Source organism: Salmo salar, chromosome 14 (genome assembly GCF_965601325.2).
Source record: "Salmo salar chromosome 14, fSalSal1, whole genome shotgun sequence".
Taxonomy (NCBI): Eukaryota; Metazoa; Chordata; class Actinopteri; order Salmoniformes; family Salmonidae; genus Salmo; species Salmo salar.
The window spans coordinates 16,422,752-16,566,930 of record NC_138304.1 but is presented as its reverse complement, the minus strand read 5'-3'; the positions used below and the strand labels follow the sequence as shown (position 1 = coordinate 16,566,930).

Genomic DNA, 144,179 nt, shown 5'->3' with positions numbered 1-144,179 from the left:
AATTTATCTTTATAATATAACTTTTAGTTAGGGCCCCTGGATTTCTCCTGACCATGTGACTTGATCATGAAAAACTCAGGGTGCTCGGGAGTATTTGTAAGGATAAGGATCAAGAGTTTTTCCTGGTCAACTCACGTCTCAGGGCAATATTTATCAGGTCGTTTCAAATAATTGGTCATCGAGGGACGTTACTAAGGTAGTGAGGAAAGGAGGTTGTTCAAAACAATTGGGAGGCAACCTTCCCTTTTATTGTAATATTCAAGCTCTAACACTAGATGGTGGAAGTTACCAGCTCTGAATTGTGGACACCTGAGGTGAAACACATCCCATCCCAAAAAATGTTAAGACTAAGGCCTTGGTTAATCAGTTTTGAATCTGATATCTAAAGTCATTGAAGAAAGAGTTCAAATTTGGTTGTTTGTTGGGTTGTTGCCCTTTTCGCTTGCATAAATCTGTTGTAATAACTGTAATAACATTAGAATGTCTGGTGTTTACATTGAAGGATGAGGAAAACAAACATTTACTTGGAGTGTCTTCCTGAATAAAGCTGAAATTACACTTACAACAATACCATCATACAACTGTCACCACAACCACCACAAAATAACAAATTGAAACAAAAAATAAAATGGTAAGAAAAGTATTACAATTTACTGACCATATGAAGGAGTTAACAAAGCTGGCGCTGAGGGTTTAAATCCCATGCGTGGTGGCACAATTCAGCTAACTGCCCCAGTATTCACTAAATTGGCATAAGAAATGGAAGATGTCAGGAATCTCTCACCCAAAGATCTTGTGTGGAATAACAAACAAGCGAAAACCAGCTAAAGTGACTGGATTGGAAAGCATTCTGCATAAAAGGAAACACAGAGGAAAGTTGAGGATGTTTTTGTGTTGTACAGCAATGAAGTTAGAGGTGGGTATTTGTATGTGTCTGTTCTCTATCTGTCTGTCTGCCTGAATCTCTCTGTTCAAGACCCTTAGGCTACTATAGCAAAATATACATAAAAGGCTTAGGTGATCTATCTATTACCAGTGGCCTATATATGCTATTCTGCCTCAATTCCCCTCGGCAATGATTACATGTATTTTGCGTTCAATGACGGATGTTTACATGAAAATGAACAATGAGTGCAGAACTAGAGGGTCTACAATCGGGTGTGCGCGTACTCCCATGCGTGCCACCCGTGTGAAAAATAGGTTTTTAGCACACTTGTTCTGACGTCACTTGCATCGATCTTTTTGCATTTTCCTTCTCGTTGCACGTCGTTGTTGTCACCTGCGAAATACTCAATACTCTCAAGGAATACAATGCAATATTTGGATCATGTTTTTCCCACTAGATATCTAAATACGCACAACATTTTTATTTTACCATTCGGTTTTGCGGTTTGCTTCGATAGTGATTTGGTGCGCGAGTGACTGACTGGCTGCAGTGGAGCCGTTCATTCAACACAAGCGCGACACTTGGCGATGAAGCTGAAACCACCAGCTACAGAAGCGTAATCTCTTACATTGCCAAAATTACGGGCGGAATTAAATACAACTCTCTGTCTCCGGCCTCTCAAAGGAGAGACAGGAGGTTCATCATGTCTGCTAAAGAGAGATTAAAAGGAAAGGTGACCAAAGACAGCGTTACCTTGCTGCCTTGTTTCTATTTCGTTGAGGTAGGTGAGTTTTACCATTCCGCGACAGCTCCAATGCGCATTGAACCGCTGGCTCTGGAGTAGCCTAGAGAAACAATGTGTTTTGAATGAATATGCGGTGACTGACAGCGGAAATGTAACGAAATACAGCTGTATCATCATATTTTATGCACAACACCACATTGCCTACAGGTAGCCGCGCAGAATGTGTGGCAGTCACGGCACTGTGTATTGGTATGGCAGTCACGTCGTTGAAGGCTAGGATGAATGATGAGGCTGCCCTAAAACTACTTATTCAAGGTTAATGAGCTGGCGGTGGGAGCTATCTTCATGTCTTTCTGTCATGTGTCATATAACATATTCATACAGTAGCCAATCAACTGAAGTGTTGAACATGATAAATAATACATAATTTCACTCTCATCTGAATAGTCACATCACTCTTGTTTCATATCTGCTTCATTGCTCATATAACTCAACACCCACATCATTTAGAGAATGTTCATAAAAACTAGTTGGACTATGCAAAAATGACTCGAAGAATTAAACATGTTTAGCCTTGTTTGTTTTCTCCCACGCAGGGATCATGAATGATGAATGATGAAACTGGAAATCATGAATATTAAGATGTTAATATGCCATGCTAGTTTACGCAGGCCTACTGTTTTAAACAGCCTATGTCAAATATTCATGTAGCCAAGGATTGATTCATTCATTTGCATTCCGTGTGATTAGAGGCCTAATCCATAGAAAGGTAGTAATGGCATCTGCTGAATTTGGGAGTTCTCCATGACAGCATCACAGTGGGTTTAATGACGCTCCACCAAATATGTAGGCCATGTTTTCCATTCATTATAGATCAACTGATGATTAACTATAGATGATTACCTGAAAAGAACATCAGGTTGGTCTTTGAAATAATGGATTTCAGAATCAGAATCCACATAGACATCATACAGAATATACAATATCAGAACACTAACCATAAAACATAGAACTCTAGAGTGTATTATAGGCTGATTACAGTGGGAATATACGATTTACAGATGGGAAATATCTGTATAAGCAGAGGGAGGGATGTTGCCGTGGCGAATACAGTATACAGTGTTGGGCCATTGCAATAGAGTGCAGATTGGTATTCGAGGTCATTGATGACAGGGTGCAGTAATCAGCCCAATGCAAAGTCACTTAATCCCTATGAGCCTGATGGCCGGTTGATGAGGGCCACAGCATGGGGGAAGAAACTGTTCAGGTGGCGGGCGGTTTTGGTCATGAGTCTTTGAGAGATGGGGTGTCCGGTGTGGGCAGCGTCGGCGATGATCTTATCTGCACGCTTACTTGTCCTGGAGGCGTGCAGGTCCTTGATGGGAGGCAGGTGACAACCGGTGACAACCGGTGACCTCCGCAGACCGGACGATGCACTGCAGTTTGCCCTTGCAGCGGGTAGACGCAGACCCAAACCAGACGGTGATAGAAGAGGTGAGGATGGACTCCTTTGGTCACATTTTCCCCCTATAGTAGGATATATGGCCTGGTTCGTGGATGTACACATTGGAGAGGGCTAGATCCCCATATTAAGTTGAACCAGCTTTCTCACGGGGCTTCTAAAGTACAGGCAGGAGAGTTGTAATGCAAACATGTCGTTGAGATGCAGAGGTTCTCTTCACTTTGTCCGTCAAGAAGATGGAAGTCAACACTGACTTCTTTGGTTTTAGTCACTATTGGAAATATATGTCCTACATGGATATAAGTTGAGAATGAACAACATAAATGTCCTGCTAACTTGTGAGTTGAATGTGGCTCTGACTGTTTAACTGGCCACAACTCCATATTAAGAAGGTCTTCGTAATGTTTGGTCTACTCAGTGAATGTCTGGATTGGAGAATATGTGAGCCGTGCAGGCTTAAAGGCCCAGTGCCTTTAAGCACTGATGTTGGAATTAGAGCTGTTTAAAAAGACCGCCTGAAATGTCAGCCTGTTTTGGTTGGGTGGAGTTTTGGCCTGCCTGGTGACATCACCTGGTGGTAAATAATATTTATATTATGTTAATAATAGACCTATAAGAAAGGAAGTTCCAAACCTCTCTGCCAATAACAGCTAGTTTTCAGTTTTTCCCTCCCCACTCAGACCACTCCCAGATAGTCCTAGCAACATTTTTGATTGATAAATTGCTCTTTACTAAGAAGCTATTTTTGTTTCTTATTGACCATTTTGATTGAAAGCAATCGCAGTAAGGTACTTAATTGTTACCCAGAAAAGATTTGATATTGAGATAAAAACGTCTGTATTGGACCTTTAACGGTCCAACTCATAACAGAGCTGGCTTTAGTTCAATAGTAGCCTCTGCCGAGTCCAGAACAACTGGATGGTCCGGTTTTCAGGGGAAATGGAAAGAGAGCCTGTGACGAGACTTCCGCTTTTGGAAGATAACAAAGCGACACTCCATCTTAACTCCTCCACATTTACTGGATTCATTGAACAGTGCACAAGAGAACCTCCCCCAACAGTTATTTTTTCTTCTGGTCAAGACCAGTATTTAGGGCAGGGGTATTAAAATCTTACCCCACGAGGTCCAGGGCCAGCTGGTTTTCTGTTCTTCCTGATCATTAATTGCACACGCCTGGTGTCCCAGGTCTAAATCAGTCCCCGATTAGAGGGGGACAATGAAAAAATGCAGTGGAACTGGCTTCGAGGTCCAGAGTTGAGTTTGAGGGATGTAGGGGATCTAGTTTCATGCGTGTCTTTTATGCCTGCTACGTTAGGTTAGTTCAATAGTTAATTCCATTCTATACTATTCCATACCATTCTTGGAAGCAGTGACTGTAGTGGATGGCAATGCTGGTTTTGGCCAAATTTGGGTTGCCTTCTCCATCCCCATAAATGCCCAACATGTCTGATATCAGTAAAAAGTCAGTGGAAAGGTGAGGAAAAAATAAAATAAGAGTAATGAAAATGGAGAACCACATGGTGGTACACAGTATCTCATTTTAGCACCATGGAGAGTTCTCTGCTCCAGCCTCTATTTCTTCCTCTGTTCATTTCTCTTTAGCTGATGTTGACTGTGTTTACTATGCTTGAGTAAGCATAAAGAACCTCAACAGGATATGAAGAAAGGCTAACTCTTGTCTATGTGTGACATCAACAAGAAGGATTGCCCTGGGTAAGAGAGAGAGAGAGAGAGAGAGAGTATGAGTGATCATTGTAATATAAAAGTGTCATACCATGAGACTTAAATCACTGCCCTGGTGGCCCAGCCTGCTCTACCATGGGATTGAATAGAAGAGAATATCCAATCAAAAACAAAAAGTTATATCGCTACCACAGGAAAAAAAAATCATTATGAAAAGTGGAAACATGAAAAGTGGAATCCACAAACTCAATTGATGTATAATATGTTGGTAAAAGGTATGGTGACTATTTATTCAGAGCTACGGTAAGGAAAGAAAAATGTGGCTGATAAACCATTGGTCGCTCAACCGGGGAAACTGCATTATTCTAACATAAATATTCAATGTGACACTGCATTTTTAAAATTTGCCCTTGGGTGGAGAACAACCCACTGCCCCTCCTTCAGCCGATTTACATTGATGTTCCTTTACAATAGCTTAAGGACAGGCAAGATAATCGTGCAGATCATCATTTAGTCAAGTTCTTTATGGAGCTCAATTAGTCAGTTAACTGGTGGCATCATAACGAACAGAGAGCCTACACAGAACCTGGATCGCCGTAATCGGAACAGATGCAGGAACAGACTTGCATGGTAAGCTCTTATTAAACGAGCATGAGGTTGCAAAGTGCTATCAGGATGGTGGGCAACCAGGCAGCACAGCTCCTAAGGTGTTTGTTTGCGATTAGCTTTATACCCATAGTTTTTAGGCAAATGTAAGATGCTTCGGAAATTAATGCATGTGGATGGATTGGATTGTGATGAACAATACGGTAGAAATTGTGGCACTGTGGCTTATAGGCCTACTCTATATCTCTCCATCATCGTTCATGTTATGGAAGGGACTCAGTTGCTTCAATGGTCCTGTGACGACGCGGCTTGCCTTGCGTCCATCTACTCTACCTATTTATTACTAACGTTAAGCTACATATTATTCTGCAGCGTTACCCCAATATTTAGTACATTGCAAAGTAATTGAACTAATATAAGTTGCCATTGTTGTGTTTGAGGAAATGTGCAGCTTCATTCACCTTGCTTCTGTGTTTGTTTGGTTATACTGTCATGTCAATAACGTCTCACACACAAGCAGATGGTTTAAGAAACGTTTCACAGTTCTTAGTTTACATGGTCCGCATTTAGCTATCATTAATAGTAATAAATTACTCACTTTAGATATGTATATACATTTTCTATTGTATTTTTTTTACCCCTTTTTCTCCCCAGTTTGTAGTTACAATCTTGTCCCATCGCTGCAACTCCCGTATGGACTCGGGAGAGACAAAGATCGAGATCCATGCGTCCTCCGAAACACAACCCCGCCAAGCCACACTGACACACTGCTCGCTTATTGACACACTGCTCGCTTAACCCAGAACCCAGCCGCACCAATGTGTCGGAGGAAACACCGTACAGCTGGTGACCGAAGTCAGCGTGCATGCGCCCGGTCGCAACACAGCCCGGGATCGAACCCGGATCTCTAGAGACCCCTCTAGGACTGAAATTCAGTGCCTTAAATCGCTGTGCCACTCGGAAGGCCACATATATATATTTTTTTACATGCAGCAATTTTGTGAAATCATACAACAATTACTGTATATAGAGTGATAGAAAAATAACAGGAGCTAAAGCAAGTATTCACTGAATACCACATTAGAATGTTGACAGGAAGAAATGTTCTAAGGAATGTTCCCTATTGTAGATCACTTTGGTAGTGGTTGTCTGAACAGGAGAGTGGGAGGCTGGGTATCATGAATCATATTGTGAACCCATCCAAGAGACTGCTGCATTCCCAGTCACCTCAACTCATCCTCAGACATCAAGTGGGATTTGGGGACTTAGACCCCTTTCAATCATCATGGCCTGTTTACCAATGGAATTATCAATTGAAACTCGAAACGTGAACTTGCAGCAACACTTTAGAGATGTTAATTGTGACATTGTTTCCCCCATGTCCGATGTGTGCTTCCGGTCCTAGGGGGAGGAAACGTGCCGCATTGGGTGCCCATTCACATTGCGTAGTGTGGAGGTGCCACATTTTGGAGCAGGGGTTTCATTTCTCTCTGTTGAGTATGTAAATGTACGGCCTCTGTATTGTTTCGGGCTTAGGGATTGTATGGACGTATGGTTCTATGCTATTATTAGGAGTGTAAATACTGTGATGTATGTCAGAAAGATAATGTCACCTCTGTAGAAGTGAGTTGGTATGGCCCGTTCCAGGTAGGAGAGTTACCAACTAGGATACATTTTTTGACAGTTCGTTTCAGACCTTCAAGGGCTGGAGGAAAAGGGTAGACTGCGAAAAATGTATCTGCGTGTCCCTCTGCGATAGTAATAATGCTTGTTATGTGTGCAGCTTTAAGGTAAAGCAGCTGTAGAACACTGTGAAGTGTTTACTATAAAGTTATTCTGGCTTTTCTTATTTTCTAGAATCCGCTTTGTGAAATATCAAGTTGACTGCCTACCACTATAATCTTGCTGTAAATAAAACAGCTGACTCCTAACTTAACTTTTTCACAGGACCACGTCATCTGAAACAGGTACTTTGCTTTCTAAATCCACTGTCGATGAGTATCGGATTATTTTGGCGTCATTGTCATGTCCGGTTATTATTATGAGCATAAATCGTAGGAAGAAATTGTGGTTTTGGTTGGATTAGTAATAGTAGCCAGGGCTCTACGGTGAACGTTTTTATAAGGAGCATGAGTGCGCCTAAGTTGAAAAATGTAGGGGCATGCAAAGAAATGTAGGAGCGCAATAACAAATATTTAAGATATAAAAGCTAGAATCCTTCATTTTTGAAGAAGTGTAAATTACTTGAATTAGAGTTCATTCAATGCTTGAAGCTGGAGAAACTCACATGAGCGATAGGGGAGTGGAGTTTTTCCTTACTATGTAACCTTTGCATGACTATGTGACCTTAAATCTGGGCCCTGGTGGTAGCTTAGTCTGTAACTAGGGCACAGTCTTCTAGTTGGTCAAGAAAACCCCAACCTCATAGCTCTGTGTCCATTTCTTGTTACTTACAACCTCATGCTAATCACATTAGCCTACATTAGCTCAACCGTCCCACTGGGGGGACACCGATCCTGTATTAATAAGAGTCCCTCCTACTACAGTAACACGTCCACCCCCACCAACAGAGAATGGTTGCTCTCACTGGTGTTACATCTGTAAATGCCATCACAGCCCCTGAAGATAGATGCCTTTGGTCAGCTGCAAAAAGATAAACATTTCCCTTCAAATGTATTTTCCCTTGAAATGTTACGCTTCCATATTTTTTTAATCAATAGTCCTTACGCATCCTCAGCAGACTGCGTGCTATGCCATTCTGTTGCTGTTGTAATAATTTGTCATCTCCATTGCAAGAGGTATATGGGAACTGCCTGTGTGATTTCTGTAGAAACCCAGTTCTCACAGAGCACTTGGGTTTTTCTGAAGTGGAGTGAACTACGAAGGGAGAATTAATGGGAAATCTACCCTATGTAATCGCTGTGCTTTCCATAAACCACTCGTTTTGTGTTCTCCGTGTTCAGTTCATGTTGTTGTTTTGGTTCTGTATGCACAATGCGGTGTGGTACACGGTGTTGCGTGCTTGGGTAACAGATGGTTATCAACAAGTGCTAGGCGGTAAATCTCTTAAGACTGTGGAATTCTGTTGGGATCCAATCACTCTTAGCACAACAGTGTTTAATATCAAACCCCTTATCATCATTGTATTCTCTATGTTTCTTAGTTTGCTAAATTAAGATGCTAAACGGGAACAGTGGCCCCTTTGTGGCCCTGTCTGGAAGAGCATTGCTGTTTAAAAGGCTAATATCTCAGTGCTCAAGAAGGATGTCATTTTGAAGAATATTGGGTTGTATTTTGGATGGCTTGTCCGACAGGGCTCTTATAGTAGTTTGCTTTCTGTCTGCTGCTTGCCATATGTTATCATGACAGCTTCTTAACCTTTTCCTCCCTCTCTGTCTCTCATTTCTCTCTCTCCTTTCTTTCTCAAACATCTGTCTATCGCCCTCCTCTGCTTAATCTCTCTCTTTCTCTTTCTGTCTTCCTCTATCCTCCTCTCAACCTCATCTCTCTCTCTCTCTGTCTTCCCTACCATTCCCCCCTCTCTCCCTCCCTCCCCACTCTCTCCCCCCAGCTCCCGATCATGACCTCCTCTGTGGTCAGCCTGTATTTCCTGGAGCTGACCGACGTGTTCAAACCGGTGCGGTTGGGTTACAGCTGCAATGACCGCAGTCTGAGCATGCCCTACATCAAGCCCGCTGAGGAAGTCATCCCTTTCCTCATGCTCTTCAGCCTGGCCTTCGCTGGACCTACAGCTACGGTCAGTATAACCACAAACCTCGTACCCTAGCTGCCTATTGGTTGCCTGAAGGATGTAGCATCATAGCCTGGTTCCAGATATGTTTTTGGTGTCTTACCAACTCCTAGTCACGCCAAACAATGACCATAGGAGTTGGAAAGACAGTCCTATCAGATCTGGGACCGAGCTAGGAGCATCAGTGTGCTCTTCAATTTACTTTCATTGCGGTGTTAGCTGAACTCACAGTCAGTGTTCTACCAAATGTATTCTTAGGGGATAACTTCTTAGGGTTTAGGGCCTGTGCTGGAAAACTCACTCCGTCCTGGTTTACTCACTGTGTGTGTGCTTAGGGTTCCATATTCAGATTGTCAGCTAAATTCACTCTTCATGTTTCATTTCTAAGGGCTTACTCACGGCCAGCATGCCCTTAATCTCAGTGTGTTCCCTCCTAAGGGTTCATCCACATTTCAGTAGTCACATATGGTTTATTCATGCTGAATGAGAGTTCAGGGAGAATCCGAAGGGCTTACTTACACTGTCTGGGGTTCACTTCAAAAAGGTATGCCTTTTCATATCTTTGCATGCTCATTTACCTAGATTTACTATGGCAGAAGGGTTTTCTCCCAATGGTATGTCACAATGTGTTTACTCATGCAGATGAATTCACTCCTAGGCTGTAGGATCACTTCTAAGGGTTCACTCACCCAGAAGTGTACACTCCCTAGGTTTTTTTCCCCCTTTACAGTGGATTTACCTTTAGGGTCTAGTGAAGAATAGGTTTTCATTGTTTTAATATTAATATCTCACTCTTCCAAAAGTGTTCTGGCTTTGGGCTTGTAGGGGTTCAAGTGCAATCATTTTGCTAAAGGTCTTGGTTTTGTAATAGTCTCTTCCATAAAGATAACATCTATGGTGTTCTTTCTATAGTCTCTTCTCTATATTAGACACTGCTAATATGAGAAAACAACAGACCAGAAGGTGTCTGCGATACAGTTTCCCATGGACCTTTTATGGAAAGTGTTGGCCTACACGTTCCATAACATCTTCAGATTCTTCTGGTTAATAATTGTCCTAATTGGACATTCATTTGGCGCGTTATATTCATAAAATACTTAGCATCACTCTGCTGCCGCTCTCTCTATGCTCCTCAGCAAAAATTCCTCTGACAGCGTCTCGCTCGGCGACACATTCTCTTTCTCTCTTTCGGGCCGTTATCACCTAGGCAACCTGTGGTGTTGTGCTTCTTGCAGTGTCATGCTTTGTCTCTCAGACCCATACAGTTTGGCTGGTGCTGGCAGCTTCTATTGGACTGTTGCCCACCTAGGGCCACTATCTGAACATCAAGACAGACAGATAGACAAACAGACAGACCTGAGACAGAAATCTCTCGGGTCATGTGGTGAAGTTTTTTTTTGAAGCTCTATAGTAGCCTACTGCATGCTTTATTTAACAGGTGGCGCTTAGGGTGCTTAGAATGACAGTTTGTTATTATAAAGCATAGCCATTATAAGGCCAAATATTGTTATAGCTGAAATTCACCTGCTAAAACCATTAATGGTTTTTATAAAACAGCTTTCCACTGAAGGGTTTTCTTGTGTTTTTTAATGCTTGCATGACTTGGTGTCAAGGTGGAAACACACAGAGGAATGTACACTTAGTTTGTCAATTTATCTTCTACTTTAGCTATATGACTACATTTATCGGACTATGTTACTGGCTTTGCAGTCCAAATGAATATGGTTCAGATACTAAGCTGTGACTTGTACTGTTATTCTTTTTAAGAAATAGGTCACTATACAGTATTATACACAAAAACTACATGACGGCCATATAATACAAAAGCATACAAAAATCTGTTCAGTGTAATGGCTTATGAGTCCACCTCTAGCAATATGGGCTATGATGGTTTATGCAACTCCCTATCTCCCTCCTTGAGTCATTAACGTCATATTATCCCCCTTGTTTGAGATATATCATATATATAGATTCTATAACATCAATATTCTGTAGCAGGAGATTATTGATGGACTATAAATCCTGCTTATTTAATTTGTTCCCACTCGCTGATCCTCTCATCATTAAAGTAAATGCAGGCAATTATGTATTTAATGTCATGTTCCATCTTACTGTGCTGAACGCACACTTTACATTATACAGTATAGGCTATACTGTAGTAAGTGCTCCTAGAATGGACAATTGTAAACCGTTATAGAACGTTTAACCAATTTGACAATGGATATTCATTTATTCAGAGGGCATGCCAGTGTAGCATGAATGTATCTCACTCTTCTAAAAGTGTTCTGCCCTTGGGCTTTTAGGGGTTCAAGTGTCATCATTTATTGGTTATGTTTGAAATGTGTATTTTGTCCAATGTCTTCTTTGTTGAAATTCCATTTTTATGGGTGATTCTTCTGCCAAAACAAATTTCACCCCTTTAGGATTCTGTTTTCTACTACTACTTTTACAATTTGGAGATGGAACACACTTTTCCAGTGTTTCGGACATACACATTCACAAATGTGTTGTGTGTATGTGTTCACTATTATTATTATTTGTTTTGAATAATTTTTGTAGGGGCTTTAATATTGCAAATAGATTGTGGCTTCAATCATTGTACAGTAATTGTCTGCATCCTTTCCAATCCCTCATATATATTTTTTTTACAAATATAAATATTCTTTTAAATATGTACAGTGCATTCAGAAAGTATTCAGATCTCTTTTTTTCAACATTTTATTTTTGGGAAACAATTATTGTGATTCATCCTATACTGTTCCTAACATCATTACCTCTTAGCAACAGATGTGGGACACATACACACACTCTCCCTACCCTTCCCCCACAAACAACCACAAGCTCAGATGTTCAACAGTTGTTCCGAGCCCGACTCAAGACTTGACGTGTGAATGCATATGCAGTTGTAGCTGTTTGAGAAAGCATGCAAAATTGAGCAAGAATGGGGAGATTTCAAGTCCTAGCTGAAGGAGCTCAGATACACCCCTTTCCCCTGAAACACACACACACACGCTGGTCCCCCGTTGTGACCATTTTCCCAAGCATCTGAGCATCACACATTCTGTATGTGTTCATACATAATTGAAGTTATCCCCTGGAGTTTCCTCCATGTCGATGTTTTCCTCTTTCTCATACAGTCTGTCATTGTATGGTGTTTCCCACCTGTTCTCATGGAGTATATATATTTCCCCCCGCTGCTTAGATGGTTCAACCCAGATGTTCAGTGTTTCCCAACAGGGTAATTTGTTTCTCACCCCGCAGGTGAGATAGTACGTGCCAGCTGTCGTGGGGAGTTTCCCACGCTGGTCCTGTGGTTTGTCCCAGCTGTGGTCCTGTGTAGTAACCAATCTCTACCTTAGCATGGCCCTGGGAGCCCTGGGAGGTGTTAGACTGGAGTAGCTGCCTCTCAGGCAGCCAGTTAGTGTAGCTGCCTCAGAGGCAGGTAATTATTTTAGCTGCCTCACAGGCATGTAGTTATTTTAGCTGCCTCAGGTGGTGGAGCAGCCCTGCATTCACTTTAGCCATCTCCCCTTCACTAACAGATGCTGCTATCCACAGGAAACTCATAACTGAGATTACGAATACATTATCTGTCAGTGTTGGCGTCATTACCTAATCAATTCTAGTCAATTCAGGAGCAATCCTATGAATAAATTATTTGGTCCAATTATTCAACATGCAGAATCTGAACTAGAATGGACCCCAACCCTGGTCTATGTTAATTAAACCCTCCCTCTGTCTGTCCTTTCTGTCAAATCTCTTCTTAGATAATGATAGGAGAAGGTATCCTATATTGCTGTCTATCTAGGAGAAAGACTGGGGTCAAAACAGAGGCCAATATCAATGCGGCCGGCTGCAATTTCAACTCGTATATACGGCGTGCAGTTCGGTTTGTTGGTAAGTTTTGGTATTTTCTCAATCGTGACGTCTTGAAAACATAATGGTGTATCTAACTTCACAACACTGACCCAGCTGTGTAGTGAACACCCACATTTTCTGCATAGTGTTTTGTCTTGTCTTTTGATGATTAGCTGAGTAATATCTCCCTTGCTCTCCCACTTTCTTCCCCCCCTATTGCTCTACCAGGGGTCCACGTATTTGGACTGTGCCTCACGGCTCTCATCACTGACATCATCCAGCTGTCGACGGGCTACCACGCCCCATACTTCCTGACAGTGTGTAAACCCAATTACACCACGCTCAACTTGACCTGTGACGACAGCTCCTTCATAACAGAGGACTTCTGTTCTGGAGGAGCAGACCCAGCCATCATCAACGCTGGCAGGTCAGAGTGCTGATCTAGGATCATGTTTGCCATTTAGATCATAATTAAAGATTAGGACTGGTGGAGGGGAACATTATCCTAGATCTGAAGGGGAAACCTAGGAGAAAGTTCACCCTGGAGTTTGTAAACACAGGCACTGAAATTGTTTCTCTGCAAGTAGCATGCAACGTCATCTATAGTGGGCTGCCACAGATGGTCATTAGCATATCTCTCCAATGTAGTATATACAGAAGTTTCACACATTATTACAGCGAACACCTTTTCCCGCCAGTAAACCAACAACATGCCTTCTGTACATCTATCTGTTGTTCATATACTGTACATTGGAAAGTTATGTTACGAAATGCTAATTTGCAATGTTAAGCGCTGCTAAACAACACCCACACTAGCCTCTACCTCAGGAGTGACTCACCCCCAGTCTCAGATACATTAGTTTGTTAAAGGCACTGAAAGGAAATAATCACCCATTTGAAATGTTATATCGGCCTGCTTGAACGGCAACACATGTAGCTCAGATACACATGAAAACAGGAAATGATCCTGGGAATTGATAGAACATCGCTCAGAGAAGCACAAAAACAATATAACTTAAAACATGGGTGAATCTTCTTTATTTGAATGTCTCCACTCTCCACCAAGTTGCTGGCTTAACTTAATAAATACTGTGTACAATGTAGCAGTCCTAGCTACGGTCTGCCGGTACAGAAATAAGAAGAGGGGAAGGAGAACCGGAGATGCTGTTCCTACAGCCCACTCAGTTCATCCCGGTGCACTTACGAAACAGGGAATGTGTGGCAGATCTGCCTGAACCCACACACAGACCAGGCAACTGAGCGTTTCACAGCTATCATTTTCAGCTCTTACCAAGGCTGTCAGTCTCTGTTTACTCAATATGCAGAATCTGTACAGTGTGTCTTCTGTTCTGTCCAGCCTCTCAGGAAGGGAAGTAGGCCTGTGCACATCTGCGTGGAGATAGGCCCTGTGGAATCCATGTTAGAAGGTCCCTCAGTTGTCAGATTAAACATAGTTGATTTTCTTATGATTAGCATATGTTTTAAGTAATTTAAGGGTGCTGTTTTTGTATTGTATAAATGATGTAGGCTATGGAATACCTTAATAGGCAAGTGGGTCTGGAGGAGGACCATAGATGAATGGGAGTCATTCCATAGCCTACATCATTTATGTGTGAAACTGGCTATAGCACAGTAGGTATCTGCTGCTGCTGAAGTCTGATGGGCCGTCATTTTTAATAAAGTAAATTAACAGCTGTTTGTTAACTTTGTTCCTCGGTGGCAAGCTAGCTCAGGCTAGGGATGTGACAATAACTCGGAATGCTTATGCTCAAACTGCTCAAAATATGGTCAGTGATTTGTGGGGCAAATAAAACCAACTCATTGCTGTGGCAAATCGATCACGGGTTGCGTCCTTCACGGTGGATTTCCCTTCAGTCTGTCTCACCGTATCTCAAGCGGAAGATAAGAATTACTGTTTCCCTCTCCTGTCGTTCTAGGAAGTCCTTTCCCTCGCAGCATGCCACTCTGGCCGCCTTCGCTGCTGTCTACGTCTCTGTAAGTAATCCAGCTACACGCACACACACACACACATAGACGCACACACATACGCATCCTTCTCCTCAGCCTACTGCCACACAGCAGTCGAGTCTAACTGGTCCTCATCCACTGGATGATGACCATGTGTCTTACTCTACAAATGTTTTTCATATTATTGTATTTCGGTTTGAACAGTCTCTGTTAATTAATGTCCACAAAAACATACATTTTCCTTGGAATGGTTGAATTGGAACGCAGTCGTAATGCAAATCAGGTTTCGACAAGGGGCTACCTCTGTTTACAGTTAAAAGCTATTTAGTGTGTATTGATTCCAGGCCTCTCTACAAACAAGAACAATTTGTCGAATCCCTAATGCAACTGGATATATGGTAAATAGATAACTGTATAGACGATAGCTGAATTATTAGCTGTATGGTATCCATAGTAGGAACTCGTCAGTTGTCAGACAAAACTGTGTCCGAAATATGTCTTGCCTACTACATACTAAAATGGCATACTGTGCAGTAATCATACTACATACTATTTAGATCATACTGTTTGGTAAAATCGAATGCAGTATGCAACAAATAACAGCATACTACATAATACATCTATACTGTGAAGGCGTCATTTAATGTGCAATCGCGCTTGTTACCGACCATTCATTCATTTTTGTAGAGCATGTCCCATATTCTGATTTTCAGTTGTTGTCAAAAGCACGTGGATCTGAAAAGACGATTCTCTTTTTTTTTTCTTTTTTTTACCCCCTTTTTTCTCCACAATTTCGTCGTATCCAATTGTTAGTGTCTACTGTCTTGTCTCATCGGTGCAACTCCCGTACGGACTTGGGAGAGGCGAAGGTCGAGAGCCATGCGTCCTCCGAAACACAACCCAACCAATCCACACTGCTTCTTGACACAATGCCCATCCAACCCGGAAGCCAGCCGCACCAATGTGTCGGAGGAAACACTGTACACCTGGCGACCTGGTCAGCGTGCACTGCGCCAGGCCCGCCACAGGAGTCGCTAGTGCACCATGAGACAAGGATATCCCTGCCGGCCAAACCCTGCCTAACCCGGACAACGCTGGGCCAATTGTGCGCCGCCCCATGGGCCTCCCGATCGCAGCCGGCTGCGACAGAGCCTGGACTCGAGCCCAGAATCTCTGGTGGCACAGCTAGCACTGCGATGCAGTGCCTTAGACCACTGCGCCACCCGGGAGGCCAAAAGATGATTCTCTTCCTCTATAGTGTGCAGAAAATTCTACTAGATAATTAGCCGAAATGAGTATGACATCCTGGAATTTAAAGAATGCATATACTTTAAATGTTTTTATTTTTCGCATACCCAAAATGCCTACTATTTAGAATGTAAGTATGGTGAGTTGTCCGACAAAACTTCCACAGTTGTCAGTTGGCGACTTCCTAATATGGATGCCTGAGTAACGGCACACTGAGTCTCCTCTCTCCTCCAGATGTACTTCAATGCTACGTTGACGGACTCCTCCAAGCTGCTGAAGCCCCTGCTGGTCTTCACCTTCATTATGGGTGGCATCATCTGTGGCCTGACCCGCATCATCCAGTTCAAGAACCACGCCATCGACGTCTACTGTGGCTTCCTCATCGGAGGAGGGATCGCCGTCTACCTGGTGAGATGCTCTAGTAGATCTCTAGTAGATCTCTAATTGATCACTGATCTTCTAGGACTTGGTCCAGGGACACTAACTGGTGACACTCGACGACTGTAGATCTAGGCTGCATATGAAATAGAACCCTATCCCCTATAAAGTGCACTACTTTTTCTGGTCAAAAGAAGTGCACTATATAGGGAATAATGTGCCATTTCGGACACACCAGGCTCTTTAGTCCTGGTCCTGGATACCGACAAGAGGTGCAAGTTTTTGTTCCAGTCCATGTTGTAAACACACCTGATTCACCTTGTAAATTAAATAACAGGTCAAATTGATTTAGTTGAATTAGGTGTGTTAGTATCATGATGGAACAAAAGCCTGCATACCCGGTGGGTCACCTGGACCAGGATTGAAGAACACTGATCTGAAGATTAATCTCATTGAAGCCATTCTTTCTAATGCTAGAGCACACCTATGATATAGGTAGCCTCTCATCTCCTTCTAGCCTTTTAGAAAAATAAGGTGATATCTAGAACCTAAAACAGTTCTTCGACTGTTCGCATAGGAGAAACCTTTGAATAACTATTTTAGGTCCCAGGTAGAAGCCTTTTGTTTCCAGGTAGGACCCTTTTGTGTTCCATGTAGAGCTCTTTCCACTGAGGGTTCTACATGGAACCCAAAAGAGTTCTAACTGGAAATAGAAAGAGTTCTACCTAAAGGTTCTCCTATGGGGACAGCCAAAGAACCCTTTTGGTACCATTTCTTCTAAGAGTGGAGCCTCTAAGAAAAGGTGCAACTGTCTGTCTGTATATTGATGGATGTAATGAATAGTGGCGTGTTTTGCTAGCTTGTTTGTTGAGTCTGTGGAGCTTTTGTAAATGGGGTTACAGAAATCCAATTACTGGCATGCTGAACAGAGCAGGATGCACTAGTTTTGAGCAATATGATTCATGCTATTGTATGAGGGTGTCAATGTTTCAACATTATTTAAATACTGTTGGCTATAGTTAGGCTATATGGTAATGAATATGTCACCAAAATGAAATATGCATTGAATTAGCTTAATGTGCAGCATCAGAAATACATAACATTATTATGATTGGTAAAGATACTGTACAATACTGTGCATTTGCTCGAATCCTTTTCAGCAATATGCGGTAAAATATTGGATTTTCATGGTACTGGATCATGGACAGGTATAAATAACAGACATGCACATCCCACAAACATTCATGTCACACCACCTACACCCACCCACACACTATCCTCACATTGAGGAATATTAAATCAGAAGTGCTTGAGGCTATGATGTGGCTATGATCGTGCCACTGACAATTTACCACGACAGTAATACAGTTTGCTGCTGCATTATCTCTGACTCAGTGACTAAGACATGCCACATGACCAGTGGCATACCAAATCCACTGGCACAATTGTGCCGACCTCATGTTGAACGAATGGCTCTTTGCTCTTGCTTGGGCTTTTTATGTCTTTTTGTCTTAGATATGTTCACTGAATGATGCTTGATTATGTACTAATGTCTGTCTAGAGACGCCTAAGACAATTTTTGACAGTTATAGGTAGATACAGATATATTAGGTATAGATAGGTAGGTAGAGGTAGTTCAGGATGGTAGTTCAACCTATAAAGAATGCTGTCATGGTCTGTCCTCCCTTCAGGGTCTGTATGCAGTGGGTAACTTCCAGCCTACTCGGGACACGTCCAGACAGCAGCCTCAGCCTCCCCCGCTCCGTGAGCCCCCCAGGAGCAACACCGTGCCCAACGTCAGCCAGAGCGCAGGGCACCACCTGCAGCCCAACAGCCTCAACAGCATGAACAGCCTGAACAGCATCAGCACCACCGACAGCCTCACCGCCGCCCGTCCCGCGACCCTCCTGACCCGGGTCCACTCCTGCCGCGACTCCAGCTCCCTGAACAACCTGAAGAGGGCCAGTGCTGACGTGGAGTGCATCACCTCGTCAAGCAACCTGTGTAAACAGGACAGCCTGGTGACCTTTAACAGTAGCACGTTACCCAGGTCGCACGGTGGCTCGCTCCCCGAGGAGCACCGGGTCCCGCGCCGCCACGCCAGCATCCATGCCTCCATGGACTCCACGCGCTCCAAGCAGCTGCTGTCGCAGTGGAAGAGCAAGAACGAGAACCGCAAGCTCTCACTGCAGGTGATGGACAGTGGGGTGGTGGTGGGACGCCATCATTCAACATCCTCCTCCTCGCCCCAGAGGACCATGGAGCTGAGGTGCAGCTCTGAGCCATCCGCGATGGGCCTGGAGGCGGAGCTCCGAGCTCAGGGCCACATCCCTGCCCAGTACATGAAGCTGGCAGCTAACATCGTGCCGCTGTCCAACCACCTCCCCCACAATGGGGGCAGCAGCGGCCTGGCCGCGGGGGCCCGCGTCTCCATCCAGTCTCGGCCAGGCTCCTCCCAGCTGGTCCACATCCCCGAGGAGACCCAGGAGCACAACAGCAGCACCTCCACCAGGGAGGATGAGGATGACGAGGACAGGGAGGATAGCTATGTCGGCGGTGGGATCCCTGGCGGGGGAGGCTCGGTGCGCTCCAAGTGGCTGAAGGTGGCCAAAGAGGGCGCCCTCTGCAGGACTAACAGCCTAACTAACCAGCCGCGCATCATGCAGGTCATCACCGTGTCCAAGCAGCAGGGTCTGCTCCAGCACGGCAGCCCCAAGAGCTCTGAGGACGGTAGCGTGGTCAGCTGCACAGGCTCCATCCATTACAAGGCCCTGACGGACCAGGAGCCCGGCCAGGGCATTGTGAGGGTAGAGGCCCACCCGGAAAACAAGCCTGTGATCAAGCCTCCGGACGGCAGTGGCTCCTGGAGGTGGAAGCCGCAGGAGCAACGGGGCAGCATCCGCCAGTCCTTTGAGTTCAACGACCTCAACCGCGACTCGGAGAGCTGCGACTCGCTCAAGGACGGCTACGGCTCCATCGACGGGAGGATGAGTCAGACGGGCACGGACACTGGCAGCGAGCGTGGCGGTGGGGGAGGGGGTCATCCCCATGTGCACCACCCACACTACCATCACCACCACCACCACCCCCACCAGGGCATCACCACCATCCGTGTGACCCCTGTGGAGGGACTAAGTGGAGGGGGCAGCGAGGCCGCCTCCGAGACCCTTTCCATTGCCTCCAGTCGGGAGTCCACCCTGCGGAGGAAGGGCAAAATCATCCTGCTCCCGGATAGAGGTCCAAGTCCGGACAACTCCAGGAACTATTTCAAAGGGACCTCCCCCACACCGCCCCCCACCCTGGGTCTGGCGTATAGGGAGTGAACAGATACACAGTCAGCACTTATTCTTACCATTCCCCCTTACTGCCCATGTGGTGGTCCTATCTGTCCCCCCCATGAGTGGCCTTCTACACTGGATCTAGTCTGGGCCCCACAATGAGACCAATGAGAACATTCAGCTCATAAACGGCTGTATATTATCAAACCCGTCATGGATTCAGTGGTGTTAGCTGGGCTGGATAAATTGTCCAATGCCATTCTAAAGGTCATAGTTCATTAGAGCTAGCTTAGTGTTTCAGGTCCAGGAAGGCCACTGTACAGTACATAGGGTTTTTTCCATTACTCAATAATCTGATAATACTTCATTTTTTGCAGTTGTTTTACTGTTAGACCTGGTTTGATAGGACCAGACTACCTTTATTGGTGTGTGTTCTTTGAGAAAATGAAACTATAGCACGCACAATAATCCTTTAAGAATGCAGGAGATGCTGGATAATCGCAACAAGGTAATTTTGCGCACACTTTTCAACCCTCATTTCATTACATTAACTTTGATCCATTTGAGAAGCACAACTTCTAACTCTTTTTATATAGTGGCTGTAGTGGTTTGAACTTAGAATTTGATACTATTTGTTATCACCCTGCAAGAGCCTTTGATGGCAAAAAACGGTGCAAGTTGTTTATTAAGGGTGCGTTCGTAAATTCTCTCCGAAGTGCCAGAGAGTGCTCTGAGTGCACTCTGGGCGTTCGTAAATTCAGAGCGTTGTCAGATTTTCCGTTTGTAAATTTAGAGTGTTTCGCTCTCGGAGCTTTCAGAGCGCACACTGGACGCTCTGGCCGAGGAGTGGGGTTGATCCGAGCGTTCTGACCTCACAACGGCAGTCAAGCACCCAAGCTAACTGGCTAAAGTTAGCTAGCTTGCTAGCTACTTCCAGACATGAGAGAACACCTCACTCTGACTATTTTACTCACCCTAGTAGAGCTGGTTAGGCTGTTTTCATGTTATCCAGAGCGTTGGTGACTGTAACTGTGCTGCTGGCAACAATTTAATTACACGTTTTTTTGCCAATGTTTACTGATACTGGCCATATTCAACGGGTGTTGAGTGTTCGTAAATTCATCAGTTATTCTGCGCTCTGGCACACAGACGAGAGTGCTCTGAAATCGGAGTAGATAGCCAGAGTGAACTTACGAACGCACCCAAAGTTGATAGACATGATGTTTTGTAGGCTTTTTCCATTGACGACCTGTTCTCTTTCTCAGCATATAAATATCCCTGTGTAATGTGACTGTTATAGTGTGTTGCACTGCATAGCAACTGCATAGTAAATGCATAGCAACTCTAGAGGTGCTTTTCATAATACAACTTTCATACATATAGTACCCTGACAATTGTGAAAATAAATGTTTATATTTTTTGCAATGTACTGTACATATTTATAGTACTCTGATTGTGCTGCCAACAATATTCACATGTCCTCATTTGCTTTTTGCTAATTATTGATAGTCTATTTTACCAGAGATGTGTTTATTCAAAGTTGTTGTTTTTGGAACTTTAGCAGGATATGCATTGATTTGGCAGGTGATTTATAAAAGAGCAATGTTTTGAGAAATCACCAGACATTATCACTGGGGTTCCAATATTCCAGTAACTCTCCCAAAATTCCCAGGTTTTTCAGAAGTCGTGAGTGAATTTCCTCCAGACGCTGGGATTCTTACAACCGGGATTTCTGGAAAACAGTATGTCATGTTTTTTTGTTTTAGCTCACAGGTATATACAGTAGCAAATACTGTATATTAATAGACAACAAAGGGCAGTGGATACAGTATGTAAGATAATTGATTAGTAGGGGCAGTGGGTTAACTATGTAAGATAATTGCTTACTAGGAGCCTTATAAAAACGAATAAAAACATTTCTTAAAGATGGGAAATTCAAGAAGGACTTTGAGTCTTTGTGTCCTTTGTTGCCTTTAAAAGAAGTATACTAATAAGTATTTGCTGTTAGCCACATTTTGATAAAGTAACCTTTTTGCTATCAGTCCACTAAAATGTTAGTTTTTTTCAACTAAAATATATAACTGCTGTACAAGTTGTGAATGCTACTTACTTTGCACTCAACTCATTTTCAAGTAAATGTATCTATTGATGAGTGCCATAAAATGGAAACCACTTTCGGGAGAGGCTTCACTTCCCATCCATTACTATGCGCACACTAATTGGTCTAATTATCCGGTTGATTTTCCAGATTGGACAATGTGACAGCCAAGCCTGTGCTGTGGACTTTGGATGTACTGTTAGATTAAATTAAATCATACATTAGTCTCCCTTGGGCTATAATGTACCATGTACGAGTCACGACTGAAGCCCTGTTTATACCTTGTTCTAACATGCGACCTTTCTTGATCTTGTTCACATTCTGACTGTGCATCGTGATTGGATTGTGATCAGATCTTTCAGCCCACATCCGGAGGTAGTCAGGTACACAGAGGTAGTCAGGCACACAAGTGTAGACAGATGTGAACAGTGCAACCATTTAAATCATCGTTATCTCGCCTTTTAAAATCATTGACAGATGGCACCATTGACTTATGTCATCAATATGTGTCTTAAAATAAATAAATATTATTTTGAAAGAATAGCAGTCAAATAATTTACATACAAGGAGGAACCAGGAAATCTGGTACCAATGCAGACACAGTGGACGTATTAGGCTTTTCACATCAGATATTTTTCAGAGCTGATCTGATTTGTCAAAAGGCCAATTTGTGAAACAAACATCAGAATTGGGCTACCTGTGTAAATGCAGCCTTTAAGACATTTTAATACCACATTAGACGCATTTCTGAAAATGTGGGCGCTATCAGAGTGTCACTATCACTAGCTATCACTAGCTAACAGGGAAAAAAATAGGCTAGGTAATTTGATTCTTCTTACATGTACAGTACTACTAAATGTAAAAAGGACTGGTGTAAACATACTCAAGAGAAAGTTTCCTATCGCCATATGTTTTGCTATTCCATATCTTTAACTATTCCTTTCTTAAAATTGAGATTGACTTAATAATTTATATTCATTTTATTTAAGGATTTAAACCTAACCTATGACCTTAAAAGTCACCTTATGTATAACTGCCTCCCAGTTGCAAGAAGACGACATCCCAAAAAACACCCCCAAAAAAACTATGCAACACAAATAGCTCCTAGCCTCCCATGCATGCTGTCTGTCCCTGAAACTAAAACTGAAACTAAGGGCTCTATTAAATCCATAGCGCTGAAGATCCGCTATATAGCGTGATTGACAATTTAAGGCAACGTTCTCGGCGGGCGCGGAGACTGCATTCACTGTAAACGTTGCATATGTCGGCTCAATCGGAAATTACCTTTACATTTTAATGCGGATCTTCGGCGATACTTTGGTGATACGGATTGAATCCAGCACTAAATAATATCAAAACAAAATATAAGTATTTTTATACAACTAAAACTAAATCAAAACTAACAAATCAGGTCGGAAAGCGAACTGAAACTAAACTGAATTTCAAATAAAAATGTCAAAATGAACAGAAATAAAAATGAACATAAAAACACAAAACTATTACAGCCTTGATCTAAAGTACATAAGTGAAAAAAATAACATTACTTTCACTACCACTGGTTAGTGGCACTGTAACTATCACATATGATACATATGTGTGTGATATGCTGCCACTGAACAAGATAACTGTTCAATAACAAATAATCAATGATTTATATCAATTTTGTTGTTTACAAAGGTAGAACCATTCAACAATCTATAAATGTAAGTAGGGCGTGTATAGTACGTATATTATAGTACGCTGATACCTTTACAAAACTGTGCCAAGAGCTTACTGTACATATACAGCAGGGGTCTCAAAGCCATTTCGCCGGGGACCACGTTCTCTTGTCTTGTCTTCAATCAGGTTAAATCAAGGTTAGACCACATTAAATATGTTTGTGGCCCATGGGCCGCCAGTTTGAGACCCCTGACATGAGTGTTATGTGCATAGAACACTATCTACTCATGAAGTAACATGAGACTTGAGATATCTACGACAGTATAATTTTTACAGTGGTCATGATATGTCAGTTGCATTTGGATTGCCAAGATAAGGAATGTATTCAGTTTGTTTGTGTCTGTACACAATAATATGACCGTAAGACTGGATGTATTATATGAAGATATTGTTAAAAATTTCCATCAATAATCACGTTTTCTTTGTGTTTTTCTTTTCAGTGAAACTGAATTAATATTATATAAATATTATACATATTTTTTATGTCTTGAAGGGTATATTGGAGGCGACAGCTTAAGGGGAAAAAGTTTTATACTTGCCTGTATACTTCCATGATGGCTTTAAACTGTGGTCATATCTGCATGGTCATTTTGATATGTACTGTATCTAAAGGCTTATTTTTTGTATATGACACCTTTTGAAAGTTATGGCTGGTACCTTGATTTATACCTACTCAATCAATCAACCAATTGATTAACTCGTAATTATTTCTATCACTGTAAATACAATATTTGTAACTTTGCCATGCAGACAACGTTGTTACAGTGTAGAGTCGGTAGGAAAGCATATCTACAGAAATAAATCATGTTTGGCAGAAGAAGATGTTTGATGTTTAATAGACTGAGGATGTATTTGTATAGAGTTAAGAGCATAGAAATTGAATTTATAGAACTATCATCTAGTCATTCTATTTCTATGGTCGGACTGTCAGTTGGCTTTATTATACATCTGTAACGTTGGCCTGTGCACATTCAGAACAGATGTGGTGATTGGTGGATAGCTTTGTGGCTAACGAAACAGAAGTCTCAGTCAGAAGTCGCTCCTATTTAGAGGGTGAATTCCAATCATTGTGTATAATGATACCACCAGACATACTCTGTATTTCACATTCTAAATACACTCTGTATTTCACCATTCTATGGAGTTGACTATGTCTAAATATTGAAATAAATGTTTGATTATCAAACTGGAGGGTTTGTTGATGGTGATATATTTTTCTGTCTCATCTGTGTCACAGAGATGCATAGTGATGTCATCTTTGTATTGCATGTATACATTGTGATGTAATGGTATATGTCATTTCCCTGTGTCACAGAATCATATGTTGATGTAATTCTTTGGTAGGGTTAGAGGTAGATCGTGATGTCCTTTATCTGTGTCACATACTGTATGCTCATAGTGATGTCATTTCCCTGTGTCACAGAGGCACGCAGTGATGCTATTTCACTGTGGCACAGAGGCACACTGTGATGTCATGTCTCTGTGTCACAATGGCATATTGTGATGTCAATTCAAATCAAATGTATTTCTATAGCCCTTCTTACATCAGCTGATATATTAAAGTGCTGTACAGAAACCCAGCCTAAAACCCCAAACAGCAAGCGATGCAGGTATAGAAGCATGGTGGCTAGGAAACCAGGCTATGAGGGGTGGCCAGTCCTCTTCTGGCTGTGACGGATGGAGATTATAACAGAACATGGCCAAGATGTTCAAATGTTCATAAATGACCAGCATAGTCAAATAATAGTAATCACAGTGAACAGGTCAGGGTTCCATAGCCGCAGGCAGAACAGTTGAAACTGGAGCAGCAGCAGGGCCAGGTGGACTGGGGACAACAAGGAGTCATCATGCCAGGTAGTCCTGAGGCATGGTCCTAGGGCTCAGGACCTCCGAGAGAGAGAAAGAAAGAAAGAGAGAAAGAGAGATTTAGAGAGAGCATACTTAAATTCACACTGGACACCGGATAAGACAGGAGAAATACTCCAGATATAACAGACTGACCCTAGCCCCCCGACACATAAACTACTGCAGAATAAATACTGGAGGCTGAGACAGGAGGGGTCAGGGGACACCGTGGCCCCATCCGATGATACCCCCGGACAGGGCCAAACAGGCAGGATATAACCCCACCCACTTTGCCAAAGCACAGCCCCCACACCACTGGAGGGATATCTTCAACCACCAACTTACCATCCTGAGACAAGGCCGAGTATAGCCCACAAAGATCTCTGCCAAGGCAGAGGGGGGGGGGGGGGGGGGTCGCCAACCCAGACAGGAAGACCATGTCAGTGACTCAACGGACTCAAGTGACGCACCCCTCCTAGGGACGGCATGGAAGAGCACCAGTAAGCCAGTGACTCAGCCCCTGTAATAGGGTTAGAGGCAGAGAATCCCAGTGGAGAGAGGGGAACCGGCCAGGCAGAGACAGTAAGGGCGGTTCGTTGCTACAGTGCCTTTCCGTTCACCTTCACACTCATGGGCCAGACTACACTCAATCATAGGACCTACTAAAGAGATGAGTCTTCAATAAAGACTTAATGGTTGAGACCGAGTCTGCGTCTCTCATATGGGTAGGCAGACCATTCCATAAAAATGGAGCTCTATAGGAGAAAGCCTGCCTCCAGCTATTTGCTTAGAAATTCTAGGGACAATTAGGAGGCCTGCGTCTTGTGACCATAGAGTACGTGTAGGTATGTACGGCAGGACCAAATCGGAAAGATGGGTAGGAGCAAGCCCATGTAATGCTTTGTAGGTTAGCAGTAAAACCTTGAAATCAGCCCTTGCCTTAACAGGAAGCCAGTGTAGGGAGGCTAGCACTGGAGTAATATGATCAAATGTTTTAGTTCTAGTCAGGATTCTTGCAGCCGTATTTAGCACTAACTGAAGTTTATTTAGTGCTTTGCAGTAGTCTAACCTAGAAGTAACAAAAGCATGGATTAATTTTTCTGCATCGTTTTTGGACAGAAAATATCATTATCACAGACTTACAGTTGAAGTCGGAAGTTTACATACACCTTAGCCAAATACATTTAAACTCAGTTTTTCACAATTCCTGACATTTATTCCTAATAAAAATTCCCTGTCTTAGGTCAGTTAGGATCACCACTTCATTTTAAGAATGTGAAATGTCAGAATAATAGTAGAGAGAATGATTTATTTCAGCTTTCATTTATTTCATCTCATTCCCAGTGGGTCAGAAGTTAACATACACTCAATTAGTATTTGGTAGCATTGCCTTTAAATTGTTTAACTTGGTTCAAACGTTTCGGGTAGCCTTCCACAAGCTTCCCACAATAAGTTGGGTGAATTTTGGCCCATTCCTCCTGACAGAGCTGGTGTAACTGAGTCAGGTTTGTAGGCCTCCTTGCTCGCACACGCCTTTTCAGTTCTGCCCACAAATTGTCTATAGGATTGAGGTCAGGGCTTTGTGATGGCCACTCCAATACCTTGACTTTGTTGTCCTTTAGCCATTTTGCCACAACTTTGGAAGTATGCTTGGGGTCATTGTCCATTTGGAAGACCCATTTGCAACCACGCTTTACCTTCCTGACTGATGTCTTGAGATGTTGCTTCAATATATCCACATAATTTTCCTGCCTCATGATTTCATCTATTTTGTGAAGTGAACCAGTCCCCCCTGCAGCAAAGCACCCCCACAACATGATGCTGCCACCCCCATGCTTCACGGTTGGGATGGTGTTCTTCAGCTTGCAAGCTTCCCCCTTTTTCCTCCAAACATAACGATGGTCATTATGGCCAAACAGTTCTATTATTGTTTCATCAGACCAGAGGACATTTCTCCAAAAAGTACGATCTTTGTCTCCATGTGCAGTTGCAAACCGTAGTCTGTCTTTTTTATGGTGGTTTTGGAGCAGTGGCTTCTTCCTTGCTGAGTGGCCTTTCAGCTTATGTCAATATAGGACTCATTTTACTGTGGATATAGATACTTTTGTACCTGTTTCCTCCAGCATCTTCACAAGGTCCTTTGCTGTTGTTCTGGGATTGATTTGCACTTTTCGCACCAAAGTATCTCTAGGAGACAGAGCACGTCTCCTTCCTGAGCGGTATGACGGCTGCGTTGTCCCACGGTGTTTATACTTGCGTACTATTGTTTGTACAGATGAACGTGGTACCTTCAGGCGTTTGGAAATTGCTCCCAAGGATGAACCATACTTGTGGAGGTCCACAATTTTTTTCTGAGGTCTTGGCTGATTTCTTTAGATTTTCCCATGATGTCAAGCAAAGAGGCACTAAGTTTGAAGGTAGGCCTAGAAATACATCCACAGGTACACCTCCAATTGACTCAAATGATGTCAATTAGCCTATCAGAAGCTTCTAAAGCCATGACATCATTTTCTGGAATTTTCCAAGCTGTTTAAAGGCACAGTCAACTTAGTGTATGTAAACTTCTGACCCACTGGAATTGTGATTTCTAAGTGATTTCTAAGTGATATAATCTGTCTGTAAACAATTGTTGGAAAAATGATATTCATACTTGTGTCACGCGCAAAGTAGATGTCCTAACCGACTTGCCAAAACTATAGTTTGTTATCAAGAAATTTGGGGAGTGGTTGAAAAACGAGTTTTAATGACTCCAACCTAAGTGTATGTAAACTTCCGACTTCAACTGTACCTGTTGATGTTAGCTGTTTGTGTCGCAGAGGCACATGCAATGTAATTTCTTTGCGCTAGAATTACAAGGCAATGTCATTTTTTCCTTGTCACAGAATTCCAAGAAGATTTCATGTCACTGTGTCACAGAAGCACATACTGTACATATATAATACCGATCCAGAAGAAAATGGTGATCCTCTCAAGCTCAAGCCTCTGCATATCCATGACCCCAATGTACCTATACTGATTGTTCGCTGCCATAACATCCTATAGTCTTTATAATGAGTAGAATTGCTGTATGGATGATACACATGGGTGTGCAGGCATGTGATGTTGGAAAGTGACCTAGTTATCATGGGGGAGAGGGAGGTCTTAAGTAGGGCAGAAAGTTGACCTAAATTGAAAGGGAGAGCTCCTGCTCCTCGCCAGCTTAAACAGCATCCCCGAAGACCAAAGGGAATGTGCTGAGGGATAACAGAGAGAGACCGGTGATGGAGAGACTATGAGAGAAGAAGAGACAGAGCGAAAAAGAGGGCCTAGCGTTTGAGATGCTTCGGTGGGAACCAAGGAGTAACACATGAGTTGGAGCCTGGCCACTGCCGCTTTAGAAGAGATGCAGAAATCAATGTACCTCTTAAGATGTCTCAGGGACATTATCAAATCAAATCAAAATGTATTTGTCACATGCTTTTTAAACAGCATGTGTAGACTAACAGTGAAACGCTTACTCATGGGTCCTTTTCCAACAATGCAGAGATTAAGATCATTTAAAATATATATATAATAATGACATGAGGGATAAATATACAGTGAATAATGAGTAAAAATAACATGGCTATATACAGGAAGTACCAGTACCGATCCCATTTCTAGCAGATAAATGCACCAGACGTTCTCAACTGATGGAACAGACTAGAGTTCTGAAGATGGAATGAGAAAGGGACTTATGAAGGAAAGATAATAGGCCCTGTCATGGAGCTCCATGATGTAGCACTGGGACAGGTAGTGGGCTCTGTCCTAGAGCTTAGGGACAAGGAGGGGGTTCTGTGTTGGAGCGATAGCAGGCCCTGTGATGAAACTCTGTGACAGAGCAATAGTAGGCCCTCTTATGGAGCTAAGGGACAGAGTGATAGCTGCCCTTTTTAAAACCCTGAAACCATTATGCCATTTGAGATTAGAACATTTGAAAAGATTTTCCAGTGTGAGAGTGGATGGCCTTCAGTTTGATAAACATACACTTCAACTTGTCTGTATTGTACCATGTTTTTTCCTTCGATATAGTAAATGACACAGCAACAAGACAATTGTAAACAGTTCATGTATTTTCAATTGATGTCAATAGTCTTGATTGATCCTGTATCACTTCAAATATGTTATGAGGACTCAATGATTCATTGCAGTACTGATGAAATACACAAAGGGTACTGGTGTAGTCTAAATCATATATTCATATTTCAGATGGATAATTTCAACTAGATAATTCTGTCAGGGCCAGTACATGATTCCTCAGCTCCAGTATGTGACGCAGTCGGGTGGAATAACTGAATCCTGACGACATCTTGGAGGAACAAGAAAGACCATGAATGCAATAAATGAAAGTGTGTGCACTAACCACTGTAAGTCGCTCTGGATAAGAGCGTCATGCTAAATGACTCAAATGTAAATGTAAAATGTAATAATGTACTCCATATAAACCCAATCTTGGTCCCGGGCAGCACGTACACAGTACATGGACATGAACATTGGCGAGGACTCTACCACTGCATTGTGTTTTCTTCTTTCTCAACTAGGGTCCTATTTAGCCGTCACCAGCAGCCTCTGAGAGAAGTACCGCACGTTTGCTGTCTCAGCCACATTACCACGGCAACCCCGGGGAGGAGAGAGTGGGAGCTCTAGACCCTTTTCTCCAGATAGAAGAGAGGCAGCGTTACCAGTCAATGCTTTGTGTCAAAAGATGGGCATGAGTGTGTAGCATTGTGAAACCCGACACACACACACAAACACATATCCATCCAAAAGCAAACCAAATAATCCAAGAGCTCTAATGTGCTCTCTGGCCCAGAGGTGCAAAAACAAAATGAAAACCAAGTCCAATACCCCTTCTGAGGGGGATATGTTTTTTATTTCTGCATTTCTGGTGAGCCGCTGCGAAGTATAATGGTGGAGCCTAGGGAGGTATATAAACAGCAGGATATTGAGGCCTAGATAAGTCATAAAAATGTATAGTGATGACTAGATCAAAGGCAGGGGCATCGATACGACAAACCACTCAAATGAAGTTGTTTCATTCACTGCTTTTAATGTGTCTGGAGCATTCCTTTGAATGCTGAATGGTTGATACGACACTGCAGGGCTTCACTCACTCTATTTCTCTCTCTCTCTTTCTATGTATATATAGTACCAGTCAAAAGTTTGGACAGACCTACTCATTCCAGGGTTTTTCTTTATTTTTTTACTATTTTCTACATTGTAGAATAATAGTGAAGACATTAAAACTATAAAATAACACATATGGAATCATGTATTAAACAAAAAATTGTTAAACACATTTTTTGATTTTAGATTCTTCAAAGTAGCCAGCCTTTGCCTTGATGACAGCTTTGTACACTCTTGGCATTCTCTCAACCAGATTCACCTGGAATGCTTTTCCAACAGTCTTGAAGGAGTTCCCACATATGCTGAGCACTTGTCGGCTGCTTTTTCTTCACTCTGCGGTCCAACTCATCCCAAACCATCTAAATTGGGATGAGGTCGGGCGATTGTGGAGGCCAGGTCATCTGATGCAGCACTCCATCACTCTCCTTCTTGGTCAAATAGGCCTTACACAGCCTGGAGGTGTGTTGGGTCATTGTCCTGTTGAAAAACAAATGATAGTTAGTCCCACTAAGGGCAAACCAGATGGAATGGCGTATCGCTGCATAATGTTGTGGTAGCCATGCTGGTTAAGTGTGCCTTGAATTCTATATAAATGACAAGACTGTTTCATCAGCAAAGCACCCCCACACCATCACACCTCCTCCTCCATGCTTCACGATGGGAACCACACATGCGGAGATCATCTGTTCACCTACTCTGCGTCTCACAAAGACACGGCGGTTAGAACAAAAAAACTTAAATTTGGACTCATCAGACCAAAGGATAGATTTCCACTGGTCTAATGTCCATTGCTCGTGTTTCTTGGCCCAAGCAAGTCTCTTCTTATTATTGGTGTCCTTTAGTAGTGGTTTCTTTGCAGCATTTCGGCCATGAAGGCCTGATTCACGCAGTCTCCTCTGAACAGTTGATATTGAGATGTGTCTGTTACTTGAACTCTGTGAGGCATTTATTTGGGCTGCAATTTCCAAGGCTGGTAACTCTAATGAACTTATCCTCTGCAGCAGAGGTAACTTTGGGTCTTCCTTTCCTGTGGGGGTCCTCATGAGAGACAGTTTTATCATAGCGCATGATGGTTTTTGCTACTGCACTTGAAGAAACTTTCAAAGTTCTTGACATTTTCCGGATTGACTGACATTCATGTCTTAAAGTAATGATGGACTGTCATTTCTCTTTGCTGATTTGAGCTGTTCTTGCCATAATATGGACTTGGTCTTTTACCAAATAGGGCTATCTTCTGTATACCACCCCTACCTTGTCACAACACAACTGATTGGCTCAAACACATTAAGAAGGAAAGAAATTCCACACATTTTAAGAAGGCACCCCTGTTAATTTAAATGCATTCCAGGCGACTACCTCATGAAGCTGGTTGAGAGAATGCCAAGAGCTTGCAAAGCTGTCACCAAGGTAGAGAACAATCTCAAAAATAATATATATTTTGATTTGTTTAACACTTTTTTGGTTACTACATGATTCCATATGTGTTATTTCATCATTTGATGTTTTCACTATTGTTTCCAAACTTTTGACTGCTACTGTATTTATTTATTTCAATGTCTCTCTCTTCTCAGGGCTACGATCTCTGTCTCTCTCTCTCTTTCTCTCTGTCAGTCTCTCTCTTACTCCATCGCTTCATTTCTTTCAATCCATCTCTCTTCACTGTCCAATCAAAGCACGTTCTACTCCAGAATTAGATTTATGAGTCCTGGAAGTCCAAAATGGTCAACATTTTATTCAACATATCGGGATGAAGCACATTATCTTTGTGAATAAGGTATTAGAGCTGTATTTAAATAACGCATGTCCTTGTTAGAATTTTACTGTTGATGTTAAATTATGCTGCAACTTTGATGCACTACTGCATCATCCAGGCTTTTCATAGCTCGGGGTTACACAGATCCTTCCTTCTTCCTTTGTTTCTTATTCCTTTGAAATACTTGGGAGAGTTTTATGGCTCCTTGGTTCCTTATTTGGTCGTCATCACACTTCTCTTCCTCTCTGTTATTCCTGTCTCAGGGTGAGGTCACCAGTCAGACATGACTGAGAATACGATCCTTCCACTGCCACCTCTCAACCCACAATACAAATCTACGGAAGGCAGTCATTGCACCAGACACCTTGAGCCAGTCCAGCCTCAGAGTCCAGTCCTCTGTTGTTTAGTGCCTCAGACTGAGTCGGTAATGAAGTGGCACACTCTACCGCACATCAATCAAGCTCATCTCTGTCTGGTTGGGGGGAGAGAGAGAGAGAGAGAGAGAGAGAGAGAGAGAGAGAGCGAGAGAGAGAGAGAATAGCTGCAACTGAAGACTGAAGCAGGCGCTGTAGATTATTTCTGCATTGTCAGCTTTGTCCTCAGTAATATGATTTATTACTAAAGAGGTCAAACAGTTACTCTACAGCTATAATACTGTAAGATGTACTGATATACGCCTACCTCTGTGGTACGAATCAGTGATGATATCACTTTTGTGAAAGATGGGAGTATTATGGGTGATTTAATGTTTGATGGCATTATGTCAACTTCATACATATCATGTTGTGTTACTGTTTACTGAATATTCAGTATCTGTGAAATAAAACAGTAATTGTTACAAGCAATTGTTGTGATAAACAGCATTTGTATTTCCCTGAAGCACCTCCCCCCATAGACTTCAGTTCTACCCAAAAATGAATGGAAAACTATTCATATCCCTCTTATAGAGTTATCACGTCTTATTCTGTCTGGGATATTCATGGGGGTTTATTCGCTCTAAAACGAAGAAGAGGGTTGGTCTAGAGAATGTAGGTCAGGCCATGAGAGAGAGATCCTGTGAATGGGAAGAGAAGGAGAAGAAGAGAATAAAAGTACCGCTTAAGGAAAAATCTGCACGTCCGTTAACTGATCTTCATTTACAAAAGCTACCGCTAATGTAGCTATTACAATAATTGTTCCTAGTCCCTTTGTGGGCTGAAGTGACTGAGTCGTTATCTGTTCAGTTTCCACTGGTTATCCACTCTGAGAACAGAGAATGTCAGCCATTTTGATTTTCAGTACAGTACAATGATACACGCTGCCCAGAAGCTCTACTGTGGATTTGTAGTTTGCAGTAAGACCATTCTTTATTCCCCTTTTGTAATAATAATAAAAAAATCCCCTCCATTACCATGTAACTACTATGTAACAACACTGTGATGACACAGGTATAACAGCAACATAAAGTGTTAGCCTACCTAGCATAATATTGGAATATTGAATATATAACAGTGAAGGTGTCAAGTGCAACTTGATCACACATTGTCAAACACATCATTGTCTGTGAAATCACCTGGCAATCCCACGCCATGGAGGGAAGTCACCAGTGACAGCTTGACGAGAGATTGACACCACAGTGACGACGTGACGCTGTCGGGTTCATGTACGGTTCAGCGGTCTTTCAATTTTATACTGCAGACAGGAACTTAACACAAGTGCCTCCACGGCTATAGAATGCCTTCTGCCTACAGTAATGCAATGTGACTACAGTAGCCCTCTCAACAGCACCTCACAAACAGACACCTCAGGTGAATTTCACCCCACAGGGCATGCTCAAGCTACATTACATACAGTGCCTTCAGAGAGTTTTCATACCCCTTGACTTATTCAACATTTTCCAGTTGGTTGATAATCATTTGATTTAAGTCCATACTGTAACTACTGTAACTAGGCCACTCAGGAACATTCAATGTTGTCTTCGTAAGCAACTCCAGTGTAGATTTGGCCTTGTGTTTTAGGTTGTTGTCCTGCTGAAATGTGAATTTGTCTCCCAGTGTCTGTTGGAATGCAGACTGAACCAGGTTTCCCTCCAGTATTTTGCCTGTGCTTAGCGCTATTCCATTTCTTTTTACCCCCAAAAAACTCCCTAGCCCTTGCCAACAAGCATGCCCATAACATGATGCAGCCACCACCATATGCATGAACATATGTAGAGTGATACTCAGTGATGTGTTGTGTTGGATTTCCCCCAAACATAACACTTTGTGTTCAGGACATAAAGTAAATTTCTTTGCCACATTTTTTGCAGTTTTACTTTAGTGCTTTATTGCAAACAGGATGCATGTTTTGGAATATTTCTATTCTGTACAGGCTTCCTTCTTTTCACTCTTTCATTTAGATTAGTATTGTGGGATAAGTACAATGTTGTTGATCCATCCTCAGTTTTCCCCTATCACAGCCAATCAGCTCTGCAACTTTTAAAGTCACCATTGGCCTCATGGTGAAATCCCTGAGCGATTTCCTTCCTCTGCGGCAACTGAGTTAAGAAGGACGCCTGTATCTACCAAAAGGTGCCCTTCTTCGCGAGGCTTTGGAAAACTTCCCTGGTCTTTGTGGATGAATCTGTGTTTGAAATTCACTGCTCAACTGAGGGACCTTACAGATAATTGTATGTGTGGGGTACAGAGATGAGGTACTCATTCAAACATCATGAATGAGTCCATTCAACTTATTATGTAACCTATTAAGCACATTTTTACTCCAGAACTTATGTAGGGTTGCCATAACAAAAGTTGAATAAAAGTTGAATAATAATTCTGAAACTTTTTGTGACACTTCCTAAAAACATAATTCCACTTTGACATTATGGGGTATAGTGTGTAGGCCAGTAAATTCAGGCTGTAAAACACGTCACAATGTGAAAAAAAGTCAAGTGGTTTGAATACTTTCTGAAGGCGTTATATAAGGCTGTCAGACTGTGCTGGCAGAGATTCAAACACTACCCTGTGGAGAGCTTGTTCTTGGGATCTGTGGTGAGAAGCTGCGTCGGGACAGTTTGAAGGGAAAGTGAAGTTCTGATCCAATGCAGGGGTGCTAGACTATAGTGTAAGATGGGAAAGAGAATGTGAGTGAACAAGATATACTGTACTACACAACATGCTGGGTTTGGGGGGAGTAGAGTAAGTAGTAACAACTCCCCAAAGTGTCTGTATAAATAGACGTAGGTGTTACTACGAACCCTGACCTCATTCTGGTCCATGCTTAATGTATTGCCGGGTTGGAAGTAGGGAGAGAGTAAAACTAAACAAATGGCTTATGGTCTGACTCAACAGCCAGGTCAGCATTTGTGGTCAACGATCAGTCATCAGGTGTTCTCCACAGGATAAGCTCCATAGCAGGAGTTCCACTGAGGGGGAGGTATATTAGTGTAAGCCCCAGGGAGAGCCGAGGCCAGAGGGGATGGAGATGACAGGGGATTGATTGAACGGGGCAGGGCCTGCTGCTCTACAGAGGGTCCAGGATCTGAGCTCTCACTCACTGCTTCATTCATTAAGATCCAGGAGCACAGGAGTAGAACACTGAATAGCTTCACTGGAGTAAGGGTTAGGTGTGCGTGTGCGTGTGCGAGAGAGACAGTTTGTGTCAGATGAGACATTTTATGGGTAATACAAATGTGTTGTTAAAAGACAACTGCAGTATGTAATATATCCCCAATAGTACAGAGGAAAATTGGCTATGCAGCAAACAGCATATTGCTCTGTACTGCAGGGAATATACTATTTGTAGCTAAATGAATGTTTTCAATCATCTAACTCATCTTTCCACAATCAGTACAACACTATCAAGGTCAATAATCGACCCCTTTGATCTGATTTAACGTTTATATGTGATTAATTAAGATCATACACGGATTCCATTGTGCATTTTCAGGAAGTTGTTTTCACGAATCACAATCTCGGTAACTGTGGAATTTCACTGAGAGGAGAAACTGGTCTCAGGAGGGCCAGTGTGTTTCTGTACTCTCCGACGGCTCAGCCAGGCATTAATACAACATCAGTCACACACACACAGAGTCCCTTTTATTTAATCTCAGGAACACACTAATTAATTTTACAGCCTTTTGGAGGCTGTCAGTGTAAAAGATGTCATACTGAAACATTGATGTAACTAAACAGGCATTTATGATGCTCGTGTCACGGTTGTCGTAGGAAGGAGCGGACCAAAGTGCAGCGTGTGTGTCGTTCCACATTTTATTTTAACTGTGAAACTATGCAATACATATAAATAAACTCAAAAACAATCTCCCACAAACCCAGGTGGGACAAACCAACTTAAATATGACCTCCAATTAGAGACAACGATGACCAGCTGCCTCTAATTGGAGATCATCTCAAACAAAGCCCAACATAGAAATACAAACTAGAACATAACATAGAAAAAACGAATCTAGAAAACCCCCCTGTCACACCCTGACCTACTCTACCATAGAAAATAACAGCTTACCATGGTCAGGACGTGACAGCTCATTTGAATGCACATCAGTCTGCTGCATACCTGCTGGACTGGTGGGTCCTCTCAGGTTCAAAGACCAGAGACAACAAGAATAACATACTTAAAAGGCAGGGTCGCATTCATTAGAACACACCGTGCAACTTTTTTTAAATACAACTTTTTTTTTTTACTATAGGAAGCGCCAAATAAGTGCCTATAAAAGAAAAAGGTGTGACGTGAGAGGGTTTAAGTTTATCTTAAATCAGACATAACTCCCCTTGTGCCAAGGGGAATGGGAGCTTGTCGTGAACAACGGGGAGGGGCAATTGAATGAAAGCGTCACTTTTCCCATCACAAAATACCAGAAAATGGCAAAAAAGAGCAGAACCAGCTCAACTGCTTTATACTATCATTTGACTATTAGATGTTCAATGGTTCTTTACAAAAAATGATCTAAGAAGGAATAATTAAAACGAGATTTCAGTTCACATAACGGCGTTGACCTTAAAATGAGGGACACATGTTAATTAATCACATTAAATAAATAATAATCTTCAGAAATGACTTCGTCAAAGCAAAAAAAGTAACTAGGCTTTATAATAATGGTAAAAACTTAGATCCTAGAAGTTGGAAAAACAGGATTTGTGTCACTTTAGCAAGTCTTGATTCACATAAAAAAAATCTGACTTATTGAATGTTCCACGTGGTATATATCAAAGGGCACTTCCTTTAATATAACAGGCTTTTACAATTCAATATTGGTGCACAATTCTACTTCAAATATCAAAGGGATGCACTATATTCGTGGAACAACCCATATGATCTCTGTCAGCGCTTGGAGGCAGTCGTAATATGTAGCTACTAGATCGGGGTCGTATTCATTAGGCACAAAACATAAGGAAATAGACTGAAACAGGGAGAGACTACCTGGACGATAAGAAACGCCTCTTGAGATCGGAAAACGTTTTTTCTGAAGTTTTTTTTTGTAAATTCCAAAAGGCACTGCTGGAATGACCCATATACAGTAGCATCATCTCTCTTGTGTGTTCTCCTCTGACGTAGAGCGAGCCTTCTATTCAACAGCCAAATTATCCTCCATATCAGGATTGAAGGTAAGACCCAGATGCAGACTGTGTCGGAGTAACAATGTTTATTACAGCAACAGGGCAGGCAGGCTCAGGTCAGGCAGGGGTCGATAACCAGAGTGGTGGGGGAAAGGTACAGGGCGGCAGGCAGGCTCAGGGTCGGGTCAGGCAGAGATTGGTAATCCAGAGGTGGGACAAAGGTACAGGACGGCAGGCAGGCTCAAGGTTAGGGGCAAGCAAAGGGGTCAGACAGGCAGGCTCGGAGACAGGACAGGGTCAAAACCAGGAGGGCGATAAAAAGAGAGACTGGGGAAAAGCAGGACCTGAGACAAAACACTGGTTGACTTGACAAACAAGACGAACTGGCAACAGACAAACAGAGAACACAGGTATAAATACACAGGGGATAATGGGGAAGATGGGCGACACCTGGAGGGGGTGGAGACAATCACAAAGACAGGTGAAACAGATCAGGGTGTGACACTCCAGAAAAATCTATTCAATGAGAAAATCTCTCCTCTCTAATTTCCCACCCAGCCAACCACCATGTTATACAGCAAAACTAGTGGTCTATTCAGGAGGGTGCAGCATTACAGAGTGTCCAAATACAAATAGATTGTGTCTATCTTCTATGATTTTGCACCGATTTTCTTCCTTTTAGACTCAAAAGGAGCGTGTTGTTCTGTTACATGCTTCTTTTCCACTTTATATTCCACTGTGTTTTGTATTTTTGTTTATTTTCCCAGTTTTTGTGTTTTCGGAATCTTCGTAACCCGGAGACACAACGATGTCACAATACATATGATCTAGGCATTTGTAGGCCAATTTGGAAACTGTAGAATGACTACATTTCCTATAATGCGTATTGACTGAACATTCCAAATTACCATTGCAATTATACATCACAATATTATTTATATGGTGAAGGGCCTTCTGTAATATAGCAGAGGCCAGTAACTTTTGCAACCTAATGAATTACTGTGCCCGGTCACATATAGACTTTTATGGTCACATAAGATGGACACCATGTGGATTCAAAATCAATAGCCTAACAATTCTTTATATGGCCCCAGTTGCATTTGCAAACAAACAAAAAATCTGTGACGATTCAATATTCACCCATAGCGTGACTTTTTGGGTGGGCAATTGACAGTGAAGCTTGATGTAGTCATTGCATGCAAGGAATATGGGGCAAAATCAAAAATAAACTTTTGAATACCTTAATAGTGACTCTGGCCAAATACTTATGATTTCTTCAAGTGGGGGGACTACATACATAAAGTGCTTTTATTTTTCAACGGTAAATCAGATATGTATTAAAATACCATCAGATTAGGGGCCTCCCGAGTACTGCGTTGCAGTGCTATACTGCCCTTCCAAGCAAAAAGGCAGTAACTGCTCATTTGGTCAAATGTAATTTTTGCTACATTAAATATATGCTTAATCAGGTGGACAAGTATCCATCCTCTATTGTATTGTGTTTTGGAGAAAATGGGGGTCATGTTAGCAGTAACTGCATAAAGTTACAGTGAAACCAAGGTAAATAAAAGTACTTTTTCTCAGTTCCACGCTATGAGCAGTTACTGCCTTTGGTAGGGCAGTATAGGTGTCACTACAGATCCGGGTTTGATCCCGGGTAGTGTCGAAGCCGGCCACGACTGGGAGACCCATGTGTCGTCCGGGTTAGGGGAGGGTTTGGCCGGCCAGGATGTCCTTGTCCCATCGCGCTCGGGCAGGCCAGGCACATGCATGCTGACACGGTTGCCAGTTGGACTTTGTTTCTTCAGACACATTGCTGTGGCTGGCTTCCGGGTTAAGCGAGCAGTGTGTTAAGAAGCAGTGCGGCTTGGCAGGGCCGCATTGCTCTCAACCTTCACCTCTCTCGAGTCCGTACAGGAGTTGCAGCGTTGGACAAGACTGTAACTACCAATTGGGGAGTAAAGGTGTAGAAAAAATATAATTCAATCATTTAAAAAAACATCTAATTAAAAGTGACATTCTGTACTGTGACCTCATGTTTATTTATTTGTATTTATTTTATCTAACCTTTATTATATCAGGGAGTCATACTGAGACCAAGGTCTCCTTTACAGATTACATACAGTACCAGTCAAAGGTTTGGACACAACTACTCATTCAAGGGTTTTTCTTTACTTTGACTATTTTCTACATTGTAGATCTGGCTCTCATGAGGACCGCTACTGGAAAGGAAAGCCCAGAGTTACCTCTGCTGCAGAGGATAAGTTCATTAGGGTTACCAAATAAAAATGAGTTCAAGCAACAGACACATTTCAACATCAACTGTTCAGAGGAGACTGCGTGAATCAGGCCTTAATTTTCAAATTGCTGCAAAGAAACCACTACTAAAGGACACCAATAAAAATAAGAGACTTGCTTGGGTCAAGAAACACGAGCAATGGACATTAGACCAGTGGAAATCTGTAATTTGGTCTGATGAGTCCAAATTTTAGATTTTTGGTTTCAATCCCTGTGTCTTTGTGAGACACAGAGTAGGTGAACGGATGATCTCCACATGTGTGGTTCCCACCGTGAAGCATGGAGGAAATGTGTGATGGCGTGGTGGTGCTTTGCTGGTGACACTGTCAGTGATTTATTTAGAATTCAAGGCACACTTAACCAGCATGGCTACCACAACGTTCTGCAGCGATACGCCTTCCCATCTGGTTTGCCCTTAGTTGGACTATCATTTGTTTTTCAACAGGACATTGAGCCAACACATTTCCAGGCTGTGTAAGGGCTATTTGACCAAGAAGGAGAGTGACGGAGCGCTGCATCAGATGACCTGGCCTCCACAATCACCCAACCTCAAACCAATTGATATGGTTTGGGATGAGTTGGACCGCAGAGTGAAGGAATAGGAGACAACAAGTGCTCAGCATATGTGGGAACTCCTTCAAGATTGTTGGAAAAGAATTCCAGGTGAAGCTGGTTGAGAGAATGCACTGAGTGTGCAAAGCTGTCATCAAGGCAAAGGGTGGCTACTTTGAAGAATCTAAAACATAAAATATATTTTGATTTATTTAACACTTTTTTTATATCAACCTGTACATGATATCAAAGAGGGCCAACCAACTTCCTGGTAGAGAGTGCAGTGCTGAGTACGAAAATTGTTGCCCGTAATAAAGCGCAGTGCGCTATAATAAACTGCATCTATTGGCTTTAATGAAGTGGCTGCTGTGTTCATATTGATGACGTCGCCATAGTCTAGGACCGATGGGAACATCGACTGAATAATCTGCTTTCTAGTTTTTAGCGAGAGGCAGGGACTATTTCTATAGATGAAGCCCATTTTTATTCTCAGCTTCTTACCTAACTCATCAATATGCTTTTCAAAATACAGCTTTTCATCTATCCAGATGCCCAGATATTTGCAAGCAGTGACACGATCAATATGGACACCATCCAAAGTACATATGCTTAAATCATCAGTTATTTTTATGCACTCTAGAGAACAACATACTCTATGCTTAGTTTTACCTGCATCCAATACTAATTTCTGGTCAATAAAGTTTTTTTCTGTAGTACAATGAAGGCAGACTGTAGTTCAGATAGAGCCTTATCAATCGTGGGGGCAGTAGCATATACAACAGTATCATCGGCATACAAGTACAGGTGCATTTATTTTACAGACAAGTCAATATTTCTCACGTAAACAGTAGAAAGTACAGGACATTTAATAATATCCAGGAAACCTAATTTAACACCATCAGTAGATACACATTGCGTTCTATGTGTCAAGTAATTTTTAAACCAGTTACATGCAGCCTGGTCTAGGCCAATAGAGGAAAGCCTCTGAATTAGCAGCGAGTGATCAACAGTATCAAAAACCTTTGACAGGTCAGTGAAGACAGCAGCACAATGTTACCTTTTATCTATACAGTTAACCACATCATTTATAACTAGGGATGCAGCAGAGATAGCGCTATGACCTGGTCTAAAACCCGACTGATGTACATGAATACATCTCAAAGATAAGAAAGATCTTAGCTGAGAATTATTCAAGGATTCTAATATTTTAGCTTGGCAAGAAAGTTTAGAAATAGGTCGAAAGTTATTTAGGTCACAAGGGTCACCACCTTTATGATTATTATTATTATTATTACATGGGCCGCATTCCTAACCTTGGGGATAGTACCAGATATAATCATCAGGTTAAAAATATGGTTTAATGATTCAGCAATCAGGGTGGCAGAGAGCTGCAGCAAAAATGTATCAAGCATATCATTTACATTACAAATGTAAAATGGGCAATGACATTTACATTTACATTTAAGTCATTTAGCAGACGCTCTTATCCAGAGCGACTTACAAAATGGTGCATTCACCTTATAATATCCAGTGGAACAACCACTTTACAATAGTGCATCTAAATCTTTTAGGGGGGGGGGGGGGGGGGGGGGGGTTAGAAGGATTACTTTATCCTATCCTAGGTATTCCTTAAAGAGGTGGGGTTTCAGGTGTCTCCGGAAGGTGGTGATTGACTCCGCTGTCCTGGCGTCGTGAGGGAGCTTGTTCCACCATTGGGGTGCCAGAGCAGCGAACAGTTTTGACTGGGCTGAGCGGGAACTGTGCTTCCTCAGAGGTAGGGGGGCCAGCAGGCCAGTGGTGGATGAACGCAGTGCCCTTGTTTGGGTGTAGGGCCTGATCAGAGCCTGAAGGTATGGAGGTGCCGTTCCCTTCACAGCTCCGTAGGCAATCACCATGGTCTTGTAGCGGATGCGAGCTTCAACTGGAAGCCAGTGGAGAGAGCGGAGGAGCGGGGTGACGTGAGAGAACTTGGGAAGGTTGAACACCAGACGGGCTGCGGCGTTCTGGATGAGTTGTAGGGGTTTAATGGCACAGGCAGGGAGCCCAGCCAACAGCGACTTGCAGTAATCCAGACGGGAGAGGACAAGTGCCTGGATTAGGACCTGCGCCGCTTCCTGTGTGAGGCAGGGTCGTACTCTGCGAATGTTGTAGAGCATGAACCTACAGGATCGGGTCACCGCCTTGATGTTAGTGGAGAACGACAGGGTGTTGTCCAGGATCACGCCAAGGTTCTTAGCACTCTGGGAGGAGGACACAAGGGAGTTGTCAACCGTGATGGCGAGATCATGGAACGGGCAGTCCTTCCCCGGGAGGAAGAGCAGCTCCGTCTTGCCGAGGTTCAGCTTGAGCTGGTGATCCGTCATCCACACTGATATGTCTGACAGACATGCAGAGATGCGATTCGCCGCCTGGTTATCAGAAGGGGGAAAGGAGAAGATTAATTGTGTGTCGCCTGCATAGCAATGATAGGAGAGACCATGTGAGGATATGACAGAGCCAAGTGACTTGGTGTATAGCGAGAATAGGAGAGGGCCTAGAACAGAGCCCTGGGGGACACCAGTGGTGAGAGCGCATGGTGCGGAGACAGATTCTCGCCACGCCTTCTGGTAGGAGCGACCTGTCAGGTAGGAAGCAATCCAAGCGTGGGCCGCGCCGGAGATGCCCAACTCGGAGAGGGTGGAGAGGAGGATCTGATGGTTCACAGTATCAAAGGCAGCAGATAGGTCTAGAAGGATGAGAGCAGAGGAGAGAGAGTTAGCTTTAGCAGTGCGGAGAGCCTCCGTGACACAGAGAAGAGCAGTCTCAGTTGAATGCCCAGTCTTGAAACCTGACTGATTAGGATCAAGTAGGTCATTCTGAGAGAGATAGCAGGAGAGCTGGCCAAGGACGGCACGTTCAAGAGTTTTGGAGAGAAAAGAAAGAAGGGATACTGGTCTGTAGTTGTTGACATCGGAGGGATCGAGTGTAGGTTTTTTCAGAAGGGGTGCAACTCTCGCTCTCTTGAAGACGGAAGGGACGTAGCCAGCGGTCAAGGATGAGTTGATGAGCGAGGTGAGGAAGGGGAGAAGGTCTCCGGAAATGGTCTGGAGAAGAGAGGAGGGGATAGGGTCAAGTGGGCAGGTTGTTGGGCGGCCGGCCGTCACAAGACGCGAGATTTCATCTGGAGAGAGAGGGGAGAAAGAGGTCAAAGCACAGGGTAGGGCAGTGTGAGCAGGACCAGCGCTGTCGTTTGACTTAGCAAACGAGGATCGGATATCGTCAACCTTCTTTTCAAAATGGTTGACGAAGTCATCCGCAGAGAGGGAGGAGGGGGGGGGGGGAGGGGGAGGAGGATTCAGGAGGGAGGAGAAGGTAGCAAAGAGCTTCCTAGGGTTAGAGGCAGATGCTTGGAATTTAGAGTGGTAGAAAGTGGCTTTAGCAGCAGAGACAGAAGAGGAGAATGTAGAGAGGAGTGAGTGAAAGGATGCCAGGTCCGCAGGGAGGCGAGTTTTCCTCCATTTCCGCTCGGCTGCCCGGAGCCTTGTTCTGTGAGCTCGTAGTGAGTCGTCGAGCCACGGAGCAGGAGGGGAGGACCGAGCCGGCCTGGAGGATAGGGGACAGAGAAAATCAAAGGATGCAGAAAGGGAGGAGAGGAGGGTTGAGGAGGCAGAATCAGGAGATAGGTTGGAGAAGGTTTGAGCAGAGGGAAGAGATGATAGGATGGAAGAGGAGAGAGTAGCGGGAGAGAGAGAGCGAAGGTTGGGACGGCGCAATACCATCCGAGTAGGGGCAGAGTGAGAAGTGTTGGATGAGAGCAAGAGGGAAAAGGATACAAGGTAGTGGTCGGAGATTTGGAGGGGAGTTGCAATGAGATTAGTGGAAGAACAGCATCTAGTAAAGATGAGGTCAAGCGTATTGCCTGCCTTGTGAGTAGGGGGGGAAGGTGAGAGGGTGAGGTCAAAAGAGGAGAGGAGTGGAAAGAAGGAGGCAGAGAGGAATGAGTCAAAGGTAGACGTGGGGAGGTTAAAGTCACCCAGAACTGTGAGAGGTGAGCCATCCTCAGGAAAGGAACTTATCAAGGCGTCAAGCTCATTGATGAACTCTCCAAGGGAACCTGGAGGGCGATAAATGATAAGGATGTTAAGCTTGAAAGGGCTGGTAACTGTGACAGCATGGAATTCAAATGAGGAGATAGACAGATGGGTCAGGGGAGAAAGAGAGAATGTCCACTTGGGAGAGATGAGGATTCCAGTGCCACCACCCCGCTGGCTCGATGCTCTAGGGGTATGCGAGAACACGTGGGCAGACGAAGAGAGAGCAGTAGGAGTAGCAGTGTTATCTGTGGTAATCCATGTTTCCGTCAGCGCCAGGAAGTCTAGGGACTGGAGGGTAGCATAGGCTGAGATGAACTCAGCCTTGTTGGCTGCAGACCGGCAGTTCCAGAGGCTGCCGGAGACCTGGAACTCCACGTGGGTCGTGCGCGCTGGGACCACCAGGTTAGAGTGGCAGCGGCCATGCGGTGTGAAGCGTTTGTATGGCCTGTGCAGAGAGGAGAGAACAGGGATAGACAGACACATAGTTGACAAGCTACAGAAGTGTTGTTTCTTGTATTATTGTCTCCTGTGTCTTTAAATAACTGTTTCACTTTGATATCCTTTTTCTTCTGTCCTGATTTTCTCTTTCTTTTCTTCTGTTAACTAGATATTCTTTGTTGTTCTTCGTTAGCTAGCTAGCTTCTTCCAAAAATCAGCATATCAGCCCGAACTGATTTTTTTTTTACATCAATCTTCAGCAAGGCATCTAGCACATCACAGATAGTAAATTGCTGAAATGAAAACAAAGATTCACTAGAAGCTGACGGGTTAACCGTCGAGTCAGCTACAGTAGGCTGGCAGAGGGAAGAGCAGTCGATTGACTGACCAGCATCAATTAAACCACTGTTTCTCTCAAATAAAAAGCCTGCCAAGATTATTATTTGATCTCAAATCCAAAATGCTGGAGTATAGCGTTCAAATACATTAGAGGAGGACTGTAGGTATACTGTACAGCCAGGCAGGCTGCAAAAATGACAAGTTAATTAGTGGGTGATTTCAGAACCAAAGTGGGGGGACAGAAAACATAGGTTACATTGACCCCCTAATCTGATAGTGGTAGTGGGGTGGTAGATGCCTCGTCTCCTTTATGGCTCAGCTCAGGTGCCTAAATAGTACATACACCGTAGACAAACTGTCACGGTCGTCGTAGGGAGTGGACCAAAATGCAGCGGGTATATTTATCATCTTCTTCTTTATTGAAGGAAAAACACTTAAACAAAACAAATGACGAAAACAGTCCCGTAAGGTGCACAGACTATTCAAGGAACAACCACCCACCAACACAAGTGAAAATGAACACACTTAAATATGGCCTCCAATTAGCGACATCGACAACCAGCTTCCTCTAATTGGAGGTCATTGAAAAAACACAACATAGAATTAGAAAAGCTAGATAAACACATAGAAATAGAAAATACAGAACATAAACCAACAACCCCGAAACACACTAAACAAACACCCCCTGCCACGCTCTGACCAACCTACAATAACAAATAACCCCTTTTACTGGTCAGGACGTGACACAAACATCTTTCCTTTACAGAAGAAAGGCAGGTTGACCCATGACGGTCAGGGCTATTGTTCAGGGCAGAGCCCTGAAAGAATACATTGAAGACCTGAAAGAATACATGGTCTTACTTGGCCTCCCGAGTGGCGCAGCGGTCTAAGGCACTGCATTGCAGTGCTATAGAGGTCACTACAGATCCGTGTTTGATCCCGGGCTGTATCAGAACGAAGGAAGCTACTTTTTCTAACACATTCACTTAACTTCATGATAATTAATGACCCCTAAGTGACAAGAATCTTCCCACCGCAGTTTGATTCATGTGATTATAAATGTTGGCTGATAGACAACTTTATCAACTATAGACCAGTCAGTTGGTGTTTTCCCCTTGACCTCTGTGATAGCCCTGTGGAATTTCCACCATGTTGGTCAAAGAAGTCACACCTATGAAATCATTTGAGATCACATGTGCCGATGGGGCTAGAGATTGTTTCTTGGCTGGGCTGATATAGCATCAGTGTTCCAGAGAACCCTAATCAAAGTGCAATGTGCTGAATTTCATGACTTTGCTCAATCATTAACTACCACACACTACAGTCCTTTGCTTGTGCGGTATTACACAGATTATAGAAATGGTGGAGTTTCCACTCTTATTAAAACTCCAGCGTACAAACTCTGTAACTGTCAATGATGTATGCAGTGCTTGAAGTGAAATAGGTGCAGTGCCAGCACTTATTTTGGGTGCCAATACTCTCTATATTTATGTGCCGCAAATTGCAATATTTTCATGCCAATTCATGCCAATAATAGGTGCTGGAACTCAAGCAGTGAGGAAAGCAGTGAGTGTTCAGGAACGGCATAATGTAATCTATTTGTTTCATTCTTACCACCAGAGAGTTTCTACGATGGACCTTGGTGATGGACCAAATTATTTCTCTGAGTCTAACAAAAAGGAAAAACACACACGTTTCCTTTTGGCCCCCATTCCCAATAAGAAACAAGAAGGAGCCAGCATTTACCTTTATGAGGGAAGGTAAAAAAATGATGAGCATTACAAGATTCCACCTAACCTGAGAAGCCCACAGCACGTGACAGAACTCACAACAGTGATTGTGGGGAAGCTGGAATCAGCAAGTGGAAAAGACGTCGTTGTCACTCACCCAAAGACCAAACGATTGGCTGAAGTTGTAAAAGAAAAGAGTGAACTGAAGCACTCTGGGTCTCCATCGGTTTATGAGATGCCCATGGAAACAATAGAGCTGGTGAAGAAAGTAGCCAGTCTCAGGTTTGGAGAGCAGATCTCGAAACCCAAGCAGACGATCCTTCTAGCGGGCGACAAAGAAGAGGTAATGCCCCTCATCAGCACCATGATCAACTGCTTCCTGGGAGGATGACTTCCATTTCAAGCTGCCCCTAAATGACAAGGCTGTTGTTGTATAGGAAATCAGTTACCACGATGGACTTCAGATCCCCTTCTTTTTCACCATTATCTATGTGGATAAATTTGAGACGTGGAGGGAGCCTGCCAAGAGTTAACGCTATGTGCGCGGTGTGTGAAGAATCTATGTCAACGGATCTAATCTTTAAAGGGAGTAAGAGAGGATCTGAGGATCTTCCGGTATATTTCAAATCCAATTTATCAGCATTGTTTAGAGACAATGCAGCAGCTACTGTCGGAAGTAGTCATGATGATAATCACCAGTTTCAGAAGTTCTGGGATGCAGATTTAAGTTTGACTTAAAATAAGTTTGATGACTGATTTTGGAAGGGAATATTGAGATATGTAAATAAAGTGGTCAGTTAGTGATCCTTTAGGCCCCTGCCAACACTTTGTTTACGAATTCTATTTAAGTGTGCTTGCTAAAAGCAAGAGCAACTTTAGAAATCCGACATATTTCTTATTCTCTTTCCACTGCCACCTGTAGCGCCAAACATGTAAAAGCTACCAAACAATTTTCAAATGTGCAGGCTGACTGTCCTCAGGTTGCTTATAAAAACATTTTTGATGCTACAGTGGCAGTGGAAAGAGAATAATAAGAAGTATGTCGGATTTCTAAAGTTGCTCTTGCTTTCACACTCCCACCATATTTGCATGACTCCCAATCCCATTTCAATGGCCATAGCTAAACATAGTAAAATCTTGGACCAAAACTAGTCTTCAACTGTTTGTCACACCCTGATCTGTTTCACCTGTCTTTGTGCTTGTCTTCACCCCCCTCCAGGTGTCGCCCATCTTCCCCATTATCCCCTGTGTATTTATACCTGTGTTCTCTGTTTGTCTGTTGCCAGTTCATTTTGTTTGTGAAACCTACCAGTGTCCCTGCTCCTGCCTGTTTCTTGCACCTGTTTTCTAGTCCTTTCCGGTTTTGACCGTTCTGCCTGCCCTGACCCTGCCTGCCAGCCATTCTGTACCTTGCCCCACCTAACTGGATTATTGACCCCTGCCTGTCCTGACCCTGAGACTGCCTGCCGTTCTGGACCCTTTGCACCCTCTCTAGATGATTGACCCCTGCCTGCCTTTAACCTGTCGTTTGCCTGCCCCTGTATTAGAAATAAACTTTTGTTTCTTCAACACTGTCTGCATCTGGGTCATACCTGAAACTTGATAGTTTAAGCTAGAAAAGCCATTTATACTTCAAAACATGCAGATCAATCCGGAATAGTGTGCTTGTATACAGCTTATTGATACCATTATACTGTTTAACTATAACACTTTTAAATATGCATAAACACTTCATAGGTTATAATGGGAGATTTGGGGATTTGCCACAGCTCTTGAAAGCTACAAACACCAAACCAACGTTGATATGTACAGACTGACTCAACTTAAATTGAGTGTCAAAAGATTGTTGATACTATTTGTACTTTTTTAAAACTATTATAATTTTACATTTGCATAAACGCTCAATAAACGTCAATGTTAAAATTGGATCCGCCCTTGAAACGTACTACATACACCAAGCCAATGTTGAAATGTGCAGACTGATTCAACATACAGTAGATTGCTTGAACACATGCTTTTGCTACCAATCATACTTAATAAACTACAGATGTTGGATCTTAATTTGATCATTCTTTTCTTGCTGAGAATTTTCCTGCAAAGCAGGAAATTAAAACTTATAGTATATTTGTGTTTTAAAAAGGCTTCTAAAGTTTCTAATTTCCACTGAAATTTCAGACTTGATTTGCCCTAATAAAAATGTATCAACCCCTACAATAATGTCTATTAATGGCCTCCCGAGTGGCACAGCGGTCTAACACACTGCATCACAGTGCTAGAGGCATTACTACAGACCTGGGTTCATTGCTGGGCTGTGCCACAACTGGCAGTGGCCAGGAGTCCCATAAGACGGTGCACAATTGTCTGGGTTGGAGGAGGGTTTGGCCGGGGGGCTTTCCTTGGCTCGTTGTGCTCTAGTGACTCCTTGTGGTAGGCCGGGTGCCTGCAGGCTGACCCTGGTCATCAGTTGAACAGTTTTTCCTTTGACACATTGGTGTGGCTGGCTTCTGGATTTTGCTGGTGAGTGTCAAGGAGCGTGGTTAGGAGGGTCATGTTTCGGAGGACGCATTACTCCACCTTCGCCTCTCCTGAGCCCATTGGGGAGTTGCAGCCATGAGACAAGATTGAAAAAGGGGGTTACATTTTTTGGGATTAATTATAATTCACATTTCTTGTTGCTGCAGGATTATTTTCCTGCTTTAGCAAATTTGCACCAATTAAGATCTGACATCTGTATAAACTTGTTGTATCCCTATTAATTTCAATGGATAAACTCAGGCTTCAACATTCAAAACTGAAATCACTCCACAGAATGTTCAAACTAAAACATTTTGAGAGCTTAAAACACATTACATGGTTTATAATGCTATAGTACTCCCTCTAGCCTACTATACCAGCCCATTATAACACACTATAATAACTCCTCACTTACAAACCACTGCAAAATAACTCTCTTTAACTAACCCATAGCCTATGACAACCATAGCTACGGGAAGTAGGGGTGCTGAGGGTGCTGCAGCACCCCCTGAAAAAACAGAATAAAAAATATATAAATATAAATATAGATATTTTGGGGAAAAACTGTTTTTTCACAGAAGTAGTGCGTGCGCTGGGCCTTTACTAGTTCTGTATTAGCGGACTGATATAGCCGTCTGTAGCGTGGGCAAAAAAAATGTCAGCACCGCTGCCACCAAACTACTTCCCACGGCTATGATGACAGCCCTATTATTACCATTACTACAACTAGCAGCTCTACTGCAGTCACTGCCACTACCACGACTACTATTTCACAACCATAAATACTAAAGACTAGCAAGCACGGACATTTTCTTTAGGAAATGTCCTTTTCTAGTATATATCATTTTTGTCATATATTTTATTCATAACACTGTTCTATAATGGTTGCATCCAATATTCTACTGACCTATCACTATGATCTGTAAGTCACTCTGACCAAAGGTAACCATATGTGTTGTTTAAATGTTCTTGTGCATTATATTGACATCTGTTTTCATTTAAATCATGTACACTTTTTTAAACCCACCTGTTCCCTTTCTCACTGGGCACACCTGAGCTTCTCACGTATCTTGTGTTTAATTACGAGTGTGAAAATGGACAATTGCAATTGCTTAAATGTAATAATGAATTCAAAAACGAATAAAACAATACAATAACATTTTAATAGCTGTCTTTATTTACCATTTCCACCTGTTCCAGAGGTATAAATGCATTAGTAACTGTTGTATCTATTTACTTATATTCTACAGGATTCAAACTAATACCTTTAATAAGATATGGGGAGATTGTAAATACAACATATAATGACAGAGATAATGAATGTTACATTTGTCAACTGTTTGTAATGATAAAATTATACAGGCGACATTATGGACATGTCCAGACTTGTAACTAATATATCAGCATAGGCGACATATAACATTATATGTCAGCATAGGCGACATATAACAACAATGGTTTAATGTCACTATTTGGACATATTCTAACATGTTGGTGTCCAACGAGTCAGAAAGCTGACAATCAGTCTGTGGTGTTACATTTGGATGTTTGTAATAACACTGCATCTGTAGAGAAGAGGCTGACTGCTGTTTTGTTTTTTTACAGAGGCCTCTCCTGATTTTCTCTTTCTGTGGTTCTCTCCACAGTAAGCTGCTTGACACAGTGGAGGGCACTGCAGAACATGCAATCCTTGATTGCCCATGTAGAAATTCACCATGGCAACCATGCCACGTAGACAGTGTGAGCTCAGCAAGCCGGAGCAGTCAACTCAAAGAGCTCACACACACTTACAAACACACGCACTGACATACAGTACTTTGAACACACACACGTGTGTGCATGGATGCACAGGCACAAGCTAGCACATGCACACACACAAACACCCACATCTGGACCAACCAGAAACTCAGATATCAAGGCTGTAATGCATGCATGTATGTGTGGGGGTGTGTGTTTGTATGTGTGTGTGCACTGTGTGTGCGTTTGCGTGGATAGGCATGTACGTGCGTGCTTGCCTTCCTGCATATGTCTGTGTGCGAGTGTGCAGAGAAAAAAGACAGTTGAGAGTGAGAGTGCATGACTATTCAATACAGTACATATATATGCATGAGTAAGTAGTTCTTAGTTGATTAGATGTCAGATTAAGGTTCTCAACTGCAGAGAACACAGTATAAGCCCGATCTCTGTATTGAGTCTGTGGTTGCCTAGTGGTTAATATTCAACCCCCAGGCAATCCCAAATGAACCCCACTCCCCCCTGTAGCCAGAGGCTGTAATCCACAGGAGGTTGGTGGCACCTTAATTGGGGAGGACGGGCTTGCAGTAATGGCTGGAGCGGAATGAGTGGAATGGTATCAAATACATCAAATACATCTATTTGTTTGAGCCATCCTCCCCTCCCCACTGCTGTAATCCCAGGGGTTAATCCCATTTGATGTCAGCTCGTCAGAACCCAGAACAGTCAACAACAAGGGTGAGACATTCTCATCAGAAGGTGTCAGAATTTACAGGCTGATCCACAGACAGAGAGGGAGGATGTAGCTGCAACTACCAGGCTGCCAACAATCTGTCTCCCCTGATAGATTCTGTTGTCCCATTTCAAATCGGTATCACAAAATTTGAGTGTTATGCTGTACACCTTTACAAAAAAAGGTTATTTGTTTGTTCCCATAGGAGAACTCTGTTTGGTTCCAGGTAGAACCTTTGGTGGTGAAAAAGGTTCTACTTAGAACCTTTTAGTGGTGAAAGGGTTCCACTTCAGATTTTGCAGAGGGTTCTCCTATGGACACAATTGAAGAACCCTATATGGTTTAGGTAGCACCTTCTTTTCTAGTCCAGGCTGTTGATTTCTTTTCTTTTTTATTACATGCCACTGATTGGCCACCGAGTCCATTTGCCTAGCGTCCCAGGTCTGAATTAGCTCCTTATTAGAAACAGAGAAGTAAACAGGATTGTTTCAGCCTTCTGCAGAACGGGAGTTGACTATCCCTGTTCTATTCATTCACCCATGCTGAGTGGATTGGTGACAACATTTTTGAGAGATCTTCTGCCTCTGTTTCACCTCTTCCTCTCTGGTGTCACTTAAAAGAAAGACTGGTTGTGATCTGCCATCCATACTCATTGGATCAGTGTTCATGTCCAGTGTTAGATGAGATGTATCATACTGCCACCTGCTGGTCAATATGATAATACAGCACCTAAAGCATCACCAGCATCCGATCAGCTGTGTTTATAATCATAAACGTATAACACAAGCAATTTGATAGAATTGGACAAATGAATTGAAATGGAGACCACCGTATTCATAGACATTTTTAAATATACATTTCTGATATTTTACTTCCTAAGGATTCCTAGTAGTCTGTCTTTACCCTGCTGTTAACCACTTGACATTCTGCATCATTAGATTAGATTAGATTCAACTTTATTGTCATTGAACAAGTACAAGTACAGTACAACAAAATGCAATTAGCATCTGACCAGAAGTGCAAATAAAAGAGTACAAAAAATGTACAAGTAAAACAATTAAGTACAATGCATGTTATTAAGTGGGATGTATAAATATGCAATGAAGGCAAATGGCAAGTACAAATGGCAAGTCTAAATGTGCATTGAAGGCAAATTGAAAGTGCAAGGAGGCATGCAACTGAAATGCAGGGATAGCAGCAATGAGGTTACCGAGGTAGACATGTACATGTACAACTGAATAATGTCCTTAATCAGACTTTGCAAGCAATGTCATAGTCCAGTAGTACCGTAAAGAGTGTGCAACAAGGTCCCTGAGAGGCAGTACTAAGCGGTGTATATGGCTAGTGCCGTGTCACAGAGTTCAGCAGGGTTACAGTAGCCGGAAAGAAACTGTTCTTGAGCCTGCTAGTGCGGGAACGTAGAGATCTGTACAACCTGCCTGATGGTAGGAGGGCAAACAGTTTATGGCATGGATGTGAAGGGTCCCTGATGATGCCGCACGCCCTACACCGACACCGCTTGCGCTGGAGGTCTACGATGGCAGGGAGCTGTGCACCAGTGATGTGCCGGGCGGTTTTCACCACCCATTGCAGGGCCTTCCGGTCGGCCACGGAGCATCCGACAAACCACACTGTGGCGCAGTTAGTCAGAATGCTCTCGACCGTGCAACGGTTAAAGTTCACCAGGATCTTGGGAGACAGGCAGGCCTTATTCAGCCTCCTCAAAAAGTATAGGCGCTGCTGCACCTTTTTGACAAGGGTTGAGGTGTTGAGGGTCCAGTAGAGGTCATCGGAGATGTAGACACCCAGGAATTTGAAGCTGGGCACACGCTCCACCTCAGTGCCATCAATGAGAACTGGGGCGTGGCTGCATCTTTTAGTCTTCCTGTAATCCACAATGAGCTCCTTGGTTTTCTTTGCATTGAGGCCCAGGTTGTTGTCAGCGCACCATGCAGCCAGGTGCTTGACCTCCTCCCTGTAGGCTGACTCGTCATTGTCACTGATCGGGCCTACCACCGTGGTGTTGTCGGCTAACTTGACGATGGTGTTGGAACCGTGTACAGGAACGCAGTCGTAGGTGAAGAGGGAATACAGGAGGGGGCTCAGCACGCAGCCCTGTGGCACACTGGTGTTCAGGTTCAGGGTTGAGGAAGTGAAGTTGTCTAACTTGACAGACTGGGGTCTGTTGGTTAGGAAGTCCTAAGTCCAGTTACAGAGAGAGGGGCTGATCCCTAGGTCATGGAGTTTGGTGACCAGCCTAGGGGGAATGACCGTATTGAATGCTGAGCTAAAGTCTATGAACAGCATTCTCACATATGTGTTGGTTTTGTCCAGGTGGGTCAGGGCAGAGTGTAAAGCTGTGGAGATGGCGTCCGCTGTAGACCTGTTCGGTCGGTAGGCAAACTGGTGGGGATCCAGTGTTGGAGGGAAGCAGGACTTAAGGTAGGCCAAAACCAGTCTTTCGAAGCACTTCATGATCGTGGGGGTGAGTGCAACAGGTTGGAAGTCATTCAGGCTCGATGCGGTCGACTGCTTCGGCACTGGCACAATGGTTGCGGTCTTGAAGCACGTGGGGACAACCGACTGAGCCAGTTACAGGTTGAAAATGTCAGTGAAGACCTCGGCCAGCTGCCCAGCACATGCTCTGAGCACACAACCGGGGACGCCATCAGGACCAGCACGTGGCGTGAGTGGCAAACAATCTCCAGTCTGTGTTGAAACTGGTGCTGTAGTAATGAGTCTGACCCCTCTGGCCACACTTTGACTGTCCTCACTGATGTTTTCACCCGTTTAATGAGGGGTAAATACTTGGGGAGTAGGAACAGTGAAAGGTGATCAGACTGTCCCAGATGGGGGAGGGGAATGGCTTTGTAAGCCTCCGGAATGTTTGTATACACGTGGTCTAGTGTACTGTATTGTCTCCTCTAGTGGGGCAGGAGACATTCTGGTGGAATTTGGGAAAAACAGTTTTCAGATTTGAGTGCTTAAAATCCCCTGCAACAATAAAAGCACCATCAGGATGTGCAGTTTGCTGTTTGCTAATAGCAACCTGCAGTTCTTTCATTGCTAGCTTAGCATTAGCATCCGAAGGTATATAGGCTGCAGTAACAACAATGGAAGTAGAAAGGCCTGCACCTAATCATTCCAGAATGGTTGAGCAGTGACTCCCGGTTATGTTACTGTCTGTACACCATGCTTTGTTTACATAAATGCACAGACCACCTCCTCTGGTCTTACCAGAGTCCTCTGCCGTACGATCAGCCCTGTTGACGTCGCGACCCTCTAGCCCAATAGCGTTGTTGGGTATGCTGTTGTTTAGCCACGTTTCCGTGAAAATCATGACGCTGCAATCCATAATCCTTTTTTGTGAGATGATTCTTAGTCGTAGTTTGTCCATTTTGCTCACCAGAGACCGGACGTTAGCGAGGAAAAGGCTAGGTAATGAAAGCCGATGTGGGGTTAGCTTTGCCTAGCCCGGAGGCCACCCCGCTTCCCTCGCCTTTGTTTACGATCTCGACGCCGCCTCCGGGCATTTCCTCTCACCGATGTTTCGGTCTCCAGGGCGTCTTCACGATCTCCAGTGGAAGTTGTAAGATGTCAAAAACTGTCTTTGTGCATTGTGTTCCAATATCCAGTTCTTGTCGGCTATATAGAGTGTACATCAGGCTGTACTGAGCGAATAAACTAAGAACAATTAGGTAAATTACTGCTAATTCGCTACATCTGGGTAGACGAAGAGCCTCGCGTTGCCATCTATATAGGCATCATGGACATATTCTCATGAATAATTCTTCAGTCTACACCTTCACATAAAAGTCAACGCAGCAGAGTGTTCTCATCTGTCTATCCCGTAGACATATCATTGGTGTATCCATGCTCTGAGTGTTGAGGTACACTGAGCTTATGTCAAAATATAACTTGAAAAATATCTCAATGTTTTGACCATGTTGAAAGCCAGGTAGGTGAGAAGTTTGTTTTTGCTGACAGCAGCCAAAACGTGTAATAGGTACAAGGTGCTAGGTCATAGGCTATACATGTCACGTCCTGACCAGTAAAAGGGGTTGTTTGTTATTGTAGTTTGGTCAGGGCGTGGCAGGGGGTGTTTGTTTAGTGTGTTTCGGGGTTTTTGGTTTATGTTCTATGTTTTATATTTCTATGTGGTTTTCTAGTTTTCTATGTCTATGTTAGTTTTGTCAATGACCTCCAATCAGAGGCAGCTGTTTGTTGTTATCTCTGATTGGAGGCCATATTTAAGTGTGTTTGTTTTCATTTATGTTTGTGGGTGGTTGTTTCCTTGTATTGTCTGAGCAACTTAGGGGACTGTTTTTCGTCGTTTGTTTTGTATAAGTATTTCTTCTAATAAAAAGAAGATGAGCAATATAACCGCTGCATATTGGTCCAATGATTTCTCCTCTTCAGACGATGAAGTTTGTGACAGAACCACCCACCAAAGAAGGAACAAGCAGTGGAGGAAGGAGCAGCAGGAAAGCTATTTAGAGTTGGGGACATGGGAAGAAATATTGGATGGAAAGGGACCCTGGAGGCAGGCAGGGGAGTACCGGCACCCGAAGGAGGAGCTGGAGGCAGCAAAGGATGAGCGTCGGAGGTATGAGGAACTATATCCTCCATTTCAGGAAGTGAGGAGGCAGCCCCCCACACGGGGAGTTGGAGTAAGTCAGGCAATAGGCCTGAACCAACTCCTCGTGCTTATTATGGGGAGCGCTTGGCATTGAGAGCAACGTGCTATGCGGAAGTGCGCACGGTCTCGCCCATCCGCACGCACAGTCCGGTACGGTTGATACCAGCCCCCCGCAAGTGCCGTGCTAGAGTGGGCATCCAGCCAGGGAGAAGTGCGCCGGCACAGCATATTTGGCCACCAGTGCGTCTCCAGGCCCAGGCTACCCTGCACCTGCTCTACGCACGGCAGCCATCATACCTCAGCACAGCCCAGTTCGCCCTGTGCCAGCACTCCGCCCGTGCAGGGCTACAGTGACAATCCAACCAGGACGGGTTGTGCAGGCTGTGTGCTCCAGACCTCCAGTGTGTATTCAAGACCCAGTGTATCCTGTTCCTGCTCCTCGCACTAGCCCTGAGGTGCGTGTAAATAGTCTGGCGCCTCCAAAGCCAGCCCCACGCAGCAGGCCTTCAGTGCGCCTGCCCAGTCCAGTACATCCTGTTCCTGCTCCTCGCACTAGCCCTGTGGTGCGTGTCACTAGTCTGGCGCCTCCAAAGCCAGCCCAACGCATCAGGCCTTCAGGGCACAGTCCCCGTCCAGAGCTTCCGGCGACAGTTCCCCGTCCAGAGCTTCCGACGACAGTTCCCCGTCCAGAGCTTCCGGCAACAGTTCCCCGTCCAGAGCTTCCGGCGACAGTTCACCGTCCAGAGCTTCCGGCGACAGTGCCTCGTCCAGAGCGTCTGGCGACAGTGCCCCGTCCAGTGCTTCCGGCGACGTCCTACAGTCCAGAACCGACAGAGACGGCCCACAGTCCGGAGCCGTCACAGACGGCCCACAGTCCGGAGCCTGCAGAGACGGCCCACAGTCCGGAGCCTGCAGAGACGGCCCACAGTCCGGAGCCTGCAGAGACGGCCCACAGTCCGGAGCCTCCAGCGACGCTCCTCAGCCCTGAGCCTCCAGCGACGCTCCTCAGCCCTGAGCCTCCAGCGACGCTCCTCAGCCCTGAGTCTCCAGCGACGCACCTCAGCCCGAGGTCTCCAGCGACGCACCTCAGCCCGAGGTCTCCAGCGACGCACCTCAGCCCGAGGTCTCCAGCGACGCACCTTAGCCCAGAGCCTTCAGCAGTGGTCTGCAGCCATGAGCCTTCAAGGGGGGTGGGCAGGTTAGAATGAGGACTAAAACCGGAGCCTGAGCCACCTCCGTAGTTGGAGGATTGGGTAGGGGGGGGTGTAGCACGGGAGCCATCGGTGATGGTGGCCACCCTCCCTTCCCTCCCTTTAGTTTGGGGTTATTTCTGTGGGGGTTTGTGTTTCGGTGCATCCGGGTTCTGCACCTTTGGGGGGGGGGGTACTGTCACATCCTGACCAGTAAAAGGGGTTGTTTGTTATTGTAGTTTGGTCAGGGCGTGGCAGGGGGTGTTTGTTTAGTGTGTTTTGGGGTTTTTGGTTCATGTTCTATGTTTTATATTTCTATGTGGTTTTCTATTTTTCTATGTCTATGTTAGTTTTGTCAATGACCTCCAGTCAGAGGCAGCTGTTTGTTGTTAACTCTGATTGGAGAACATATTTAAGTTTGTTTTCACTTATGTTTGTGGGTGGTTGTTTCCTTGTATAGTCTGAGCACCTTACGGGACTGTTTTTCGTCGTTTGTTTTGTATAAGTATTTTTTCCCTTCTAATAAAAAGAAGATGAGCAATATAACCGCTGCATATTGGTCCGATGATTTCTCCTCTTCAGACGACGAAGTTTGTGACAATACAGAGTTGTAATGAAACAACTCTCAGAAGTCACAAGGACCTGTGTCTGCAATGTGGTTTCAGGGCAATTTGTATCATTCTGTATTTAAATCTGACTTGTAAAACCCTTTCTACAGTGGGTTTTACATGGAACCCAAAATAGTTCTACTTGGAACCAAAAAGGGTTCTACCTGGAACCAAAAAGGCTTCTCCTATGGGGACAGCCGAAGAACCCCTTTGGAAGCTTTTTTTCTAAGAGTGTACAGATTGTAGAATCTGGCTATTAACTCAACATTTTACTCTTGCATTTTCATATGATTTGTGTGATTTCATAATGTTCCCATTTTGATTTACTTCTGCTCCTAGCCATGTAATCGCATCATACTTTTGATTGCGGGATGACCTAATTTTGCATGTAAACAGGGAGTTTACAAATCATATTTTTCTGGTTCGACGTAATATTCCCAAGTGTTTTGTCAGACAACTCTTTTTCTTTGAGTCCAAAATGTTGCTGCATTTTCATCAACAGTACAGTGGGTGGGTGTCACAGTTCTTATGCAACTGTCCTTGACTGCAAAGTTAGTAACAGTCTAGAAAAATACCAGCTTCTGGATGCTTGGTGTTTTTATAGGAATGACCACACCATGTGGTTGTTTCCCACTGACCTGACACATACCTCTCTCATATGGTCAGTATGACACAAGGATTTATGGTCAGAGTTCTAAGATATCATTGAGACATAAAAGCTAGAAGAGCCACGCGTCTAGAAATTGTGGGCCTCAATGTTCAGCCAATTTTGACTGCTTTGAACAGGTCAAGCTATGAATAAAATAATTTTTCTAAATATTTCAAAAACTTTCTCAGCAGATATTCAACACAAATGAAAACATATTAGCATCAGTGGATCCATAATTACACAATGGCTACAGTTCAAAAACCTCATTAGCTTTTCTTCTATGGCGGGACCTCTGTAGATTGATGAAGAGGAGAAGTGATCGAACCACAAAGGCTTCCCTGGCCAGCCATTGTCTGACCAAATCTATCCGTCTGGACAGGAGACGGGTCATAGGAGACAAGCAAGGTAACAGATAGAGAGGCAATAAGAGGAAAAAGATGGATAGTCAGACACACGGAGATAATTAGAGAGGAGGATGAGAGAGGGAGAGAAATAGAAGAGAACTGGAAAAGCAGAAGAGACCATGAGAGTAGCAGAAACAGAGGAAACAATGTAGGAAAGGTTGATTGAGATAAAGAGATTGACTGGAAGAGGATGAGAGGAGAGCAGGAGGGACAAGGAGAAAGAGGGCGAGGGTCTTGCAAGAGGTCGGACTCCCTGAGGGCACTCTTGAATAGTGTCTGAGAACTATGGTTTATGTTGTGTATCTTTATGAAGCATAGACCTGTATGACTACATACAATTTGCCCTTTCTTGTATAACTATCATCAAGATATTTGATCGTTTTGAGGAATAGGAACACTGTTACATGAATTCAAGAGAACTAAGGGATGTTCATTAGAGTCTGCACTGAGAATGTCCCATGCCCCCAAGGTGGACATTTTTTTATGGGAGCGCAAATAAATGCAACACCGTGTGGGAATGTCTCCCACCTAGGTGTGTTCTGTGAGCTGTCCTATGCTGAGGTGATTTGTGGATGTGTTATTGTTTGACCAGCAGGGATATGCTGTACCTATGAGCTCACTGTTGAACATTCCACTGACATGAGAGAAAGATGAGCACATAGACATGGATATTGCATTGACTCTGTACAATATCATTGAACATCTATGGGTTGGATCAAGAGTGGCTAGGAAGAAGTTCCACACGCCCATACAAGTGAATGCATTCAATGTTTAAAAAAATACAAAAATCAATGATTGAAGATTTATTGATTTCTTCAGCAGTTAATCTGACCAAATAGACCACCAACCCAAAGCAAGGTATCACATAATTCAAACAATTTGGCAACATAGCCCAAAAATGCATTCCTGGAAATTCGCAAACAAAAATAAATACACTGAGCACCGAGGAGAAAACAGGCAGAGAGAAGCCACGAGTGAAAAATGTTATAACATCATACACAGAAAAGACATGGGTTAGATATTGCTGCACTGTCAGAACTAGAAGCACAAGCATTTAGCTACACTCGCAATAACATCTGCTAAACACGTGAACTGTATGTGACCAATAAAACGTGATTTGACTTTATTTTCTTTATTTGGAGAGTTGTGTGTTGTTGCCATAGTTACACTCCTTCACCTGTCCGCTCATGCATGCATAATGGTTCTGCTTAGAGCAAGTGTCAGTTATGTGTGGCCTCTTTAATGACTTGGCAGTAAACATGCATGTGCTATGTTGGACAATGTCTGTCCCAGGGTGGAAGGGGTTAATTTAAAAAAAATCCAAAACATCCCCTTGAATGACATACACTGCTCAAAAAAATAAAGGGAACACTTAAACAACACAATGTAACTCCAAGTCAATCACACTTCTGTGAAATCAAACTGTCCACTTAGGAAGCAACACTGATTGACAATACATTTCACATGCTGTTGTGCAAATGGAATAGACAACAGGTGGAAACTTTAGGCAATTAGCAAGACACCCCCAATAAAGGAGTGGTTCTGCAGGTGGGGACCACAGACCACTTCTCAGTTCTTATGCTTCCTGGCTGATGTTTTGGTCACTTTTGAATGCTGGCAGTGCTTTCACTCTAGTGGTGGCATGAGACGGAGTCTACAACCCACACAAGTGGCTCAGGTAGTGCAGCTCATCCAGGATGGCACATCAATGTGAGCTGTGGCAAGAAGGTTTGCTGTGTCTGTCAGCGTAGTGTCCAGAGCATGGAGGCGCTACCAGGAGACAGGCCAGTATATCAGGAGACGTGGAGGAGGCCGTAGGAGGGCAACAACCCAGCAGCAGGACCGCTACCTCCGCCTTTGTGCAAGGAGGAGCAGGAGGAGCACTGCCAGAGCCCTGCAAAATGACCTCCAGCAGGCCACAGATGTGCATGTGTCTGCTCAAACGGTCAGAAACAGACTCCATGAGGGTGGTATGAGGGCCCGACGTCCACAGGTGGGGGTTGTGCTTACAGCCCAACACCGTGCAGGACGTTTGGCATTTGCCAGAGAACACCAAGATTGGCAAATTCGCCACTGGCGCCCTGTGCTCTTCACAGATGAAAGCAGGTTCACACTGAGCACGTGACAGACGTGACAGAGTCTGGAGACGCCGTGGAGAACATTCTGCTGCCTGCAACATCCTCCAGCATGACCGGTTTGGCGGTGGGTCAGTCATGGTGTGGGGTGGCATTTCTTTGGGGGGCTGCACAGCCCTCCATGTGCTCGCCAGAGGTAGCCTGACTGCCATTAGGTACCGAGATGAGATCCTCAGACCCCTTGTGAGACCATATGCTGGTGCGATTGGCCCTGGGTTCCTCCTAATGCAAGACAATGCTAGACCTCATGTGGCTGGAGTGTGTCAGCAGTTCCTGCAAGAGGAAGGCATTGATGCTATGGACTGGCCCGCCCGTTCCCCAGACCTGAATCCAATTGAGCACATCTGGGACATCATGTCTCGCTCCATCCACCAACGCCACGTTGCACCACAGACTGTCCAGGAGTTGGCGGATGCTTTAGTCCAGGTCTGGGAGGAGATCCCTCAGGAGACCATCCGCCACCTCATCAGGAGCATGCCCAGGCATTGTAGGGAGGTCATACAGGCACGTGGAGGCCACACACACTACTGAGTCTCATTTTGACTTGTTTTAAGGACATTACATCAAAGTTGGATCAGCCTGTAGTGTGGTTTTCCACTTTAATTTTGAGTGTGACTCCAAATCCAGACCTCCATGGGTTGATCAATTGGATTTCCATTGATTCTTTTTGTGTGATTTTGTTGTCAGCACATTCAACTATGTAAAGAAAAAAGTATTTAATAAGATTATTTCTTTCATTCAGATCTAGGATGTGTTGTTTAAGCGTTCCCTTTATTTTTTTGAGCAGTATATTAAATTGATTCAGAAACGGAACAATTCTGAAATAAAACAGTGTGGGATTGGACAGCAGTATGACATTTACACACAGAATGGATGTGCGTAAAAACTATTGTTCGATAGAAATATCATGACTGTCTGTCACGTTATGTCTTGGTTTCCATTCAATTGGAAACAGATTTTCATGCCAATATTCTAGAATCCCCATTAAGAGAAAATGTGCATTTTCACACTAGCAGTGGTGTTTCAACCAAACCACAGAGATAGATAGAGGACTCATCTTTATATCTGTGCCATTATAGCGCCTGTGGCAGCGCCATTGAGGATGCAACCCATAGGAATCCCGACCCAGTTTACTACTTTAAAATGTCAGAAGCATGGTGGAAGCCCTCAATGACGCTGCCCACACTAAAACGGGCTTTTGGACACTAGAGGTGTCTGTCATTCGCTATACACCAAAAGGACTCGTTGCTGATAAAAATCGGTGTGTGATGACATAGTGCTCACAATAATGTACTTTTTCGCTTAACTTTTCATGTACCGAATAAAAATCTAAAGTTCAATGTGTTTCCATCGCATTTTCAAGCCATAGTTTTGTCACAAAAACTGTTGCATTAAATAGCAATCGTGCCTACTCTCTTGGCAGTGCTAGTACACTGTGAGTAGGCTGTGCGGGTAGGATAAGAGCGAGGATATTTGTATTTATCAAATGATAGTCAAGCATTGATCATCATGTCACCAGAATAAGAGCCCCGATATTTATTGGAAAGAAGCATCAAGATCACCGTGCACTTTCACCACGCTGTGAAGATCATCATTATTGATTTAATCTGTAACCTAATAAACTGCATACTTTCCTGAGTCGTAGTGGGAGGAATTCACATCATATCATCGCGCGACTCCCAAGTTTACTTCCATATGATGGTTATTATATTAATATTATATCAATATTTGCGCATAAAGGCGTTACCACACCATTTCTCGCATAATTCATTTTCTAGGTGTCTATTCACTTCTGTCAAGGTCAAGGGGAGCAAAGCAAAGACAGCTGCGCAAAATTTGATTAAAAAAAAAAAACTACAAAGAATGCAAAGAGCTTTGTTTCACTGTGAGATGAAGAGAGATAGCATATGGCTTTCTCGACGTTTCAATTAAGCCCACCAGTCATTGAGAAGTGTTACTTATGACACTTGCACTGTTGCTATTGGTGTAAAGACAAGCTGCCAATCATGCGTAACCCTGGCTCCGGTCAATCCCCACACACTGTACCTGACTGTCGCGTTGTGCGGGACAGAGCGCTGTCCACTTGAGAAGTATAGTGAATTTGAGCCACCAAGGCATTTATAATCCATATCCTGCCTTTGTTCACTTATATAACCGGTGAGTGTTTTTGCTATTTTCTCAAACTGTTACTTTTTGTTTGGCAATGTTGTAGAATTTGGCCACGAGCGCACATTGACACCTGACATTATGAAGAATAGTTTAATTTATCCCGTTGCAATACGTTATATTAACTACACAATACGGTATACCTTTGTATAGGTTTTAACCTATGTACGGTATACTTTTGAATGGTTTCAACATAATTTCACTGTTATATTCAATTGCTCTTTTTTTATGCGTGACGATATAAAACAATTGGACAGGGGCACTGCGCGGTCTCCATTAATCTCTTAAAGCTTCTCTTAAACCGTTTCAGTTTTCACCATCTGTTGGGTGCATTCAGAACCTGTCATAGCATGCGAAGCCATGGGGATTTAATGTCATTTTATAGGTACTTTTACTTGGGACACTTTTTCATGCATGCGACAAATGCACACTCACAAGCTATTCTAATTGAGGACTTTGGAAAAAAGACCATAATAGGCCTAGAATATACAGTACTTCTGTTTCACTGTTTGTGCATGATTTGTGCATTCAGGCTATATTATTGACAAAGCTTTGCTTGAGCCCTTATCAGTCCTCTTTGCTACTGGAAAGAAATATACGGCCATCAAATAATAGCATAAAGAAAATGAAGGAAGGGTACACATTTAATTGTTCGCTACATTTTGAATACTGCTTGACTATCATCCATGTGCCATTTTGAAAGCCATGTGTCCATGCAGTTATTGTTGTGGAAGCAGATGCCACAGCAGATTTGCTGCCTGGATAAGTCACCAATGATCAGCTTAGGGCAGGCAATTTAGAAGGAACTGACCATCACAGTTTAGAGCTTGCACTCTTCACTATGTGGAGAGATTGAAACACATTCGATTGTTCTGCGCAGGTGCTTAGGATCCAAGTATAAAGAAAAGGAAAGAAAAGCAATTAAGAGTCTGCATATTGCAGTATAGTGTACTTAGCTACCAAGTGTGATCGGGGCCGACTCTAGCCTTCTGGGGGCCTTACACGAGATTTGGTTGGGGTGCTGACATGGCTAATTGAATGACTGTCAGTGACTGACAACAAGAGAAAAAATGGGTTGGGGGCCCCTATCGCCCTGGGGCCCTAAGTGACCACTTATGACGCTTATGCCTGGAGTCAGCCCTGAGTGTGATGTATCAGGCCAGGTAAAAAAAAAATGCATTGTTGCTTAGGTCTTTCATTAGGTCTCACATTTTCTTAGACTTCTCAGAAGTGATGACCTAAGGGTCAAAAGGGTGTCCAGCCTAATTAGTCACACGTGGGAGGATATATCGCACACTTCACAATGCTGACCAGGGTTGGGGTCAGTGAGTACCATTTCAATTTAGTCTATTCAGGAGATTCATTGAAATTCCACTTCAAGAATTGATAAGCACCATTCATTTTTAATAAGGATTTTGTGCTTTTTTTAATTAAAATTTTATTTTGACTTTTAGTTTTCACCCGGGAAGGATTTTCCAGTTCTTAAATGTAATTGTTTATGCTGAAAGCTGATGCACAGAGTTGTGTGATGATGATGTGTGTTGTAATCGGCATTGGTATAACTGTCCCTATGCCACATGACAATATTGAATCACAAAGGCTTTTTGTCAATAACCTGTAGTATTGTAGCTACTACAACCATATCAGCAGCCCAAATGTTTCTACATTTGTAAATGAAGACCAAGAACTGTACTTCATTTCCAAATATCACCTGTTTGCTTAGCTCTGTTTCGAAGAGACAGGCAGACACATTATTTGCAGAAGAATGCAGCACTCCCTATTTTGACCTGCTATTTTTAGACAGAGCTTCAGCGTACAAGCATGCAATGCAAGAGGCGTGGTTTAGCCAACTCATTCCTCTATGTACAGTATGTAGATTCCTCATGGGAAGCATTGAGTGTTGTGTGGTGAAAGATGGCAATTGGAGCTCCTCTGGCATATTGTGTTGGTGAGGGCATAATGATGGGAGCATCTTTATCATGTTCTACCACAGTGCTTCCCACCCTTTGGCTTGTTGTCAAGGTATTTTCTGAGTAGCACCGTACCTCACCCAGCCTCAGTAATGTTGGGTGGAGACCGGAGACATTGGATGTGATATACATACAGATATAGCTCCTCATCGCAATCATTCTCTGATCTGACAGAATGCCATTCCATATGGACTTCATACAGTTGAGGCTCCTCAGAGGAAGAAGGGTAGGACCATACCCCTCAGTGAATTTCATAAAAATAAAAATAGTGAAACATTAAAAACGTTATGCTCTTTAGATAAAACTATACAAAATATATTGGGGCGGCAGGTAGCCTAGTGGTTAGAGCGTTGGACTTGTAAGTGAAAGGTTGCAAGATCGAATCCCCGAGCTGACAAGGTAAAAATCTGTTGTTCTGCTCCTGAACAAGGCAGTGTTCCTAGGCTATCATTGAAAATAAGAATTTGTTCTTAACTGACTTGCCTAGTTAAATAAAGGTTTTTAAAAAATGAAGGTTTACAGTGGCCTCAGCAGCACTCTGTAGGGTAGCACCATGGTGTAGTCGGAGGACAGCTAGCTTCCGTCCCTCTCTGGGTACATTGACTTACAAAACCTAGGAGGCTCATGGTTCTCACCCCCTTCCATAGACTTTCACAGTAATTATGACAACTTCCGGAGGACGTCCTCCAACCTATCAGAGCTCTTGCAGCATGAACTGAAATGTTGTTCACCCAATCAAAGGATCAGAGAAGGAATCTAGTACTAAAAGCATAAGCTACAGCTAGCACTGCAGTGTATAAAATGTGGTGAGTAGTTGACTCAAAGAGAGCGAAAGACAATAGTTGAGTTTTTAACAAATTAATTTCTTCAAAATTAAGGAGAAGCAAGAGAAAGAGAGAGATAGCTATATTTGGTTGTATTTTTTTTTACTTTCACTTAGCTAGCGAATGCAGCTATCTTGTTTAGCCTACACAAACACCCGGCTCAAACAGAGAGGGATGCTATGTTAGCTAGCTGGCTATGGCTATCCAACACGGGAACTCTTCCAAGTCAAGGTAAGCTTTTGGTTTTATTAATTTATTGCCATCGGGGCCCACCGGTGTAACTGCTAAACTGCTTTCTGACTGTGCACTGTACTGTATGATTGTAGTGGGTTTACTAATGTGTTAGTTCTAGCAGCTATGTTGACTATGACGTGACAAGGATGTAGGCTGTGTGTAGCAGTTAGCGATCATGATATGAAGGTTTGGCTTGGAAAGGTTTTTTGCCTGGTCACAGACAGCTGATGAGTTGTGTGCTGAAGTCCACGAGCGAAGGGAAACGGTGACAGGAACGAAGGGAAAAGGTGAGAGGAGGAGAGCACATAGATAGTAGCTAGAAGGAATTATATATACATTGAGCAAAGTGATCATGGTGTTTTTATATGGCCACTATGAAAGTGAACTGTGTTTGCTTGTGATCAGGGGTGTATTCATTCTGCCGATTGTGTTGAGAAACGTTTCTTAAATGAAAGCAAACGGAATGAAGCAGGGATAAGTTTGTCCAATAGAAACTCACTTCTGCAACTGCTGGACTAATTACACCCTAGATCAGCTAGATGCAGGCAAGTGTGTGCAAGGCGGAATTGAATGTGTCGATGTCATTCACCTTAATTACAAAAAATTATCTCAACCTGTGCAGCTATGTTGTAAACTTTCATTCATAGGCTAGGTTGTAAAACCTCATGATGGGTAAAGGGAAAATTCAAGTATCATGTAGTAGCCTAAACCTATCGATGCTACATTGAGCTGGGTGAATGGAATATGAATGACAGTCATCCAATATGCTGTAATAGAAATAAGTCCATGCTCATTAAAAATAGAATTCTCCCTCATCTTAAACGGCACCGACCGCCACTGACTTCATGCTGTTTTAGATTCTAGTAACTGCAAGACTTTGGTCTGACTCTCTAATTCTAGTTTACTAGAATTAGATTGTAGCGGGTTTACCAAATACTGTTCTATCCTCATCTGGCCCTAGACTGAGAAGTATGATGTGGTGCATCTGGGTCTGCACAGATTAAAACATATTGACAATGCCTGGACACAATGCCTGGACACAATGCCTGGACACAATGCCTGGACACAATGCCAGGACACAATGCCAGGACACAATGCCTGGACACAATGCCTGGACACAATGCCTGGACACAATGCCTGGACATAATGCCTGGACATAATGCCTGGACATAATGCCTGGACACAATGCCTGGACACAATGCCTGGACACAATGCCTGGACACAATGCCTGGACACAATGTCTGGACATAATGCCTGGACAAAATGCCTGGACACACCTACTACGGGGGTTCAAAGGCACCTTAATCTTTTGTCTTGCCCATTCACCCTCTATTTCTCAATTGTCTCAAGGCTTCAAAATCCTTCTTTAATCTGTTTCCTCCACTTTATCTACACTGATTGAAGTGGATTTAACAAGTGACATCAGAAAGGATCATAGCTTTCACCTGGATTCACCTGGTCAGTCTATGTCATGGAAAGAGCAGGTGTTCATAATGTTGTGTACACTCAGTGTATATTGTAGTTAGGGTTGCAAATTCCCAGGTTTTTCAGAATTCCCGGTTAGAGGACTAGCAGAATCAGAAAGGAATAAGCAGTTATGTACAGACATTTTTTGACAGTATCTGGAAGACATCTGTTTTATGTTTGTACCTCTATGTGAAGAGCAGATGTGGAGGCTGCTGCTGTGTCATCCCATTAAGGGGGCTATCTGTCTGAGGATATAGCCTGGCTGGAATATCTGTGGGGCATGGTGAGAGACAGGGGGAAAAAGTGTCAGGAGATCAGGGAGGTGCTGGCATGCCTTTTCAGGCCCATAGGTCATCCCTGTCACTATCACCACACATAAGCACAACAGAAGCACTCCTGACAGAATGTGAGAGAGTCCATAAAGTCCATGCGTTTTTGCACCTTATGATGTTTGTAAGTGTGCGTATCATCATACCAGTTGACTCGGCTTACATTGATATCTATACCACTCCCAATTGATATGGCGATTTTGGAGACTCTTGCCTTGTAGGCCAGAACATTTCTGGAGTAAGATCTGAGGGGTTTGAATGCCGTGCTCTCTCAGACCAGAAATACAGTTGAGTGTGTTAGTGGCTAGACCAAACTCTTGTTTCAGGTCTGGTCAGGTAGGCTACCAGACCTGGGTTCAAATACTATTTAGGGTATTTAAATAACTTTGGAAGTATTTATATATTTTATATTTATGTACAACCTCCTGTGTCTGTGACATTGTGGAACTTAAACCCTTTTGTTCCTGGTCAAATTTGTCAAGTCACTCTTTCAATCACCACTGGCGCTTGTCCTGAATCCCTTTAACTTTCCCTCTCAATCCATAGTGAAGCTCTGTACAGTGTATATAGGGTTGTACGTGCCAAATCATCTCTTTTTAGATGCTGTTTTTAATCTAGTTTCTCTATTACCTTTCCTCCCCTCACTTTTCAATTTATTTGGTGCAGGGTCAGTATGGAAGAGGCAGAACTGGTAAAGGACCGACTCCAAGCAATAATGGTAAACTGACCTGGAATCAGTCTGGTCCTCTTACAGCAAATCAACTTCTGAACAATACCTGTTTCAAGTACTGTAGTAAGATTCATAACTATATTGTATCTGCAGGATAAGAGAAAAGTCCAAGAAGACATTGTTCATAAAAAGCTGGAAATAGACAAGGAGAAGTTAAAGCTTCAGCACTTAAAGGTACAGTAAGATAATGTGATGACGTGATCAAATTATAGTTTATCTTACTGTCATATAGTCAGACCACATCATTTCAACATCATTGGATGAATTCGTAAGTCAATATCTAATGAAAGTGAGAATTCCAAGCATCAAAGCTTTCTGGCAGTTTGATATTTTATAGTCACTGCAGTTGAGCAGTCCTAAAATACATATCAGCGTGTAAAAAACAATGTGTCAGGACACTTAAGCCACAATGTTTCCTCTTCTGCTTTGAACAGAAAAAGTCTCTGAGGGAGCAGTGGCTCATGGATGGAACGAGCAACCAAAGCCCACAGCAGAGAGAGACTTTGAGGGGAGATCGACAACAAACTAAACTCCTCCAGACCAGCATCCACAGGTACTGTAAGCCAAGACAACTCATACTCCATTTGTGCATGTATAAACTGATCTATGTTTACATTGCTGGTTTAACATGGCTGCCTGATCGAACATAGGCCGTATTATGTTGAGAAATGTTTTTAGCAACAGTTGGTTCAGTGTTATGTGAATGTGCTGGTTAGTGTTATAAATCTTACTCTTTAAAACATTTTACATTTACATTTTAGTCATTTAGCAGACGCTCTTATCCGGAGCGACTTACAGTAGTGAATGCATACATTTCATACATTTTCTTTCCTGTGCTGGCCCCCCGTGGGAATCGAACCCACAACCCTGGCGTTGCAAACACCATGCTCTACCAACTGAGCTACAGGGAAGGCTATGTGTACCGCTTACAGTCAAGTGTTGCTTTTAAATTGGGATGCCTGTTCTATTTATTTGATTTCTATGCTCAAGGGACAGTCACTGCATCAACACACTGAAGACAACATGTATTGGACTGTCTGTGGTGAAGGGCAGTCCATCCACTGTCCAGTTAGACCTAAATCCCTTAGATGTCTACCAATTTGACCAAGTGGCAGTCAATGCATTCCCTGAAAACCCTAAGGTGCTGGTAATAAGACAGCAGCAGAGTGATCTTTAGGTACCTAACGAAGACCACCTAGGATTGAAACATTTGTCATTATTAAAAGGTGGCATAAGGAGTGATGTAGTGTTTTGGCCTTCTTTGTTTCTTTAGTAAGAGAGAAGGACATCTACAAATAGCCTCATTCTGCACTCCCCCCTCCACTCAATGGACACTTGTTAATATTTCACAGAGTAGGTGCCATTCTGTTAGGGTGGTACAACTTTGGGATAGTGTCATTTGGACTGTAGGTGTCAAAGTGTCAAGGTTGTGCCAGTTGGCTGGGATGGCACAGCTTTGATGGGGTAGGCAGAGGAGGGATGCCGGGGCCGTTGACCCCAAGTATGTCTGATGCCAGCCATGATCAGTTTGCTAAGTTACACCTTTGATGAGATTCCAGTCAGAACAGAAAGTCTTCAGAAGATGAGAAAACAGTCAGCTCACTGATTCGTTCCTCACCCCTACTCCGCTCGTCTATGAGGTGATATGACCTTTGACCCTTTTCGTCTGGGCTTGCAGGATTGAGAAAGAGATTGAGGCTCTGGAGAGGGAAGAGACAATGATTTCGAAAAATGAGGGCTTCATACTGAAGAGGCTGAAAGCTATCGAGAAAACACCTGAGGAGATAATAAAGGTACTTGGACAGTATGGTACTTATTGACATTGAGCTATTTCTGTCTTAGATGTTTTGCTTTGGCCACAATGAGAGTACTTTAGATGTATATCTAACACTGTTGTATCTGAAAGTTTTATTTGAGGTTGGTGACTTTTAGTCTCTTGTTTTACGTTATCTTATAGGAAGCAAAGGAGAATTTCCAAGAAGGTAAGTCCTTTTGCTAGCTTGCTGATTACGTTTTCGTGACCTTAATTATTGGCACCGTTGACAAAGATGAGGAAAAAAGACTGTACAAAATAGATAATACAAATTGTAACCTTGGGACTCTATCTGTACATAGCATAGTTTTGAGATATTGAGCATCAATGTTTTCACATCCCAGATCTCAGAACTGTTTTGTAGTGAATTCTTCTTTCATAACCCATATCCCCACCTTAAAGGTACCTAAAGTGCAGAGTATCAAAATCCTGAGACATTTGTGAATTTGTTTTTTAGGTGGGTGCAATCGCAGATAGAACCTTATGGCTCTGAAATGTCAATCTGGGTTCAGCAAATATACCTTTATTTCAACAAGGAACACAGACTGAGACCAAGGTCTCTTTTGCAGCTGGGCCATGCGTATACATGTTTACACATACAGTTTAGGTACAATGATTAAGAAATTACACAAGACAAACAAAAGGATCACACATAACACAAAAGAATACAACAGGAGATTGTTACATTTACACATACTGTAGGTTATTCCCTTAATAGCACAAAAACTTGTATTACCCAAAGCAGTTACAAGCAATACAAAAATAAAAATCCTCCAAAAAATGTTTAAAATGGGCAAGGGGGACAAGAGTCTCAAGTTTAAGTTTGGTCTGCAGGCTATTCTTATGCAGGAGCGTAACACAAAATGGCAGCCATACCCAACTCCGTGAAGATCGCAGGGGCCTCAAGTGTAATCCATGCTTAAGACCTGTTTTTATGAATTATAATTATAATGTTGATAAGTGATGATAAATAAGAAGGTTGTTTATTCAGAAGTGCTTTATAGACAAACACGAGAGCATGTTGGTCTCGTCTCAAGGACAGCGAAGTCCAACCCACATTTTGATATAAAACACAATGGTGAGTTCTGTAGCTAGCACCCGTAATAAACCTAAGTGCGCAATGATAAGTAGCATCCTGCGATTTATGTGTGGATGCCGTAGCATGCATATAAATAATATCCCATAATCTATAACAGAAATAAAAGTAGTTTGCACAATTTGCTTTCTATTTGTGGAGGACGAACATGTCCTGTTTCTAGACAGGAAGCCTAGCTTGATTTTTTTGCCGTTTACAAAGTTCATCAACATGCGTTTTAAAAGACAGTTTATCATCCAGCCATGTCCCTACGTTTTTATATGCAGACACCTGATTCATTTGAGAGACATCTAAGCTCGTAAGTGCAAGTGTATTTTCATCCAACTTTTTGGACCTATTAAAAATCATAAAATGTGTTTCAACTGTAAAAACAACCCTTCTAATATCTTAACCTGTTATGGCTAGGGGGCAGTATTTTCACGGCTGGATAAAAAACGTACCCGATTTAATCTGGTTACTACTCCTGCCCAGTAACTAGAATATGCATATACTTATTGGCTTTGGATAGAAAACACCCTAAAGTTTCTAAAACTGTTTGAATGGTGTCTGTGAGTATAACAGAACTCATATGGCAGGCAAAAACCTGAGAAGATTTCATGCAGGAAGTGGCCTGTCTGACAAGGTGTCGTTCTTCTTGTCTCTGTTTATTGAAGAGTGAGGATCTTAGCTGTCCCGTGACACTTCCTACGGCTGCCATAGGCTCTCAGAAGGCGGCAAAATGCTGAATCGTGGCTTTGCAGGCTCTGGCTGAAAAAAAGTAGCGCGTTTGGGTAGTGGCTGGTTACAGTACTGTGAGACTCAGGCTCGTGCCCGCGTCGACCGAAAGCTTTGTTTTCTTTCCTCTGTTTAGCTAAATGGACATTCCCGGTCGGAATATTATCGCTTTTTTACGAGAAAAATGGCATAAAAATGGATTTTAAACAGCGGTTGACATGCTTCGAAGTACGGTAATGGAATATTTAGATTTTTTTTGTCACGAATTGCGCCATGCGCACGACCCTGATTTACCATTTCGGATAGTGTCTGGGACGCACGAACAAAACGCCGCTATTCGGATATAACGATGGATTATTTTGGACCAAACCAACATTTGTTATTGAAGTAGCAGTCCTGGGAGTGCATTCTGACGAAGACAACAAAAGGTAATCAAACTTTTATAATAGTAAATCTGATATTGGTGAGTGCTAAACTTGCCGGGTGTCTAAATAGCTAGACCGTGATGGCTGGGCTATGTACTAAGAATATTGCAAAATGTGCTTTCACCAAAAAGCTATTTTAAAATCGGACATATCGAGTGCATAGAGGAGTTCTGTATCTATAATTCTTAAAATAATTGTTATGCTTTTTGTGAACGTTTATCGTGAGTAATTTAGTAAATTGTTAGCAAATTCCCCGGAAGTTTGCGGGGGGTATGCTAGTTCTGAACGTCACATGCTAATGTAAAAAGCTGTTTTTTTATATAAATATGAACTTGATTGAACAAAACATGCATGTACTGTATAACATAATGTCCTAGGTGTGTCATCTGATGAAGATCATCAAAGGTTAGTGCTACATTTAGCTGTCTTCTGGGTTTTTGCTGTCTTCTGGACTATTTTACACCATTTTAAAGACAAGACTCTCGTTAATCTAACCACACTGTCCGATTTCAAAAAAGGCTTTACAACGAAAGCAAAACATTAGATTATGTCAGCAGAGTACCCAGCCAGAAATAATCAGACACCCATTTTCAAGCTAGCATATAATGTCACATAAACCCAAACCACAGCTAAATGCAGCACTAACCTTTGATGATCTTCATAAGTTCATATTTATGTCAAAAAACAGCTTTTTACATTAGCATGTGACGTTCAGAACTAGCATTCCCACCGAACACTTCCGGTGAATTTACTAAATTACTCACGATAAACGTTCACAAAAAACATAACAATTATTTTAAAAATTATAGATACTGAACTCCTTTATGCAATCGCTATGTCCGATTTTAAAATAGCTTTTCGGCAAAAGCACATTTTGCAATATTCTGAGTAGATAGCCCAGCCATCATGGCTAGCTATTTTGAACCCCACCAAGTTTGGCCCTCACCAAACTCAGATTTACTATTAGAAAAATTGTATTACCTTTGCTGTTCTTCGTCAGAATGCACTGCCAGGACTTCTACTTCAATAACAAATGTTGGTTTGGTTCAAAATAATCCATAGTTATGTTCAAATATCCTCTGTTTTGTTCGTGCGTTCAAGACACTATCCGAAGGGTGACAAAGGGTGACGCGCCCGATGCGTTTCGTGACAAAAAATTCTAAATATTCCATTACCGTACTTCGAAGCATGTCAACCGCTGTTTAAAATGAATTTTTATGCGATTTTTCACGTAAAAAAGCGATAATTTTCCGACCGGGAAACCTTGTTTCAGTTCAAAGACGAAAAAATAAAAACATGGTGTCGCCTCGTGCACGCGCCTCAGTCTCATGGTTCTCTGATCGACCACTATCCAAATGCGCTAATGTTTTTCAGCCAGGGGGCTCCAAAGACATCATTCACCGGTTTGCCGCCTTCTGAGAGCCTATGGGAGCCGTAGGAAGTGTCATGTTACAGCAGAGATCCTCAGTTTTCAATAAAGAGAGTGTAGAAGCCCAAGAAATGGTCAGAGACGGCACTTCCTGTAAGGAATCTTCTCAGGTTTTTGCCTGCCATATGAGTTCTGTTATAGAAACTTTAGGGTGGGCAGTAGTAATAACCAGATTTTATCCGGCCGTGCAAATACTGCCCCCTATCCCCAACAGGTTAAAAATGGGCACATATTTTTTTCAAAATTCTCAATACTGCCCCCTAGCCCCAACAGGTTCTTGGCGTTCCCCTAGGATAGGGGGCGCTAAAGCGATTTTTGAAAAAAATGTGTGCCCATTTTAAACGGCCTCCTACTCAAACTCAGAAGCTAGGATATGCATATAATTAATACTTGTGGATAGAAAACACCCTAACGTTTCTAAAACTGTTTGAATGGTGTCTGTGAGTATAACAGAACTCATATGGCAGTCAAAACCCCGAGACAGATCGAAACAGGAAGTGGAATTCTGAATTGCGAACTCAACTTCATCACATTGCCTATTAATCACACCGTGAGCTATGGTTCATTGAGCACTTCCTATTGCTTCCACTAGATGTCCCCAGTCTTTACAAAGTGATTTGAGACTCCTACTGTGAAAACTGAATGAATGAGACGCAGTGGAACGTGGTCACACGGAGAGGGCCATCACCATTATGACGCCGATGCCCCTGGTTACCCTCCCCTTTCGAAATGTTTTGAAACACAATGCAATCGTCCCCCTCGAATCTTATTGGCTCTCTTGTTGAAAAACGCCCTGAAGATTTATGTTATTAAACAACGTTTGACATGTTTGAACGAACCTAAATGGGAAAAAAATAAATTTTCTCGAAATGGCTGTCCCGTGGCCGACGGAAGTTTTGGAGCAGCCTTCAGACGCGCTAACAAGAACAAGCTCTTGGAACATAAAGGAGTATTTTTTTCGAACGAAAATACATTTGTTGTGGACCTGGGATTCCTGGAAGTGCTTTCTGATGAAGACAACCAAAGGTAAGGGATTATTGACAATAGTATACAAGACTAGATGTGATATGCGATTGTTCCAAGATGGCGCTGACCTGTAATGTTAGCCTATTTTTCAGAGTATCGCATCCCCTTTCATCGCAAAGTATGATTACCCAGTAAAGTTAATTTTAAATCTGGCATTACAGGTGCTTTCAAGAGATATTCATCTATAAATCTTAGAATGACAATATTACATTTTAAAAATGTTTTCGAATAGTAATTTAGTAAATTGTAGCTCTGTTTCATCGGATGCATTTGAGGGAAAATAGTTAGTCAACGTTACGCACCGATGTAAAATGCTGTTTTTATATATAAATATGAACTTTATCGAACAAAAGAATGCATGTATTGTGTAACATGATGTCCTAGGTGTGTCATCTGATGAAGATTGTCAAAGGTTAGTGCTGCATTTAGCTGTTTTTTGGTTATTTGTGATGCATGTGGTTGGTCGGAAAATGGCTATGTGGCTACTTTTACGATATACTCCTCTAACATAATGTAATACGGGACGGAGGCCGCACAGGGCTTAACGGTTTTCCAGAATTTAGAGGGATCACCAGCAGACTCTGTCATAACACCTAGATTGCCTTTTTTTATTCCTCCAGTCCATTTATTTCTCAATTGCCTAAAAAGCAGCCAATCAGCTGTTTCACCAGTTTTCCTCGCCAAGGCCCATGCTTGATTCTTTTGCTGGAAAAGGTTTTTCAAATCAGAGGAGAACCAAGGATTAGTTAATTTTTTTTACCCTAAGTCGCTTTAACAGGGCGTGTTTAACAGCCATGGAGGTAAAAATTTATGAAAAGAAAGAGAACGCGAAAACTGGGTCCATTATGCAGTTTGTGGATAAAAGCTCTGAGTAATAAAGGTCATGGATAAAGGCTTGCTCTGAGTAGTGTTTATAGTTTATCTTTAGAATTATACGGGGGTCAGGGTTTTTTAGCCTGAACATGCAATAGGGCAGTGGTCACTGATGTAATTTGCAAATAACCCACTAGCTATATATTGGTGAGGAGTATTTGTTAAGATAAGGTCTATTAATGTAGATTTTTTTCGGGTCTTTTGGATTAGGATGGGTAGGTATAGTTATTAGTTGAGTAAGATTTAGTTCGTTACAAATTTCTTTTAATTTAAGCGATGCTGGCATCAGCCAGTCCAGATTGAGATCTCCGATAATCCATAATTCAGAGTTTGCATAATTAGACATTAACTCAAACAATTGACGCAGTGACATCTAGGTTGCATTTAACATATATGGAAATACCTCCACGTCTGTCTGCTCTGTAGATATTGTACTCAGCTAACAGAACATCTGAGTTTGGAACAGAGACACAGAGCCAGGATTCAGATATAATCAATATGTCAGCCTGTGAGACCAGTATTTCAATAAAATCAAACTTTTGGATCAAGCTTCTAGCATTCAAATGAATAATTCCAAGGCCACTATTTTGAGAGCTCATATCAGATGGAGCATTCAAGGTAATATTAGATGAGCGAGGCTTCCTCGTGTAGCTACTGACGGGCCTAAATTGGATGGAGACAAGATTACATCTAACAATAGCCCTCTGCCTGTGTGAGGAAGTGGCAACACAGTACCTTGACAATCGTGTAACAATAACATAAAGTCCATCAAAAGTTTCATCCACGTTATCAGCACCTGTAGTGCTATTTAAAGCTGGGAGGGGAGCAATGAGTATTGTCTGATGTGGAATCGACCAATTCCGAGTATCAACCCCCATGGCTATATATTCTCACATGCTCTGTATGAGACTATAGTGAGAGCCAGGTTTGAGGAGAGAATCAAATCAAATCAAATTTATTTATATAGCCCTTCTTACATCAGCTGATATCACAAAGTGCTGTACAGAAACCCAGCCTAAAACCCCAAACAGCAAGCAATGCAGGTGTAGAAGCACGGTGGCTAGGAAAAACTCCCTAGAAAGGCCAAAACATAGGAAGAAACCTAGAGAGGAACCAGGCTATGAGGGGTGGCCAGTCCTCTTCTGGCTGTGCCGGGTGGAGATTATAACAGCACATGGCCTAGATGTTCAAATGTTCATAAATGACCAGCATTGTCAAATAATAATAATCATAGTAGTTGTCGAGGGTGCAACAAGTCAGTAACACAAGAGTAAGTGTCAGTTGGCTTTTTCATAGCCGATCTTTGAGAGTATCTCTACCGCTCCTGCTGTCTCTAGAGAATGTAAAACAGCAGGTCTGGGACAGGTAGCACGTCCGGTGAATAGGTCAGGGTTCCAGCAGGTCTGGGACAACAGGTCTGGGACAGGTAGCACGTCCGGTGAACAGGTCAGGGTTCCATAGCTGCAGGCAGAACAGTTGGAACTGGAGCAGCAGCATGGCCAGGTGAACTGGGGACAGCAAGGAGTCATCAAGCCAGGTAGTCCTGAGGCATGGTCCTAGGGCTCAGGTCCTCCGAGAGAAAGAAAGAAAGAGAAAGAGAGAATTAGAGAAAGCATATTTAAATTCACACAGGACACCAGAAAAGACAAGAGAAATACTCCAGATGTGACAGACTGACCCTAGCCCCCCGACACATAAACTACTGCAGCATAAATACTGGAGGCTGAGACAGGAGGGGTCAGGAGACACTGTGGCCCCATCCGATGAAACCCCCGGACAGGGCCAAACAGGTAGGATATAACCCCACCCACTTTGCCAAAGCACAGCCTCCACACCACTGGAGGGATATCTCCAACCACCAACATACCATCCCGGGACAAGACCGAGTATAGCCCACAAAGATCTCCGCCACGGCACAGCCCAAGGGGGGGCGCCAACCCAGACAGGAAGACCACGTCAGTGACTCAACCCACTCAAGTGACGCACCCCTCCCAGGGACGGCATGGAAGAACACCAGTAAGCCAGTGACTCAGCCCCCGTAATAGGGGTAGAGGCAGAGAATCCCAGTGGAAAGAGGGGAAACCGGCCAGGCATAGACAGCAAGGGCGGTTCGTTGCTCCAGCCTTTCCGTTCACCTTCACACCCCTGGGCCAGACTACACTTAATCATAGGACCTACTGAAGAGATATGTCTTCAGTAAAGACTTAAAGGTTGAGACTGAGTCTGCGTCTCTCACATGGGTAGGCAGACTATTCCATAAAAATTGAGCTCTATAGGAGAAAGCCCTGCCTCCAGCTGTTTGCTTAGAAATTCTAGGAACAATTAGGAGGCCCGCGTCTTGTGACCGTAGCGTACATGTAGGTATGTACGGCAGGACCACATTGGAAAGATAGGTAGGAGCAAGCCCATGTAATGCTTTGTAGGTTAGCAGTAAAACCTTGAAATCAGCCCTTGCCTTAACAGGAAGCCAGTGTAGGGAGGCTAGCACTGGAGTAATATGATCACATTTTTTGGTTCTAGTCAGGATTCTAGCAGCCGTATTTAGCACTAACTGAAGTTTATTTAGTGCTTTATCCGGGTAGCCGGAAAGTAGAGCATTGCAGTAGTCCAACCTAGAAGTAACAAAGGCATGGATTAATTTTTCTGCGTCATTTTTGGACAGAAAGTTTCTGATTTTTGCAATGTTACGTAGATGGAAAAAAGCTGTCCTTGAAATAGTCTTGATATGTTCTTCAAAAGAGAGATCGGGGTCCAGAGTAACGCCGAGGTCCTTCACAGTTTTATTTGAGACGACTGTACAACCATCAAGATTAATTGTCAGATTCAACAGAAGATCTCTTTGTTTCTTGGGACCTAGAACAAGCATCTCTGTTTTGTCCGAGTTTAAGAGTAGAAAGTTTGCAGCCATCCACTTCCTTATGTCTGAGACACAGGCTTCTAGCGAGGGCAATTTTGGGGCTTCACCATGTTTCATTGAAATGTACAGCTGTGTGTCATCCGCATAGCAGTGAAATTTAACAGTATGTTTTCGAATGACATCCCCAAGAGGTAAAATATATAGTGAAAACAATAGTGGTCCTAAAACGGAACCTTGAGGAACACCGAAATTTACAGTTGATTTGTCAGAGGACAAACCATTCACAGAGACAAACTGATATCTTTCCGACAGATAAGACCTAAACCAGGCCAGAACTTGTCCATGTAGACCAATTTGGGTTTCCAATCTCTCCAAAAGAATGTGGTGATCGATGGTATCAAAAGCAGCACTAAGATCTAGGAGCACGAGGACAGTCGCAGAACCTTGGTCTGACGTCATTAAAAGGTCATTTACCACCTTCACAAGTGCAGTGTCAGTGCTATGATGGGGTCTAAAACCAGACTGAAGCGTTTCGTGCACATTGTTTGTCTTCAGGAAGGCAGTGAGTTGCTGCGCAACAGCTTTTTCTAAAATATTTGAGAGGAATGGAAGATTCGATATAGGCCAATAGTTTGTTATAATTTCTGGGCCAAGATTTGGCTTTTTCAAGAGAGGCTTTATTACTGCCACTTTTAGTGAGTTTGGTACACATCCGGTGGATAGAGAGCCGTTTATTATGTTCAACATAGGAGGGCCAAGCACAGAAAGCAGCTCTTTCAGTAGTTTAGTTGGAATAGGGTCCAGTATGCAGCTTGAAGGTTTAGAGGCCATGATTATTTTCATCATTGTGTCAAGAGATATAGTACTAAAACACTTTAGTGTCTCCCTTGATCCTAGGTCCTGGCAGGGTTGTGCAGACTCAGGACAACGGAGCTATGGAGGAATACGCAGATTTAAAGAGGAGTCCGTAATTTGCTTTCTAATGATCATGATCTTTTCCTTAAAGAAGTTCATGAATTCATCACTGCTGAAGTGAGAGCCATCCTCTCCTGGGGAATGCTGCTTTTTAGTTGACTTTGCGACAGTATCAAAAATAAATTTTGGATTGTTCTTATTTTCCTCAATTAAGTTGGAAAAATAGGATGATCGAGCAGCAGTGAGGGCTCTTCGATACTGCACGGTACTGTCTTTCCAAGCTAGTCAGAAGACTTCCAGTTTGGTGTGGCGCCATTTCCGTTCCAATTTTCTGGAAGCTTGCTTCAGAGCTCGTGTATTTTCTGTATACCAGGGAGCTAGTTTCTTATGACAAATGTTTTTAGTTTTTAGGGGTGCAACTGCATCTAGGGTATTGCGCAAGGTTAAATTGAGTTCCTCGGTTAGGTGGTTAACTGATTTTTGTCCTCTGACGTCCTTGGGTAGGCAGAGGGAGTCTGGAAGGGCATCAAGGAATCTTTGGGTTGTCTGAGAATTTATAGCACGACTTTTAATGCTTCTTGGTTGGGGTCTGAGCAGATTATTTGTTGCGATTGCGAACGTAATAAAATGGTGGTCGGATAGTCCAGGATTATGAGGAAAAACATTAAGATCCACAACATTTATTCCATGGGACAAAACTAGGTCCAGAGTATGACTGTGGCAGTGAGTAGGTCCAGAGACATGTTGGACAAAGCCCACTGAGTCGATGATGGCTCCGAAAGCCTTTTGGAGTGGGTCTGTGGACTTTTCCATGTGAATATTAAAGTCACCAAAAATTTGAATATTATCTGCGATGACTACAAGGTCCGATAGGAATTCAGGGAACTCAGTGAGGAACGCTGCATATGGCCCAGGAGGCCTGTAAACAGTAGCTATAAAAAGTGATTGAGTAGGCTGCATAGATTTCATGACTAGAAGCTCAAAAGACGAAAACGTCGTTGTTGTTTTTTGGGGGTAAATTTTAATTTGCTATCATAAATGTTAGCAACACCTCCGCCTTTGCGGGATGCGCGGGGGATATGGTCACTAGTGTAACCAGGGGGTGAGGCCTCATTTAACACAGTAAATTCATCAGGCTTAAGCCATGTTTCAGTCAGGCCAATCACATCAAGATTATGATCAGTGATTAGTTCATTGACTATAACTGCCTTTGAAGTGAGGGATCTAACATTAAGTAGTCCTATTTTGAGATGTGAGGTATCACAATCTCTTTCAATAATGTCAGGAATGGAGGAGGTCTTTATACTAGTGAGATTGCTAAAGCGAACACCGCCATCTTTAATTTTGCCCAACCTAGATCGAGGCACAGACACGGTCTCAATGGGGATAGCTGAGCTGACTACACTGACTGTGCTAGTGGTAGACTCCACTAAGCTGGCAGGCTGGCTAACAGCCTGCTGCCTGGCCTGCACCCTATTTCATTGTGGAGCTAGAGGAGTTAGAGCCCTGTCTATGTTCATAGATAAGATGAGAGCACCCCTCCAGCTAGGATGGAGTCCGTCACTCCTCAACAGGCCAGGCTTGGTCCTGTTTGTGGGTGAGTTCCAGAAAGAGGGCCAATTATCTACAAATTCTATCTTTTGGGAGGGGCATAAAACAGTTTTCAACCAGCGATTAAGTTGTGAGACTGCTGTAGAGCTCATCACTCCCCCTAACTGGGAGGGGGCCAGAGACAATTAATCGATGCCGACACATCTTTCTAGCTGATTTACACGCTGAAGCTATGTTGCGCTTGGTGACCTCTGACTGTTTCATCCTAACATCGTTGGTGCCGACGTGGATAACAATATCTCTATACTCTCTACACTCGCCAGTTTTAGCTTTAGCCAGCACCGTCTTTAGATTAGCCTTAACGTCGGTAGCCCTGCCCCCTGGTAAACAGTGTATGATCGCTGGATGATTAGTTTTTAGTCTAATACTGCGGGTAATGGAGTCGCCAATGACTAGGGTTTTCAATTTGTCAGAGCTAATGGTGAGAGGCTTCGGCGTCTCAGACCCCATAACGGGAGGAGCAGAGACCAGAGAAGTTTCGGCCTCCGACTCCGACTCGCTTAATGGGGAGAACCGGTTGAAAGTTTCTGTCGGCTGAATAAGCGACACCGGTTGAGCATTCCTACTGCGTTTCCCTCCAGAAGCCATGAGAAAGTTGTCCGGCTGCGGGGACCGTGCGAGGGGGTTTATACTAACGTTACTATCTGTACTTACTGGTGGCACAGACGCTGTTTCATCCTTTCCTACACTGAAATTACCCTTGCCTAACGATTGCGTCTGAAGCTGAGCTTGCAGCACAGCTATCCTCGCCGTAAGGCGATCGTTCTCCTGTATATTATAAGTACAACGACTGCAATTAGAAGGCATCATGTTAATGTTACTTAGCTTCGGCTGTTTGAAGTCTTCATGTGAGGGGTGCTTGTACCATACCTATTTAGATGTAATCCATCCCGGAGAAATACATTTGGTTGATGTAGGAAAGCTGTAAAATATTCCATATATTGTATGCTTATTGAACAACAATAACATTTAAGCCAGATGTGTAGCTGGCGTATACGATTGAAATTATTATCCGTAGAGCATGTAGACGGGAATGAACCTGAAATAATGAATTGTTTACCTGATTGAAGTAGAGTATGAATCAGTGATTTAAAGTCCTTTTTAAATTTCTCAGATTGCTGTAGTTTAATATAATTTGACCCTACATGGACAGTGATAGCTGTGGCAGTAGGGTGTTCACTAATGAGTAGCGGTAACATACAGTCAATGTCCCGGATCCAGGCACCTGGGTAACAGATGGTCTCTGCTTTCATAGAAACAATATGGATCATAGATGAGCCCACAATAAGGACAGTGGGATTGCTGCTTGGTGAATTTTTTTATTTTAAGATAACATCTTGAGTTATCTTCCTCCTAGAAAGTTGTTTGTGGCTAGTTGTAGGGCTGTTTCGTTGTAAATTGTTTAGATGGCGGGGGTCCACTTGCTTCCGGGCAGAGTTGTTTGTTCCTTTGGGGCCAGCGGCAGAGACCTCCGACTCTTCCAATACCCGGTATCTGTTTCCCAGTTCCAAAGCATCACTTTGCTTTGGCGTTTTCCTGACAGGATTTTTTGGTTTCTGTATAGTGACCCATGGCTTCTGAGGCAGAGCAGAGGGAATGGAGCAGACCGGGTGCTTGAGTATAGCTCCCGGTAATGGCCAGGGCTCTTCTAGCGGGATCAAAGTATGTCTCACAGCTGCAGGCTCTTCCCGAGGCCGCGGTGACAAGCCATGGGCAAGTGGCTTCGTTCACCACGTTTTTGGCAGACTCTAGCAAAGAGTCAATCAGCTGTTAATCTTCTTTAATCTGATGAAGAATAGACACTCTACCCTCCAATTCAGCAATGGGTCAACTTCCTTCATACTGGACACAGAGGTATAAAAATGGTATCCACGAGTTAATCTGACTCTGGGGATATAAATAAAGGAAATAAAGTATTATTTTAATTTAAAATGTGCTTTAAAAAATAAATCTAACTTATGAAGAACCATCTAAAGATCAATTATATGTGACTAAGTCATTTTTGACAAAAATGTCAGATAGAACCTTAGGCCTCGAAATACTGAGCTACATTTATTTAATATTTCTATATTAATACAATTGCTCAGAGAACGAGCTTTTGTTTAACAAGGAATACTTTTTTTAAAGATAGGAATCCAAATTATGGCACCACTGTTCTCTTTTAGACAGTACACTCGGTACAACACAATTATGGGGAGTCATACTCTCGCGACTTCGATTGAAGAACTACAATCACGCCTAACAAGGCCAATGAAATCCGCGCCTCACTGGAAGCCTCTCCTTCCACAGGTGATAACCCTGTGGCTCGGATTCATTCCTTCAATTTTTACGCACTTCCCCTCAATGTGAGCAGGAATGATTCACGCTAAAACTTTGCGGCAACTAAACTGTCCCTTTGTGGTAGAGCGTGCTCACCTCCTGGACGTTGTGTGCTGGAGTTTGTATTTGTTCTCCTAGTTTCCTAACCACAAACCAATTAGTTATTATTCGGATTGCGTGGCCTGGCTGTAGCAATGAGTAAAATGGTTAATGCAAACAATGAAGGCTAACGAGCCGGGTTTGGGTTCGTGACCATGCCCAATGAATAAAAAGATACTCATGTTTGTTGTCTTGTATGTCTCCGATACCTCAGGTGAGTTTGAGTTGTGGGACACGGAGATGGATTGGGTCTTTGGTCAGAGCAAATGTCTTGTCTGCCTGGGCGTGGTGTATGCGGTAGTTTCCTGCGCTCAACCAGGATCCTGTGCACAGTTTCGCCGATTACAGGAGGCTACTCAAAGACGGGAGGCTACCCCCACCGCCTGTGTCTGACTTGGTCGAGCACCGCTTGACTATCTTCCCAGACTTGTCGATGAAGGGTCTGGTCCTACCTTGATGATCAGGTCCTATGTAGACTTTCAAGACCAGGCTAGCTATACTGAAAACAAGCGCTGCATAGTGTGCTAGCCATGTTAGATAAACCCTAGTTTGAACAGCGCTCTATCGCCACACCAAGTTTGAAAAAATAAGTCACTTTCTCTTTGGAAGAGCGGGGATAAAGTGCCGTCAGAAACAATAAAGTGCGCCTCGTCTGAATTTTAGCAGCCTCTGCCGCTCTTTCGGCACGGAGCGGATAAAGCATGCCTCTGTTTAATGCAGCGCGCCAGAATAGTTATTCCACTGTCAGGAGAAATGTCAGCATGTTAATATATGTTAATTTCTTGCAAATAAAGATTTCATCTCTACCACATCTACAACGGAAGCACAATCATGGCCTCAGAGTCACAAGTGGAGGACTTCTGTGAGAGGTCTCTGTTATGCCTGAATTCAACACAAAACAAACGAGGAAGTCCGCTGCAGTGTTGAGAGCAGTTGTTTGAAACCAATCGGTATGTCAAGCAAAGCTCTTAACCCTGCCAGCCCGCTCTTAATTTCTACTCAGTTCGACTCACCAAAAAAGGTGGCATCTGAACTGTGCGTCACTCATAGAGGCGAGCTAGCTACTATTTGCGATTTCTGCCTCCCTGCTAACATCAGCTAGCATGCATAACTTCCAGCTAATGAAACTTATTAGCTTTCCCCCGGCATTATGGCAGCTCCTATTTCCAATTCCTGGAGTTGGAGGGAGTGGAGGAAGCAGGGTTTGCGTGCACCTCCGAGGAGGAAGCAGCCCCCAAGCACTTGGTTCGGGTAAACCCCCAGACAGAGGGTCTGAGCAACCAGTGTGCCCTTCCACAAAAATATTGCTATGACAACAGTGCCCCCACATTTGGTAGCAGCCAAACAGGGTAATACATCAGCCATTGCCGGAGCCCCCTGTGCCCGTAAGGGGGCCGGGCTTAATGCAGGCTATACAGTCTCACTGAAGCACAACGTATATCTTGGAAGCTTGTCCATGATTAATGCCCCCACTGTTACCCTGTGTTCCATGGTGTTCACAGGGTTCAAGGGGCATATTAATCCCCCCAGGGTAAGAGTAATAAGTTGGGCAATTCACTCTCTGTCCACAAAGGGGCACCCCTCCCCCATATGTGTCTCATTACTTGGCTTCAATTCTGATTCCTGCCTGTAGCTCACTAGACCCTATGAAGTATTTTTTTTATTTATTTTACCTTTATTTAACTAGGCAAGTCAGTTAAGAACAAATTCTTATTTTCAATAACAGCCTAGGAACAGTGGGTTAACTGCCTTGTTCAGGGGCAGAATGAGAGATTAGTACCTTGTCAGCTTGGGGATTCAACCTTGCAACCTTTCGGTTACTAGTCCAACGCTCTAACCACTAGGCTACGCTGCCGCCCCAATCTAGTGATACAGGTTATGGGCTCTATAGGCGATTGGTTGTTGGTAGCGGAGTTGATGGAACGAGCAGGGTTGAACACAACCATACTATTATCCCACACACTGTCTCTGTGGTTTATATTCACCCCTAAATGAGCTGTCTGTCTCCAGCTCAACACTTTTCATTCCTGGGAATTATATTCAATTACGAATCACCCCTGTCTGTTACCACAGAATGGGTCAGTTTTTCAGAGCTGTCTGTCCCATCCCCGACTAGGTTACAATACGCTTAGTCGCCAGTACCTATGATTGGTTAGTAGGGTAACCTGAATGATAACAGATTTTTCCCTGGGTCTATTTTTAATGCGTGTGGTCCAGCACTGGGTGCCAGCCGGTTACCAGAACACATCTTACTTCCTAAACCGAGTGAAGCTTGTTGTGACAACAGTATCCCCAAGTGACACTGCCAATTGGGGTACGTCACTGATCGCTAGAGCCCTTGTACCCAGAGTGGGCCGTGCTTTAAGCAAACCGTGGCACAGAAAAACACAGTTTTTTCAACCCTAGGCTCTACAGGGTTCGTGGGTGTCGAAAGTGTTGTGTCTCCCTCATGTAAGTTCAATTGAAAGTGTCTCTTCTCCATGTTCAGACACACGGTTGTCAAGAGTGGCGGAAATTGAAAAATAACCGTTGTCTCCCAGTCTCGCCCCTTCAGATAGCACTTCACGGGATGCGCACTGTCTGCTCTGACCATTGGCATGTGATGTTGGGGTACGAGCTATAATTTGTTGTGTGTGTCCTGCGCTTCTGCGGTATTATCAGGTCGACTGTTCCCGAGATCTCAGTGCCCGCTTTGAGGGAGAAAATATCCTACCTTCTCCAGAAGCAAGCTTCAAAATGGTATATCGTACACTGTAGTTGGAGGAAACATGGGAAAGTTATGCTGCTTTAATTTAAAAACCCGTTGTCCCACTTAAAAGACAAGTAGGAGCAAATATCCTGTGAAAGATTTTGATGAGATTTTCACACTTAGAGAGTTCTTCCTTGTTTACCCCATTCAGCAACATTCACACCCTCTTAAGCCTTAGCCCCACCCCACCCATGCATGCAAAATCATGTGAGTCAGCATGGCATTGTCCTCCAGAAAGAGGTTTATCTACTTAAACCCAGCTAAATTCAGGGCATCAATGTTTTTGAGAGCTGCAGCAACACTTTTGCAGTTGTCCATAGCTATACTGAATCTTTCAAAAAATCGGCGATAGCAAATATTAGCTATATACTGACCACGGAAGAGCCCATTATGTTATAGACAGAAGCCTGTGACAAGACAAACCAATCAGGGCTCATCTCTCAGCATGTCCAACCACTCCATTATCTCAGCCAATCATGAATAGCCAGGAAGCATCCTGTCTTTCTCCCTGTATAGCTCAGTGCTTTCTCCTTGGCTCAACTAGGCTGATCATTTAACATTTTTATTAATATTTACAGGTCCCGTACAAGTTTGTAATTGTTCAAAAAAAACTTTTTTTAATGGCCCTACTTTGAAGTAGGAACCAGCTTCAAATGCCTCAGATTCTGTAACAGGCCACATATAGGAAATGCTCGGCAGGGCCAACATAGATCTTTGCGCATTGCGAGAATGCTAATTGTCGTCTGTTTTTCTCGATGAGGCCTCGGAAACTCCTTTATGCATTTCCCCCCATGGAGCTGATTTGTCCCACGTTGGGGAGGGTGCGCCTGGAGGGCTTGTCATAGATTTTTGCAGCTTCCCTTTGGCCCAAGCATCCTTGGTTCGCAGAGATCGTCCGCATATTGGGCGAGGTCCTGTGGCAACTCCCGTTGCGCAGGGATCAATTATCTCAGGTGCACAGGCAGGTTTGGGTCCCCCGGCCAGAGATTTGGGGTCTGTGGCTTGTGCCCTGGTGGTGCGGTTCCTAAACGGTGTGAGCCGTCTCAGGTAGGTTTCATAACCTATTGTGCCCACTTGGGATTTAGCTTTGGTTTTGGATGTTCTGTGTTATGCCCCCTTTTGAGCCACTGGAGTCTGTGGATCTGAAGATCCTCTCCTACAAAACCTCCATGCTAGTGGCTTTGGCCTCAGCTAAACACGTTGGGAATCTCCATGCCTTATCCATACACCGTTCCTGTACTCAGTTCGCAGCTGTCGACTCTAAGGTGACATTGCGTCCTGATATGACCTTCGCCCCTAAGGTCATGACTATGTCCTACAGGTTCCCAATGGTGTGCATGGCCAAAGAGCTCTATTTTCATGTCATCTAACAAATATAAATGTCTGAAGTTTTTTAAACGGCATTGGCACTAGGATTGGAACTGGTGCTATGGTCAGATGACATGAAAATAGAGCACTTTGGCCACGCACACCAGTGGTGGGTTTGGCATCGAAAGAAGGATGTGATAAGCAGAAAATAACCCCATAACTAGTGTAAAATATGGTGGTGGATCTTTGATGTTATGGGGCTATTTTGCTTTCACTGGTCCTGCGGCTCTTGTTAAGGTCAACGGCATCATGAACTTTACCCAGTACCAGGATATTTTAGTTAAAAACCTGGTTGCCTTTGGCAGGAGACTGAAACTTGGCCGCAGGTGGATCTTCCAGCAAGACAATAACCCCAAGCACACATCAAATTCCACAATTAAATGGTTAATTGACCACATAATCAACATTTTGAAATAGCCATCTCAGTATCCGGATTTTAACCCCTTTGAAAGCTTTTGGTTTGAATTGAAGAGGGCAGTCCATAAGAGCACACAAAGGATATCAATGATCTGGAAAGATTATGTATGGAGGACTGTTCTAAGCTCCATCCCAATCTGTTCTCCAATCTAAAATATTTCAGAAAAAGGCTCAATGCCATTATTCTTGCAAGGGGAGGGTGCCAGAATATTGAAAACAGGGGTGCCAATAATTTTGACCCCTATCTTTTTGAGAATAAGAAAATATATATTTCTCTGAGCAATTGTACTAGTATAGCATAATATGATTTTCCCATTTTGTTGAGCATACAATATAGCTCAGTATTTGTATTATTTATTTTATAGAGTATTTTTTGTTCATCTTTATCAAGGGTGCCAATAGTTTCGGGTCATGACTGTATTTGATAAAACATATTACATTATACACATAATCATTTTCCAGAGCCAATCCATATCAACCCAGCTACTCCAGATGCCCCAAAGTCCTACAAACCTCCAATCTCAAAGAAGCAGTCCTTTGAATCTAATAAGGACACACCCAAACAAAGTAAGAAAGTTCCTAGTAACATTTATTACAACAATAGCATGTACTGTAGATCTGACAAACCTATTTTTATATAACTTCAACCCATCTCTCTCTCTCCCTTCCTCTTCCACACTGTCTCTCCTCCCTCTCTCCTCCTCCAGCCATGTTTGCCATGGAGATCAATGTCCAGAAGGATCTCCGTACCGGGGAGACCCGGGTCCTGTCCACATCCACCGTCACCCCCCAGGTGCTCCAGCGGAGAGGGGTTAAAGTCTATGACGACGGCCGCAAGTCTGTCTATGCCCTGCGATCTGACGAGTCTCAGCTGGGGGATGGTTCTAACAGAGTGGACGAGCTCAGCCCTATGGAGGTGGAGGTTCTGCTCAGAGCAGCTACAGAGCAGAAGAAGTCTCAAAGCGGCCCACTGGGCCACCAAGGCCATCAGGAATCAGTGTCTGCATTCTCCACCAACTGTGGCCCACATAGCCACCAGAAGCCAACATTGCCTGCATTCTCCACCACCAGTAGATCTTGGGGCCACCACGAGTCAGTACCTACATTCTCCACCCCCCGTGGCTCTCGGGGCCACCAGGAGGTCAGCCCTATGGAGGTGGCGGAGCAGCTCCGAAAGGGTACAGTGCAGAAGATGCCTCAAAGCGGTGCTTTCCCAAAAGACCACCGGGGCCACCAGGAATCTGTGCCTGCATTCTCCAATACCTGCAGCAGGAGGGCCTCAGTCCCCAACAGACCCCAACAGAGTCATGCTAAAGTCATCTACGAAACCAATGGGAACGGGTATCAGCAAGAGTCGTATAAGCGTGATGTCCTCTCCAGGAAGGAGCTCCACTATATTGATGGAGTCCACAACTCAGAGCTGGAGAGTCTTTCCTCCTCCCCTCACATTCCAGTCCATTCTTTCATTGGCAGGCAGGATGAGGAGTACTACCAGCCAAACAACGGGTATAACCAGAATCCTTTCTCCTACGGTGTTGAGAAAGGATTCCTCACCGACGACTCCTACCATAACCCTAGAGAGAGCCAGCGAGGCGGAATGTTTTACGACTCATCAGTTGAAATGGACCAGAGGCCGTCCCCGATCTACCAGGAAGACTCGCACTTCAGTATCCTGAACACCATGGACACGTCCAAGCCTGTCACCGCCATCTTTATGGGCTACCAGACCGCGGAGGATGACAGTGGACGTGGCCTTGGCTATGAAGGATCCATCCAGGCCGAGCTTGTCGTCATTGGCGACGAGGATGGGGTGGACGAGAGTAACCCTCAGTTTAACACCTACACCGCGGATGGCTATAACAACCGGGGATACCATCACTGTCAACCTCAACAGAACTTAATCAAATACATGGGAGAGCCCACAGCTAATTTTAACTCAAACAATGCATCACCGTACACAGCATCAAGGAATTTGGTCTATCCTGGTCAACAGCCCAAAGAGTCACACTACCTGTATTCAGACGGACAGTCCGACGAGGACGGGACAGAGAAGCACTCTGCCCCAGGTATCAGAAAGATTAAAAAGATTAAAAAGAGAACAACGCCCTGCTGCACGCTCATGTAACCAACCTACAATTGCTGACACTACTGTAACTAACAAAGTTCACTTTATATGCTTTGACTGACAGCACTTTTGAGGTCTTTCATTGGCTAGTGTGTTGAACTGTGTGCTGGTTACTTGGCTTCTTGCTGCATCAGTTTCTCTTTGTCGTAGTCATTGCAACACAGACTGACCTGAAACTCTCATTCTAATCACAATTTATCACTGCATAAATACATAGTGATGTTGTGTATCCATACGAGAGCTTGTTTTAATGATTGAAATCAAACTCTGCCTTTCTCTAGTGGCTGAGAGGCATTCTGCCTCCCTCTGATGTCTGAGAGGCAGTTGTACTGTATCTTTGGTTCTCTTTTAATTATTTGTTTCAATATCTCACATGAAGGATTAACCAGAATCTCATAAGCTTGAAGAACCAATTACAAACGTCTGTCGGAGACAGACAGGTCGAGTGTCAAATGAGGTGAGCCCCTCCCCTCATACTAAAGACCTACTTGCCTGCCCTCTGGTAATTCTCACCTCTCTTCCTCATGTAGAGTACTACTCTAAGCTCTCCTTAGCACCACTTTGTTTTCCTGTTCAACTGTTCGTAGGTGTGCTGTGATGTTACGCCCCCAAGCGCAGGTTTTTCAGCTTTCGTCTTCTGTGTTGGGTGACTTTTCCGGGTAGGAATTAGCTTTTCTGCTTTTTCTTCCCTTTGTCTCCTGTCATTTGTCTCCTGCAAGGCTTAGCTACCCTGGCTAGCTCGCTGCAAGGCTAGCTATCCTACCGACTGGTTTTTCTACCTACTGGTTTTTCTACCTGGAAGGGTACAATTACTAGCTCGCTCTCTCGTTTAGCTCAGCCCACTACCGTGCCGCGTTGACTAGACCGACCATCCTAGCTTTCACTGGTTATCGGTCGAGAGCCACACTTTTGTTCATTGCAAGACCAACATAGCTTCCTTTGGCTAACATTGTGCTAACTAGCTAGGCTACTAACCCACAAGGAAAATGCTAGCTACGTTCATATTGTTAAAGGATTCGTTTCTCCGGTTAGCACTGTGCTAACTAGCTAGTCTATTAGCCCACGTGGCGAACGCTAGTTATGTTTCACTTTGTTCTAAGATTAGCCATGGAGCCAAGCAATGGTCGACGATCCCCAATCATGTGCCCTTGCAGATTAGATGGTTTATTAGTCACATGCACAGGATCGCAGATATAATCGCAAGCAGCGTGGGGGGGGGGGGGGGGGGGGGGGGGCTGCCTAATAGTTATTCAGCAGCCTGATAGTCTTGGGGTAGAAGCTATTAGCCAATCTGACAGTTTTTGCCATGATACTCCTATACTGCCCGCATCTGAGTGATGGAAGAGGGGAGAACAGGCCTTGGCTCGGGTGGCTGATGTCCTTGATGATCTTCTTGGCCTTCCTGCAACACCTGGTGTTGTAGGTGTCTTGGAGAGCAGGCAGTGAGCACCCAATTGTGCATTCGGCTGAGCGTATCACCCTCTGTAGAGCCTTGCGGCCGTTAGCTCTAGGCCCTCTTCCGCCCTTAGTGGGGCATCGCTGTCTGATTCCAGGGGCGCCATTCAAGGCTGTGGCCATGAGCCTTGCAGTGGTGGGGGAGAGAGCCTTGTGGCTCAACTTGACCAGCCTGCATTAACACAACCCCTCCGATATACACACAAACACACATTAGGTTGGAAAGGCTGGAGCAGAAGGCATTTAATGAAGGGGGCCTCCCTGCGAGGGGAGACCCCTCTCTCATCAACGGTTATCATATTGGATTGTGGAAGCTATTACATTGGCCTATAAGAGCAAAGGGTTACAGCCTCTGGAGGGCCTGAGGTCTCATTCCACCAGAGGTAGAGATCCAGAATTCTAAATAATATCACGGGTCTGGGTCAGAACTGATATGATCGTCGCTGGTCTCGAGTATGTGTAATTTTAACTGACTTGTCCGGAAGGGCCCATACAGATCCAAATGTGACTGTTGCAGTAGAGAGAGAAAGAAAAGTTGATGTTGTTTATGCTGCTGCTCCTGCTTTTCACCAGAGTGGAGCGTAGCGCACGTAGCTTGATGTTGGCCAATCATAAGTCATCAAAGCGGCAATAGGCTACAGTCATAGAGCCTCGCTCCATGTGTGGCAAAAGTTAGGAGATCTCTAATAAATGGAAGATGTAATTAAAATGACTGAATTAAAAGTTAAATGAGAAGGATAGGCTACAACGACCAAGAGCCAACAGACTGCTACTTAATATTCTGAATGGAGTTATTATTTTTAACAGTAGGATGAGAAAGTGCATGCACTCAGATAGCCTAGCTAGCTAACGTTAGCTAGCTTCACTAGCTTCTCCCGGTTTGATACAGTCTAAGACAGGTACCATGTAATAATGTTTGATGATAAATAACCTAGCTACGGCAGCTATTAGTCTACTATAACACGAGTCGGCTTGGTTGGTTGCTGTCCCTCGTCTCTCCCTCCCTGCTCCCCATGTCACTCACTCACAGTACGGCCCACCTCTCTCCCTCCTCTTCCGCTTTATCAGCTCCGGTTAATAAAGTAGCTTAAAAAATAACTTTTGCTGCTGCTTCCCTCTCTCGAACCGGGTCTGGATCCGACCATGTCTATATGGAACAGGTCTAGTTTTCCTCGGGTCCATTTGGAACGTGTCTCTATATTTTTTAAATGCATTTATGCATAGCGGGTCTGGGTGGGAAAGCCCCAGGTCCACTTCGGAATGGGTCCAACTTTTTGGACCTCTAACCAGAGGTATGGCTACTTTTTGGGTGCTGTTCAAGGGCATCTCCTTACAGGAGATTTGCGATGCAGCTCGTTGGGCATCCATTCATAATTTGAACAGTTTCTCTCCGACAGACGTGTTTGATTGGTTCTTAGAGCTAATGAGATTCCGGTGAATCCCGCGTGATATAGCTCACTCATAATATCAGAGAACCGGGGTTACGCAAGTAGCCTTAAGTTTCCTACGTGATGCCAAAGGGTTCTTGACTGCTTGTATAATATGTAAAATATGATTTGATATTTTTTATGTTTATTCCTTTTGGGGAACAAAGATAAAATTGACTTTTTTACTGACATATTGTAAATCACTAGTGTGAATGTATATTGCAAATCAAATTACGCTCTGACTAAATAATTGTTTTGTACTAATTTAATATTAATTATTTGTATGTGTGTTTTCTAGAATCTCTTTTCTACATTACAATGTTGGTATGCCATGACTGTCCTCTGTATACTTACTGTAGTATGCATGATTGCTTGCCCCGTAACTTAAACAATAATTTATTCATTATTAGCTGGCTTACTCCTCTTGTGTAACAATGATCTGTTTGATTGTGTGAGTGCATGGGTGTGTGTGTGTGTGTGTGTGTGTGTGTGTGTGTGTGTGTGTGTGTGTGTGTGTGTGTGTGTGTGTGTGTGGGGGGGGGGGGGGGGGGGGGGCTACTGAACTATTTTTGTGTATTTGTTCAATGTTTGCTTTATTTATCATTAATGCATGTCATCACACCGACACCACACACACACACACACACACACACAACCATGTGTCCAACAACACACCCCATGTGACAGACAGTGCTAACAACCTCTGTCATAATCGTTCTGAGCACACAGACAGACAGTGGACGGTCGTGACCTTAATGGTCTTTTACGGTCCAGACATCAATCAGATCATTAGACACGGATGTCTCCCGAACTAATAGGCTTTTGACACAACTGAGGACCTTCACCAATCTTAGCTCACTAGTCGTGTGGTTGGTTCAGACAGTCTTTTTCCTAACAACTGTGTCTGCTTGGTGAGTAGGCTATGGGAAGGTGGGTATTACCAAACTTCACAGAAAGAGCTGGGGTGCATTCAATTCTCTTCAACGTTTACTACATTGCGTGACCGTGTGGTCAATATGCCCCACCATATGGTAACTGCCCTCTGGGCCACCATAATCACAACCTGTTTTTAACTGGGCTCTTCTACCATTTCCGTTGAATTCAACGTTGCACACCGTTCTGTCGTACTGAACACAACCCTGTCCCATACTTTTGTCATGAGGTTATTTTCAGGAGTCACATTAATATAAACATAGCGCAACTAATCTGAAGTAGTCCTAACTGATGTGATATGAGGTGATATGGTAAATGTGTTTAATTTTCTTTTACATTCCCCACAGCTTCAAGTACAAGTATGGAGAAACCTGAACAGTTTGTGTAAAAATACACCATGCAAGACTCAGCAACCCCACAAGTTCCATAACAAGAGAAGAAGAAAACCAACTTTGCACAAAACATTCAACTAACCGTAAAATGCTTCTGAGATGCCATCAATAGCTAAAACCAGAGCCTTGTATTTGGATAATTCTCAATATATTTACAATATAAGGATGTGGCTAATACTGTAAGACATATGTTTACTCATAACGTTTCTTTACACAGCTGAATATATACCAATGATGTCATTTAGAGAGAAAGAAACCAGCCGGAAAGTAGACTTTTGAAATGAATCTATGATCTTAAATGTTAAAGGTTCCTGAAGATATAAGTGCCTCTGATGTTTACTGTACTCTCTAGCCTTTTATGCTGCTGTCGGCTACTCGTCAGCACTTTTGATATGCTAATAAACCTTTCTGGAGTGCCTCAATGTAATATGCCGTTGAAACTGTAATAATCAATGCTAACAAAATAATTAAAAAGCAAATTGTCAGACAACTGGGTGTTTTACTGTTGTTATACTACAAAGGCAATGAAACTGAGCTTTTCTTGAGTCCCTTGATATAGGCTTTGATTTAAATAGGATGTGGTTATGTGACATTAACTTTAAGCATAAGGGATGACGCTCCTCGTATATATGTCAATATCCATTTTAAAATACTGTACAGAAATCTAGAATGGCTATTAGTACCCCACTGTCTCTTACTGAGCAATATATTTATCTTCACTGACCTTATATAGGAAAGATAAAATGTGACGCTAGAGAAAATCCATATTCAGGACATTTTGTGACTCTTCTACCATTCAAAATCCCTGACAGCAGTAGCTCAGCTAGCTGTGTAGGAGGCTGTGTGGGGGAGTAGCTAACAGCTAGCTGTGTAGGAGGCTGTGTGGGGAAGTCTTTGTATTCATCCCAGCTGTTGGTGACATGCCTGTAACACCACATCAAATAGTATGTGTGCTGTCTTGTGATTGGCTGATTCCCACGTACCCGATTTGTGATTTGTGTCGCTGCCTGCCGCTGTGGCGTGTGTGTGTGTGTGTGTGTGTGTGTGTGTGTGTGTGTGTGTGTGTGTGTGTGTGTGTGTGTGTGTGTGTGTGTGTGTGTGTGGGGGGGGGGGGGGCAGACATATACAGACATGCACACTCCACTTCATCACTCCACCACTGGACCAGCCCAAACCCGGATCACCGTGGAAACACCCGGAGAGGTAAGTGAGCAGCAGCACAACACTCACTTTGTATCTATGACGTTTGGTCATGACCTAGTTATTCAGCATCAGGCTGAGAATCATTACAGGCACTTTAGAGACAGTGACCAAAGTAGGAAGTTCATTAAATTGCTTTGCACTTTGCACAGTTTTGTAGAAATTATTAACCGTTCAGAGTATTGAGTAAATACTGCTGCCGCAGTGTTCTGAAAGGCAAAAAGAGTGATAAAGATTGATAGAGACAAAGAGAAATAGGGAAAGAGAGAAAAATGAAAGATACAAAGAGACCAAATGAGAGAGAAAGAGAGGGAGAGAGCTATGCTTAAACATAAATAACTTGCGTCATTGATATTTGGTAGATTCTGATCGTGTAGCTTCAGTGTGTGGGTGAAGTGGATAGAAACAAAGCTCTGCTCCAGTGAGCCAGCTGAGTTTAGGAGAAAATACAAGAGGGTGGATTAAACTGTACAAACAGTCACAGCAGCACTGCGCTTTCCTGCACACACTGGAGAGGTTGTCAAGTTGTCAAGTTTTTAATTATTATTTATTCGTTTCATAGGTTTTATTTCTGGATGGAGGGCTGAGCCAAGTTGTTGTGATGTTGAGGAAGAGCTTTTGAAAGCTACTCTGACATACAGTTTCAGGTATTTTGCACAGCTGGAATGCCACCTGGAACCCAAGTTTAGGTCCAAGGTCCAAGTTTATGGCCATTCACATTACAAAAGATAGGGATATATAAGGGGTATATCATTTGAACCAATTTGGGCAAATAGAACTAACTGTGTGTTGTATAGAGTTTTTGTATTTTAATGTATGTGATAGATATGGTGGTTTGGGGGGTTATCTTCTGTATGTATGTGATAGATATGGTGGTTTGGGGGGTTATCTTCTGTATGTATGTGGTAGATATGGTGGTTTGGGGGGTTATCTTCTGTATGTATGTGGTAGATATGGTGGTTTTGGGGGTTAACTTCTGTATGTATGTGGTAGATATGGTGGCTTTGGGGGTTATCTTCTTATTTTATTTCATTAACACCTTTAATGCCTCGTTTATCACAAAGTGAACAATTGATCCCAAACATTGGGCACAGAAGAGAATCCACCTTACTTAAAAATCCATAATGTACCCAGATTTGAATGGCTGTGTCTTAAATACATGTCATCACCCAAGGCTTCACTGGTGCCCCTCAGCTCTGGTTTATCTTTGAAACAGCTGACACGGATTTCTCCTGGAAAGGTTTACAGATGTTCTAATTCTCCACTTGTAGCTACATCATATTAATACTACAATCCAGACAGCCCGAGACATGGTCAGAGGAACGAAATGTATGGACAAAACCAGACAGAGATGGGTCTCTCTCACATTTCAGAGAAAGAGTGTAGATAATGTATAACATGTTGTCAGCTAAAGGTAGAAGACGAAGGACCACAATAAATAATCAATCAGTGAACTAATGATTCAGAGAGCAACAGTGACCTTGGTCATGAAAATCGACAGCGTTTCAAAAAGTGCGTGGGCAAAATCAAACACTCAATAGCTGGTCCCTGAAAGAGATGGAGCCTGGGGGCGATAGCTAGACGCTGCAGAAGTCGATGCATGCGCACCCAACGTATCTATGTGAATGGGGACTGGGGAGGATGCTATGAGAGAAGAGCCGGGGTCGCGTGTGATTCAATGCATTTCAGTGGCGTTTATGCCAATACTTATCGCGTCTGCTCTAGTTAACTTCAGACAAGTTTGCCATGCAGATCGATAATTCCAACCGAGACCCACCACACACACCCACAGAAACGCAAATATGTTCACTCTCCAAATCAAACCTGAATTACTCGCGACGGGTGGCCGCATGGTTGAGTTCTCCACTTGTCAGTGTAGTTCAAATAATATGTAGGCGCCTGGGTAAATTGGAGATGATATCCTTCTGGTTGCTCTGTTGGAGACTGCTGGTAGGTACCAGATATTTTATGCTATCCATATGCTGCATCTTTTCGCCACGGACAGCTTTTTTTTATTGGCAGCATGCGCAAGGGTTGGATGAGTACATAAACCGCATGGATTTTGCTCGGCTAGGGTATGCTACGTGAGATTTTATCTTTCACGATTCTGGGAATTTGCCTGCATTTACTATCTATTTACATTCCCGTTGCAGAATGGTTGAAATGTCTGTAGTTTGCGCAGTGTGACTTTTGGAGCTGACATCCTAACTATTCTTGGTACTCAGCCATATGACAGGTGGTTTGCCTTTATGAAGAAGAAAATAGTAACTTTACATTAAGTTATTTTACACGTGTATTATCAGAAAAGCATTCATTATGATAAAGATATTTTCTTTCACATCCTATCACTGCAAATGATGGTTCTTTTTCCCGTTGGTTGAGTATCCTAGGAAAATTGTAAACAGGTCATTCAGAGTATGGCTTAAGTGTGAGGATGTTGGGGGGGGGGATCTATTTATACTCAACAATCAAGTCATCTTTTAGTTGTATTTTCAACCCCCCACATAACAGGATAACTGAGGGATGTCATCTTGCTGTAACCTGTTGATGTCATCTTTGTTGTGTCTGCAGATAATCAAAGGCTGTGCAGAGAGAAGACTCCATTTTCCTATCTGTTGCAATGTGTAGCCTACAGGTTCATACCATGGGCCTTGTGGTCATGATATAACAGTACACATGACATGGACACACAAAGATACATGACTGTTGCCAGCCCTAGGCCTGTTGTAATTTGACCGACTGCAAAACACCAAAATAACCATGATTTCCTCCTCGTTGCATTTTTTCGGCCATACTGTACAACATTCATAATTATTAATGGCTATTCAGTCAAATGTACATTTATTGATGGTGTGTGTATAGTTTAGGCTATGCTACTTTTCAACACCCATCCCTGCTATATCTTTCCAGATAAATCTGGTCCATCTGTGAAATCAAGGCATTACGGTTATGGCAGAGAGCTGAACATTTAACACTACCATATGTACATGTCATTTGACCCAGAGGATGAAAGATACAAAAAAGCATCTCTTATTATGTACAATCTGTCCCCAGGAGGGCTTGGATGTTCATATCAGCAAGTTTCTAGGCAACCGTTCCAAAGCTATATTTATATACAGTATGTTGGCTCATGAATATGAGATTCACATCAAGTGGACTTGATCTCCAACCATAAAGCAGTCAGAGACACCAGTAGATGTGCTTGACAGAAATTAGGGAGGAACAGCATGTACTGTATGATGGTGCACTGAAGATTGGAGAAGCAAAACTACGGCAAGTTGAGAGCTTCCCACTGGAAACTGTACAGGCAAAGTAACCACTCCAACGATCGGCTATAAGATTGATACCGCATTATGGATAAATGACTGTTACAGGTTGAATCCAGGTCTTAGTACAGGGTTGTGGATTGAGGCTGGGCTGGATGCCCCGAGGGCTCGAATGTACTGATTCCCTGTTCTGCAGTACCAGGACCCAATGTTCAAACGCTATGGGGAACACAACCCGAAATGGTGGGGGCGAGGTATTTAGACCATACATAATGCATCCAATTTGTTCTTTCAGATGGGTTTATCTGCCAAACACCATTACAGTCACAGTACACAGGTCCACATGTCCGCAAACAAACACGCACACACACACACACAACGCCTTAATTGTATGTATTTTTTTCTCTCCAGATAAAGCCACAGTTGAATCTTTGCATATATGTGGTCTCCAAGCTTTCACATAACTTAGGCAATATACACGCTACGCAGCTTGACTTGAAAAATAATTGCTGTCAACTGGTGGATAGTAGCCTATGCCAACTTCAATGGTGTGAATTGGCAGTATTGGTGTGTGGGTGTATTCACTGTGCAGTACATGTCGTCTTAGGAATATGTACTGTATGTTGGTTAGGACTATCGTGTGGGGGTTTTCTGTGTAGGCTGAATTGTGTGTATGTGCTTTACATCCCCTCATCAAGAAGTCAGTTTCAATCACATGTAAACTGAAATTAAGGGTCACAGAAAATGGTCTGGTTACCATATTTCATAGCATGCATGTTTTGCATGAAAACCTCATCCAAATGTCAATCTAAAGACAGCAGCATATTCTTTGACATCCACATGTTATCCCTGCAGAATCACATGCTTGGCTGGGAAACTAAGGAAATCATGCTAATTCTAACCCACTTAGAGCGATGCCATGCTCAGTTTGCAGCATGTCTCATCATGACTTATGCTATCAAAAGATTTCCTCCCACCCTCAGTGAGCACCAGCGTGAAGACGATGCTTTGATGAAATGAAAGTGGTATGGTGAAACTCTGGTGTGTCATATCACAGAGAACCAAAGTCTTAACCTGTTAACCAATTACGAATTGTAGGTGTTATACTACCTATAAGGAGAAATGATCTTTGAAGAGTTTACATCCAAAACGCTATATCCACCAATCAGAAGTGTATGTTTATAGGTACCTTTATGTGTGTGCAAAATATTACTACCCACTGGTTGAATCAATGTTGTTTCCACGTAATGTTGATGAAATTATGTTGAACCAACATGGAATAGACGTTGAATTGACATTTGTGCCCAGTGGGTGTCCCTAGTTTTTTTATTCATAGCTTTTCGATGTGCATTACAATTGGTTTTGTAGCAAAACGCTATATATATATATATATATATATATATATATATATATATATATATATATATATATATATATATATATATATATATATATATACTGCTCAAAAAAATAAAGGGAACACTTAAACAACACAATGTAACTCCAAGTCAATAACAATTCTGTGAAATCAAACTGTCCACTTAGGAAGCAACACTGATTGACAATAAATTTCACATGCTGTTGTGCAAATGGAATAGACAACAGGTGGAAATTATAGGCAATTAGCAAGTCACCCCCAATAAAGGAGTGGTTCTGCAGGTGGTAAGCACAGACCACTTCTCAGTTCCTATGCTTCCTGGCTGATGTTTTGGTCACTTTTGAATGCTGGCGGTGCTTTCACTCTAGTGATAGCATGAGACGGAGTCTACAACCCACACAAGTGGCTCAGGTAGTGCAGCTCATCCAGGATGGCACATCAATGCGAGCTGTGGCAAGAAGGTTTGCTGTGTCTGTCAGCGTAGTGTCCAGAGCACGGAGGCGCTACCAGGAGACAGGCCAGTACATCAGGAGACGTGGAGGAGGCCGTAGGAGGGCAACAACCCAGCAGCAGGACCGCTACCTCCACCTTTGTGCAAGGAGGAACAGGAGGAGCACTGCCAGAGCCCTGCAAAATGACCTCCAGCAGGCCACAAATGTGCATGTGTCTGCTCAAACGGTCAGAAACAGACTCCATGAGGGTGGTATGAGGGCCCGACGTCCACAGGTTGGGGTTGTGCTTACAGCCCAACACCGTGCAGGACGTTTGGCATTTGCCAGAGAACACCAAGATTGGCAAATTCGCCACTGGCGCCCTGTGCTCTTCACAGATGAAAGCAGGTTCACACTGAGCACATGTGACAGACGTGACAGAGTCTGGAGACGCCGTGGAGAATGTTCTGCTGCCTGCAACATCCTCCAGCATGACCGGTTTGGCGGTGGGTCAGTCATGGTGTGGGGTGGCATTTCTTTGGGGGGCCGCACAGCCCTCCATGTGCTCACCAGAGGTAGCCTGACTGCCATTAGGTACCGAGATGAGATCCTCAGACCCCTTGTGAGACCATATGCTGGTGCGGTTGGCCCTGGGTTCCTCCTAATGCAAGACAATGCTAGACCTCATGTGGCTGGAGTGTGTCAGCAGTTCCTGCAAGAGGAAGGCATTGATGCTATGGACTGGCCCGCCCGTTCCCCAGACCTGAATCCAATTGAGCACATCTGGGACATCATGTCTCGCTCCATCCACCAACGCCACGTTGCACCACAGACTGTCCAGGAGTTGGCGGATGCTTTAGTCCAGGTCTGGGAGGAGATCCCTCAGGAGACCATCCGCCACCTCATCAGGAGCATGCCCAGACATTGTAGGGAGGTCATACAGGCACGTGGAGGCCACACACACTACTGAGCCTCATTTTGACTTGTTTTAAGGACATTACATCAAAGTTGGATCAGCCTGTAATGTGGTTTTCCACTTTAATTTTGAGTGTGACTCCAAATCCAGACCTCCATGGGTTGATAAATTGGATTTCCATTGATTATTTTTGTGTGATTTTGTTGTCAGCACATTCAACTATGTAAAGAAAAAAGTATTTAATAAGATTATTTCTTTCATTCAGATCTAGGATGTATTGTTTAAGTGTTCCCTTTATTTTTTTGAGCAGTATATGTATATATATATATATATATATATATATATATATATATATATATATATACATATACACACACACATTGTTTAGCTGGAATGAAATATTCATATACTGTATATTTAACGTAAATTCAACACATAAATCTAGCCTCATGTTTGGTTAGAAGTTAGGGATCCTCCCAAATGGCACCCTATTCCAAATATAGTGCACTACTTTTGACCAGAACCCAGATCTCATAATATTTATGTCTCAAATGTATCAGCTGTACAGTTTGTTTTTAAATAAAAACTTCAATTATTTGTCACATTTGTGACCGACCACCTTGATTCGGTCTTAAGTAGCAACATTTGAAATTGTGTTTTTTATATTGGTTAAAAGCAGAGACATAGAGCTACAAAATGGTATATCACACACAGCATTTTTGAGGAACAACGGTAAAGTAATTCTGCTTTGAAAGTTGATAAACTTATAACCCCATTTTTGAGAAAATCGCCCTTGAATGTTTTGGTACACCTACTGGCGTGCTCTTTGTCTACACCCATTCAGCATTGTTCACACCCTCTTAAACCAGCCCCATCCATCTCTTTAAGGATTCACATGTGAGGTCATGGGCTAAACAGTGAGTAATGTAGTAAAGATTAAAACTAAAAGTGGTAAAAGTAGTAGTACAAAGTACAAATTCCAGGTAAACAGAAAGTATCCAGATAAAAATATTTTATAAATATTAGATGACGCTTACCCAGACACACTTGTCTAAATTCATGGGTCATGTGAAAGAAATTCTATAACCCAGAGACAGATCTTCCTAAGTGGATAGGTGTCTACAGAAGGGGTAAACGGTGCAGCGAAATGGTTATTTGCATATTAGCATATATAGATAGTTTCAATATAAAGAAAAAAATAAGTGTCCGTGCCAGTAGAGACAGAACAAAATAATATGCAGTATGTAAAAGAACAATATCAATAACGATATCAGTGATACTGGTGATAGACGGGGTAGTTATATACATACAATCAGGGGTAAAGTGGCTGAGCAGCAGGATAACAAAATAAATAGTAGGAGCAAGGTATGGCGTGTGTGTTAGGAGAGAGTCATGTGAATAGAGGCACTGCAGATAGTGTTGATGACTGGGAACTCGCCCTCAGTGATGAACTGGTCTGTCCAAACCACACATGAACAAGGGAATCTATATTTGGAGAGCCTGTTTCAAAAATATGTTTGTCAAGCTGTGTCCAGTCCAGGTGGTGCTTGTACAGGCAGACCATCTATGGGAGGAAGGATGTCAGCATTGCACAGCAGCTAAAACCTGGTCCCGACTGAGTCCGAACGCTCCTTGGCGACAACACCAGGCTCCAGAGCATCGAAGCTGTAAAACAGAAAATAACAAAACAAATTGAGAAGACATTACAACCTTGCATAACACCAATTCAAGTTTAGATAACAAGAATAACCTCATACAATGCAGCGAAAATGATATTCACCTGAAGTGCTGGTACTGCTTGATCTGTGGCAGCGGCCTGCAGTGCAGAGTCAGGTGTTGTTGCCAGCCATAGCTTTCCACCAGCACCTTACCATCCTCCAGTCCAACCAGCTGTGGGACGTTGACCCCTGTCACGGTGCTGTCTTTCACAATCCCTGTCCTGGGATTAGTGCTTGAGATGTGGAGCAGCAATTTTCTCCACAGATTCCTGAAGGAAGACAGCCCGTGTATACGTACCTCTGGAAAAATACACAAATAATGTGAGATCAATAAAAGTAGTGCCAATCATGTTGGAGGTCAACTAAATAATGAAATATGTTGTTTATGCTTTACATACCAAGTGTTGTCATCGATTCCTTGTAGAGACGCCACACCGCTGCTTTTGTCACATGGGATGGCAGCAGCTTTCCACCAAAGTGTTTGTGTCCTGGGTGGTGTTCTGGAAATAATATTGCATTATCCTCTGCATAGTTGTTGAAGTTCACATCTCGCTGCAAGTCCTCATGCTTCAGGTGTAACCTGTGCTTGCTTGGGCAAACTCTTTTTGATGGGATGCATTAGACCATTCTCCTTGTATGACTGGTGGAGGAGTGTCAGGCGTGTTCTACTGAAGCTGAAAGACAAATTCCAGATACAAATATTTTAGCATTATTATACAATAGATGGCCTTAGTCACCGCCAGACACAACTGGCTAACTTGATGGGTCATGTAATCATCTGGTGAAGTGGAGTCTTTTGTTTAGACATGTAGCTACCTAGCAAAACAATGAACTATAAACCCAACCCATAGAGTACTAGCAATACAAACCGATTGTTATAGCTAGCTAATAGCTAACATTAGGCTATAAGTAGTAATGTAATTGGCTTTCTGAGATATTACTACACAGATACACATAATGTTAGCTAGAGAGCCAGCCACCTAACGTTACATAGCTAGCTAATAGTGAGCTTTAACTTGCAATGAAAACAACTTAGACAAAATTAGAAACGTATAATATCTGAAACTGTAGCTAGACCCTTACCCGTATACATGGATGAACGCTTCACGGCAGACTGCAACCACCTTCATTAAATAAGACGTCCTGTGTCATTTGTTTTGTTTATACAGCTTGCTTGGCTCGTTGTGTCAAGTCACTCTGGTTCACACTGACCGTGTGCAATGCCATAACAATCGTCCTCCTGAAAGTAGTCCATCATAACTTTTTCCCACTGACCTTTGTCGATAGCGCCTGATAAATTCAGGACAGCAATGTTATTGAGCGCACATTCGCAGTTCTCCATGGCTAACGTTATAACTTTCGAAAGAAAACTGCAGTAGAAAGGATTACACATAACGAGCAGCTCATTTTATAGACAGAAGATGCTACACGGCAGACCAATCCGAAACTCATCTCTCAGCATGTCCCGCTCATTCATTATCTCTGCCAATCATGGCTAGCGGGAAGGTTCCTGTCTTTCTCTGTGGCTAAACCAACTAGGCTCCTAATTTAACAACTTTATTCATATTTACAGATGACATACAACTTTGTAATTTAGGCACATGAAAGTTAAAATGTTCCAGAAGGCATTTCTGCCCCAAAAAAAACACATTTTGATAAAAACATTTAAATAAACGTTCAAATGCCTCCTGTGAAGTCTTGACTTGCGACATATGCCTAGTTTCCTGGAACGAGTCACATTTGACAGTTATCTTCTCTAGGGCCGGCGGGACGAAATCGTCCCACCTACGTAACAGCCAGTGGAATCCTGTGGCGCGTTATTCAAATACCTTAGAAATGCTATTACTTCAATTTCTCAAACATATGACTATTTTACACCATTTTAAAGACAAGACTCTCGTTAATCTAACCACACTGTCCGATTTCAAAAAGGCTTTACAACGAAAGCAAAACATTAGATTATGTCAGCAGAGTACCCAGCCAGAAATAATCAGACACCCATTTTTCAAGCTAGCATATAATGTCACAAAAACCCAGAAGACAGCTAAATGCAGCACTAACCTTTGATGATCTTCATCAGATGACACACCAAGGACATTATGTTATACAATACATGCATGTTTTGTTCAATCAAGTTCATATTTATATCAAAAACCAGCTTTTTACATTAGCATGTGACGTTCAGAACTAGCATACCCCCCCGCCAACTTCCGGTGAATTTACTAAATTACTCACGATAAACGTTCACAAAAAGCATAACAATTATTTTAAGAATTATAGACACAGAACTCCTCTATGCACTCGATATGTCCGATTTTAAAATAGCTTTTCGGTGAAAGCACATTTTGCAGTATTCTAAGTAGATAACCCAGCATCACAGGGCTAGCTATTTAGACACCCAGCAAGTTTAGCACTCACCAAAGTCAGATTTACTATAAGAAAAATGTTATTACCTTTGGTGTTCTTCGTCAGAATGCACTCCCAGGACTTCTACTTCAATAACAAATGTTGGTTTGGTCCCAAATAATCCATCGTTATATCCAAATAGCGGCGTTTTGTTCGTGCGTTCAAGACACTATCCGAAAGGGTAAAGAAGGGTGACGAGCATGGCGCATTTCGTGACCAATTTTTTTTTTATATTCCATTACCGTACTTCGAAGCATGTCAACCGCTGTTTAAAATCAATTTTTATGCAATTTTTCTCATAAAAAAGCGATAATATTCCGACCGGGAATCTACATTTAGGTAAACAGACGAAAGAAAATAAAGCATGGGGTCGACTCGGGCACGCGCCTAAGCCCATAGTACTCTGATCGGCCACTTGCCAAAAGCGATAATGTGTTTCAGCCAGAGGCTGCCTCGATATCATTCAGCTTTTTCCCGGGCTCTGAGAGCCTATGGGAGCCGTAGGAAGTGTCAAGTTATAGCAAAGATCCTCAGTCTTCAATAAAAAGAGCCAAGATGAACAACAACTTGTCAGACAGGCCACTTCCCATATAGAATCCTCTCAGATTTTGGCCTGCCAAATGAGTTCTGTTATACTCACAGACACCATTCAAACAGTTTTAGAAAACTTTAGGGTGTTTTCTATCCAAATCAAACAATTATATGCATATTCTAGTTACTGGGCAGGAGTAGTAACCAGATTAAATCGGGTACATTTTTTATCCGGCCGTGCAAATACTGCCCCATATCCCCAACAGGTTATGGTAGAAATTACAAGATTGTTATAATGCTGTTATTGCATCAAATGGTTGTTTTATGCAACAGAATAAGGGGTTGTTAGAATGCTCATCTGTGTGTGTTCTACTGAGGATGGGCCTCTAGAAGATTTACGATGTCTTTGGGTGATACTGCATTCCAGAGCATGAGTTAATGTTTCTGTACTGGGGTATCAGGGGGCGATGGCTCCAGTATGGAGTTAGGGGACCAGACCCTGGTCTCTACACAATGAGAACTGTTTTTACAGCAGATACTGTCTGCTGTGACTTTTAAATATCTTTCATACAAATCTTAACCTTGTGACCCATTCCATACATCTGTTGTTTGTCATGTAGACTGAAGTAGGGTGGACTTCGCTATAAAATGCTGTGGCTTGAACCAGCTCATTGAGTTTGCAGTGATCACCTCCAGTTGATTGTTTTGAAGAAATCTAAAAGTCTCTCCTTTTGATTATAATGATTCCACCACATAGTGTAAAACCTTGCAGTGACACTTTTCTCTGAGAGTGAGGTGGATATATCGTGTTTTGCAACAAAATGTGATCGTTTGTCTCTCTGAAATGAAACCATCTACTCATAGGTTTCAAACAAATTCATGTCTGTCATTTAACAACCCCGTGTCATGATAGATGGGGAAAAACAATCTATTTAATAAGTTCTTTAAACAAAAAAAGGTTAATTTACCAACATTTCTGAAAATTGATATATAGCGTTTTAGGAATTAAATTCTTACACTTTTACACCGAACCGAGGGTACTGGCTGGTATAGGGGTTCTTATTCTTTAGTTAAATAAAGGTTAAAAAAATAATAATTTAAAACATTCTTAATTTGAGATGTAATATGTAAAGAATTCCACTCACCACCACACATCAAAAAGAGCCATTGAAGGAAGAAAACTGATAGAAATACCTCATACCAAGAAAGGTTAGTTGATGTATTCATACAAGTCATGTTGTGTGTCCCTCTTGTTCTCCTCTGATAATCTTTTATTTGGCTTCCATAGAGAGCCACAGCTGGAGTGAAGACGATAAAGGGGAATGAAGTGATTGAGGGCTGCAGTGCTTGCGACACTCCACAAGAGAAAGAAAAAGAACAAGAATCCCACTCTGGGGCCATAGCCATGGAGACCAGCCAGCTTTCAGAGTTGGCGAACCTAACAGACTATAAAATGGATTCTGGGGAAACAGAGGACCAGAGACGCCTGCTTAGCGAAAGCGAGGAAGAATGTGACCGAGAACCTTTCGCAGAATACAGAGGAACAAAAGAGAACATAAAACCGTCAGAGGATGAACCAGACGAAGATGATGAAAGTGGTGAGGTGAACAGAGAGGAGGAGACTCACAACTTTGAGACAGGGCAAAATGACTTCAGTCTAACAGAGTTACTCAACTCCTCAAGTATATTTGGTAGTGAACCCATTTGTAAGGTGGAAGACCTGCTTGCACAAGGTCACCTGGGCAACTCTTCTCCATCAGAAGTGACGGTGACACAAGAGTCCATCTTGGAGCAGCGCATCCGAGAGGAGGTCTCCTCAGACGTCTCAACAGGGTCCTGTCACGACCTTGACCGAGATGACCTGAGTGACTGTCTCCAGGTAGAAATGGCCATCTTGTCATCAGATAGCGAGGCTGACGACCAGTGGAGGTCCACTTTTGCCTCTACAGTCAACAAGGAGGAAGGTTGTGATGGAAATGCTCAAGAGGCCCTCGAGGAGGACAGAGCCGCAGGAGAGGCAGAGAAGGGGGCCAAGGGTGAAACTGGAGATAGTACTCGCATTCTTGAACAACCTGATTGCCCAACAGAATGTGAGATCCAAGACCAAGTTATGTCCTCTGGCAAGTTCCAGGGCTTATCCAAAATTCCAGAGGATGAAGAAGAGGTCAGCCAAGGCAGGACTCGCAAAGTGAGTCGTTCTACATCTGCAAGCTCTTCTGCAAACTCTGACCCCGACAAGAAGGTTCCTCAAGACTACTGTGTGATACAAGAAATGAAGAGCAAGAACATTAGTACAGAGCATGTGGACTTCCAGGGGGCTCGGAAGCAGTGGCGCCAAATGGAGGAGCAGACCCAAGGAGAGGTCCAGGTCCACCAGCCCACTGTCAGACAGCAGGGGATGTGCCAGGGAGGTCACAGCGCCATGTACACACCTGTCAGGAACATTGACCGACCCAGGAGGGACCCCGAAATTGACAGCCTTGCCCTTGGTGACTTTCAACACACTCAGTTCAGCCCATGTTCAGAAGACTCAGGTCTGGATGACTTCAGCTACAGGTCCCTTTACGAGGACTCAGACAACCCTGTCGAAAGAGAGATACGACAGACCATAGAGCGTGAGGAGAACTTCAGGCGTGAGAGAGAGATTGCCAAACAGGGTCAAGCTGGAGAATCATCTGCACATTCCAAAACCCGACCAACTACTCTCTACCCCGGCAAGTATGGCAAAGGTCTTTGCCATGAGGTGGAAGAGAAACGGAAGATGTTTGAGTCTAGTGATCCCGGATGCAGGCCTTTGAGGTCTCCCAACGCAAAGACCCCAACCGTCTCCATATCCACCTCCCCATCGCCCACACCAAGGGGTGCAACCTATCATGAGATGACCGCCCAAAATGTTATCATCCTGGATCCGGACTCCTACCCCACCAGCCCGAGGCACCGCACCCGGGGATCCTTGCTATGTCCGGGGCCCAGCAGGTACAGTGAGTGGCCCTTGGAGACGTCAGCCAATGTCATCATTTTGGAGACGTCCAACCTGATTATCCGGAGTGCCTCCGAGTTCTGCCTGAGCTCGGCCTCCTGCCAGGAGACCCAGGAGAGCACATTTGTCAACAACCCCTTCTTCAAGCTGCGCTCGCGGAGCTCCATGTCCCTGGTGGACCAGGAGATTAAGATGGTGAAGCAGAGGGAAGAGGAGTGGAGGAGGCAGAAGAGCCAGATGCAGACCAGGGAGAAGTACGACACCGTCCTGGTGTCCCCCAACCTCCTTGATAACCTGAGCTTTGATAAAGCAGGTATGTGTTGATTAACGATGATGTGTAACCTTTGTGAAATGGCTAACTAGTTAGCCGGGTGCGCACTAATAGCGTTTCATTCGGAAACGTCACTCGCTCGGAGACCTTGAAGTAGTTGTTTCCCTTGCTCTGCAAGGGCCGCAGCGTTTGTGGAGCGATGGGAAGGTGCTTTGAGGGTGACTTGTGTGCAGAGGGTCCCTGGTTCAAGCCCAGGTATGGGCGAGGAGAGGGACGGAAGCAAAACGGTTCCATTGATGCTGTTGACCAGGATCACTGGTTGCTGCGGAAAAGGTCACAAGGGGGTTGAGTGTAACCGGTGTGAAATGTCTAGCTAGTTAGCAGGGTGCGCACTAATAGCGTTTCATTCGGTGACGTCACTCGCTGAGACCTTGAAGTTGTTTCCCTTGCTCTGTAAGGGCCACTGCTTTTATGGAGCGATATATAACAATGCTCCGAGTTTGACTGTTGTCGATGTGTGCCTAGGGTCCCTGGTTCGAGCCCAGGTAGGGGCGAGGAGAGGGATGGAAGGAACACTGTTACACGTGGTCATTATGGAAAAGAGTTGTTTTCATTGTATCATTAGTGGTATTTTTCTGACTCAACAGCTGATCTTTTCATCTTACCTGCCTTAGACTTATAGCATACCCTGAGCTTCTCATTCCCAATTAGTCCAAATGTATGATATAGGTCTCTAAGCATATGAATATGAGTATTAATTGTTTCTCTTTTTCAGAAGTGCCACTGAAATGTGTATCTTCCCCTTCATCACCATCAAGGACTCGAAAGCTGGACCGCTCCACCCTGTCATGTGACCATAGGGTATGTTTCCCATCTCCTCCAATAATAATTAAGATGAACAGAATGTGTAAAGAACAGATGCTAGCCTAGTCACCTGAAAATGTGTGCGCTTTGTCAATTCCCCTGTGCTGTGCATTGTCATGTCAAATTGCCAAACATGACCAGGCTAGAAAAATGCTTCTTTGTCATCTGAATGCCTCACTACATAACATTGCATGTGCTCATGTTCAAGTCTGTTCATTACATTTTCCGATAACATTTTGCCATTAACCATTTTAATCATCCATTTTCACCTTGAAACTGGATGCAGTTTTACAGGTGAAACTCTTTCCCCCAGTTCCCAGAATCACTATCCCCAGGACCAAGGAAAAAGAATGCCATGGCTCAGAGATGGGAGGCAGGACTGTGTGTCAACCATGAACAAGAGTGAAGAACATCAAACCAGAATAATACCGTTCCATACTACAGATGCCAATGTCCTGAACTTTTCTAGATGTTTTCCAGTTCTGCTATTGACACAGCTTGAATATATATTTACCGGTACTGTAGCTTTAAAAGTTGTGAAACAAAAATATGTAAATGAAATTGTAAGAGATGCCACATTTTAAAACGAACATAGATGGACTACCAGATGCTTTTTGAATGTGATGAGTACGTTATATTGTCCGGTTAAGATTTACATTTTTTTTAAGTACTGTCTTGGTTATACAAAAAATATATTTATTGCATTTTTGTATTGTATTTTCTTCTAAACAGACTTTAAATTAAAATGCTATATGAGAAATGTGGCATTAAAGCTGTAGACTTCCAAAAAAAACAAAACCAATCGCTGGTAAATGTATATTATGACTACCTGCATAATTAACTTAATTCAAAGTGTTTAATGATAGCCACTTATAGGATCTTCGAAGCTTGACCCGTCATTCCCATTTTGAGATGCCTTTTCAATTATTACTTCAAAAAATCCTTCACAATGTGATATTGGGTTGCAGTTGGTCTAGTATTACTTGCTAGACTAGGACAATACTCAGAGCGGAAAACTTTAAATGGCATTCTTTATTATTTTAAGTGTTATGTTGTTTCATGTAGAATTTGTTATTCTCAATTGAAAATGCTGCACCAAAATAAAGTTGGATTGACATTAAGGACAATAGTCTGTTTCCTCCTGTTACCTAGAAATGTGTGTGCCTGTCAGTGTCCAATAAAATGTACAGTCACAGGAAGGGATAGTTAACTTTCCAAATGTATTTATTTACTGATATTATACTACAGGATAACTTCTGTTTCAGAAACATAACTGACCCGCACATAATTCAAACAAAGAGAATTTGTAATTATTCATTGAGATTGTGCATTCTCCCTTACATATATATTCAGCAACACTTCACAAATGTAATAAACATGAACTCATATGGGACAAGGCTGTATTGAGATAATGCATTTCAATATACACTCAGCGGACAGTTTAGGTACACCCATCTAGTACCGGGTCAGATCCCCCTTTGCCTCCAAAACAGCCCGAATACTTGGCATGGATTCTACAAGGTGTCGGGAAACGTTCCACAGGGATGTTGGTCCATGCTGAGGTGAAGGCATCAGAGTTAATGCATATTGGATGGCGGTACAGTCGTGCTGCCAACACCCCGTTCAGTCTCATCCCAAAGATCCTCTACTGGGTTCAGTCAGCAACAATGTTCATATATGCTGTGGCGTTCAATTGATATCAAGGGACCTAAGGTATGCCAGGAAAACATTCCCCACACCACTACACCAGACTGTACCGATGACACTAGGCAGGATGGGGCCATGGACTCATGTTGCTTACGCCAAATCCTGACATCAGCATGAGTCAACAGGAACCGGGATTCGTCGGACCAGGTGATGTTGTTCCATTCCTCAGTTGTCCAGTGTTGGTGATCACGTGCCCAATGAAGCGTCTTGTTTTTAGCTGATAGGAGCGGTGTGGTGGTCTGCTGTAATAGCCCATCCATGACAAGGATCGACGAGTTTCGCGTTCCCGAGATGCCATTCTGCACACCATTGTTGTACTGCGCCGTTATGTCTGTGGCCCACCTGTTAGCTTGCACGATTCTTGCCATTCTCCTTAGCCCGCTTATGTCGAGCCGTTTCCACCTACAGGACTGCCACTGACTGGATGTTTGTCGCCCCATTCTTGGTAAACCCTAGACGTGTGTGAACAGCCCAGGAGGGCGGCCATTTCTGAGATACTGGTACCAGTGCGCCTGGCACTGACAATCATAACACTCTCAAATTCGCTTAGGTCACTCGTTTTGCCTATTCGAATGGTCAATCGAACAGTAACTGAATGCCTCGATGCCACAGGAGGTTGGTGTTAATTGGGGAGGACGGGTTCGTGGTAATGGCATTAGTGGAACGGTATCAAATACAAACACATGGCTTCCATGTGTTTGATTCCATTCGCTCGGTTCAGGCCATTACTATGAGCCGTCCTCCCCTCAGCAGCCTCCTGTGCTCGATGCCTGTCTGCTTGCTTTACAGTATATACTAAGCCACAGCCACGTGACTCACTGTATAAGCGATCTATTTTCGTGAACGGGATGGTATACCTAATAAACTGGCTGCTGAGTGTTCAACTGCATTTCCCTGAGAAGTTGGGATAAGAACATTAGTGCAAAATCAATAGTGCAGAAATACTTGATATGTGTGAAATGGATAATCTATCCAGTATTTATTTATATATATCTCCTATCACTCCATCTATAGCTTTAGATCTGGTTCAGTGTTTTGATCTGCCTGTGGCCTGAATCTGAATAAGAGTCAGGATCCTCCACCATTCTAACAGCCAGTGAGTTGTCATGTACCATGGAATGGCCCTTCTCACAGATTCATCACAATCCACGGATGGTGTAAATGAAGCTGATCAGGAACCCGCTATTCCCAATAACAAAGGCAAGAAGGGCAACGATTTTGAACCATGCATCCTGTGGAAAAAAACAAAACATTCAATTGTCAAATGCACAATATTATCCACATATGATCTCAGACAAATACAAACTGGCATTTTGCACCAATCTGTCATGACAGCCTTAATATCAAATGAGTAGCTAAAAACCAGCAGTTGATTTGGTTCTGGGTGCCAAGATTACTTTGGACCAGCAGTTGCTAGTAAATCCCATGCATTTACTCCAGAACAATCAAATAGCTTCTACAGGGCCTAATCAGACAAAGCTGACTTCATAAAAACATGTCCACCTCTGGCTTCAAAGCTGAATTCTTACTGGCCTTTACACTTCAAATTACTTAAAAGCTTCAGAGAACCCTTAGAATCTGTGCTTATGGCCTTACCCAAGTGCTGACCTCTGAGTCATCAGCAAGAATCCTCTGCTGATCATCAATGTCACTCGCTTTGGAAACAAAGTCACAAAATCCTGAAACAGGAAAAAGGATTTACCTTTAAGGAATATAACTTCTAAAATAGCATATGGGCTATTAACACATACACAGGGCAGTCGGAAAGTATTCAGACCCCTTGACTTCCCACATTATATTACAGCCTTATTATAAAATTGATAAAATAGTTTTCCCCCTCAAATCTACACACAACCCCATAATGACAAATCAAAAACAAGTTTACACATTCCAAATGTATACAGTATAAAAAACTGAAATATCATATTTAGAGTACATGTGTTTTCAGACCCTTTACTCAGTACTTTGTTGAAGCACCTTGGCAGCGATTACAGCCTCGAGTCTTCTTGGGTATGACACAAGCTTGGCACATTTGTATTTGGGGAGTTTCCCCCATTTCTTTGCACATACTCAAGCTCTGTCAGGTTGGATGGAGAGTGTCGCTGCACAGCCATTTTCAGCCCTCTCCAGAGATGTTTGACCAGGTTCAAGTCCGGGGTCTGGTTGGGCCAAAGCCGCTCCTGTGTTGTCTTGGCTGTGTGCTTAGGGTCGCTGCCCTGTTGGAAGGTGAAGCGTCGCCCCAGTCAGAGGTCCTGAGCAGGTTCTCATCAAGGATCTCTGGACTTTGCTCCATTCATCTTTCCCTCAATCCTGACTAGTTGCCCAGTCCCTGAAAAACATCCCCACAGCATGATGCTGCCACCACGCTTCACCGTAGGGATGGTGCCAGGTTTCCTCCTTCTCGTCACCTCCCTGACCAAGGCCTTCCAGACATGCTTGGCATTCAGGCCAAAAAGTTCAATCTTAGGGATAGGCATCCCGCCAGCGGGACACCTGTCGACAACATCCGATGAAATTGGAGGGAGCACAATTCAAATAATCGTAATATTAAACATACTTGTATCTTATAACACTTAAAAGCTTAAATTCTTGTTAATCTAACTGCGTTGACTGATTTACAGAAGGCTTTACAGAGAAAGCATACCATGCGATTGTCGGAGGATGGCGCCCCACATCAACATTTTTCAACCAGCACAGACGTCACAAAGGGATTAAATAAATCACTTACTTTTGAAAATCTTCCTGTTTGCAATCCCAAGTGTCCCAGCTACAACATGAATGGTTGTTTTGTTAGATAAAATCCTTTATATCCAAAAAGTCAGTTTAGTTGGCACCATCGATTTCAGTAATCCAAAGTCGTTCAACAGAGTCCAAAAAGCTACTGCTAAACTTCATCCAAACAAGTCTAACGACATTTCCATTTAATCCTCAGGTACCCTAAAATGTAAATAAACAATATGTCATACAAAAGTAATATGTTCAATAGGTAAGTAAAATTTGTAATTAGCCGAAAGACTGATATTGTTCCGGTGCTCTCTTCACTAAAACTAAATTCTTGCTCGTTTTTCAAGAAACAAGCCTGAAACCTTGAACGAAGACTGTTGACATCTAGTGGAAGCCATAGGAATTGCAAACTGGGAGCCGGAATTACATAGGAACAATAGCTTTCCATTTTAGAGCCTGGGACCTCAAAACAATTCCGATTGGTTTTTCGCCTGCCATATCAATTCTGTTACAGTCTGACATTATTTTAACAGTTTTAGAAACTTCAAAGTGTTTTCTATATGCATATCCTGGCTTCTGGACCTTAGTAACAGGCAGTTTCCTGAATTTCCACCTGACTGACGTGCCCAAAGTAAACTAGACCCTATCCCCCGTCATGTGCCTTTTACTGAGGAGTGGGTTCTGTATGGCACTTTACCATAAAGGCCTGATTGGTGGAATTCTGCAGAGATGGTTGTCCTTCTGGAAGGTTCTCCCATCTCCACAGAGGAACCCTGAAGCTCTGTCAGAGTGACCATTGGGTTCTTGGTCACCTCCCTGACCAAGGCCCTTCTCCCCTGATTGCTCAGTTTGGCTGGGCTGCCAGCTCTAGGAAGAGTCTTGGTGGTTCCAAACTTCTTCCACTTAAGGAGACCATTATGTTCTTGGGGACCTTCAATGCTGCAGACATTGTTTGGTACCCTTACCCTGATCTGTGCCATGACACAATCCTCTTGGAGCTCTAGGGACAATTCCTTCGACCTCATGGCTTGGTTTTTGCTTTGACATGCACTGTCAACTGTGGGACCTTATAGACAGGTGTGCCTTTCCAAATCATGTCCAATCAATTGAATTTACCACAGTTGGACTCCAATCAAGTTGTAGAAACATCTCAAGGATGATCAATGGAAACCAGATGCAGCTGAGCTCAATTTCAAGTCTCATAGCAAAGGGTCTCAATATTGTGATATTTCCTAATATATACACAAACAAAACAATAATCTGTTTCTACTTTGTCATTATGGGGTATTGTGATTAGATTGAGGGGGGAAAAAAATATGGGAAAAGTCAAGGGGTCTGAATACATTGCATAACCTGTTAAGTAGGTTGAAATAAATGGGAGGATGTGTGCATTGTCTTAAAACTAGATATACACACACACACTAATCATATGATTGAATAACTGCTCATTTGAAGAATTCAATAAGTTGCCATATAGCAAGAATGGAAGTAATGCATTTGCACATCAAAGTCCGATGAAAGATTCAACTTCTCACTGACGTCACAACTAATGGAGATCAACAGGCCGATTACTTACCTGTTTTAATGTAGCCTTTTTTATGGAGCCCAAGTAGCACCCTCAAGAGGACGACCCATGCCAGGAACCCAGCCAGAACCCCCAGGCGCCAGGAGTGAGGCAGGAGCACAGATTGCTGGCCCGTCCCCAAAAACATTGCCGCAACTGCATCACAACAGGAAGTGAGTATCACATAAGGGATAAGATTTTTCCCTGACCATGTGACATGACCAGGAAAAACTCTGGGCCCAATGCTGCATTCACATGCTCGTCAGAAGTGGGAAACCTCCCAATAAGGTCCGATATGATTGTGTTCAAGGGCTTTTGAAGTCGGAACAATTAGCTAAAAAAGATAGCTAACGTTGCTAATAATACAGTAAGCTAGCTTGACAATACTGTCAAACTACCTTCATTATCCACATGGATAAGTTTGAAAAACTGATTTGTCGTCATCTTTCGATTGAAAAGGTGAGGTCAGTGGTGAAATGAAACTCGGCCACTCAGGTAAAAGCAAATCTTGAAATTACTTGGGTTGTTCAAGTAAAAAACTTTGTATTTCTGATACTCCGACAGCCCTTGAATGCACCACTAGTTATAGAAAGGACCCAGAGCTTTTCCTGGTAAAGTCACATGATCAGGAAAAACTCCTGGCCCTAAACAGGATTTACTCTGATGGGAAGTGATCCTCAGCTAGCTACTCAATAACAGTGACATTCAATCAGACAATTAGGACTTTGTATGCATTAAGTTATTTAGCTTGAGTATCAAATATGTACTAAGAGAACAGAAGAATTTCCAGAAGGTTGACTAACCAGCCATAATCTCAGCAACAGTCCCAGCTCCCCAATGCAGCCAATTAAACACCCACCTCCTGCAAAGAAAGAACAGCTAATCAGTGCTAAGAATACAGGCTAATAATAGAATAACACTTACATCACAGCCATGGAATGGATAGAGAAAACAAAGGCACCAGAGTCAATATACAATCCATCCATTACTTGTATGGGTAATGGTAGCACTTAATGTTAAACATTTTGATCATGGAATAGGTTAACAAATCATTTATGTACATATTTTAAATTCAATATCAACAAGTGTGTATTAAACCGTTTTGTATGAGGTCTACGTAATAATGTTTACGAGCAGTTTAGCAAAGCATTTCCAGCATTAGAATCTTCCATTGCTGTATAGAGTACTTGAGTATAGCCCTGTGAGATGGTTGGTGGTCAATTGGGCTGTGGATAGGGCTTTACCTGGAGGAGTCAGGGGGAGGTCTGAGAGTGGCCATGATAGGCTGAAGGAGAGCCAGGGTTAGTACAGTACATCCCAGGTAGGGATGGGCCCCAGCACGCTGGAGATGACACCAGAAAGACAAATGCTCTGTATTAAACACTAAAGCCCTCCACGCAATCAAACTTTTTTTTTTTTTTTTTACCCGGACTACCTACATTGACACTTTTTGCACACACATACTTACACCCCAGCACACACACTCACTCTCCCTGCTACTGTATCATCTGTCCTGTTGCCTAGTCACTTTACTCCTACCCATCTGTACATAGCTACCTCAATTCTCGTAAACCTGCACAGCGACTCAGTACTGGTACTCCCTGTATAGAGCCATGTTATTTTTTACTCGTTATTGTTCTTCACTGTATTTATTCCTTGTGTCTAGGGATGCACATTTTGGGGAATATTCAGAGGTGGAAACCTTCGTGGAAATATGCAAATTGATATTAATACTATTTAAATGTAGATGTTTTTTGCAATGGATATATCTACCATATCATATGGTGACAGAAACCTTTTACCTTATAAGTAGACACTTGCAAATGATTAAATCCTTTCAATAGAAATAAAACAATTTAGTTATGAATTGAACTTCAATTAAATGAGTTGACTCTTCACATGGGATGATTTCACTGAACAAAAGGGAATATTGAATGATCCCTCACATCTCCCAAACATTTATCTGTAAAATGATAGTTTAGAAACTAAAGTTTTGGTTGTCTTCCTCTCAGGCTTCCATGTCTTCTCCCTGGACCTCAATGTCCACCTCTTGAACATCAGACTGAGGCCTCATCTTCACTATCACTTTCCAAACTTGAGTATGGCTCGTTGTCAGGCTCAAAGACACTCAAATTTGCCCAGATGGCCACGAATTGTTCAACCCTTGTATTGGTCATTGTTCCCAAACAAGGACCAGTTGCCCTCTGAGGCGGCTGATGTTGGAATTTGGAGGCCACAGGGGAAAGAGCCTCAAAGCCACAAAGTCCCTTCCACCAGGTGGCTGATGAGATGTTGGCACAACTGCCATATTGCATCTCCAACCCAAAGCCCTTGCTTGGAAGTGTACTTCGCCAGACTGGCAAGAACCTTGCCCTCATCCAGGCCAAGGTGGCGAGACACAGCAGCGATGACACCATAGGCCTTCTTGATCTCTGCACCAGACAGGATGCTCTTGCCGCATACTTGGGGTACAATATGTACGCTGCAGCATGTATGAGCTTCAGGCAGAAGTCTTTTTGATGCATTTCAGAACTGCAGTTCTCTGCTTGGAGCAACAGTGAAGTGGGCAGGGCAGTACAGATTTCTCTTACATCTGCAAGCAGAGTGAATATCAGACAGGATGGCATTGTCTCCCTCAATCCATGCAATGGCTACAGGCTGCTTACCACTCTCTCCCAAAATACATCATCCAGGAGGATCCTCTTGACGGTGCTACCGATATTGGCAGACTAATATGGCCATTTCTTGGAGACTCCTTCCCCGCCAGGAGACTGTCAAACATGATGACAACACCACCCCAACGGGTGTTGCTGGGCAGCTTCAATGTGGTGCCCTTATTCTTCTCACTTTGCTTGGTGAGAAAGATTGCTGCTATAACTTGACCCTTCACATACCTAACCATTTCCTTGGCTCTCTTGTAGAGTGTATCCATTGTTTTCAGTGCCATGATGTCCTTGAGGAGCAGATTCAATGCATGAGCAGCACATCCAATGGGTGTGCTGTGAGGGTAGGACTCCACTTTAGACCAAGCAGCCTTCATGTTCACAGCATTGTCTGTCACCAGTGCAAATACCTTCTGTGGTCCAAGGTCATTGATGACTGCCTTCAGCTCATCTGCAATGTAGAGACCGGTGTCTGTGCTCTTGTAGAATACTGGTTGAGATGTTAATTATTCCTTGCCCACAAACATTCAACCACCCATCAGAGATGATTGCAATACAGTCTGCTTTCTTGATGATTTGCTTGACCTTCACTTGAACTCTGCATCCAACAAATGATTAGATAAAGCATGTCTGGTTGGAGGGGTGTATGCTGGGCAAAGAACATTCAGAAATCTCTTCCAATACACATTGCCTGTGAGCAGAGGTGAACCAGTTGCATACACAGCTCGAGCAAGACATTCATCAGCATTTCTCTGACTATGTTCCTCCATCAAGTCAAAAACTTCTGATTCCAGGATGACCATGAGCTGTTGCTATCGATAAGGTGTCCGATTCATCATTTTCACCTCGAATAGAGACTTTTGTCAGAGGTTGCTTGTTGTGAGTGCTGAGGGAACTTCAAGCACTTGGCCAGATGTTTCTGCACCTTTGTTGCATTCTTCACATATGATTTGGCACAGTATTTGCAAGTGTACACAGCTTTTCCTTCTACATTAGCTGCAGTGCAATGTCTCCACACCTCAAATACTGCCAATGGCATTCTCCTGGAAAGATTAGAAAAAAAAAAAAAAAGTGTTAAAACACAATTCAATGTACAGATAGTTAAGCAGTTAGATTCAACTCCCTTGTAAGAAATGTTTTAAAATGAAACCTGTACGGAAACAGGTGGATAAACTCCTCAGTTAGCAGGCTCAAGCAAGCTAAATTCCACATGGTAGCAAAAACTAACTAGAAGAAATTGTTAACAAGTTAAAAAGGATTTAAACACTGCTGTAGGCTACTATTTAAAAACTCATGCATGTCATAAAATATATTCACCCCACCCAGTATTGTAATCAAAACTTACCAGAAAGCATGTAGTCCTTGGCTCAGACAGTGTAGTAGTGTGGGCTCAATTGCATCTCAGTGTGCAAGATCATGAGAATCAGCTGTACATGTGATGGAAGAATGCACTGTGCATGCCGAGGGTTGCAATTCCATTGGGGATAGTTTAACTAAAATATGCCACAAGACCTAGAATTGCCTTGTTATCCCACAAATAAGGTTCACTGTTATAACCTAACTTTGATGAATTTTAGAAAAATTCCCATGTTTAACATCCCATGGAAATTTTACAACCCTACTCATGTCACTATTTCCATTTTATCTTTACCTCTGCATTGTTGGAAAAGGACCCGTAAGTAAGCATTTCACTGTTAGTCTACACCGGTTGTTGACAAAGCATGTGACAAATAAATTTGATTTGAACAACTTTTCTTCTGAAGCCTCTGTTTAAGGTAACATGCATTACAGTATTCAGTCAGTAGCATAAACAAAGCCCTGCTGCATAAACATTTCTAAGAGAAATGGTTGAATCGGTCCATGACAGTTACATTATAGTCAGGCACTCAAAATAGAAAACTCCTCATCTGACAACAAGATGCAATGCCCTCTGCTGGCTAAACAAGGTTAAGGCAGTGTATAACATCACAAGCATGAGGAAGAATAAGAGGGATTTTGTGTGTGCTAATGCTTACCTTACTCCAACCTCCTCTGTAGATGAAGGGAAGAGTGAAGGCCACACAGGTAAGCAGCACTGTTAAGATCATCAACCCTCGATGTACCTGGACAAACACAGAACACGTTGATGCTTATCACCTTTAAGCAGTGACAGCAATGTAAATACTTTGCTTCTTTTACATACCTGGAACCAAATTTTCTGACCAAACAGTGTTCTCTCTGGCCAATCAGGCTTGAAGTAGCTGGCTAGGAAAGTACCTGTGCTCCCAGCCAACATCCAGGCAATTAACATCAGAATGCCTGATATTACAAAAGAGATAACGGGTATTACAGATGGGAATCAGACCAAAACTTTGAGGAGCTAAAATCATTCATAAATCAAGTCATGAAATACTGTATGTATCAAATTGTGGACCTGTCTGACATGGCATATTGACATGGTATTGCGCATAGAACTGAATGTTGGTTTTATGTAGTTACAGAATTCTACATTTGTTTGCCTATCATTTTCAGTCTCCAGTCTACTCACTGTGAAATTTCATGAGAAGTGGTGATCGAGAGCCATTGAGAATCTCTGCTGGGCCGTTGATGACCGACTGCTGTGAGGATATGAGGGGTTGGCGGTCATGCCTTTGCACCTCGCCTCAAAACAATGGTTTGAGAGAGAGACAAGTTAGCAGCAAGTCACTTACAGTAGCTATAGGCTTCTCATAAAGGTAGTATGTCACCATGAGTGACATACAACGGATGTGCCAGTGAAAGTGACATTCCACTGGGAACACAAAGGTTGAATCAAGATTGAAATGACATGGAAACAATGAAATTAAGTTAAACCAATGTGGAAAAGATGAGGAATTGACATGTGCTCAGTGGGATATAAACAGGAAGACTCCAGCTATAGAAATATGGCCTACAGTTAAATGGATGCATGCTGTTGTGTGACAGCAAGTCATTTCAGAGCCAGCATTAAACACTTTGCTTCTCAACCCTCAACCGCAAAACCTTTCATCTATATTGTCACTTCTTATCATTTCCGTCATAAAGTCGTCATTAAGTGGAAAAGTATTTTCTTATTTCACAATGCACCTAAAATGATAGAACGTCTCAATCGCAACATATTTTATACCACAGGATTGATTTGACATTTACTGTCATGGTAGCCAGTTGCGGAAGCTTGGGTGTCATTAAACAATAATGTGAAATAAATGTTTGTTATGAGACTTTACCCTGAGGGCAATAACACAAGCCAACCTCATAAAACAAACTCCTTGACCTCAGTCGACAGATAACACCCACATGACATTTTTGTGAACTACGCGATAACTAGAGTAAAGTCAGGGAGCTTAGATCCTAAAGAACCGGATCTGAAGTTGCCTTTATATTTTGTGATGTACTGTAAAAGATGTAGCTGTATGCAAAAGACAATCTGCTAATGGATGTAATAAAGGAAACAATTTGCAATACAGCCCATTCTTGTACAGTAATTAGATAGCTATTAAAATGTGGGGAAGACCTTTCCAGTACCCCAACACTACTACAATAAAAACTATATCACAGATCCAATCTAAAGTAAAACATTTTTTTTTTTACTTAAGTACTTTGTTGTGTCAGCATCCAGCAGTGAGCAGCTGGTGGTTGCATAGTAAAGGTGTCACTAGCCCGAACTCTAATTGAGCTAGTACCAGTTGTGAAAAATGGGCTGTGCTGGCCCGGGTTTCCCCCGAACCAGCTCGAATGAGAATTCCATTTGAACAGCTTGAATTTGGCCCTAATTTTAAGTGCCAGTGGAAACAGGGCTTAAGAGGTTTGCGATTTCAAATCAGCACACAACTACAATAAAAACTATATCACAGGTCCAATCTTTACCTGTATGCTCAAATCTGATCAATATGATTTTTGCATTCTGCCCTTTTTTTTTGGTTGTTGGTTACTCTTGTTATATTGGACAGGTACAAAACCATACCATGATCGTATATCATATTGCAACTCACCATATTCAGCTTCACCGTATGCCATGAACAGGTAATACGGTGCGTCCAGACTAAACCGGGTTGGGTCCTGTGGGACAAGAACTTGTCGACGAAACCGACACTGAATGACTCCATCCGCCAATCTCCAGGCCACGTCTGTAAGAACATTCTATAGGAAAAGGAAATGGCATGTCCATACTCCGTTTAAATAAATGATTATAATATGCCTGATCTAATAAGTCATAGTCATGTTTGATTATTATGACTCATATTGATGAGTTGATGCTGACTGAGGAAGGTTTAATTTTCAAGCATTCAAGAAATTCTAGCTTGTCGCCAAGTCAGCCATACAATAGTTACAGTGCTACACATAAACCTGGCTCAACTAGAGGCCAGGTAGTAGGGTTGAATGACGGGAACAGGGTAACCGGAATTTATCGCCCAAAACCAATCCCTTTTCCCAGGATAAATAACTGCAAGAAACTGGTAAATAAATGATTTATGTGAACAGCATGGCGTGAAATGGAACCGTTAAATTATATGCAATGTCTAAATCTAGCTTCTCTACGGCCTCTGCATGATCAATCAACTCAGGGTGGGGACAGACAGCCCATCTCAGTATGGGGCGCAGTTCACAATGCATTCTGACCTATCATCTCATGATGGTAACTTTTTTTTTCTTGTGACAGGTTTACATTTGCGGCAGCATAGTCTATGCTACAGTAATATGAAGAACGAAGGAATGTCTGATTTACCCATCTCCATCTTGGTGGGGGGGGGGGGGGTCACCTTATTTTTTTTAATTCTAAATGTAAGATTGGAATCTTTGTGGGTAGATGGACAGGTAGGATGACTGACAATAGTGAAGGTGAACAGGTGGTCACGGGTCAGGTGACAGGAATGGAGGAGGTTGAGGCAGGAATTCCTTTAACCACCTGAGCACCTTCACTATGGTCAGTGATCCTGCCTGTCCAGCTACCCACAGATTCCAATAATCTTACAATGGTCCTTCGAGCCGGACTGAACCAAAGACAGGTGCTAGAGGTGGAAGGGATACTGAACTCCAAACCCTTGGGATATCTCGCCGCCGACGTCGCTGACCCAGATCCGGTCACACGGAATCTGCTCCGAGACGACTCACTTCCTCAAGCCATGTATGCTGATACCAACCTCATTGGCAGACGCTGGTGGCGGCAGAGCCAGATCTTGGCCCGATTCATTCTGCGTGACCTACCAAGCCTACTGCACAGAGGGAAATGGCGGAGAGAAACAGCCAGCCTGGACACTGTCCAAGTAGTAACGATAATGGACCCTGAACTGTCTCGAGCCTCCCAGCCGGTGGGCCATATCACCAAGACCATGCCTGGTACCAATGGTCGTGTTAGATCAGTGGAGGTCCAGGTAAAGGACCGGACACATCCGACCAGTTGCCCGACTAATTCCTCTGAGATGATAGTTCAGATGAAAGGTAACAGAGTCGGTGGACTTACGTTGATTCGTGGACGCACAGAACGGCTGAATTAGACAGTTGGGGGAAGAGAAAGCAATGAGGTCGGGCGGTGGCGATTTCCTCCTTTTAATGAGTTGACATCTGACATTTCCACCTGACCTAATTAAAGCGCTCTGGCGCAGCTGCGCAAGTGTTCTATTGAAACCCATATCCATTCAATCTTCGTGAAGAGAATTGAACACCTTCTGCATCAAACTCTAGTCCTATATTATTCAAGGATGTCATTAGAATATTGAAGATGAGGACATCAAAAGGTATATAATTTAACTATTGAAAGCAATTAAAGAATGAAGCAATAGAGAAAGAGGGTAGGATATTATCAGGGGAATTTTTATGAAAGGTATATATGCATCAGGCTACTAAACATACAAATAGGCCCCATTATATTTCATGTATGTATTGGATAATGGCACAATCATTTGGTCTTTTTTTGGCTTGGTCTCATGACATGTTTTTAATGTAGGGCTCAGGTAGCGTCAGGCTTGAAAGTTCGAGCAAAGTGCTAATCAAAGCCAGATATAGGCCTAATTATAATGCTTTGGATTGACTGGTCCGGTTTTGGCGGGAAATACCGGGTTACTCGGGACAAAAGTGATTTATTCTCTGGATGGAACATCTGTAAAATATTGAACCCCAACAGGTAGGTCTATAGAAGAGACATAATTCAAGTCAAATACTGTGGGGTTTCACCTCAGAGGCCTCCTTTGGGTAGGACCTTCCTTCGACATAAGCTGCGCTCACATCCACCAAGCCGTCATCCCTCACACATAGGTACATGTCATCATCCCCCTATCAACAGAATGAGGGAAGGAAAAGCATACCGTTACAGAGAAATGCTACAGTAACTTACCAAGCAAGTTATCAACCAATGCTAACTTACCATCCATGTGTCATGGGAGAGGGCGAAGGCAATGTAGCCGTCTGAGGGCCCACTGAGCTCAAACACCACAGTCTGACCCTTGGGGGCGAACGACAGGAAGAAGCACGATGGATCTTTTTCTGGGTCACATCCCACTGGGTCCAACAGGCAGGACTTCTGTTGGCCACAACCCACTGAGCTGAACTGAGATAGGAGGCATCAAGAAAGACAGTGAGAGAGACAGCGCATGAATGGGGGGTTTCTGTACCAAAACATAGTAATGTACACTGTTTATAGTCCATTATACAGTGCTTTCGGAAAGTATTGAGAACAGCCTTATTATAAAATGGATTAAATACAAAAAAATGTCCTCAATCTACACATGGTATCCCATAAGGACAAAATGAAAAAAGGTTTAAGAAAAAGTGACAGTTACATAATTATTCAGACCCTTTGCTATGAGACTTGAAATTGAGCTCAGGTGCATCCTGTTTCCATTGATCATCCTTGAGACACTTTTGGCTGATACCCGATATATTCATTGCCAAAAAAAAAAGATACCGATATTTAAAATTCAGCGGCCTTTTAAGCATTCTATATAGTTAGCTACAAAGCTGTACAGTGCAATATGAATGTCAGTACACACAATAGGCTGACTGGGGAGGTGACAGTCACAAGACAAGAGCTACAACGCTAATATTTGTGTAAACTCTTCAGTTGTGTTCTGTGGGTGTCACCGAGTAGACCGATACCCCATTGCATTGCTTCACATTCCAACCTTGTCTAGTCTAAATATGGCATGAATCCACTTTCAAATAGGTACTTTTATTTTGAAGCAAACTGCAAATTCCACTATTGTGGCTAGCTTCACAACACATAACCCGGTCAGGTCAAGCCTCACTAGCCAGATTAAGCTAGCTTGCTGCTAATGTTAGCTTTGGGCAACAGGGTTAAGTAGCTGGCTAGCTATTTATTTTCATGAACTGAAGTTCAATTTCAATAGGCGAACAAGTGGCTACCTAGCTAATACTTAGTCACAAGGACTCCTAAATCATTGCTAAGAATAGTGAAAATGACTGCAGTTTCTATTGGTCATTGTTTTCAGGCTGTATTGGTGCTAGCTAGGTACTAATAATGCGTTCTAACCAACACTATTGTAAACACATCATTCGTGGCCAGTGTTTGCAGACTTTTGTACAGCTTTGACAGTGCTACTCATAGCAGTGGTGGCGCTTGGCTTGCATGTGCAAATTCCAGACAACATTTTATAATAGAACTGTTATTTGACATGTCAAATTAAAAACGTATTTAACGCATCAAAGTGTTATTTGACATGTATATTTTTTTGACACGCAAAGACCCAAACGGTGTTCCATAGTATGTCGTGAAACTAATAGCAGTGACGCTATTACTGTGTCACTCCAGTAGGGCAACATCTGAACAATAGCGCACTTGGCAACGTTAGTGTACCGGTGCTTGACTAGTTGTGAAAGCCAACATCACCCACAAAACGGTTCATTGTGAAGGGCAATGAATTCCATTATCTTGGCATTAATGGAGTTCGCAATTGAGTTGTCTTGCTGAAATTGTCTCTTTCAAATGACTGCTTGATCCACACAGCAGACATTGTTTAGGTTAGGAATGCTGTGTTGCACGTGTAGGGCAAAATTTTACGTGGCGTCATATAGGTATGCACGTCAGCTTTGATATCGGCGTGAAACTAGACATTGGGTCGATACCGATGTTGGCCTTTTTGGCTAATATCGTCCGATTCATATATATCTCATGTGTCCCAAGTTTCTATAACTTGATTGGAATCCAACTGTAGTACATTTTAAAAAAGGCACCCCTGTCTATATAAGGTCCCACATATTGACAGTGCAATCCAAGCCATGAAATCTAAGGAATTATCCGTAGAGCTCCAAGACAGGATTTTGTCGAGGCGCAGATCTGAGTACCAAAACATTTCTGACAGCCCGCTTGGAGTTTGCCAAATGGCACCTAAAGGACTAAGACCATGAGAAACAAGATTCTGGTCTGATGAAAAACCAAGATTGAACTCTTTGGCCTGAATGCCAAGCGTCACATCTGGAGGAAACCTTGCACCCCCCACACACACACACACAGTGAAGCATGGTGGTGGCAGCATCATGGTGTGGGAATGTTTCTCCGTGGCAGGGACTGGGAGATTAGTCAGGTTAAGGGAAAGATGAAGGGACCAAAGCACAGAGAAATCCTTGATGAAAACCTGCTCCAGAGCGCTCAGGAACCCAGACTGGGGGCGAAGGGTTGCCTTCCAACAGGACAATGACCCTAAGCACATAGCCAAGACAACGCAGGCGTGGCTTCGGGACAAGTCTCTGAATGTCCTCAGCCAGAGCCTGGACTTGAACCAGATCTAAGATCTCTGGAGAGACCTGAAAAAAGCTGTGAAGTGATGCTCCCCAGCCAACCTGACAGAGCTTGAGGGTGAAATACAGAGAAGAATGGGACAAACTCCCCAAATACAGGTGTGCCAAGCTTGTAGCATCATACCCAAGAAGACTTGAGGCTATAGTCACTGGTGCGTCAACAAGGTACTGGGTAAAGCGTCTGAACACTTATGTAAATGGGATATTTCATTTGTTTTTTTAAACTACATTTTCTAAAATGTCTTAACCTGTATTTGCTTTGTCATTATGGGGTACTGTGTGTACAGTGATGAGGAAAAAACTATAATCAATTTTAGAATAAGGCTGTAACGTAATAAAATGTAGATCGTCAAGGGGTATGAATACGTTCTGGATGCACTGTATGACTAAGTATGACTTACTGGTCTGGGCAACACAGAGGGAGTTGAAGTCATTATGGTAGTGGAAGGTGTGGTGGGTTTAGGTGGGATGGGAGTTACCCCACTCTGAGACACAACAGGACCAGGGATTTTCACCCAGAAAGTCTTGAAATGAGCTACTACTGTCACACTTAATTCAGAAACACACAAATTCATTGTTAACTGTACACTCAGGATATAATTTGCTGTAGATTGTAAATGACCATAGTATGTAATGGAAATGCATGTGTGAGACAGGGAAAGCAGATGAACTCTAAACACTCACAGAAATTCGACAGCGTCGGGTGAGTTTTGGGGAGCGTTCCAGATTACCACGACTTTTGTCTGTCTGGCATCACTTGTGTGACTGACAGCTGAACCCTAAAAAGCAAAACAAATCACTATAATAAAAAGCAAGAAATGTAGAGTATTGAGGCCATGCGTAACCTGAGGTCATTGTGAAGGATTCATTCCAAGCCAAATTAAAATAAACACATTTGCATAAAGGTCAGTAGGCCTACCGCAGTGTGGCCACATTTCAACAGTTGTGTGGTTTTAGGATTGGTCAGGATGAAGGAGCCAACAGCATCAGAGTCTGGATTGGATGCATTCCGAGCCTCAAGCAGGAATCCCTCAAAGTATGTCGTTCCAGATATGGTAACTAGGGACATTACATGACAGTGTAGGAGTGTGCTTGTGTTGGACCCAGAACAATTCTTTCAATGCCAATTGAATAAAATGCTGATAAAAGGGGTGGATGTCTAGTCTGCTGGATTTTCCCACATCCTCTTTTGATCCTAGTATGTTTCTACTCAGATTATTGTACACAGGAGCTCTAGAAAAACAGACGATGTGAAATGTATTGACAAACCCCTTTACTTCTGTTTGGAAATACCCTGATGAAGGTTACACTCCAAAATACATTGGAGTTAACAATTAAGAAGCTTTCTATTCACATTGTCTTGAAGAATTGCTGAATATATTCCTCTCTTGTATTACCAACTGTCATCATTACCTTGGATGTAATCTCCAGAACTGAATGTAGTGACATTGACAGCCAGAGTGTAGGGAGAGTGGCTGGTATTGGGGGCATGACCATGTATTGGCATCATACTCCCACAGGATTCAGTCACTTTTCCATCGGGGTAGGCATCAACTGATGTCAAACAAAGAGTCTGAACTAACAGCAGGATGGTCCCTAGTCTCCTACCCATCTAAAAAAGACAAAATACAAATAAAACCCTCCAATACACACCCTTGAAGGCAAGCATATGTTCATCAATAACCATTATTACCACCTACAAATGTAGCACTTGCAGATACACTACATGACCAAAAGTATGTGGACACCTGCTCGTCGAACATCTTAATCCAAAATCATGGGCATTAATATGGAGTTGGTCCCCCTTGGCTGCTATAATAGCCTGCATTCTTCTGGGAAGGCTTTCCACTAGATTTTAGAACATTGCTGCGGGGACTTGCGTCCATTCAGAAACAGCATTAGTGAGGTCTGGCACTGATGTTGGGAAATTAGGCCCGACTCACAGTCAATGTTCCAATTCACCCTAAAGGTGTTTGATGGGGTTGAGGTCAGGGCTCTGTGCAAGCCAGTCAAGTTCTTCCACACCAATCTCAACAAAACATTTGTGTATGGACCTCCCTTTGTGCATGGGTGCATTGCCATGCTGAAACAGGAAATGGCCTTCCCCAAACTGTTGCCACAAAGTTGGAAACACAGAATCGTCTAGAATGTCATTGTAGGCTGTAGCATTAAGATTTCCCTTCACTGGGACTAAGAGGCCTAGCCCGAACCATGAAAAACAGCCCCAGACCATTATTCCACCTTCACCAAACTCTACAGTTGGCACTATGTATTGGGGCAGGTACCGTTCTCCTGTCAGCAACAGGTGTGGCTGAAAAAGCTGAATCCACTAATTTGTAGGGGTGTCCGCATACTTTTGTTTATATAGTGTATTTCTCAGTTAGGCTCTTGAATATGCCACATGCTAAAACGGTGAAAGTTAACAGACAAAGCATTGAGCAAACCAATGAAAAATAGTATTCTAGCAGTAAGCTTTAAGTAATCCCAATAAAGCATGTGGTAATTTCAAACCAATGGAAAACAGTATGGGAAATGACAAACGACAGTTTAAAGGACATCTCTCGGACCATGTACTCACCTCCAGCATACTTTACTGCTTGCGAAAAGGATAGTATGCGTTTTATTACCTGAGCAAGGCTTTTTAAAGCTCATGCCCTGGGCGGTTCTTCCTCCAATGTGGGCTTGCCTTGTATGGGAAGAGGTACGGCTTACATAGTCTGAGTACCGGTCTCTTTAGCTAACATTCCACTTGCCACTCCTTGTCATTGCCAAAGAGACTGGCTTTTCTGCAATCTCAATGTTCAAGTTATGCGCTGGATTTACAGCAGAGTTGCTCATTGGTTGTTGGAAATTGTGACGACCCTCCCACTCTGTCTGAATTCTTTCACTTTGCTCTTGTTTTCCTTAATAGGATGTCGGTGGGCGGAGCCGGGAGGGTTGCAGCGAAATGGGACACACCTGGGCTCGGGTGTCCCGGGATAAATGCACCTCTTCCCCATTCATTAAGGAGACTCTCTCCATACAAACACAGATTTTGTTTGTGGCATGTTTGTGGCATGTTTGTGACATGTTTGCGTTGGCGCCTTTGAACACCCCTCATTATCACATTTATGCACGCAACCACTCACTTACACTACTAAATTCATGAACTTCTTTGAGGAAAAGATCATTAGAAAGCAAATCATGGACTCCTCTTTAAATCTGCGTATTCCTCCAAAGCTCAGTTGTCCTGAGTCTGCACAACTCTGCCAGGACCTAGGGTCAATGGAGACACTCAAGTGTTTTAGTACTATATCTCTTGACACAATGATGAAAATAATCATGGCCTCTAAACCTTCAAGCTGCATACTGGACCCTATTCCAACTAAACTACTGAAAGAGCTGCTTCCTGTACTTGGCCCTCCTATGTTGAACATAATAAACGTCTCTCTATCCACCAGATGTGTACCAAACTCACTAAAAGTGGCAGTAATAAAGCCTCTCTTGAAAAGACAAACCTTGACCCAGAAAATATAAAAAACTATCGGCCTATATAGAATCTCCCATTCCTCTCAAAAAAAATGAAAAAGCTGTCACTGCCTTCCTGAAGACAAACAATTTATACGAAATGCTTCAGTCTGGTTTTAGACCCCATCATAGCACTGAGACTGCACTTGTGAAGGTGGTAAATGACCTTTTAATGGCGTCAGACCGAGGCTCTGCATCTGTCCTCGTGCTCCTAGACCTTACTGCTGCTTTTGATACCATCGATCACCACATTCTTTTGGAGAGATTGGAAACCCAAATTGGTCTACACAGACAAGTTCTGGCCTGGTTTAGATCTTATCTGTCGGAAAGATATCAGTTTGTCTCTGTGGATGGTTTGTCCTCTGACAAATCAACTGTAAATTGTTCCGTTTTAGGACCACTATTGTTTTCACTATACATTTTACCTTTTGAGGATGTCATTTGAAAACATAATTTTAACTTTCACTGCTATGCGGATGACACACAGCTGTACATTTCGATGAAACATGGTGAAGCCCCAAAATTGCCCTCGCTGGAAGCCTGTGTTTCAGACATAAGGAAGTGGATGGCTGCAAACGTTCTACTTTTAAACTCGGACAAAACAGAGATGCTTGTTCTAGGTCCCAAGAAACAAAGAGATCTTCTGTTGAAACTGACAATTAATCTTGATGGTTGTACAGTCGTCTCAAATAAAACTGTGAAGGACCTCGGCGTTACTCTGGACCCTGATCTCTCTTTTGACGAACATATCAAAACTGTTTCAAGGACAGCTTTTTTCCATCTACGTAACATTGCAAAAATCAGAAATCTTCTGTCCAAAAATGATGCAGAAAAATTAATCCATGCTTTTGTCACTTCTAGGTTAGACTACTGCAATGCTCTACTTTCCGGCTACCTGGATAAAGCACTAAATAAACTTCAGTTAGTGCTAAAAACGGCTGCTAGAATCCTGACTAGAACCCAAAAAAATTATCATATTACTCCAGTGCTAGCCTCCCTACACTGGCTTCCTGTTAAAACATGGGCTGATTTCAAGGTTTTACTGCTAATCTACAAAGCATTACATGGGCTTGCTCCTACCTATCTTTCCAATGTGGTCCTGCCATTCATACCTACACGTACGCTACGGTCACAAGACGCAGGCCTCGTAATTGTCCCTAGAATTTCTAAGCAAACAGCTGGAGGCAGGGCTTTCTCCTATAGAGCTCCATTTTTATGGAATGGTTTGCCTACCCATGTGAGAGACGCAGACTTGGTCTCAACCTTTAAGTCTTTATTGATTGAGTGTAGTCTGGCCCAGGAGTGTGAAGGTGAACGGAAAGGCACTGGAACAACGAACCGCCCTTGCTGTCTCTGCCTGGCCGGTTCCCCTCTCCACTGGGATTCTCTGCCTCTAACCCTATTACAGGGGCTGAGTCATTGGCTTACTGGTGCTCTTCCATGCCGTCCCTAGGAGGGGTGCGTCACTTGAGTGGGTTGAGTCACTGACATGGTCTTCCTGTCTGGGTTGGCGCCGGCACCCCCCCCCCCCCCCCCCTTGGGTTGTGCCGTGGCAGAGATCTTTGTGGGCTAAACTCGGCCTTGTCTCAGGATGGAAAGTTGGTGTTTGAAGATATCCCTCTAGTGGTGTGGGGTCTGTGCTTTGGCAAAGTGGGTGGGGTTATATCCTGCCTGTTTGGCCCTGTCCGGGGGTATCATCAGATGGGGCCACAGTGTCTCCTGACCCCTCCTGTCTCAACCTCCAGTATTTATGCTGCAGTAGTTTATGTGTCAGGGGGCTAGGGTCAGTTTGTTATATCTGGAGTATTTCTCCTGTCTTATCTGGTGTCCTGTGTGAATTTAAGTATCTCTCTAATTCTCTCTTTCTCTCTTTCTTTCTTTCTTTCTCTCTCTCGGAGGACCTGAGCCCTAGGACCATGCCTCAGGACTACCTGGCATGATGACTCCTTGCTGTCCCCAGTCCACCTGGCCGTGCTGCTGCTCCAGTTTCAACTGTTCTGCCTGCGACTATGGAACCCTGACCTGTTCACATGACGTGCTACCTGTCTGGAACCTGCTGTTTTCAACTCTCTAGAGACAGCAGGAGCGGTAGAGATACTCTCAATGATCGGCTATGAAAAGCCAACTGACGTTTACTCCTGAGGTGCTGACCTGTTGCACACTCGACAACTACTGTGATTATTATTATTTGACCAGGCTGGTCATTTCTGAACATTTGAACATCTTGTCCATGTTCTGTTATAATCTCCACCCGGCACAGCCAGAAGAGGACTGGCCACCCCTCATAGCCTGGTTCCTCTCTAGGTTTCTTCCTAGGTTTTGGCCTTTCTAGGGAGTTTTTCCTAGCCACCGTGCTTCTACACCTGCATTGCTTGCTGTTTGGGGTTTTAGGCTGGGTTTCTGTACAGCACTTTGAGGTATCAGCTGATGTAAGAAGGGCTATATAAATACATTTGATTTGATTTGATTCTTGAGAAGAGTGGACCGAGCTCTCTTCCTGGTATGCAGACAGCGACGGACGAACATCTGGTCCGAGGGTATGTTGACCTCTTCCTCCGGGAAGAGCGGGGGCTGATTACCCACGGAGCACTCGAAAGGCGAGAGCCCAGTTGCCGAGCAGGGAAGGGTGTTCCGGGCATACTCCACCCACATGAGTTGCTGGCTCCAGGTGGTGGAATTGGCCAAGACGAGGCACCGAAGAGTCGTCTCCAGGTCCTTATTGGCACGCTCCGACTGGCCGTTGGATTGAGGATGAAACCCGGGGGACAGGCTGGCCGAAGACCCTATGAGGGTGCAGAATGCCTTCAAGAACCGAGACGAGAACTGAGGACCACGGTCAGAGACCATGTCCACCAGAAGTCCATGGATCCTGAACACGTGCTGCACCATGAGCTGGGCTGTCTCCTTGGCAGAAGGTAGCTTGGGGAGGAGAATGAAATGGGTGGCTTTGGAAAACCTGTCCACCACAGTGACGACAGTGGTGTTGCCATCAGACAAAGGGAGACCAGTGACAAAGTCCAGGGATATATGTGACCAGGGAAGGTGAGGGACAGGAAAAGGTTGAAGGAGGCCAGCCAGAGCTTGCCGAGACGTCTTGTTCTGAGGACAGACAGTGCAGGCGGCGAACACGGAGATGTCAGGGACCATGGTGGGCCACCAAACATGTTGTCGCACAAAGGCCAGGGTCCGTCGGGAGCCAGGGTGGCAGGCAAGCACGGAGGAATGAGCCCATTCCAGAACCGGGGAGCAGGTAGAATCTGGGACAAACATCGGGTTAGCTGCCTCCCTGCACCTCACGGACCTGGTTCTCTATTCCCCAGTCGAGGGTTGCCGCCAGGCACGAGGTGGGTAGGATGGTCTCTGGGTATGAGGGTGTAGATACGGGGCTATAGTGGCGTGAAAGCTCATCCGGCTTAACGTTCTTAGACCCCGGGCGGTAGGAGATGGTGAAGTTGAACCGGGTGAACAACAGGGCCCATCGAGCTTGCCTGGAGTTGAGACACTTGGCGGTGCGGAGATATTCCAGGTTCTTGTGGTCCGTCCACACTATGAATGGAAGTTCAGCCCCTTCTAACCAGTGTCTCTACTACACCAATGCCTTCTTACCAGGTTGAATAAATAAATAATTAGCGATTCCCCACATCATAATTCCTCTCAGTGGCGTTAAGACGATCGGAGAAGAAGGCGCAGGGATGCAGCTTAATAAGGTCCAGGGCAGAATGCTGGGACAGGACAGCCCCCACTCCGACATCCAACGCATCTACCTCCATCACAAACTGACGGGACAGGTCCAGATGGATCAATATGGAAGCTGTGGTGAAGCGGTGCTTAAGGTCCAGGAAAGCCCAGTCAGCAGCTGTGGGCCAGGCCAACGGGACCTTGGGAGAGGTGAGTGCTGACTGGGGAAGCCAGGGTGCTGTAACCCCAGATAAAACAGTGATAGAAATGGGCAAATCCTAGGTAGCGTTGCAGCTGCACTCTGGACGTGGGTTGGGGCCAATCCACCACCGCTCTCACCTTTCCGGGATCCATCTCCACATTCCCAGCAGCGATGATGTATCCAAGGAAGGAGATGGTGGAGTGATGGAATTTGCATTTTTCGGATTTGACAAAAAGCTGGTTCTCCAGGAGATGCTGGTGGACCTGTCGGGCGTGGCTCATGTGTTCTTGAGCCGAGCGGGGAAAGACGAGGATGTCGTCAAGGTAGACAAACTCGACCCGGTTCAACATGTTCTGGAGAACGTCATTAACCAAGGCCTGGAACACAGCAGGAGCATTGGTCAGACCGAATGGCATCACCAGGTATTCATAGTGTCCGCTAGCAGTGTTGAAGGCTGTCTTCCACTCGTCACTCGATTTTGTCCTTCTCCACAAAGAAGAACCCTGCGCTGGTGGGGGAGACTGAAGGACATATACCCACTGCAGCCAGGGAGTCCTCGATGTCTCCATAGCCTTGGTCTACGGACCCGACAGTGAATACAGCCGTCCCCGGGGTGGTGTAGTGCCCGGGAGAAGGTCGATCCCTCGGTCATAGGGTCGATGCGGAGGGAGTGAAGTGGCCTGTGCCTGTGCTGCAAACTTCCCGGAGGTCCTGGTATTCCGCGGTAACGGCGGAAAGGTCTGAGGCTTCTTCCGAGCCCACAGGAAGACGTCCCGGGGCAGGCTGCGCTGACTTCTGGCAATGGCCGTGGCAGAACGGGCTCCAGCCCATGATAGTACCAGCAGTCCAGTTGATAAGGGGATTGTGGCGCTGGAGCCAAGAAAACCCCAATACCACAAGAACCTGAGGAGACTTGATGAGCATAAACTGTATAGACTTACTGTGGTTCCCGGACACACACAGGTGGATAGGAGTAGTATTGTGGGTGACCCTGCCTATAGACCGCCCATCCAGTGCTCTAACGTCCATAGGAATGGAGAGGGGCTGAGTGGGGATGCCCAGCTTAGACACCAGGGTGGCGTCCATGAAACTCTCGTCGGCCCCAAAGTCAATGAGAACCCGGAGAGATTTCGACTGGTCGCCCCACAGCAGGATGGCATAAAGAGGGGTGCGAGTAAAAATGATCCATATGGCCCACCAGAGTACTCGTACATACTGATAAGCGTGGTCTTTGAATGGACAGATAGACACATAATGACCGGCAGTTCCGCAATATACAGACAACTCTGGGTGTTAGGTCTGCGTAAGCGTTCGGCTGGAGACAACCTAGCTCTGCCGAGGCAAGGTGGGATCCTTGGGCAAGCGATTGGGACCAGAATAGACCTCCTATGTTCCCGTAGTCGAGATTGGTAGGCAGCTCCCGTCCTTAACCACCTCCGATAATCCATGAAGGAATGTGTCATACAGGGATTCCGGGTTCCAGGCACTCCGGTCAGCCATCGAAACCTTTTTTACATCAGTCACAAACTCCTCCAGGCTGAAACAAACGGCAGATTGTTGTTCCCACCCCGCCATAGCCCAGGCGAGAGCCCTCGCGGACGTTAGCGCTATGAGATATGCTATCTTCAAGCGGTCCGAGGGGAAGGACGAGGGCTGCATCTCGAAGATGAGAGAGCACTGGGAGAGAAACAACCGACAGGTTCCTGACTCTCCAGCGAAGCATTCTGGAGGAGGTAAAGCAGGGTTCTCGGGAAGCCGGGGTGGCCTGGAGAGATGCATTGCTGACAGCAGGGTTACCGAGGGGCTGGGAGGTTACTGTCGTGGCCGGCTGCCTAACAGATCATACAGGGCATTCATGCAGGAACCAATGGGATGCTCGAGGGGGGGGTTCCTGCAGATGCAGTAATGCCCACATGCAGGAACGCCCCGAATTGCGTGTGATTGATCGGGTAGTCGGGGCTTCTGACTTTGCAACTTGGCCAGATAGTGATGAACACGCACCCACCTCAGCCCGTTACAATGCCATAACATCAATTTGTAGTTTGATTTGCTAACTCACATTTCTACCAAAAAATATTTTCCTCTATTACAAATAGTTTTTAGATGTATCATTAGACTGTGAGAATAACTGATAACCATTTTAGTTGAAATATTTTGCATTGCACAGCAGGTGGTGCTAGTAATGCCGATGATTAACAGTGATAACGCTGACAAGCATTTTTCCACTCATTAGATTTGTTACAGAACACTCTGAGGACTTCCACAGTCAACTATCGACTGGACAGCCAGTTATCTAGACAGGCCTACATTTGAGCTGTTGAAGTGAGCAAAGTACAATGGAGGACAGAAGCCTTCCTCGTATTGTGGTCATTACACTGTCTGTGCTGATCTACATTTCTGCTTTGGCAATAAATGCCATGGCAGGAGCTGGAAAGGGTGAGTGAGTTTATCATGTAACTTTGAACTCAATGTGTAATAAAGTGCTATCATATGCTGCAACTAACTATGTGATGGCTTCTTCTAGTAAATGTTTGGGCAAGAAACAAAAAATGTTGGGCAATGATAACAATGTCATTATTCTGTTAATATTTTAATATTAAGCTATTACATTGGAAGTAGAGGCACAAATGTAAAAGCAGAAGTCCCCCCAGCATGACATAAACTTAAGGAGGAAGTCCTGTGCTTCAGAAAACATAACTTACTGACACAAAAACTTCTACTGTAGTTTCGCATCTGTTACTTGTTTTGCTACACTTTCTTTCGTAGGACCATTCCATTGGAGTACAGGGAACATCTCCAGGAAGTATGAGACTGACATAACTCCGGCTGGGTGGACCTTCTCCATCTGGGGGCTTATCTACACCTGGCTGACCCTCATGATCATGTATATCATCTCCTTGATCTACAGAGGGTACTGACACAAAACTATTGGCCTGCCTATATGAGATAATCCAACCATGCAGCCATCCATCTGCCTACTATTCTATTGTATTGTATTGTAATCTATTCTATTCCATATTTTAGGCCACCATCCTACTGTAGTGTCAACATGTAGACAATGAAATGCAGTAACTCATTTATTAGAAATGTATTAGAAAACATTGTATTATTATGCAGGTATTGAAACAGAATGGTTTTGATGTTGGTAGCTACAGTAGAATGTGTGTTCTTCTGACACCAACTTTTTTTCTTCTTCTATTCCTCAGGAGCTGGACACTCTCTGTGCTACTGTACGGTTTCTACCTGTCCTGGATAGTTAACATGGCCCTCAACATGACCTGGCTGCTCCTATGGGATCAAGAGTGCGTAACAGTCTTTTAACACCTAAACCAATGAGATCCAATGTCATTATCAGCCATGGGTGAATCATGTACTGTTTCTGTTTCCTGACTAGCCTGATTTAAGTGAATGGGTGGATGCAAAATTGCAGCATCTCTCCACTTACTGTAACCGTACAACACTGCCCACACTGTGGGCCTCTGCCAGTCCGTATAGAACATTGAGACAAGTTGAACCACATAGGCCTAGCATTTCCCCCTTTCATTTAACTCCTTTGCTTTACAATGTTGTTACTACATATTGCTCTGGGTGTCCACCATGCTATGATAATTACCAGGCATGTAGATTGTCAGCTCAAAACACAGGCAACTTGTCGATCAAATAGAGTGGTCTTTTTTTTTTACTGTTCCTGACAGGCAGGTGACTGCTGCACTGATTGTAATGGCGACCATTGCTGTCACCAACTACTCCATGGTCTTCTTCTCCTGTTATGGGCTGAGTATTTACGGAGCCTGGCTCAGCCAGAACCACCCCAGGGACCTCTGGTGCATTCAGTTGCTGGTGAGTTTAATTTGAGGGTTAATCGAGTTAGTTGTTCGATAATCTCACGCCAACATCACGATTGTAGCCTGGTCCCAGATGTGCTTTAGCCAACTCCAATCAGAGTATTGTTTTTCATAGGATTCATGCACGCCATTTAATTGAATGGCAAAATGTATATTGAGAGGAGTCGGCTAAAGCACATTCAGATCTGGAGCCTGGCCATCCTAGTGCATTTTACTTTACAGTCATTCTACTGTGCTGTAGTTGCCCTAGTTATTTTAGGTAATCCACTTTCAGTTACGCTATTTGCCCTCTTATGAGGAATCCCACAATTCTACAGTCATACTACAGGTATCGTTTTCTTATCTCTTAGGTGCAAAATGGCATTGCGCTGTACACCACGTGGACAACCATCGCCACTTTGATCAACTTCACTCTGGTGCTGGACCTCTCTGGAGTGGCAAAGAGCACTGCAGCCACCGTGTCTCTCTGCATCCTACTAGTGGAGGTGATTGGATGGTAAGCTCAGTTTCACAAACGTTCTCTCTTACGAGAATCAGGCTCATCCTTTTTTATTACAGTTTTGGGCATATGATCCAATCTCACTTACTTTAGGCATCTCTTTCATTTGTTCATTATCTAGATGTTGCTAAAGTAAATTGGACCTCTCAGCACACAGCCACATACTCTCAATGTAATGGTAATGTGTTTTCATTGTAGGTTTGGTATTGAGAACTTCCTGCTGTATCAACATGTGAGGTACATCCTGACTATTTACCCTGTGGTGATCATTGCTCTGGTTGGAAACGTGACCAAGCACTACGACCCTGCAGCACCAAGCGCTAACGCTATCTTCATGGGTGAGTAGTCGTCATCTCTCAGACTAGAGATCTATTCCCAAGTGCAAAGTCAACGGCACCTGGTATACTCAGTGTACATGTACATGATGTATAATAATTCACTCTGTGTCTTCTGTCACTTCCAGTTGTGCTCTTGGTGATTTCCTGTGTGCTCCTGGTGGTGCGAGTCTCCCTGGTGATCAGGAGAAACAGGAACCAGACCCTTCACCCGGAAGCTCTGACCTCACCCAGCAGCCTGTCCAAGAAGCACAGGAAGATATTCATGTAGACAACTGGTACACACTTACTTACTGACTTTATTGTCCCCATGGAGAAATGTTGTTGCAGTGTCATGTACACATTTAAAGTGGCATTTAAATACAAAACAAAATTGACAATACAACTTTCATAACAGTTACATACCAATAAAACATTTTAAAAATAAAATACAAATAATAGACTAGCCTGATGGCCTTACTGAGTTGATAGGAACATTAGCACAAGCTATTTAGGAGGGATATCACACCTGGCACAAATTATTGTCTAGTTCTGTTTTTCCTGCTGAGGGGTGCCCTATACCTGCGCCCAGAGGGGAGTAGTTCAAAGTTCGGGTACAGGGGGTGGCTTGGGTCTAAAATTATTTTGTGAGCCTTGTGGAGGGCTCATCCAGGCCTGTCTGTTTGACTCCAAGTACCTTGCTTGCTGTGGTGATAATCCTTCTCAGCATATTTCTCTGGCTGACAGTGGCATTGCCAAACCAACAAACAATACAAAAAGTTAAAATACTCTCAATGAAAGATTTGTAAAACAGAGTCAGTATAGTACAGTCTACACCCCACTGCGATCTGTCTTATCACCGAAATGTCAAAGCCCAATTGCCTATAACATACATAGCACATATCTGCCTATCTTACACCATACACGTTCATCATTCAGTTTGGACAAGAAGCATTGGAAGATGTTCATGTAAAAGACTGGTAGCCTGTTTCACACACCACAATATGATGTCTACCAAAGTGTCAAAGCCTATACTGCCTTTAAAACATTTTACATTTTACACTTTACATTCAGTATTCAAATATCTGTATTTATCCAATCACAACACTTCGCTCAGCTGATATAATACATATAACCCATTTCTGTATGCTAATCAATGCACTGAATCATGATCATGATCATACAATTCCAGTGTATATAACACTATATATTTTAACAAGATTAATTCTTACTATTTTGCATAGATTTTTAAAATAAAAACACATATTTTGCCTATAGTCTAGTGTGCTGTATTTATAATGATATGTTCACTTATGAAAATCTATTAGTCTAGACACTGATGATGTTATTTTATTTTATTTATTCAACCTGGTAAGTTGACTGAGAACACATTGTAATTTACAGGAATGACCTTGGGAATAGTTACCAGGGAGAGGAATGAACCAATTGAAAGCTGGGGATGATTAAGTGCCCATGTGGTTATGAGGGTGTCACGTGTGAACCCTCTCCCTCTCCGGCCTCTAGGTCACCAGGCTGCTCGTTATGGCGCACACCTGTCACCATCATAATGCGCACCTGTGCATCATCAAACTCACCTGGACTCCATCACTTCCCTGATTACCTTCCCTATATCTGTCACTCCCTTTAGTTCCTTCCCCAGGTGTCATTGTTTCTGTGTCATGTCTGTGCGTTGTTCGTGTGTTCTTGGTTTGTATTATGTTACATTTATTTAAACACTCACTCTCTGAACTTGCGTCCTGACTCTCATCGTTACAGAATGATGCCTCACCTAAGGGAAGCATCAGGGAGTTTTTTTAATTTATTTTATTTTTTTATATGGATTTTTTTGGTGGGAATGATGTTGGGTCCGGCAGGCTCCCCTCCCTCCGCCGGTTCGTCGGGCTTTCATGCGTCAGCCGGATCGACAGGCTCCCCTGCCTCACCCAGTTTGGTTCCCACGCATCAGCAGGGGTGACCGGTTTGCTCCTGATCCACGGGATCGTCACTTTGGTTGGCGACCTGCTGCTGGAGCCGACCACGTTGGGAAGGGGGTACTGTCACGTGTGCTCCCTCTCCGGCCTCTAGGTCACCAGGCTGCTCGTTATGGTGCACACCAGTCACCAACGTTACACGCCCCTTGGTTCATTCCTCTCCCTGGTAAAACTCACCTGGTCTCCATCACTACCCTGATTACCTTCCCTATACAGTTGAACTTGGAAGTTTACATACACCTTAGCCAAATACATTTAAACTCAGTTATTCACAATTCCTGACATTTAATCCTAGTATAAATTCCCTGTCTTAGGTCAGTTAGGATCACCACTTCATTTTAAGAATGTGAAATGTCAGAATAATATAATTATTTCAGCTTTTATTTCTTTCATCACATTCACAGTGGGTCAGAAGTTCACATGCACTCAATTAATATTTGGTAGCATTGCCTTTTTAATTGTTTAACTTGGGTCAAATGTTTCGGGTAGCCTTCCACAAGCATCCCATAATAAGTTGGGTGAATTTTGGCCCATTCCTCCTGACAGCGCTAGTGTAACTGAGTCAGATTTGTAGGCCTCCTTGCTCACACACGCTTTTTCAGTTCTGCCCACAAATCTTCTATAGAATTGAGGTCAGGGCTTTGTGATGGCCACTCCAATACCTTGACTTTGTTGTCCTTAAGCCATTTTGCCACAACTTTAGAAGTATGCCATTGTCCATTTAGAAGACCCATTTGTGACCAAGCTTTAACATCCTAACTGATGTCTTGATGTTGCTTCAATATATCCACAATTTTCCTACCTCATGATGCCATCTATTTTGTGAATTGCACCAGTCCCTCCTGAAGCAAAACACCCCCACAACATGATGCTGCCACCCCCGTGCTTCATGGTTGGGATGGTGTTCTTCGGCTTGCAAGGTTCCCACTTTTTCCTCCAAACTTAACAATGATCATTATGGCCAAACAGTTCTATTTTTGTCTCATCAGACCAGAGGACATTTCTCCAAAAAGTACTATC

General features: G+C 43.5%; 5 protein-coding genes across 9 annotated transcripts; 4 read left to right on the top strand and 1 right to left on the bottom strand.

The window, feature by feature from the left end:
- Window positions 1-1,158: 1,158 nt before the first annotated feature.
- LOC106568900 (phospholipid phosphatase-related protein type 4) lies at window positions 1,159-24,871 on the top strand. The gene is made up of 7 exons (XM_014139690.3): window positions 1,159-1,667; window positions 8,954-9,139; window positions 12,901-13,030; window positions 13,220-13,418; window positions 14,929-14,986; window positions 16,442-16,615; window positions 18,277-24,871. Exons 1-7 carry the CDS (start codon window positions 1,590-1,592, stop codon window positions 19,906-19,908), a joined length of 2,457 nt encoding a protein of 818 aa, XP_013995165.3. The 5' UTR covers window positions 1,159-1,589; the 3' UTR covers window positions 19,909-24,871.
- Window positions 24,872-63,994: 39,123 nt separating this feature from the next.
- On the top strand, window positions 63,995-96,246 carry palmda (palmdelphin a). 3 transcript variants are annotated; one of them, XR_014380314.1, is made up of 10 exons: window positions 66,742-67,184; window positions 69,650-69,701; window positions 69,807-69,887; window positions 70,148-70,266; window positions 71,392-71,506; window positions 71,671-71,695; window positions 89,887-89,991; window positions 90,132-91,490; window positions 91,929-92,006; window positions 95,712-96,246. XR_014380314.1 is itself a non-coding variant. In XM_014139695.3 (9 exons), exons 2-9 carry the CDS (start codon window positions 69,657-69,659, stop codon window positions 95,750-95,752), a joined length of 1,890 nt encoding a protein of 629 aa, XP_013995170.1. In that variant the 5' UTR covers window positions 63,995-64,150; window positions 69,650-69,656; the 3' UTR covers window positions 95,753-96,246. The 3 variants fall into 3 exon arrangements, 2 of the variants coding, with proteins under 2 accessions (XP_013995170.1, XP_082816922.1); XM_014139695.3 differs by lacking the exons at window positions 66,742-67,184; window positions 91,929-92,006 and adding an exon at window positions 63,995-64,150; XM_082960796.1 differs by lacking the exon at window positions 91,929-92,006 and having other exon boundaries at window positions 66,755-67,184.
- A 632-nt stretch (window positions 96,247-96,878) lies between these two features.
- Window positions 96,879-112,838, top strand: LOC106568901 (uncharacterized). The gene is made up of 4 exons (XM_082960794.1): window positions 96,879-96,959; window positions 108,891-110,895; window positions 111,629-111,714; window positions 112,004-112,838. Exons 1-4 carry the CDS (start codon window positions 96,888-96,890, stop codon window positions 112,013-112,015), a joined length of 2,175 nt encoding a protein of 724 aa, XP_082816920.1. The 5' UTR covers window positions 96,879-96,887; the 3' UTR covers window positions 112,016-112,838.
- An 85-nt stretch (window positions 112,839-112,923) lies between these two features.
- On the bottom strand, window positions 112,924-131,885 carry frrs1a (ferric-chelate reductase 1a). Of its 2 annotated transcripts, XM_014139696.3 has the most exons (16): window positions 131,702-131,885; window positions 130,537-130,735; window positions 130,043-130,182; window positions 129,808-129,902; window positions 129,525-129,672; window positions 126,734-126,916; window positions 126,544-126,642; window positions 124,365-124,512; window positions 122,903-123,016; window positions 122,558-122,673; window positions 122,391-122,477; window positions 118,957-119,054; window positions 118,516-118,574; window positions 117,725-117,868; window positions 115,021-115,103; window positions 112,924-114,656 (listed from the first exon to the last, which is right to left on the bottom strand). In XM_014139696.3, exons 1-16 carry the CDS (start codon window positions 131,708-131,710, stop codon window positions 114,564-114,566), a joined length of 1,815 nt encoding a protein of 604 aa, XP_013995171.1. In that variant the 5' UTR covers window positions 131,711-131,885; the 3' UTR covers window positions 112,924-114,563. The 2 variants fall into 2 exon arrangements, with proteins under 2 accessions (XP_013995171.1, XP_082816921.1); XM_082960795.1 differs by lacking the exons at window positions 112,924-114,656; window positions 115,021-115,103 and adding an exon at window positions 115,165-116,361.
- Window positions 131,886-138,750: 6,865 nt separating this feature from the next.
- LOC106569017 (uncharacterized) lies at window positions 138,751-142,684 on the top strand. Of its 2 annotated transcripts, XM_014139948.3 has the most exons (8): window positions 138,751-138,946; window positions 139,277-139,421; window positions 139,717-139,812; window positions 140,206-140,350; window positions 140,706-140,851; window positions 141,053-141,192; window positions 141,318-141,467; window positions 142,573-142,684. In XM_014139948.3, exons 1-7 carry the CDS (start codon window positions 138,847-138,849, stop codon window positions 141,458-141,460), a joined length of 915 nt encoding a protein of 304 aa, XP_013995423.1. In that variant the 5' UTR covers window positions 138,751-138,846; the 3' UTR covers window positions 141,461-141,467; window positions 142,573-142,684. The 2 variants fall into 2 exon arrangements, with proteins under 2 accessions (XP_013995423.1, XP_013995422.1); XM_014139947.3 differs by lacking the exon at window positions 142,573-142,684 and having other exon boundaries at window positions 141,318-141,627.
- The last annotated feature ends 1,495 nt before the right edge of the window (window positions 142,685-144,179 follow it).

What these genes read in the sequence shown, in the direction of transcription:
- LOC106568900 (XM_014139690.3), top strand. Translation starts at nt 1,590, where the DNA reads ATGTCTGCTAAAGAGAGATTAAAAGGAAAGGTGACCAAAGACAGCGTT. An exon ending in CTTGTTTCTATTTCGTTGAG is followed by an intron (nt 1,668 to 8,953) that starts GTAGGTGAGTTT and finishes CTCTCCCCCCAG; the next exon opens with CTCCCGATCATGACCTCCTC. An exon ending in GAGGGATCGCCGTCTACCTG is followed by an intron (nt 16,616 to 18,276) that starts GTGAGATGCTCT and finishes TCCTCCCTTCAG; the next exon opens with GGTCTGTATGCAGTGGGTAA.
- palmda (XM_082960796.1), top strand. Translation starts at nt 67,150, where the DNA reads ATGGCTATCCAACACGGGAACTCTTCCAAGTCAAG. An exon ending in TAAGGACACACCCAAACAAA is followed by an intron (nt 89,992 to 90,131) that starts GTAAGAAAGTTC and finishes CTCCTCCTCCAG; the next exon opens with CCATGTTTGCCATGGAGATC. An exon ending in AGAGAAGCACTCTGCCCCAG is followed by an intron (nt 91,491 to 95,711) that starts GTATCAGAAAGA and finishes CATTCCCCACAG; the next exon opens with CTTCAAGTACAAGTATGGAG.
- LOC106568901 (XM_082960794.1), top strand. Translation starts at nt 96,888, where the DNA reads ATGCACACTCCACTTCATCACTCCACCACTGGACCAGCCCAAACCCGG. An exon ending in CCGTGGAAACACCCGGAGAG is followed by an intron (nt 96,960 to 108,890) that starts GTAAGTGAGCAG and finishes TGGCTTCCATAG; the next exon opens with AGAGCCACAGCTGGAGTGAA. An exon ending in CCTGAGCTTTGATAAAGCAG is followed by an intron (nt 110,896 to 111,628) that starts GTATGTGTTGAT and finishes TCTCTTTTTCAG; the next exon opens with AAGTGCCACTGAAATGTGTA.
- frrs1a (XM_014139696.3), bottom strand. An exon ending in TTCTGGAGATTACATCCAAG is followed by an intron (nt 130,183 to 130,536) that starts GTAATGATGACA and finishes TAATGTCCCTAG; the next exon opens with TTACCATATCTGGAACGACA. An exon ending in GTCAGAAAATTTGGTTCCAG is followed by an intron (nt 122,478 to 122,557) that starts GTATGTAAAAGA and finishes GTGTTTGTCCAG; the next exon opens with GTACATCGAGGGTTGATGAT.
- LOC106569017 (XM_014139948.3), top strand. Translation starts at nt 138,847, where the DNA reads ATGGAGGACAGAAGCCTTCCTCGTATTGTGGTCATTACACTGTCTGTG. An exon ending in TCTGGTGCATTCAGTTGCTG is followed by an intron (nt 140,351 to 140,705) that starts GTGAGTTTAATT and finishes CTTATCTCTTAG; the next exon opens with GTGCAAAATGGCATTGCGCT. An exon ending in CGCTAACGCTATCTTCATGG is followed by an intron (nt 141,193 to 141,317) that starts GTGAGTAGTCGT and finishes TGTCACTTCCAG; the next exon opens with TTGTGCTCTTGGTGATTTCC.